This window comes from Phallusia mammillata, chromosome 6 (genome assembly GCF_965637545.1).
Source record: "Phallusia mammillata chromosome 6, kaPhaMamm4.hap1.1, whole genome shotgun sequence".
Taxonomy (NCBI): domain Eukaryota; kingdom Metazoa; phylum Chordata; class Ascidiacea; order Phlebobranchia; family Ascidiidae; genus Phallusia; species Phallusia mammillata.
The window spans coordinates 22921888-23066066 of NC_137257.1; the positions used below are offsets into that span (position 1 = coordinate 22921888).

The 144179-nt window shown below is 38.5% G+C and overlaps 8 protein-coding genes, 4 long non-coding RNA genes and 3 pseudogenes across 12 annotated transcripts; 7 read left to right on the forward strand and 8 right to left on the reverse strand.

Moving 5' to 3' along the window:
• Positions 1-12029: 12029 nt before the first annotated feature.
• On the forward strand, positions 12030-19444 carry LOC145232596 (uncharacterized). The gene is made up of 3 exons (XM_080097256.1): positions 12030-12194; positions 12271-19126; positions 19203-19444. Exon 2 carries the CDS (start codon positions 12554-12556, stop codon positions 18617-18619), a length of 6066 nt encoding a protein of 2021 aa, XP_079953382.1. The 5' UTR covers positions 12030-12194; positions 12271-12553; the 3' UTR covers positions 18620-19126; positions 19203-19444.
• Positions 19445-23413: 3969 nt separating this feature from the next.
• On the forward strand, positions 23414-23669 carry LOC145232508 (uncharacterized). Its single transcript, XR_013860901.1, has 2 exons — positions 23414-23454; positions 23517-23669. It is a non-coding gene; the product is annotated as an uncharacterized LOC145232508 (long non-coding RNA).
• A 6520-nt stretch (positions 23670-30189) lies between these two features.
• LOC145232510 (uncharacterized) lies at positions 30190-30623 on the reverse strand. The gene is made up of 2 exons (XR_013860903.1): positions 30552-30623; positions 30190-30459 (listed from the first exon to the last, which is right to left on the reverse strand). It is a non-coding gene; the product is annotated as an uncharacterized LOC145232510 (long non-coding RNA).
• A 4175-nt stretch (positions 30624-34798) lies between these two features.
• On the forward strand, positions 34799-41471 carry LOC145232597 (uncharacterized). Its single transcript, XM_080097258.1, has 13 exons — positions 34799-35016; positions 35087-35310; positions 35364-35442; positions 35536-35639; positions 35707-35856; positions 35922-35995; positions 36070-36281; positions 36334-36446; positions 36524-36616; positions 36675-36905; positions 40191-40250; positions 40295-40491; positions 41382-41471. The coding sequence occupies exons 1-13, from the start codon at positions 34799-34801 to the stop codon at positions 41469-41471; spliced, it is 1845 nt and encodes a 614-aa protein (XP_079953384.1).
• Positions 41472-57099: 15628 nt separating this feature from the next.
• LOC145232598 (CTP synthase 2-like) lies at positions 57100-61353 on the reverse strand. Its single transcript, XM_080097259.1, has 8 exons — positions 61301-61353; positions 60835-60927; positions 59723-59762; positions 59237-59325; positions 58835-58992; positions 58088-58228; positions 57597-57752; positions 57100-57248 (listed from the first exon to the last, which is right to left on the reverse strand). The coding sequence occupies exons 1-8, from the start codon at positions 61351-61353 to the stop codon at positions 57100-57102; spliced, it is 879 nt and encodes a 292-aa protein (XP_079953385.1).
• A 3508-nt stretch (positions 61354-64861) lies between these two features.
• LOC145232599 (protein FAM200C-like) lies at positions 64862-65396 on the reverse strand. The gene has a single exon (XM_080097260.1). The coding sequence runs from the start codon at positions 65348-65350 to the stop codon at positions 64862-64864; it is 489 nt and encodes a 162-aa protein (XP_079953386.1). The 5' UTR covers positions 65351-65396.
• Positions 65397-71079: 5683 nt separating this feature from the next.
• On the forward strand, positions 71080-72814 carry LOC145232501 (uncharacterized). The gene is made up of 3 exons (XM_080097138.1): positions 71080-71433; positions 71493-71644; positions 71754-72814. Exons 1-3 carry the CDS (start codon positions 71419-71421, stop codon positions 72739-72741), a joined length of 1155 nt encoding a protein of 384 aa, XP_079953264.1. The 5' UTR covers positions 71080-71418; the 3' UTR covers positions 72742-72814.
• LOC145232600 (G2/M phase-specific E3 ubiquitin-protein ligase-like) lies at positions 72806-74875 on the reverse strand. Its single transcript, XM_080097261.1, has 7 exons — positions 74754-74875; positions 74528-74623; positions 74114-74430; positions 73785-73966; positions 73536-73708; positions 73250-73473; positions 72806-73189 (listed from the first exon to the last, which is right to left on the reverse strand). Coding segments are annotated over exons 1-7 (1233 nt in total). The 5' UTR covers positions 74756-74875; the 3' UTR covers positions 72806-72950.
• A 23-nt stretch (positions 74876-74898) lies between these two features.
• Positions 74899-76591, reverse strand: LOC145232601 (uncharacterized). The gene is made up of 4 exons (XM_080097262.1): positions 75925-76591; positions 75607-75684; positions 75022-75516; positions 74899-74946 (listed from the first exon to the last, which is right to left on the reverse strand). The coding sequence occupies exons 1-4, from the start codon at positions 76078-76080 to the stop codon at positions 74899-74901; spliced, it is 777 nt and encodes a 258-aa protein (XP_079953388.1). The 5' UTR covers positions 76081-76591.
• Positions 76592-77333: 742 nt separating this feature from the next.
• LOC145232516 (uncharacterized) lies at positions 77334-78553 on the reverse strand. The gene is made up of 2 exons (XR_013860909.1): positions 77869-78553; positions 77334-77585 (listed from the first exon to the last, which is right to left on the reverse strand). It is a non-coding gene; the product is annotated as an uncharacterized LOC145232516 (long non-coding RNA).
• Positions 78554-79086: 533 nt separating this feature from the next.
• LOC145232512 (uncharacterized) lies at positions 79087-80564 on the reverse strand. The gene is made up of 2 exons (XR_013860905.1): positions 80077-80564; positions 79087-80020 (listed from the first exon to the last, which is right to left on the reverse strand). It is a non-coding gene; the product is annotated as an uncharacterized LOC145232512 (long non-coding RNA).
• A 14997-nt stretch (positions 80565-95561) lies between these two features.
• Positions 95562-96730, forward strand: LOC145232503 (zinc finger BED domain-containing protein 5-like; annotated as a pseudogene).
• Positions 96731-97982: 1252 nt separating this feature from the next.
• On the forward strand, positions 97983-99178 carry LOC145232604 (uncharacterized; annotated as a pseudogene).
• A 9841-nt stretch (positions 99179-109019) lies between these two features.
• Positions 109020-109641, reverse strand: LOC145232605 (zinc finger BED domain-containing protein 5-like; annotated as a pseudogene).
• Positions 109642-110274: 633 nt separating this feature from the next.
• LOC145232606 (uncharacterized) lies at positions 110275-118224 on the forward strand. Its single transcript, XM_080097265.1, has 3 exons — positions 110275-112280; positions 112356-115190; positions 115262-118224. The coding sequence occupies exons 2-3, from the start codon at positions 112727-112729 to the stop codon at positions 118222-118224; spliced, it is 5427 nt and encodes a 1808-aa protein (XP_079953391.1). The 5' UTR covers positions 110275-112280; positions 112356-112726.
• Positions 118225-144179: the final 25955 nt, after the last annotated feature.

The following is a 144179-nucleotide window of genomic DNA, read 5'->3' on the forward strand; positions in this document are numbered from 1 at the left end:
CTCAAAGAAACTTAAAGTAACTTCATGCCTTCGTTAAATTCAAATTAATTAACATTTCTTCTCAATTTCTCCCCAAGCCATTATTTTTGTAAAACTGAGTGTAGCGACTCAAATGAAAGTAAATTCTTAGAGAAAGCTTTCTATTTGATTGGTCTGTGGCCGAATGAAAATGCTTCCATGGCCCACTGGTTGAGAACCGCTGCACTAATCAGAGACAAAATTGTTATGTGTATCAAGTGTGATCAACTTCGCCAAAGCTTGCTACGGGAAGAAAAACTAACCCTTGAAAAAGCTATTAAAATGTGCATAACAAATGAAACAGTAAGGCCACAAGTGACAATGTTTCGATCAACAAATTGAACCAGTTTTAGCTTGGATGCTGTTCAACGCCAACCACGTGGCAATCAATTACCAGCGTCTCGAGTTTGCAGATTCTGCGCGATGGGACTCGACGTCAGATCGTGTCCTGCCTGGGACAGGCGATGCTTGTAGTGTCGTGTAAAAACCACCTCGTTTGATATTGCAGTGCAACTAATCACCCGCAAGCGCAACGTGCAGATACCATTCAGACATATAGATACAATCTGTCCGTACTACCGGTTCACTAAAAGTTTGCCCATTTGACATTTTTGTGCATGTACACTTAGTTTTAAGATAGATACGGGAGCCCAAGTAAATATTTAGTCACGAAACGATTTTCAAAAACTTCAGGGACGTCCATATATTTCTTCCACCAATATTCGATTGATCTCAAATACTGGCCACAATATTCCAGTTTGTGGACCGCAAGTTTAACACTTCAATGCAGAGATCAGTCATTTACTTCAGCATTTGTTGTTGTTGATGAGATTAATGCATTGCCTATTATAGGATTAACTGAAGCTGTAACTCTCGGCCTAATAAGTAGACTTGAACCGATTGTCAGTGACGAAAAAAATGCTATCCAGAGTTATTTCAAGGGTTGGTTTGTGTTCCAGGTTGTCACTGAATAATAATCGATAGCAGAGTTTGGCGCGGTTGGTACCTTGACAGGTCACTTCTGGCTACTATTGAATTGATTAACCAGGCGGAAATCATCTGGTACAATCTTATACAGTAAAACTAGAGCAAGAATGGTGTCGGTTAACAATTTCCACTCTATCGCCATGTGGTTTCACAATGCGAGCGTTGTGAGCTCTGTCTAGTTTTTTTTTCCTTTTATTATTATTATTAGCATAAAAAATACATACACAAAAAGAAAGGTGAACGAGCGATAAAAGAAATCGCACTTAGGTAGGTAACGAACGAATCATCAAAGACCTGCCCATTTTGCTTCATACATTCATACAAGTTTCTTGTTGTTTAAAGCCGCAATGTATTCAGAATTCTTTACTGATTTCACTGTGTGGTAAAATAATGAAAGTCTAGGAAGTATTTTCGCGTACTTACACCGGTAAATTACAAAGCGTGCACACAAAAGTAAACAGTTCAATAATTTAGATTCGTTGTGTACACCAAATAAAGCGTACACAGGATTAACATCAAGGGAAAATAAAAAATTCGCCGAGATCCATGCAAAGACTTCTTCCCAATAGCTCTGCACACGAATACACTTAAACAACATATGGCTCATCGTTTCACTTTCACAGAAAACACATTGGTCTGTATCAGTAACACCAAATGAATACAAAACATCGTTGGTCACAACGGCACGCAAATTCAGTTTTATGTGAAGGGAGCGCATCTTTGTTTCCAATGTCGAATTGTAGTTGATTTGGTACAGTTTTTCCCAATGAGTTGTATTTGAAGCAAGTCCAAATTCCGTTCCCAGCTTTGTTTTTCAGGGAGAACCGTCGTGTAGTTTTTAAGTTTGTTATAAACCGCTTTGTGGTCAAATGTTTGAAAGAACTAGTTGCACAAATTTACCAAGCTTGGTTTTTCGCCGGAGTCATCATTTGTTTTCAGGGAGTCGAAACGGAACTGAACCCGAACCCGCGAACTGGTTTGAGCGGTTAATTTCATTAAACCCGAACCGAACCCGAACCACATATTTCATTTTCTTAAAAACCCGAACCGGAGCTTAACCCTATATTTTCATTTGCGTTAAACCTGAACCGGAACCGAACCCGTTAAATTGCAGTATCCACTTTAATGTAATCACCACCATAAACGTTGTTGATTCAGAACACAAAAGACTTGTTTTTAGTTTGTGACGTAATAGTAATGAATGGTGCAACACGTTCTGATTGGCGAGGTATTTCTTTATGTCAGTGGATTATAGTGCTGTCATGTTGCAGCTTGCAGGTTTCTTTTAAGTTCAGACTTGCAAACTTTAAATTTAGACTTGTAACATTTCTGTAGCTATCACATTGTGTTGCAGCTCGTCTTTGAACATAGTAAGAAATAAAATTAGCCAAATTAGACAGTTTTTTGAATACAAGTTAAGCGATGAGACGTCAACATGTCTCATTGAAGGATGCAAGAAAGTTTTGTCGGGAAATCACGCATCAAATCTGGAACGGCACGTAAAAAGGCACCATTTGAAGGAATATACAGAATATTTGGAAAGAAAAGAAGTACCTATTTTAGGTACTAGCACGGCAGGTGCCCGGTATTCCAACGAAAAAGTTTAAACCTGGACAATCCACGCTTGATAGTACTTTTCTTAAAACCGTCAAAGTTAAGATAGATTCTAATACATTGATCGCTGCTTGTTTGGAACTTGTAACTGTTAATGGAAGACCATTTAAACTGATTGAAGATTCAGGATTTCGAAAAATAATTGATCCACTGATTCATGGAATGGGCGGGAAAATTTCGATTAATGCGGAAAATATACGGAACAAAGTTGCTGACTTAGCTAAGAAAATCAGGAATGACGTATCACTAAAGATAGACATTGCAACAAGGCTGGAGAGATCGATTTTGGGGGTAAACATGCAATTTGTAAAAGAGGGTAAAATTGTTCTTCGTACTTTGGCAATGAAGGAAATAACGCACCGCCACACTGGGTCACACATTAAAGGAATGCTTTTTTGGAAGTTGTAAAGACATACAATTGGATCAAATTTATAGTGTTACAACTGACAATGGGGCAAACATGATCAAATCTGTACAACTCCTTGCACAGGAGGAAATACCTATCGCAGGAACATCTCAGTGCTGGTGGGAATCAAGTGGTGATGATGAAGTTGATGTAAGTGATAATGACAGCGACAGCTCAACCACATATAAGATTTACATTGAACTTATAGATAATACATGCTTGTTCGACACACCTGTTCAGCATCCAAAGTTACATGGAATACGATGTGCTGCACCCACAGTAGAAAGTTACATGGAATACGATGTGCTGCAGCTTGCAGTAGAAGACGCAGTTAAGCAAGGGGGTATCCTAAGCATCATAACAAAGGCTCGGAAGTTATGCAAGAAACTAAGAAATCCTTCAATTATGGTAATTTTGAAAAAGTTTCACCTAAACAAGCCTCTACTTGATTGTCCCACCAGATGGCATTCGACTTGCAACATGCTTGAGCGACTTCTTTCTCTTAAGGAATTTTGCGAAGAAATGGCAGCGTCAAATGATTCCCTTCATTTTCCTGCAAGGGATTGGCAAATTGTGGCTGAAATTGTTCAGGCATTGCAACCTTCTAAAATTGCAACTAAAAGTCTTCAATCTGAGCAATTAACCTTGGGTGATTTCTATGGTATTTGGCTCAGATGCAAGCTGGAAACAAAATTAAAAATTACTCAGTTCTCGGAAGTGCTTCTAGCCGCTTTGAAAAAACGGGAGAAAAGTTTATTACAAAATGACATCTTCAAAGCTTGTGTATATCTTGATCCTAGATACAATTTACTTCTAGGTGACGCAGACCAAACTACTGCTAAACGTCACTTGCAGGAGTTATGGAATCATTTACAGGCGTTGTTAACCAGTAAACCGTTACCCGATTCCACATCTGATGAACAAAATACCTCATCAGGGTCTTCTGGTGCTGATGACGACCTTGATTTGCTATTAAAGGCCCACGAGTCACAAAAAATGAAAGGACAGGGAAAAATACTACAACCAAAACTGGTTCGTATTTGGACTCGCTCCTGCTTGAACCGCGACTTGGAAAAAATGCTAGCGTTTTAGCTTATTGGGAGAAAGAGAAAGAAGTGAGACCTGAGCTTTATCGTCTGGCGTCTGTCGTAATGGGTGTTCCGGCTACACAAGTCAGCGTTGAAAGAGCATTTTCGTGCTTAAAGTTTGTACTATCTCCTCAACGAGGGAACATGAAAGATACGGTCATCGAAGACATACTACTCATAAAAATGAACCACATGTTTAACACATGAGTAAATAAAAGATTGTTTCTTATTTGGTTTACGTTTTCAAAGCTAGTGTGTCAGCCAGGTAATGTTGAGGAATGTAAACGCTGATGTGGTGTGCAAACAGAAAGTTGCAATAAAAAAAATATAGTCGGTGATTTAAACCGGTTCAAAAACCGCAAACCGGTTCGGACCGCTTAATTTGCCGAACCGGAACTTAACCTGAACCCCCCAAATTTTTTTTCGCAAAACCTAAACCGAACCCGAACCTCCAAGTTCAACAACCAGCGAACCTGAACCGAACCTGAACCCGTATGGCAGACGGTTCGACACCCTGTTTGTTTTACTATCATTTAATAAAGTTTTTGAATTCGTGATTGTTTGGCGTAAAACTGAATTTTGTCGCCTATAATAGATATTCTCCTGCATTATCTAACAAATTGGAATAATCCAGAACCCTGGCGTTAATGAGCGATTTTAAATAAAAGGTTCGAGATTTGAAGGCAACGGTTTTGCTGGCCCACAGCGATCTAGTATAGGGTTCGGTCAATTCCATATTTGCATTAATTTTCTGGAATTAGTAATGATTTTCCTAACTGTTGTAAGAGGAATAATTTGCGAGCATTGTTTTGATGCTGTTGACAGTTTGCTTCCAAACCAACATTCAAGCTCCCTTTTAGATATGACACTCGTTTCCAGGTGTTTCCAAGGAGTGCTATAATTTTCGTCGAAATATTTTGGCCATAATGTAAGTATCTACATCTAACCAATTTGCCCCTCCCTGTTCCAGGTTTGCGATAAGCGTTTTTCGTTTAATTCGTTCCATTTCGATCCCCACACAAACTGAAACATTTTAGTTTTTAGTTTGCGTAAAAACGCGCTCGGTAGGGTGATGGGGAGCACACTAACTTTATTAGGGTTTTTAAAATACAGATGCGGCCCAAAAGGGTCAAACCACGTGAGGACCAGACATTTCAAATTGTGCTAATCTTTTTGCTTACTTTCCCAAAGTTTAAAGAAAATAGCTGTTTGGGGTCATTAATGGGAATTTCAATGCCAAGATATCGAGAGGATTCTTGAGGCCATGAGCATAGGCGTCGATTCCCGGGATGGCAAGGGTGGCGTGCCACCCCGCCAGAAATTTCTGGGGTGGCGACCGTTATAAAAATCCTATGCTGCCACCCCAGAAATTTTTTTCTAGATTTGCCCTAATACTCTTGCTTTGATACATGTGTTGCGTTGCCAACATTAGGATTTTCTGAAGAGCAGGCGATCGGCGCGAGCGACGTAACTTTCTGTAACAAAGGGGAATAACCAGGAAAATTTAGGTTGTTACTGCTGATAAGCATTTACAGCATTGACGCTGCATTGGAAAACTATGCAAACCTTCGGGTTATTTCTTGGCGAAGTTAGTCAGGACCAATCGCATACCAGTGCCGCCAGAGCATCTGCTTTTTCCCACTTGGAAAATATGGAAAAGTTTAGTACATACTTTTCACTGCGGGTTGTACAGAGACTTTTTAGGACCATTGGCCCAATCCATGTTTTATGTCAGGGAAGACACATCACCTCTGGAATGATGCAGCAGGCAATGTCGACACTGGCTGACACCTGCTGATGGCAGTCCCTATGAAAATGCAGCTTGTTTTCGAGAGGCAGAAAAGCACGCAAGACAACTCGGAGGAATATCATTGCCACAAACTCCAAGAGCTGGCAAGCCACGCAGTCGTTTTAGTGATTCATCACAAAGTGACACCGAAAACTACTTCGTTTTACATGAATGTACTGCAGACAGCGTCGAAGGCAATCCTTGACCGTTACCCTTCAAAATCACTTTGCACTGCCGACATGTTACGAAGGGTCTTGGAAGACCCTGACATGGAACAAGCAGAATTAAGGGAAATTTCCGACTTTTATCGAGAAGATTGGAACATTGAAAACATAGAAAGGGAACGCACACAATGGTTTGCTCGTTGCCAACGAGCAGATGTTAATATTTCAATAAATCAGCTACGAGAGGAAATGCGAGAAAATGAAATGTTAAGGGACATGGCACCCAATCTCGACACTGCCACCCAATCATTAAATTTAGAAGTAGTAAAAGAGTTTGTGTCGCGTACTCAAACACGACGCAATCGCTTCGGAACCAAATATGGTGGCAATACAAAAAAGTTTTGTTCAACGTTCGTCATTTCAAGTTTTTCAAAAATAAACGTGATCCATTGTACTTAAAAAAAACCTGTCCGATGTTAAGCATCTTCTGCATTCAATCTAGACTAAACGAGAGTGGACGTGCTGGATGACAGTCGATTATAGACTACCGACTTCCTTAACGCACAACGTCAGTCGCATACCCGAATGTAGTCACCTCACGCCATGAAGTAACAAGCGAACGTTAAGAAATTGCCGAACCGCATGCGTTCGTTTAAGTTTCGCCACCCCACACGAAAAAATAATTGCTAAAAAATCGACGCCTATGGTACTGGTTGATGTTTCTGCAACAATCTGTGAATTATGCACTTTAAGTTATCATGATAAGTTCTTTTGTAGAATCCTTGGATTGATCAATATCAACTAAAGAAATCAAGTTTAACAAGAAAAACTAATAACCAGTTTTGGAGAGAAATCTACCTTATAAATGCCGGTAATTCAACTTCAGCAGAGTTTGGTTTAACAGGTTTTTTTTGTTACAATGTGGATACATTTTTAATGGTGATAGAAATGTTGTGGTTTTTACCAAAAATTGTTTTGACAACATTTTATTGTACATTGGGAAAAGTTTATTCTGCTTATCAAATGTACATTAAGTATATGTGACACTTTTTTTTACAGAAAAAATGTGAAAGAAAGGTGACATGTGCGACACCTATATAAGAAGACAGATAAAATCCAATGGTTTAAGACACAACACCACAGATATGTAAATTAAATACTTTATGCTTCATATTTGTAATAAACCTACTATATGTGTTATGTTTGTAAGGCATGGACCCCAACAATGTGCTATTTGAGTACTGCAGGGAAAGAATTCTGATCAAAAATAGTATTATTTTTCACATATCTTCATTGTAATTTGTAACCAAGGTTTGTGTTTGTTATGAGAGATGGAAACAAACCAGAAAAGTCAAGTCGAAAACAAGGCATATTGTAAGTTCTGTCGGTGCGAGTTAAATGCTAAGTTCCAAGACTTGAAAGCTCATGTACTGACTAACAAGCACAAAAAGTCTTTGCCATTCAAAGCTGTTTCAACAAGCTCGTTTGTCAACAAAGAAAAGAATAATGACACTCTTGCTTTTGAAGGATCTATTGCAATGTTTTAAGGTGCCATGGTGCAATTTCCAACTGTGATCATTTGGTTGATATGCTGAAGCACACACAACATATCCAATTGTAGAACTATAGATGATGTAAAAATGCATAGAACAAAATGCACAAACATTATTAAAAATGTATTATGTGCTCATTTTGAAGAGGAACTGACCAATTGATATTGGCGACAATAAGTTCAGTTTATTATTAGATGAAAGTAATAACATTTCAGTAATGAAGCTACTTGGAGTATCAGTTATATACTACAGCCGCGCATCTGACAAAGTTGAGTCAACTTACTTAGGAATTGCACAATTGGAAAAATGTGATGCAGATAGCATAGTGACAGCATTGAAACAATTGTTAACAAGTAAGAGGCTGAGCATTAGTTGTGTTGCAATAGGGACTGACAATGCCAGTGTAATGGTTGGCGTTAATAATGGAGTTTATGTCAAGCTGAAAAAAGAAAATCCAAATCTGATGTTGATAAGATGTGTATGCCACTCAATACAACTTGCTATGTCTCATCAGAGACTACTAAGCAGAGATTGCACACTGCCCATTTAGCGACGACATAAATGGGGCGATATCTTTGCCAATACGCAACGGATCGAACTACAATTTTGTACATAAGTTTGTTTGAATTAATTATTCTGATTTTTAGGAATTTTAATCTGATACTTATTAAACTTCATTTGTGTTTTGAAAATAAAAATGTCCTCTGCAAGTATTAAGATCGGTTCCGCTTGAACGCGACCACTAAGATTTTAGCGTTTACAAATGGAAAAGGATAGGAAAAAGTGGTGTTGTCGTCTGTTTTTTCGTGTTTACGTGAAGCGTTTTAAATCGGATATTAATGGTTGTTAAACCAAACAGAATACTTTTTAAAAGATATAAAGGTAAAACCCATCCAGCCCATGGAAATACAGGCTCAAGGTAGTGGTAAAACTTTTCTTTTGAAACTAATGTTGTGGTGATTTTTTTCTAGTGACTTTAAGGCTCTAACTCAGTGATTCTCAAACTGTGTGCCGCGGCACGCTAGTGTGCCGTGAGAGATTTCCAAATGTGCCGCGAAATATTTCCTCTGTTAAAATAAAAACATTCCTTGGCGGTTTAGGACTTCGTGACGAAATGCTGGTGTGCATGACAACGTTTCAAAGTTCGTACCTTTGTCATTGTCAATCAAAAGCATCCTTACCCACCACAATAAAGTTGAAAATGAATATTTCCTGAACAACTTTTGTCATGTTTACATGCGAAGTGTGCCGCGGAAGAAAAAAATAGTTTTTCAATGCACCGCAAGCTAAAAACGTTTGAGAACCACTGCTCTAACTTAACAAGATGGAGTTGCGTCACCACAGCAACCATGCTTAAACCACTGATCTCTATAAACACTGGATTGCGCTACTCCGTTGAACGGTTGGGTGATTTTTGAAGCAAATGTGTACTGGGAATACATTATTCAGTTAATGTTGAAATAAATCGTTCTTAAGTGGTAATAAATGTTTTATTGTGCAATATAAGTAGTTTACATGTATTTATTAATATTTAAGACACAAAGTCAACAAGAATGGCTATTTTCTTCACACAAGACGATGTAATACTTTATTTAGCATCACCTTGTGCTGATCCAAACTGCTGTTTTTGATTGTCACCAAAGCCTTGGAGCTAAAATATGGCTGATTAAAAGTTTTTTTTGTAGTAGGTTCAACATTATTTTGCTTCTATGTTACAAACCATAAATCTAGTAAGATCACAATTAGCTCATTTAATCTACCCTTTTCAGTTTGCAACCAACATGTGTTGAATAAATTTTTTCCAATGTTGTGAATTCTCAAACTGCAAACTCTTAACAAAATTCCAATATCTCAAAGAGATGCATGTGCATATAAATGCATTCAAGACCTCATAGCAGTTAGGGTGGACATGTATAACTACCCAAATGAGTTGCCTATTTATGTACTATTTCAGTCAGAATCATGAAATATTGTTTTTATTCTACTTAATAATCAATTTTCTGCAAAAAATTCTTGCTAAACAGGACTGAAGGCAACAAATACACCAGCCAAGTTCATACAGATATCCTGTATTTTTTGTCAGATGATCACCATTATAACAGATGGTGCATTCACAAAATAAAAAAACAACAACCTCAAAGTTGTTTAAGTTTAAAATATGCAGCCTATCATGTTACAGGCGGTGTCAGAAATGACTACAAAACGTACACAGTGGAAGTAGAACAGTATACACACAAAAAATATTTAATCTGATTCCAATCCCTTTGTAGTGTATTTGTTGTTGAGAAAGGCTGTATTGCAATCTTGCAGTGTCATAAAGCTTGATGGTTTGGGAGGAGACTGAAACATCCCAGTGCAATTTTACCAGAGACAATTAAGGTTGCTTATTGGAGAAACATAAACCCTATTATGTCTGAAATGTTTGGAAACAAATTTATCATAAATGTAAAATGGAATGGCAAGATAATAAATACCCAAACCAAATGCACTCAATCGAGAAAAAAAAGTCAAAAAGAGTTAAAATAGTTGAAATATGAATTTAGTTTTTTGTGATTTAATTAAAACGTTATTCCACATGCTGGTCAGAATTTCCTGAAGTTTGATAACAGTCAAAAACAGCAGTTTGGATGAGCACAAGGTAATGTCACACAAAGAATTACATCATCTTGTGTGAAGGAAGTAGCCATCTTGTTGGATTCATGTCTAAAATACTTAAAAAAGCACGAAAACTACTTATATTGCACAATAAAAAAATTATTTCCACTTAGTAATGATTCATTTCAACACTAACTTAATAACGTATATCCAGTACACCTACACTAATACACATCACAGTCAATCTACGCATATTTAGGTGGTTATTACACACCGGAATACATGCGTCCTATTAAGCTACCAATCATATCCACAAAAATCGCTATACAGATGCCTAAAACAAAATTTATCGACACTTTTCCACTCTCTCCCCATTGCCTGCAATGCATTTTTGGGGCTTCATTTTCAGCCGCCATTACGCTTCAATTTGCTTCAACCGTGACGGCCAGTAGCGCAATCCAGGGTTTATAGAGATCAGTGGCTTAAACTCATCAAATGTGAAACCAAAACAAAAGTTTATTGTTACTATTAAATCAGCAGTTTCTGTTATGTTTTGTAACAGACTAGATTTGTATGCACCTTGCTACTTTTTTTTATTATTTTTAGCTGTTTACTAAGTGGTATTTGTGTGAAGGCTTAACAAGAGGAAGATTTTAGCTGGTAGAGAAAATAAAATTACATGCAGATGCAGTGGTTGCTTAAAAAATGACATTGACTCATGCAAATGAAAATGTCACAGCTCAACAATAGATGAAATATATGACTGAACAATGTACAAAAATTCAAAAAAGCTTGCTTTAATGATTGAATAAATAAAAAACACATAAAAAAGTAGGCAGTTGATTTGAAAACAGTCCAGCCTTAATTGTATTTTGAATGCAATACCATGGCTTGTCAAATGCCTCAAAAATTATATGTTAAAATTAATGGCAATATTGATTAAATAATGCACGATACTATGTCCAGTTTCATCCTGATCATCAAACTAAAATATCAGGGATCAACATGTATGTGCATTTTAAATGTGTAAGGCCTGACATGGTCTTTATTTGATGATGACTGATTTTAAAATTTTGTGCCATTTCTTTGAGAACATATGCTGTTTCCAGTTTCATCCTGATAATCATCAAAATAATATATATAGAATCAACACCTATGAGGTTGGTTAGTTTGAGCTGCTCGAATTGATATTTAAAAAAAACACAAGTACCAGAACAAAAGGCAATGTGATAAAATTTATTGCAGTTTAAATGTGTATATTTATACATGACAGATTTTAAAATTTAGTTACATTCTTTTGAGAACATTTTTAACTGCCAGCAATTCGTATTACATCTCTTTTCGCAAATATAATCTATATATGTTGGCAATGGTTCATTTTTGTCATACATGCACATCCGAAAATTTGGTAGCAAATTTCGTACATTCAATCGCCACCTGTGTCGTTTTTTTCCGCCTTCGGAAAGTTTCTTTCTTCAATATGTTTTCAGAAGTAGTCAAGTTGATGTTACCAATTAATAAAATTTATTTCAAAAGCCTACGCTTTACGTAAACAGGAAAAAACAGACGACAACACAACTTTTTCCTATCTGTAAGATTTCTTGCCTCTAGCGGCGCAAACTGTTATGTACGATTGCCAGGAAGATCGTCCTGGCATTGCTATTGTCGCAACAATGACTTTGTGACGTAAAATCCATTGTGGTGCAATTACCTTGTGCGAGACGGCATGGTTATTAGTTATTAGTGTCTGTGATGTGCTGAACGCATGAAAGTGAGTTTTGATAGTTAAGTAACGACATTCTGATTGTATTTGAAACAGAAATTTTACTGCAAATGTGCAAAAGTTGTACCTAAGTAAATTGGACCTGTGAACTTTGCGCTGAGCATTGGAATATTGTGACCCGATTAATTTACTGTGGGCAAGATTCGGCCTACATCGATCTGTGCGAGGAAGTGACTTGGTTGCATTGCTGTACGCCGGTATGTTTTAATGTAATGGCCTGTATCTTGGTGTGTTTTTATATGTTTTACTCATTACGCCTTACGATATTTACAGTGTGAAAACCGTAATCTGTGATTTCCAACTGGGAAGTCTAATGCCTGGACCGATCAAAGTTTGGTACGTTATTTGTTTCTCTCCTGTAAATGCGTTTGTCGTTGTTCCTCGTTCTGACTTTTACTAGTGTTGTTATATTTGCAGAAAACCGCGTTTATCGCGCGCGTCATTCATCTTGGTCGAAATAAAATTCTGTTGCTCGCACTGGTAGCTTGTCCAGGCGCTGCACTGAAGGTGCGACGCTACATCGTTTTCAAACTGATCAACGTGTCTTAACCAACAAATGGATCCGGATGATGAAGTTATTGTTGCCGCTCACAGAAGTCTCATGGCTAAATATGTCAGAGCTGAAAGTATGTTACTTAAACCTACTGACGCGCCTGCCGTTGAACAATTCCTTCACGAAGTGGAAAAGGACTTTCAAAGAGTAATGTCACTGTGCGAAACAATGTCCGACGGGGACATTGTCCCAGGTAGCCGCACAAGAAAGATAGATTATATTCGAGACAAGATCGAGTTCGACGAGCGTATGGAACAATGGCTGTGTGATGTGCGGCAAAAAACTCCAGTTTCCAACGCATCTCTACCGCCATTAGTGGACAGTCCCTTTATCGTAGACGATCAAAAGAGTATAGGCTCTACGACCAGCTCCATGCGTAGTTTGAGGTTAAAAGAAAGTCAAGTTAAACTTCGGATTGCCCAAGTGACCCGGCGACAGGACGAGGAACGCAAGCAAGAGGAGGCGGCTAGAAGGAAATTAAAACAGGAACTGGCGGACCGCGAGGCAAAAGCAAAGCAAGATTTAGCCGACCGCGAGGCAAAAGCAAAGCAAGATTTGGCCGATCGCGAGGCAAAGGCAAAGCAAGATTTGGCCGAGTTTGCGGACCGCGAGGCAGAACTTGAGCGAGAGTTAGCAGACCGAGAGTCGCAACGAAAGTTGGAACTTGCTGAAACTGAAGCTAGAGCTTGGGAGGATGCGTCTGTAGTTGAATCCATTTGTGGTAAGCAACATCCTGGATTTTCTGGCTCGACAACAGTGCCTTTGCCGAGTAGCCCACTGGACAGCCCTGTGCATACCTACATTGACTATAAAGCGCAACAGACAGCACTTTGTAAGAATTATGCGCAAGACCAGCGATATACTGTACGCGACACTTTCGTCCAGAAATACGTTAAAGAAGAAGCAATTCCGCCTTACCAATGCCGCGCACATGAGCCGACACAACTTAAATTGGATTCCTATCAGGCGCCCCCCAAACCACTCGAAACTCAAGCGCCCCGTGCTAGCCACAACCGATACCTGGAGGTTGGTGAACGTTTTCTCCCGAAACCGATTGTAGAAAAGTTTAAAGGTGACCCCATGGACTATTGGAGCTTTATCAACCGTTACCAATTGCATATTGCGGATAAGGTTGAATCGTTCGACCTGAAGCTACTTTATTTGTTGCAACATTGCGAAGAGCGTGTATACGAACAATTGAAGCACCATTCTGCGTGTGAAAGCCCTCGAGAGGGTTACGAAATGGCCCGACGCGAATTATACGAAAGGTACGGGCAGCCCCATATAATAGCTCGGCGCTGCGAGAATTTGCTACAGGATGTCCCGAGACTAACTTCAAATGACCCAGCCGGTCTCGAGAAACTGGCCGTACTGCTCCGAAATTGCTGTGCTTCCCTGGAAAAAATGGTTGGTACGTCCATTGTAGACTCGGTGGGATTTATTTCCTCGATTGCTTACAAACTGCCACTTAAGATACGGGAAAAATGGGTCTCTGAATCGTTGCGTGTTCAGGATAGAACAAATAATGTGGCGAGATTTGCTGACTTCGCAAAGTTTGTCATAGAGCAAAGCCGAGAAGCCAATTCGGTTTTTGGAAAGTGCTTGTTTTCTTCTCCTGTGGAAAAGACTGACACAGCTGCACCCAGAAGACAGAAAGTATTTGCGTACAACGTAAACGTATCAGCTCCGGAGAGTGCCGCAGCAGCTGATTTCTCACGTCTGTGCACACTTTGTAAAAGGCCTCATCGAATCGACGAGTGTATACAATTTAAACGTAAATCGTACGAGGAGCGAAGAAAGTTTGCAAGAATCAAAGGGCTGTGTTACAAATGTTTGTCTCCTGGGCATTCGGTACGCGATTGTAAAGCTGAGACTAACTGCGACGAGAAAGGTTGCGACAGTGCCTATCATCACACTTTACTTCACAACCCGAAGTGGATAAGCAAACACACAGATTCCGAGGAAGAGAGAAACGGCAATGTGGGCGAATTTCACAATGACTGCATGAATTCCGTCATCAACAGAGAAAATGGTTTGGCACGGAGACCGTCCGCTTACCTGGATATACTTCCTGTTCAAGTACGATGTGGACACAAGCTGGTGAATACATACGCCTTGGTTGACTCAGGTTCTAATATGACATTTTGCGAACGTCAGTTGGCAGAGAAATTGGGTGCTAAAACAACTGCGAATGGCGTGCACTTTAAGCTAAACACATTAACCACGGATCAGCCTGTAGCCGTTGACACTACTTCTGTGTCACTATTGGTTTCACCGCTAAAGGGGGGACAAGAGCTGAAACTCCCTGATGTTGTATTGGTTAATAGGATCCCCGCAAACCCTAGCCGGGTACCAGAAGCTAAAAGGCTGCAAAAGTACGAATATTTGCGCGGTGTCGACTTGCCACAAATAGAGGGTGGCGCTGTAACATTGCTGATTGGGAACGATAATGCGATCGCACACAGGTGCCTGGAGAGCCGCTTTGCGCCCAATCCACGCGAAACCCCAGATGCGGTTAGGACGCCGCTGGGATGGCTACTGAAGGGCCCTTCTCTGGAGTCACAAGCGCATGTGGAGGAAGAATCCAGCTTCTACTTGACGGCGTTTTCCTCAGATGTTGAAGCTGACTGTTTAGGAAACGTACTTATTAACGATGAAGGAAGCTCGTTCCCATCGCTAGAAGACGATATCGGCGATGTTGAATCTCTGATGCAATGGCTGCGCAGTCACGAGGAGGTTTCTAATTTTGGGATGAAATACTCGAGGGAGGATGTAGTCGCCTACGATATGATGACGCGACTGGTAGAACGCGTCAACGGGCATTATCAGCTGCCACTTCCGTGGAAGAATGACAGTGAGGTTCTCCCAGACAGCTTGCCAAGGGCCAGTGGGCGCTTGGAAGGCCTAAAGAAGCGCCTGTTGCGGAATTCCGCGATGCGCGATAAGTACATCGAGAATATGACCACCCTGTTAGAAAAGGGTTATGCAGAACGAATTCCTGAAGACCAAGTTGGTACGAAGAATAGAGTATGGTACCTCCCACACCACCCAGTCGTCAACCCAAAGAAACCTGAAAAGGTCAGAATCGTTTTCGACTGTGCCGCGAAGTGCTCGGGTCAATCAATTAACGACAAGCTAATGAAGGGACCCGACTTGGTAAACAACCTTGTTGGCGTTTTGGCGAGGTTCCGAAAGGATCGTGTTGCAGTTGTTGCGGACATAGAGGCCATGTTCCACCAGGTGTCGGTCGCTCCCCGTGATCGCGACGCTTCAAGGTTCTTATGGTGGCCAGGAGGAGACATGTCAAAGGTGGCTACTCCGCACCGGATGAATGTACATTTGTTCGGTGCCCGCTCTTCCCCCAGCTGTGCTACGTTTTGTTTACGTGAAACTGCAAGGGAGCACGGAAAGTTCTTCGACCCCAGAGTTGCTGATGCTGTGAGATACAACTTCTATGTCGACGATTGCCTGGCGACAGCCCCTTGCGACTCAAGCGCCATTAAGTTAGTGAAAGACTTGAAAAGCTTGCTCGCCTTGGGTGGATTCAAATTGACGAAGTGGGTTTCCACCAGCGACGCAGTCATGGAATCTGTTCCAGTCCAAGAAAGAGGCAAGGCATGCCAAAACGTTTCTTTAGGGGATTGCGTGCAGCAACGTGTGTTGGGAATAAACTGGGACGTGAGCGAAGATGAGTTCCAATTTAGCGTCGACCTGCCCGCTAAACCGCTGACCCGACGAGGTATGCTCTCGGTAACTAATTCCCTTTTTGACCCCCTGGGATTCGTGGCACCTGTCGTTCTGGAGGCCCGATTGATGTACCGCAATCTGTGCCAGAAGAAGTTGGACTGGGACGAGGAAGTTGGTGGAGCTGACTTGACAAAATGGAGAAAATGGTGCGGCAGGTTGGAACGTTTGCGCGCTGTCCGGATTCCCCGATGTTTTAGGCCTAAAACAACGAACGACATAACAGGCCAACAATTGCACTTCTTCGCCGATGCCTCTACAGTTGCAAGAGGATGTGTGTGCTACCTACGGACAACGATGGAAGACGGCAGTGCACACTGCAGTTTTGTAATGGGAAGGACGCTCTTGTCAGGTTCTGGAAAGCACACGATCCCTCGTTTGGAGTTGGAGGCGGCGCTGGATGCTGTCAAGCTTTCCAGGACAGTCAAGAAGGAGCTGTGTATGGAAAACTGCCCTTGTGTTTTTTGGAGTGATTCTACTATTGTTCTTCACAGTCTCTTTGCAGACAGCAAGAACTTCCCGGTATTTTCTCGAAACAAGCTTTCGCAAATTGAGAAATTTACGTGCGTACATGATTGGAGACACGTCCCTACCGCTTCGAACCCAGCAGACCAAGCCTCACGCGGCATGGCGGCCGACGCCTTCGTTGGGTCGAAATTATGGCAAAACGGGCCAGACTTCCTGCGATTTCCCCCGGATCAGTGGCCCAAGGGATTTGCTAAACCCGAAGTACCGGAAGGAATCTACAGCAGCTTTGATTTAAAAGAAACAACTGACGTGTTTCTTTCAATCAGCGACAGCTCACCGACCGATAAGCTGATCAACCACTTTTCGTCGCTCTACCGACTTAAAATCGCCACTGGATGGCTCTTGCGCGTCCGAGGATATCTTCACAAAAAGACTAAAGGGGAAACCGCTACGCTTTCTCGCTCGCCAATCACCGTTATTGAGCTACAGGACGCTGAAAAGGCACTTGTACAATACAACCAGCGGCAAGAATTCCCAAATTGGACTAAAGGAGACCTTCCCTCGCACCAAAATAAGACGTCTCAGATCTACAAGCTAAATCCCATCATGGTAGACGGCGTGTTGCGAGTAGGAGGAAGACTGGAAAACTGTTGCCTGGATTACGAAGCTAAACATCCCGCCATTATCCCACACCAATCTCACTTTACCGATCTGCTAGTTGAACACTACCACAGCAAGAAAGCGGGACACTCAGGTGTCAACCATACAATGAACCTGTTATGTCAGCGCTACTGGGTTGTTAACGCGCGAGTTGCAATCCGTCGTGCCTTGCGAAAATGTCTACTTTGCCGACGACGTGATGCCAACCCAGGATCGCAGCAAATGGCCGATCTGCCGTCGGCCAGACTACAATTAAATGAGGCCCCTTTCACCCACACTGGGGTGGACTACTTTGGACCTTTCACAATTAAGATACGCCGAAGTGAAGTGAAACGCTATGGGTGCCTTTTTACGTGTATGACCAGTCGCGCAATCCACCTGGAAGTTTCCCCCGACCTTTCGACAGATGCTTTCATTAACGCTATGCGACGCTTCATTGCACGTCGCGGACCAATCAAGCACATGTATTCAGATAACGGGACAAACTTTGTCGGAGCGGAACGAGTTCTCCGAGAGTCTGTCGATGAATGGAACCAACAGCAAATACACAACTACTTGAGACAAAAGGCGGTCACTTGGCACTTTAATCCTCCTAGTGCCAGTCATTTTGGAGGTGCTTGGGAAAGGATGGTCAGATCTGTCCGCCGCATATTGATGACGCTGCTTCCAGACAAACCACTCGACGATGATTTGCTACACACTTTATTCCTTGAGGTTGAAGATATTGTGAACTCGAGGCCCTTGACTCAAGTTCAATTAGAAGTAGGAGAGGAATTACCACTTACTCCTAACCATTTGCTGAAGCTAAAACCAACGGTCGGTTTGCCGCCAGTGAATACTTCGAAGACCGACTGCTACGCGAGACGCCGGTTTCGTGCTGTTCAGTACCTTGCTGACGAGTTCTGGCGTCGTTGGATGCAAGAATACCCTCGGACAATCATCGCCAGACAGAAGTGGCATGAACGTAAGAAGAATTTTGCCGTCAACGATATTGTGCTGTTGGTAGACGATTCGACCCCGAGAGGGCGCTGGCCTATGGGCCGAGTTCTTAACATATTCCACGACAAAAACGGAATCGTCCGAAGCGTTGAAGTGAAGACTTCCAGCGGAGTTCTGAAGAGACCTGTTGCAAAGCTGTGCGTTATCGTTCCTGCCGAGACTGAGGGCGACGAAGAAGAAACAGAGCCAAGGATGTAGAAAATTCGGACTGCCATGGACGTTTATTTCGCGTGCGCCGGAGCCTAATGAGGCGCAAATCTTTTAATTGTTGTAAAAAATTGTAAACGCATAACTGTAGCGTTTCCCATTTTGGTGGGGGAGGATGTAAGATTTCTTGCCTCTAGCGGCGCAAACTGTTATGTACGGTTGCCAGGAAGATCGTCCTGGCATTGCTATTGTCGCAACAATGACTTTGTGACGTAAAATCCATTGTGGTGCAATTACCTTGTGCGAGACGCATGGTTATTAGTGTCTGTGATGTGCTGAACGCATGAAAGTGAGTTTTGATAGCTAAGTAACGACATTCTGATTCTATTTGAAACAGAAATTTTACTGCAAATGTGCAAAAGTTGTACCTAAGTAAATTGGACCTGTGAACGTTGCGCTGAGCATTGGAATATTGTGACCCGATTAATTTACTGTGGGCAAGATTCGGCCTACATCGATCTGTGCGAGGAAGTGACTTGGTTGCATTGCTGTACGCCGGTATGTTTTAATGTAATGGCCTGTATCTTGGTGTGTTTTTATATGTTTTACTCATTACGCCTTACGATATTTACAGTGTGAAAACCGTAATCTGTGATTTCCAACTGGGAAGTCTAATGCCTGGACCGATCAAAGTTTGGTACGTTATTTGTTTCTCTCCTGTAAATGCGTTTGTCGTTGTTCCTCGTTCTGACTTTTACTAGTGTTGTTATATTTGCAGAAAACCGCGTTTATCGCGCGCGTCATTCATCTTGGTCGAAATAAAATTCTGTTGCTCGCACTGGTAGCTTGTCCAGGCGCTGCACTGAAGGTGCGACGCTACACTATCCTTTTCCATTGTAAACGCCGCAATCTTACTGGTCGCGTTCAAGCGGAACGGATCTTAATAAAAATCGTAGTGTGCAGTCTCTGCTTAGTAGTCTCTGGTCTCATGCTTCTGTTGAATGTTTACCGAGGAACTTGGAATATTTGAAATAAGCTATTGCTGCCAGGCATAATGTTAGACCAAGTATTGCTCATCCAGCAGTTTTTATTGGAATATTTGATTGCGGAAACTCATAATTGGTTTGTCAGATCTTCAGTTAGGCAATGCCAATACAATTAACTTTATGAATCAATTAATGGTGGTTCACATCCATTGAAAATCCCTTCAGACTGCAAAACTCGTGTCCATTCAGCCTGCTGTAGAAAAAATTGTTACCCAATGGCTGGAATTGAAGACACATTTTGAGATAGTAAGGTTATTCCAAATGTATTCCGATGACAACAATCTAGCACTATTACTTTTTTGCAACCAATTTTAACAGAAGTACAAACAACCAATCAATTATTCGAATAAAAAAATGTGGATAAAATGAAACTGTTGGATGACTTGCGTATGCTTCTTCATTCCGTTTTCACTGAATTAGTCCTGAAGAGAGCAATATGAGGCAACGGTGCCAAAATTTTCTTATTAGACTTCCAGAAAACTTGACTGTTTTTAAGAATGTGATTTTGTTTTCAGTACATAATATTCTACAGCCAGTTAAAGATTTAGGAAAATACTGTAAAGTCATGGAATGCTTGGGTATACCCAACAACATCATTGGAACAGCTGAAAGTCAGCTACAAAACACCAATCTGGTAAAGTGGACCAATAACACAGAAACAAAGAAGTTTTTGGCAGAAGTAAGAGATTTCAAAAACGCCTCAGGAGAAAGTTCATTTTCAGAACTTTTTGAGTGTGCTAAGCAAGCTATGATACTACCACATTCAAATGCTGATGTGGAAAGAGTTTTTATTGCCATGAATTGTGTAAAAACAAAACTTAGAAACAGCATGAAAAAAGATTTACTAAACGGAATACTGGTTATAAGATTTGGGTTACTTAGAAAAAGACAGTTCTGCATGTCCTACAATCTTCCAGATTCTGTCATAAAGGCCATAGGGCAGGGGTGGACAAACTGCGGCTCTCGAGGCTCTGGTAATGATTTATCTGCACTTGCTGGTACCAATCCGCAACTCTGGTTTAAAATAGCTGATGCTGTTCAAGATCCTACGTCAGGGATATTCACTATAGCTGAAGACGATAATACAAACGATGACGATATGTATTTCTACACTAAAACTACAGAAATGAATGCTGGGCGTGACAAATTTTCCATACCATTTCAACCGGTAGTACGCCGTACCTTGGAAAGTGCTACTGCCACTAAAACTGTTCGTATGGTCAACCCATTAGATGGTTTCTTTAATGCAAACGATATTGCCAATATTGGTGTCGCACGTAAAGTAGGTAGAGTGTATGTTAATGCACATAATTACGGTTTTCAGCCTGACGCCATCCCAGAAACATTTACAGTGCAGCTTAATTATGTTATGCATGTACATTTATTGTTTCAACATTCTCAAAATACTTTCTCTTAACTGGTTATTCTTTGTTCTCAGGTATGATTAACTATAAAGGTACTGTAAGTGATATATATAGGTATCTTGAATTGTTAAATATATCGGATAACAATGAATCCCAATTCACAAGACTGGTTCGAACCGTTATCATCGCACGACGAATCAGAGAGAAGTGTGATAGAGACTATGCCAAAAGGATTAAAAGAATTAATAAGCGAAAACGGAGTACAAAGAAGCAGAAATTGGGCGTTCACCACAGATGTCTCCTGTGCAAACAAGAACTTCCACGAGGGTGCAGTGTCTGTCCACATAGGCCCACAGGAAGCGACTACCAGCTCCCGATCTGCGCTTCCTCATGGACTTCTTTGTTCTACTTATACGATGAAAAAAGGCGCTGCATTGAGGAAATTGAACAAACTGGGAATAAACCGTATTGAGTACTTGGCACCGGTTAAAAAACGTGACGCATACATACAATACATGTACAAGGCAGATCCATCGTCAATGCCAATTGAACTAAACAAAGAAGGGACCAAGAATCAGTCTCATCAAAAGAAAATATTATCAGCGGCATATCAGCATTTCTCCTCCGATAAACCATCATTCAACGACTTTGAAAAATGGGTAGTTGAAGCGTTTGACTTCACAGTGTCCAGAGAAAACATGCGAATGATGTTTCGGCATTGGGGCGCTGCAAAGAAAGAGAATAAATCCATGTCGAAGTTCAGAAAGGTGTTTGCACAAATGGAAATACCACTTGCGACAGTCGACGAAACATACGGCATGTGGAATGATATAGTTAACACCATATCAACTGGCAGTTTCGGCGGTCATGTTCTTAAACGGGAAGAGATCAAAATCATGTTGTTAACGACCGCCTAAAATGATTATTGAGGAAAGTGACACCATGTCTGATTAACGTGTTCGCCGTGCTGGTGGTGGTGGTGTTTTAATACTATACATAATTGCTTAAACACTAATCCCTATTACGACCCCCGGTTCTGGGGGTGGCGCTTTTTGGGTGCCGTTTTTTAGTGGTGGCGTTTTTTTCACTCTGCTCTTCAGCTTTTTTGACGCGATCAAAACAAAGAAAAAGGAGGCCCATGGGCATAAAATACGACATAAAATGCATTGTTTTATCATCACCAGTGCAACATCAAAGAGCCGCAATCAATACACGTACCAAAGCGCAAAATTGGGGGGAACTAAACTTGTTGCTTCTGTTCTCATTTGCAAGCAACAGTCCAGGCAGGTTGGAGGAACTTTTGGAGTCGGCTGTTGGAATGGGATTTCCTGACCAAGTTGTTCAAACATACGTGACTTGTACATGTTCTAAACATTTTGTCGATTATAGGCCGTAACCAGGGGCGGCTCGTGCTAGGGTGTATGCTTGGTGACCGGCTGATTCGGTATAGCGCCTTCAATGGGCCTGGCGTACTGTGACAAATAATATAGTCTGTACACAAAGATTCAAAAAAGATGTTAAAATAAACAAGTTCTGACACAAATGTAAAGTGGTTGTTAAATTTGTCAGTTATGATACCAATAAACAGCTGTATGGCTAGTTTTTTGTGTGACAATTATAATCTGTGAAGTGTCATATAATATGTTGAAAACGCTGACTGTGACCATAAGGTTACTTAAATGAAACATGACCATTTTTTTTAAATGTTGTCGAACTGAAATACTTCGACCTTTTTCGAATCATTAATTTTTTTCTATATTCTTGTTGTGTTTTACCGTATTTACAACCGCTTAGTTTCGAGTCTGTGTCAAGTGTGTTTTTGTTCCACATTATTACTGCATGTTATGGTGTTTAGGCTAAACAGTTTAGCCGTCGCTGTGCAAGTAAACAAAATACACAAATGATGCCGTCTGCTATTTACACTCGTGTACATTATTGCGTAACAAAAATTACGTCACAATGGAGTTTCTAATTAAGATTTGTATTACTTGTTTTTCTACACAAAACAATGGCTAGAAAAGTATAAATGTAGGTTTTCTATATACAGTATTGCCAAGTTATATATGTTCAATAATGGCTAAAATTTTGAGCAGCACCCCCACAAATTTTAGGCACGAGCCGCCACTGGCCGTAAAATAAACCTTTACGTAAATTAACAGATATGGAGTTAACGCCATAGGACCTAAATAACTTGCAACGCGAGGATATAAACAGCGAGTTCAGCAATTTCGCCACACAAAAAAAGTTTGGCAGTTTATTGAATCGCGAAAGGAGATTACATCAAACGAGACACAGTACAACAATTCCAAATTAGTAAGTGCAACAGCAGTTAGCCAAGTTCAACGAATATTCCGAGTCGAATCTGCTTTGTATAAATGCACATCCTTGATTTGAATATATGTCTCAACGTGTATGCATTAGAAGCAGCATATTATCGTCAATTCGGAAATCATGATGAGGGTAACACCCGTCACGAGTAAGTTTTACTGTACCAACTACTAACATGCAATATGCCACCAGCAACCTCTATGTATTCAGGCTTTACAGATATACTGCCTACAGAAAATTTGTTGAATGGTGCTGGGGAAGACTTCAAAGTTACGTTGACTGACAGCCACTTGTCAACTATAAGTTGTGAATTCCCTTGTGACGTTGCTGCACAACAATACATGTGGTTGCATATGCTTTTCACCCAAGGTCCCAACTCTATGGTGGCTGACAGCTGCCACTCAAAAAAATAAAAATAACCAACAAAAAATTACCAAAAAATAAAAATCTTTCAAAATAAATAAAAATAATTACAAAGTTTTATTAAACATAAAATATTTCAAAAGAAAAAATAAACGTTTTAAAAAAAAGTAAAAGCAAAAAAACATTTTAGTTCAACCCGTGGCCGAGAACTGCCATTTCAATGAGAACTGCCTTTGAAATGCATTGTGCCGGCCGATGGCTGCCATCAAACATCCAGCGATACGGTTGAGCGGCTTTGTGTTTTGGCGTCTTCTGTAGCCTGTAAGTTGTTCTGCCCTGAAGGTCAACGAATAACGTTGATAGCTTAGCCTTATTATATAGCGATAGCTTACATGTAGAATTACGTTGATATTGCAGTAATTGCCGAAAAGCGGTCCTTTGACCATTTTTTGAAGAAAATGAAAGCAGAAAGATGCAAAAAGAAAGAAACTGAAGAAAAGGTCGAGATCATAGTTCAGCGCCTAAGCGAAGAAGTACGCGGAAAGGCACACAAATACACACGTATTGGTCCTAGAGAGTTCGTTCCACTGCTTGGCGAAAACCTCAGTATTGAAAATATTAAAACCTCCTGTGAAACGCATTTTAAAACAGATTTGCAGTGTGATGTGTTGGCAGGAGAGGAAGGCCCATCTTGCACTAGTGTTTCACAGCTGTCAACAAAAAAGTTAATACATATCAGATTTGTTAACTTAGAATCAGGTTCAAGTAATCAAATTTCAGACATTGTTTCATGTTCAAGCTCACATACCATTGTAAAAGAAGAAAACTCGGTTCTTTTCAAAAAGTATGACTCTGGCAGAGATGCTTCGATTGGGAAAGGTAATTTCTTGCACAGAGACAGTGCTTGAAATGTATGTCTTTGACTCTGCTATGACCTGGTCTGCAATTCCCAGACGTATTGAAATGAATATAGATGAAGAAATTTTAGGCGGGGGTTGCTTTCGACAGGCCTATAAGGCAAGGAGCACTTTGCCTTATTTAGATGTTCAAAGATGGGAGGTAAAGAGGTATCATGATACTGTAAAAAGAGATATAGCTGAAAGCCCTGATCAAACACTGGAGGATCACACAAAAAAATTTTGACTTTTCTAGCTAAGTTGCATCAAATTCTCAACTAATGATACTCTCATCAACTAAATGATATATTCAGGGAAGTGGTCATACTTTATTTGATCCAGAAATAGCTTCACAAAAATTAATGGATACAGATAAATATTTGGTTTGTGGTGGAAATTTGTCATTTGTTGCAATTGATACATTTATGTCTCAGCACATATGCAATTTGTTTTGAAAACTAGTTGGTATTAACATTGTGTAGCTTTGCTAATTTTTTTAGGTGTTGTGATACTATCGCTACATTCAGACCTTATTTTTTCGTTTTTACCCCATGTAACAGTGCTTGTGTTTTAGGTTACATGCTGACTTATTGCATAATTATTGTTATTTGTTTTCAGTATCACTTAATACTAGATTACTAATATGGCTGATTGGACATTTGATTCAAAATTGGAAAATACTTTGAAAAAATATTTTAGAGAAAGCCTCACAAGACAAGAAATGTTGGACTTTTTAAAAGTTGAGTATCCACACTATGCCTGGAGTATTCGTACATTGGACAGACGACTAAGGCATTTTAATATATATTACACACATACTTTAGCATCTGCTGTCAGTAAGGAGTTGAATGGGCTAGGACAACTTTTGGGATACCGGGCTATGCACACAAAAATTAGACAATTCTACAATCTTAATGTCTCCAGAGACTTGGTCTATAAAACTATGCATGAACTTGATGCAGATAGCATGAAGCAAAGAGCTCCTTTCCAATTGCAATTTATGGTTGTCTTGATAGTTGCAGCAGAAAACTTCTTTGGGCTAAAGTCTGGTCAGATAATAAAAATCCAAAACTGATTGCAAGATTTTATTTGGAACATCTCTATGAGACAAGAATGATTAGTCGATATTTAAGAATTGATCGAGGTACAGAGCCTGGACAAATGGCTGCAATACATGCTTATTGAGACAAAATCATGATGATTTGCAGGACTCATCTGACTCAGTTATTTATGGCCCTTCCACATCTAACCAGGTTTGTAGTGACACTAAGCCTTTTTACATGATCATTTAAGTGGGTTCCGAACGCGACTCATAACCCGGTAACTAGATATTTTGCTGAATCACTTTCCGCTTGACTGATTTTGCGTGCTCGCTGGTGTGTTCGGCGAACAGTCGGGTTAAAACTATGGCGAAGCCAAGAAAGTCACCCACTTTGTGGAGTGAGTCTGATGTAAACGAGCTATTGGCTGTAATTCACGACAAAGGCATTTTACCATTAATTGATGGAAAAACTCAAAGAAATGCCACCATTTTTAAGTCTGTCTCAGCAACGTTGGCCGAAAAAGGTGTCTGTTTTACATGGTAAGTGAAATCTCTTGACAAAATTGTGTATAATTGGTGTGTAATATCATATACGGCTTTAATATTTGTTTAATGTAGAGATCATGTTGTGTAGATAAATTTTTGCAATAACACTTATATATAACTATTTTTGCAAATATAGATACATTTTTGCAATAACACTTATAAGTATTTTTTTCGTTGTGCAGTGAACAGGTAAGAGAAAAATGGAAAAACCTGAAGAGGTTATATTACAAAAAGAAGAGGGAATTGTCAGTTTCTGGGTCCTCAGCTTATGCCAGTAGATGGGCCCATTACAATCAAATGAACCTTTTACTAGGGTCAAGACCAAGAGCCCAGGTGATATGAAAGCCAGGATGTGTTGTTTGAGATAGTTGTTTAGTCACAAATTGAAACATTTTAAGGTAGTAGTTTAATTATAAATCAGTCCTATTTTAGGCTATGAATGATAGTCAGGGAATTGACTCCAGCTATGAACCTGAAGAGCTAGACTTTACAAATGGTGTGTATTACAAGTGCAATAATTTGTTATCTCACAAAAACTAAATGTTATTTGGCTTAGTAGATGATACAAGCGAGTCAGCAGAAGAAGGTAGCTAGTGTTGTTGGGCTAATCAGTGATAAGCATCCCACAATATTGTTCCCCATTTTTTTGCAGCTATAGTACTGGAACCCAGTGATGAAGCTGCATCTACGTCAGACATATCTGGGTGCAGTTTACCAACTGATAGTAGTGACCCAAATCCCAAAACAACTAGAAAGCGTAGTAAGTTTCTGGTTCAAAAAGTCCTATTCTACAAAACTGAATATGTATATTGGTTGCAATTTGTCTTTTTTAAGAACAGTCGCAAGCAATTAAGGAGTTTATTTTGTACAGAACATGAGGACTCTGTCTCTAAAACGATAGACGCTTTCAGACAAGAGGCAGAAAAGGACCGCCAGCTGACCAAAGAATTGTTTTCAAAACTAGCTGGTGTTCTTGAAAATAAAAAGTGACAAACACAGTTAGATCTTGTAATGCATGTATACACTTTTAAAGAAAGCGTGATGACTTACGCAGAGGAAGGTTATTAACAACAAAACGTTTTAAAGCTTCACGGACCTCCCGGCCTTCTGTGGAGTCATTTTGAAAAATCCTAGTTGCTGGTTGAGAAAAACCACCTTGTGTCGCTGATCTGTTGGTCTCCGGGATGGGACTTCTAGCTTTTTCACACACATTGTGCAAAATACAGCATGAAGCAATAATTTTAGGGGCAAATTTGATTTCTGCATCTATTTTCTTGCCCATAATTCGCCACCTTGCCTTTAATTTACCAAATGAACTACAACGATGCGCACTGAACTGTGGTAGCAGTTAAAGGATTCCTCCTCCTCACTTGGTTGCATCCAGAGTATGGCTTAATAAGCCATGGTAGAAGTGGATAAGCAGGGTCACACAAAATCATCAGTGGAACAGTAACTCCTTCAACTTCAGCAGGAAACTAATAAAACATAATTTTCAAACAAACCTTAAAGCACTTATTTTTAAGTGTAGTTTAATGTACATTGCGAACTTACATTTGGAAGCTGTCCAGCCTTTTTAAACAAACATGACTCCTTAAAAGCACTGGCATCATGGCAACTTCCAGGCAGTTTTACGCTGATATCTCTAAATCTAAAATACTTGGTGTTACATTAAGTGTAAATGAAATTTGAACTATTAAGATTATGTCAGTTTTACCTATATTTATGATCAACCACAGCTGGCAGGATTAAGGAATCCCATCCTTTTCTATTTGTGTAATCTTTTTTACCCAGACTTGGTGCTGTGACAGGGATGTGGCAACCATCCATGGCACCAATCACCTGTAAATAGTACCAATATATTTGTGTAATTAGTGCAACGATTCTAAAAAACATCTAATATACACATTTGCCATTTTATTAGTCAACTATACCTGTGGAAAATGGCTTTCTGCTTTGATTTGATTGGCAATTGAAACTGCTTCTTCCAGTCCAGGCATTTTTATAAATTTGGAAATATGTTTGCACAATGCATCACACAACCTAAAGAAAAATTATAAATCTCTTAGTTCAAACAGTGTTTTTACCATTTTAAGCAATTGTGCACTGATGCATCACTAACTCCAAATAACTGTCCAACAGTCCTATATTCTGCTGCTGAGGCTAGTTTGAAAATTCCAATTGCAACTCGCTTATCAGTAGATATAGGCTTTCTTACCACATAATCTTCTGAACACAAAACAAGTTAGTTTTATTTCAAAGTCTCACTTATAATGGTAAGTTAAGTAAACCTGGCTTCATGTCGATCCACAACTTTAAAACAAGTTCCCTGAAATCGCTGTGCTGCAAACGAAAGTGGTTCACCCATTGGGCATCATTAAAACCAGGAACAATACTGTTCCACCAATGGTTAGATCTAAAGAATGTAGAATACAACTCAAATTATTTGTCCAAGCACAACAACATAATGCTATTGCTACCAAACTGTGCTATGTAAGTAACTTACTGGTTTGTAAGATCAACTAAAGCAATGTACCAATTTATTACAACAACAGAAAATGCATACAGTTTATAAAAACAAACCTTGGCAACATCCATGGACGGCCTATCCTTAAATTTAATTGTAGGTGTTCTTACAAAACACATCCAAATAAGTCTCAATCTTTGCCGACTGCGACGATTACTAAATTGCTGCAGTAGCAATAGCATTTCCGCTTCAGTACCGTTCATGTTTGTTCATGAGACAAAGTGACAGCAGTGCGTCGCATGTAAATACGTGCCGTTAGCGCGTTCGTCACGCTTTAGCAAACAAGCCTCCGATTGGTCAATTATGCGGGTTATAACCCACTTGCGAACACGACCATGTAAAACGGTTTACTGTAAGTTTCTGGTAATTTACTGTAAAACGGTTTACTGTAAGTTTCTGGTAATTTACTTTTTTATTATGCTTGTATGAACTGATTGAAAGTTGGTGGAAAGAGCTACATGAAAGATTAGAAAAGTATTTTAAAATCCAGTTATGCAAACTGAAGGATGAACACACAACATTGAGCACAGGTGCACAATATCTAGGAAAAACAAAGCTGTGTGTAAAAACTTTTTTCCTGGTTATTGCAGAATGTTGTTGTCATATTTGATGGTGCCAATAATTCAAAACCAACTGGATACTTTTGTTGGTGTGGTGTGGAATACTCATCGAATTCGAGTGCAGAAAAATGTACAACTTCCTTCTGGTGTGCCCGACCATATATACAACTTTCCAGACAAATATGGACTTAACGAATGTGGTGAGAAGTTATGTGATACTGCATTTTAAGTGCAATTGACATGTTCGATAATTTGAGTTTACTTCCAAAAATCACTGCTAGCATTTTATATGTTTTTTTTACTTTATCACTTAGATTTTTTACTAACTTACACAACAATTTCTACATCCCAAAACAATTAGCAATAATGTATTTTAATGATACAGGTTTGGTTGTGTCGACTGAACAACTTGAAAAGCTGCAGAAATGTCTGGAGTTCTTGATGGCCCAATAGACTATTTGCCAGAGGATTTCAGACTTAAATGTGCCTCAGTAATTCCGGATCCACTGCAAATTGATGTTTCGAATTGTGCAGATGCATTTTGTTTTCAATTACAATCGACGTTTTTGACAACCCGCCCAAATAACCTCCATTCAATGTCAGAAACCAGCCCAATTGCAGCCATCGGCCGGCACAATTCAACCCGTGGCCGAGAGCTGCCATTGCCTTTGAAATGCATTGTGGCAGCCACCTCAGCCACGGGTTTATGGTGGCGGCCGATGGCTGCCACAATGCATTTCAAAGGCAATGGCAGCTCTCGGCCACGGGTTGAACAAAAAATGTTTTTTTTTGCTTTTACTTTTTTTTTAATTTTTTTTTTTCAAAAAAAAGTGTTTTTTATTCGAAAGTGTTATTTTTTTTTTGCTTTTACTTTATTATTATTTTTTTACTTTATTTTTTTTGAGTGGCAGCTGTCGGCCACCATACAACTCTTTGCAATAGGCTTTGTTAGAAAGTGCTGTCAGTTTCTTTTGGATTTCTATATTCAAAACCATAAACACAAATATACTGGTGTATGCACATCTTTTATTTTCATCATACTTGTAGCTACATGCCAAACATAATGTTTTGTTTCTGACGATTCTTCACTAATGTATTTAATGATTTGTGGATGCCTGTCAGTCACAAAGGCTTTAATAAACAATCCTTTGCTTGTGATGCTTTCAATGCATCCCAAGAATCCTTCTTTTCCCATAGCATTGCTGTTTGCCACTTCATTGCCCTAGAAAATATTATGAAATTACCAACTGAGTACCTGAACAAGGTTAATAGCAACAATTTTATTGTTGCAAAGATCCATCATTGTGTATGTACCAAATTTAGCTGAGTGTCCAGGGAAATCTGCAGTTAATTTACTTCTGGTACACCATTTACGAATTCCTGACTTTTCCACTGATTTGCAACAGAGACCAGTACAATCTTGAGCCACAGTCACAAGTGAAAAAAAAATTTTTTTCTGATGGGTACTGTGGCACCTTGACATTTCGGGCAAATTTTTGAGAGGTGAAAAAGTTTTCTTTTACACACAATGTATTTTGGTTCATAGCTTAGATTGGGTGGTTCCCTACATGAAAATGTATTGATATTATCACACCTTTTTTTCATAACCACACTTTTTGTTATTACCAAGTAAATGGCATGACAATAAACTAAATTAGTATGACATAATGGTAATAATGAAGACTATAATGTTAACGCCGTATGTGACGAATTCGTCACACTGTGCCTTACATCCATTTTTACAGTGCGTTTGGTGTTTTTTGGGCGGAAAACGGTTGTCTCGAATTCGTCTCGTCCAACTTATTCATAAAACATCACATTTGACCACCTAGCCAGAAAAACTAAAATTTTATGTATTTCCGGATTTTGTATTCCAACATTAGCAGAAAATTTTTTTTTTCATGAAACTCGCTGTCAAACTTTTTTAATTTTTATCAGTTATATGAGAAGAAAAAAATCGTGTGTACATACAAGATGAATGCCTATTCTACTGCGCAATTTTTTTCAAAAAAATTCAAAAGGTGTACAAAATATGGGGGGTGAATGTCGTGTACCGAATTCGTCATTTGCGTCACGAAAGTACACGTAAATGGTCACGTGATCGCTAAAACATAAACACAATATTCTGGTCCTATACCAGCATTTATCAACTACATATTGTCATTTTGCACAATAATAAATAGTGGCATTGCAATGACAGCCAGTTACGTGTCAACCAATTACGTCATAACGGAAAATCTTCTGTTTGACGTCATACTACCAAAACCCTAAAACATCGTAAAATCAAGTTTTTACGTTGTTTACCGAGAAAAAGTACACATTTTTGGAAGCAAAACATAGTTTTGATTGAGGCAAACACAAGCGGTTGATGTGGTTTCATTCTTACGTTGTTTACGTGCAAGTTTTTGCAACCGGTTGCGTAATACTTGGCCATTGAATGAATTATTTTTTTAATTTTATTTGCTGGCATCACCTCTTTAACGTCATAACCATCGTGCTTTGTCCTAAACCCGAGTGTTAATAACTGTGTTTTCACGAACAATTACACAGAGGTCTCCAACACAAGGTTTACCGCCACGCGTTGTGTGGCTCGACTATCGAAACTTGTTACATTTAGTACACCTGTTCTAGAACAAATGTATTTACTTTGCATTTTTCGTAAAAGTGCATATTCCAAAATATCAAAATTTCTGGCGTCTGGGACGTTTCGTTTCGCTTTCACTAGAGACGCACAAAAAGTAGGTTACGAGTATTGACAAGGCAATCTCAAAGTGGTTTTAATCGAAACAAAATTGACAAAAAACAACGGCATTTAAAATTTTTTATGACGTCATAGAAGTATATGACGTCATAAACCGATTTCGATATCGTCTTTGTCGATATAATTACGTAATAACACAAAACTTTTCATTGAAACCTAATAGTGCACGAATAACTACGAGATACATACGCGGAAATGTTTGCATTAGTTTAGTCTTAATGGACTAATGTGCCGAATTTGGTACAGCGGGCTAGCACCCCCCAAAATGCGATAAAAAAATTTTGGGGGTGCAAATATTTTTTCTTCTGCCCAAATGCTTTACAATACGCGTAACAAAGATTTTTTTCCCAAACTGATTTATATCGCCGTCGTTAAGGGGTTAAATGAGATTATGTCACAAAAAAATTAACTAAAGCATACCATACGCTGTGTGACTACTTTTCTTGCAGCTGCCCTCATTGCCATTTCTTGCTGAAGAAGAATGTTCTCATAAATACATGGAATGGCATTTGGCTTTAACACCACAACTTTGCCATATCCCTGTCATTCTGCAATTTTCTTGTGAAACAATCATCTGTGAAATATAGGCTACAAAGAACACTGCATTTTGTTGGTCCCTTTCACTTTCGCTTTACGTTAACAAATTTAATCCAAGCTGACCGCAATCGCTTTATACTTGGAAAGCGAAAAAGTGCCATATTGCTGGCCTTTTGATTTCCTCTCGAATAGCAACCATACACAGAACACACTGCAGGCATTTTTGCACACTTGAGTATAAAAATGAAAGCAATTAAACACCAAAATACCTAAAACTGACTAACGTAATTGGCGTCGCAAAATATTATACAACCACCGACAACAGACAAGCTCCAAACCAAGTTGGTACGAGGTGACGTCACATGACGTTTGAGCTAAGTGACAAAATATCCGCAAGGCGTCAGTGTTTTTAGATTTAAAACGTAAATATTTGACTAGTAACTTCGATTTTTGTGGTTTTAAACCTGGAATCGTGTTTATAAAAATACGACAAACAACATATTAAAAAATAATTTTCCGGTGCCGGTGCTCATTAAGTCATATGAACTTACTGGTTAAGAAAACCTACCAAACAAGAAAGAAACAAATAGCTAAAAACCTTTGTATTGAGTATCAAATTTTACATTGTGGTGCTCATCAAAGTCAAGAACTGGAAGAGGTGGTGCGAAAGAGGGCCAATAATGTCAATTTTAGATCTAAAAAGATGCTAGGTGCAAGCAGAAAAAGATGTTTAGAATAAAATGGATGTGAAAGTCAAGAAATGAAAAAAAACGTAGGCTAGAAGACATCTCAATGATAAAGGGTAAAAAAATAACCATGAATGTCCTCAAACTTTATCCGATATACGAGCTTTATTGTTTTTTCTTTGTTTAAAATGGCCAAGATTAGCTTTCCTTGTGTGGTAGCCATATTAAACAATGAAACTGGATTGTTTAGTTTAACAAACTATATGTACCGGTTTTGTGACAACATGCTGTTATAAGAAAAAATGACAAGTACATAGTAAATAAAATATACATAGAAAATTAACTATCCCATTGTCTCGCCTAAGAAAATGATCCTAGTGGCCCCAAGTATTCATTTTTCCTGATTTAACTTGAGGCTATTATTTAATAGCACGAAGTCTTTTGTCGTGTTCCGCTTTCGTAGCTCCCCACAAACAATGCCGTCCATATGCTCAAACATCATACGTAGTACAGATTTACAAAAAATCTCGGGAGCTGAAGAAATACCAAACGGTAGACGCAGAAATCTATACCTTCCAAATGGCGTGTTAAAAGTACACAACCGAGAACTATCTTCAAGTTTAATCTGCCAAACACCAGATAAAGCATCAAACTTGCCAAAAGTATTTTGCGTTAGGGAACTGACTCATTAGTTCCTCACGAGTTGGTAGCATAAAATGTTCACGTTGAACAGCCCTATTGAGATCACGAGGATCAAAGCAAATTCTTAGCTTGCCATTTTTGTTTCAACAATAACCAAAGAATTTACCCACTTTGTCGGTTTAGAACCTTACAAATTGGGCAAACAACCGGTGGCACTTCGGGACTGACTTTTCAGTCCGTTAAAAGTTCTTTGTATTTGCTAAAAAAATTACGACAACTTATAGAGTCAACTAACTAGATCAAACCCAGAGTTGGGAACCCTGCAACCCAATAATCGCTGTCGATGGCAATAATGAACGGCGGAGCCACTTCGACATTGCGATACTTTAAGTCAGGGTTCTTCAACGGGGGCGATGGTGACAATTTTGGAAGTTGGGGGGCGATTTGACTTCAAAAGGGGGCGATTTCAACATTACTGATTGCATAAATATGGACAAGAACTGTGAGACTCAGCTAACTTTAACTTACAAGCAAATATAATTCGTCTTGCAAACAAAATCAGGGACAATGGACACATCAGATTAAACATGCTGCTATTTAAATACATTGTGTTTACTGGGGATTGTTTGTACTTTTTGTGATCTCGAAACCGAGGTTAGGCATTTAATTAGCCACAGAGCTTTATTGAGGCTTTGTATGGTGACAGGCCATACTTTTAAATACAACGGTAACAAACTTTACCTCAAACTTTTTTCGCTTTTACACTACCTATAGAGGCCTACAAGCAAAGAACTCTATAACCAGGAAGGTCAACTCATTGTTCTCGTCACGCATCACTGACACGGGATAAAATCCAGCGTATTGTTAGTGTTTTGTGCTGCTAAGTGTAGAAAAATAGGAAATCTTAGTGCAAAAGAGTCGTTTTTTTAAATAAAATGGGGGTAACTCACTGCGCAGTGCAAGGATGTAAATGGTCTGTAAAATTTGCAAAAGCACAAAGTGCCAAATGCAAGACGTTTTTCGGTGTACGGCGACCAGACCTTGCAAAATGCGAAAAAGAAAGCAACCATAGACAAAGTTTAACTAATTTTTTGTTGGCAATGCGGGATTCCGAAGCAGGCGACATCATTAAAGAACTGCTTCATAAAGAAACGTAGGTTATATTTTATAAATTTGAAAAGAACTGTAACTGTGAAAATGCTTTTTATTTGGGTATATTGCAGAGCTGGCATATGTGAATTGCATTTTAAAGATGAGGGTATATTAAGAAAGGGAACCAAAATTATGTTAAGGTGTGGAGCAATGCCATGCCTTAACTTACCCAAAAAAATAACACCAACAATTGCTAGAAAGCCACCATTTCCAAGGCAAACTGTTAAAAAATGTATACACAAAAATGTTGATGACATTTTGAAGGCATCAAAAAGACTTAGCAATGATATGAAAGGTTTGCAAGGATTTTTTTTAAATTATGTGTCATACTGTGTACCAAACTTGCAGAAAAATGGATTGTTTACGTGCTGAAAAGTAATCTTATGTTTGAATTAAAAGAAGAAAACAGCTTAGTCCCCAAAATCAGGTTAGTCAGACAAAAGCCCAGGTTTCGAACAGGTCTGACTGTGGTTACAATTTTAAAGCTAAGTTAACCTTTACTATGTTGCCATGTTCATAGATTGGTTATAAAGGTTTCGTCTGTTTCTTTACATGGCTGGGATTGTTCAGTAAGCATGTCTTGTCTGGAAGATCCCGAGTTTTGCACATTATACTGCTTTTTAAGTAAGATTGAATATTGTGTAATCATGTTTGTGTTTTGCACATAAAAAATGTGTCTCTTTGTCAACAGAAAGTGGAGTAGCAATAGTTTTGTGCCAAGGTGTTAGTGGTTCCAGTGCAGACAAAACTATAAATCAGCATCCAATTTTGCACTGGTCAGAGACTGAAAAAAAAAAAGTTACCAGTTATATTTTCAGAACTGAGAAATGTGAAATAGTTGGTAAAAAACATTTTTTATTCATTTAGGTAAAACAGTAGTTTGATAAAAATATCTTGGTTTAGCAGGTAAGGGTGAGGTATGTAATCAGTGTAGAAAACACAATGAGCAAGCTACACAGAGTGCGCCAGTTAACCTTCAGGTAGATTTATTTAAACACTAAAATCTAAAGGAATAACAATACTTTTTCTATAGTGACTATATTGTTCAATGTAGAAAGAGCAAACATCGGAATTAAATGAATGGCAAAGGTTGTTCTTTACAAATCAAATTCAAAACTTCGGAGCAACCCAGACTGGACGAAGATATCATCCAGATGTACTTCGATGGTGTATTGAATTGTACTGCCGTTCACCTGCAGCATATGACCATGTTAGAAACAGTAAAGTTTTAGTTCTACCTTCTGCCACTACCATTAAAAGCTACAGGTAAAAAGAATAAAATTTTTAAAAAATGATGACTTTTAAAGTTTAATTTTAGAAATCAGATTTCACCACAGCCAGGTTTAAATACCCAAGCCATCAGGCATGTGGAGCAAATTACGACCTACCATAGAAGTTCGCCAGGCTATGTCACCATGGATGAAATAAAAAGTAATATTACACAGTGTTACAGTACACAATGTTAACATAACAGATCTGAAAGTATTACAATCATTTAATGTTTTAAGTTCGTGAAAAATTGGTTATCTCGGAGGGAAAGCTGGTTGGATTTGTAGATTGGGGTGAACCAGATGAAACAAAATTGGCAACACATATTCTTGGTAATGAAACTAACTTGTTTAAACTGCAGTACTTGATAAAATTACTACAATTCGACAGTTTTTTATGTTCGCACCATCAAAAGGGAAATTTCATATCCAATTGCTTGGTTTCCTACCAATTCAACACCAGCAACTAAGCTAGCACTAATGTTCTGGAAGGTTGTATTTGAACCGGAAAAAAATGGGGTTGAAATTTATGCGCTTGTGGCAGATGGCAACTCCATAAACAGAAAATGCTTTTTGTTGCTAAGTGGTCTAAAAAGCATACCACTGGACAAACCTTTTGTCGCACCTGTAGTGTTAAATAAGTTGTCTCGGTATAAGCTATAAACCGAGTCACTATAAATGTTCGCTGATGAGTCTCAAGGTTACAACCGCGTCACTACAAATTAAAGAAGGTATACCACCGTCCTTAACCTCCCAAGCTCCTGGGCTTGTCAGGACCGGAGTCCTGGAAACTCCACACACGTGTCTTGCACTTCGGTTCGTTTGTTTATTACTTCTGAAAGGCACAAGAAGGAACAGGGACAGAAAGAGAGGCAAGAGAAAAGATCGAAATGAACGAGTGCGGTTTATATATATACTCCGGATAAAGGCGTTAAATCGTACACATGTGCTCTTGCGATTGGCTCTTGCACAAATTCCCACACAAAGCAGCATCCAATCACAGCACGAGACAAAACATACGGTTAAAGCACATAAACACCAGATCACAAAGTTTCATCTGCATCCTAATTAACTGCGACAGGAAATATTACAAAGTCCGAACACGATTTGTCAATACAGTGGGATTTGGTTGCTATACATTTTAACTTCCTCGCAGCCTTTGAGCTAGCGAGTCAAAACCGAGCTATTTTGGTAAACAAATATTGCAAAGTTTGCACAAATTATGTCGCAACCGCTACAAAATACCCCCCGCCATTTTTTTGAGCAATGAGCAATATATGGTCATTGCGGGATTGGGCATGAAAGTGGCACACAAGAAAATACATATCATACACAACAGAAAACAATACGCAATGGATAATTCGTTGATTTCTGATAATTTCTGGATCAACTACTCAAAAATCCATAAGTTACAGCACAAATGCAAGAATTTCTTCATTAAGCATTTAAAACAGCATGAGCATATAGATTATTCACAAACAAACAACATTCGCTTTTACACCACACCAATTATCGAATTTGATTATCGCATTTCGAGCGTAACGTTTTGTTTCTGGAGATAGATTGTCTCCAGTCTCCAGACATCTGAATTGCTGAAATTATGTGTCTGTCAGTATGGTGAATGTGAATGTCCTTTGCTCTTGATCGCAATAGCGGTTCGAAGGCACGTCGCTTCTGAAACAACAAAATAACAAGCAGTATACCGCAATAACAATGACATTATTTTACATGAAAGTTTCTACGTTTCAATGTGTAACAATAGAACATAGTAATTACGGTAGAGCAGCGCATTTATTGCCTGAGAATCGAATTCAGTATTATGTGTTACAATTGGGCAGGCAATAAACTTGGCAATTGAAGCGGTAGTCTTGGCTGACTAAACTCGACAAAATTGTCCAAAAATTGAATACGTTTGATAAAGCAGAACACGAAATCAAGTTGTGATTTAATGTAGGTATGCCCCCAAGCTAGCCGATGTTCAGACTAAACCTTAAATTGTAGATGGTACTCAGGAGTATATTGATGTAAATAATCACTCGCATAGCATTCATTCCTCGTGGGAAAGTAATAAAAAGAATACGTACATGTATCAAGTCATGCTCAGAAACTACGAGCTTCGATAATCATTCGTTCATTGTAAAGACCGCCCACTTGGCGTAGTATTGTAATAATAAGAAAGTAATCACCGCCCACTTGGCGTAGTAATGTAATAATAAGAAAAGTAATAACACCGCCCCATTGGCGTAACATTCATGAATAAAAAATAGTAAAACAAAGCCTTGTTGGCATATTTGTAACATAGTTGGGCGACAGATATAATTTCTGTAAAGTTTCGTAATATAATGATATAAGATTTTTTTTAAATGTTTATTTTTATTTCCTGGGCGCAAAAAAATGTCAACATGGTATACAGTTTCCCAGGAAAATCACGTCTCGTTAGATTGTTCCCTTCATTTGTATGCGCACTTCTGTTACGGTCGTAGGGTGATCATTCCTATCGGTTGTACACAGAGTGGACGCATGACGTACTATTCGAAGGGATCTAAAAAGTCGCAATTCGTGCTCAACGTTGCCTACGTGTTGGCACATGGCATTGCGACCCGTGTGATATTATCGAATGCAAAGGGTAAGTAAAGTGTGCACCTCTGGCTGGCATAATGCCAGAGTTGGTAAGCATTCGCGAATTTCTGTCGCCAATATTTATATTTTCTTCATTTATATTTAATTTGTGATAGGCAACAAATAAGACAAAAAAGGACACTCCTGTGGTTTGGCTAGGGGCAACACCTATTCGATTTGGTTCTTTTTATGGTTAGATTATGCGTTTCTTAAAGTCAGGCGCATGAGGTCTACAAAGACCGGTACAAAATTCTTTGTGCGCATATGATGTAACATGAGTTGTAAAAACATTTACTTCTGTTAAACAAAAATGCATTCAAATAACAAATCAGCCAAGAATAGCACTTCAATATTTGCTCACCTCGTTTAAGAAAAGACATCGCACTGCGGTGTGACTGATCGAACGATGATATAGAAACATGATCCAAACGGTGAGAAACAAAAACAAACGTTCGACGTTGATGACAACACATAAAATACAGTTTTCTGCAAAAAAATAAAACGTTTACAACTTCTTAGCTTAACGATGCAGTCCAAACATTTGGACGGCAAACTGGTAATTCTTTCGGTCTCTTGTAGTAAACTTCGCTGCCATCACTCGAGCTTTTCTGAAGTTACCACTTGTTAAACAGCAAATGTTTTGTAAGTTCTCCTCTCTCGAGCGGCACCAAATTTTTGTAGTGTTCATAAGGTGTCTCGGTATAAGCTATAAACCGAGTCACTATAAATGTTCGCTGATGAGTCTCAAGGTTACAACCGCGTCACTACAAATTAAAGAAGGTATACCACCGTCCTTAACCTCCCAAGCTCCTGGGCTTGTCAGGACCGGAGTCCTGGAAACTCCACACACGTGTCTTGCACTTCGGTTCGTTTGTTTATTACTTCTGAAAGGCACAAGAAGGAACAGGGACAGAAAGAGAGGCAAGAGAAAAGATCGAAATGAACGAGTGCGGTTTATATATATACTCCGGATAAAGGCGTTAAATCGTACACATGTGCTCTTGCGATTGGCTCTTGCACAAATTCCCACACAAAGCAGCATCCAATCACAGCACGAGACAAAACATACGGTTAAAGCACATAAACACCAGATCACAAAGTTTCATCTGCATCCTAATTAACTGCGACAGGAAATATTACAAAGTCCGAACACGATTTGTCAATACAGTGGGATTTGGTTGCTATACATTTTAACTTCCTCGCAGCCTTTGAGCTAGCGAGTCAAAACCGAGCTATTTTGGTAAACAAATATTGCAAAGTTTGCACAAATTATGTCGCAACCGCTACACACCCAATCCATTTTCAGCAAATCGGCCAATATTTTTATGCTCTGATCCTTCTATTAAAAGTAGGGATGATTACAATGTGTTGCAGTCCAGTCAACTAACAAAGGCATTTGTTTGCATACTGCTAGAAACTCTCTATTTTCATCCAAACCAGGTGGCACTAAATATATGAATATGGGCACAGGAGATGGTGATATTCTGTGGAGCCATGTCTTACAACTTTACAAGGAAGAGCAAAAAAGTCCTATTCTAAGCAGAACCAAATTGTCAAAAGCTCATATTGTACTCAATCCTTTCAGTAAAGTATGGAATTCTAACATTTTAGTTTACAAATTAAACCTAACAACTAGCTGCACTGGCAAAACAATTTTACTGTGGTGTTAGAACAAATCATCTGCAGGGGGTTATAATTGGTTGTGTGCAATGAGAAGTAATTTCCATGCATTTATATCATAAATTCAACAAAAATGGCTCTTTTCTTCAGACAAGAGGATGTATTGTGTCATGTGCATCATCTCGTTCTGATCCAAATTGCTGTTTTTGGCTCTCTTCAACCTCTTATGTTTTATAAAAAATTTGTAATTTCAGAATTGTTTGTAGTAGTTATAATAATTACAGCACGCTTAGTACTGATCACTGTGTTTACCTTACAACACCAAACTTTCTCTTGTTTATCTCTTGAAATGCATTATTTTCAACGTTGCATGTGTGGGGACCCATGTGTTTCTGGTTATACTTAAAGTAAAAAAGAATATGGCTTATACGGGACCCATCATGAAATAAGTCTAGGGATTACCTTACCGTTTTAAAATAGGTTTTATTTGATATGCAATGACAAAATGTACTAAGTCGCGCAACGAAATCCGGAAATAAAATTACATGTTAAGTTTATTGCAAAGAAGCAAGAATGTGTCCAACATCTGAGATTACTGATTTAAAGTTTAATGAAGTAAACAACATCATGTTTCAAATATGAGCCATTTTTGTCGGCACCAAAACATACATGGATATAATTTATATTGCACAACAACCATTTATTGCAAGATGTTTTCAAACATATATCCCTGAGCAGCTGCCATTGTGGTGCAGGATAATAATTACAATACACCAATCCAGGGTTTATAAAATGTTATTCTCAATTTACATTGTATTTAGTTTTTCACATGTAAAATTATTGCTGCTAATTTTCACAGATGAAAGTAGGACTAGCAAAAGATACCTTAAGTTGGAAAGTGTTTGGAATCCATGCCAGGTGCTTTGGGCCAGTGGCGGCTCGTGCCTAAAATTTCTGGGGGTGCTGCTTCAAATTTTAGCCTTCATTGGCAATATATAGAAAAGCCACATTTCTAGATTTCCAGCCATTGTTTTGCGTAGAAAAACAAGTAATACAAAACTTAATTAGTAACTCCATTGTGACTTAATTTTCGTTACGCAATAATGTACACGAGTGTAAACAGCAGACCGTATCATTTGTGTACAGTGTTGCCAGGTTGCGCTTTTGTCGCCGAATTGGGCTACTTTCGACATCGAGTTGCGGGCTTTTTTCATGAGTTGCGGGTTGCGCCTTTTTGGGCGGGTTTGTAAATGACATTTTCTACCGTATGACGAGTAATGATTGCATTATTATTGTGACGTGGAAAACGTTGTAAGTTAAATTTCGACAAGAAAAGAACTAATGAAACTGCCGAGCGTCGAAGACTTAACATCCAGCTGAGTAAAAGAATCGGGTAAAGTTGCGCCTTTCCACAATTTGACCTGGCAACACAAATTGTGTATTTTGTTTACTTGCATGGCAACGGGCCAAACTCAATAACATGAGGTAATAATGTGGCACAAAAACACACATGACACAGACTCGAAACGAAGCGGATGTTAATCCGGGAATACGGTAATAACAATATATTGAACAAAATAGTAATAAATAAGTCGAAAAGTATTTCAGTTGGACAACATTTAAGAATAACTGGTTATAACAATGACCACTTACTAACACACTTGCTATTCAGTCATTAATATGGATATGTTTCATTTGAGTAACTTATAGTGACAGTCATTGTTTCAACATATCTCATGATACATCACAGATTATTGCCACACAAAAAACAGCCATAAAGCTTTTTATTGGTATCATAACTGACAAATTTAACAACCACATTACATTTGTGTCAGAAGTTGGTTATTTAAACATCTTTTCTTCAAATTTTTGTGTACAGCCAATAATTGTCTTTCAGTTTGCTTATAATTCTTTTTTTAAAGTCCAATACTCCTCCAAGCTTTGAAATTTACAACACTCTCATTTAAATTTAACCCATGTGATTAAACTTTGTGCTTCCTTTTTACAACCAAAATGAATCATAAAGTTATAGTTTGGGCAAAATAATTGATAGCTTCTTCCTTGATTTCCAAATGACAACTAAGAAACTGTTTGTTTCTATTTAGTGCTAGCACTGCAAGTCTTTTGGAAATAATGGTGTACCTTAGAAAAAGTTTTCAGTGTTGAAAAGAACAATTTTGGACTCATGGGAATTGCAAAAAGGATTTTTCTTCTTAGTAATTTAACTTGTCAAAACATCATCTAGATTATTTTCAAAGTAATCATGAACATCAGATCTACAGAAACATTTTTATTTCAGTAAATAGCTTTACTTTGTCAACAATGGGATATGCTTGGTGGTGACTACTATCTTGTCTGTAGAATGTTCATTGTTAAGAAACATTTCCTGTGAAGCAATTTAGTAGCTACTGTTAAGAGAAACAGTACATGTCCATTATATCAATACACATGATTGCACTTGGTTGCAAATACTGTCCACATGGTGTGTTAAGAAACCAAACTTGAAATGGTCATCACTAAGGTATTTCAAAATTCCTGTTGCTTGTGCAATTGTTTGTTCTGCATTTAATATTGCCTGAATTTCAGTGAGGCATTTAACTTCACAGTCACAAGGCTATTTTTCTTTGGTAGCATTCAGAACTAAAACTGAGTATTTCTTGTTGTTGCCTATTCCTGCATGACATATTTGGAATAGAAGATGTTTTATCCCATTTTGTCTTAAAACTTTTTAATTTAGTTATTTATTATAAAGGTGAATCGTGACTTTTCAAGGCGTTAGATGACCTTTTTTTCTTTTTCGAGGTGTTAGATACACATTTTCAAAAAATGCATGTGAAGTTCTTGGAATGCAACAAGTTGTTTCTACTAATTTGTCTAACATTTATACTGCAGACAATTTGCAACACATATGTGCATGGGGACCCATTTGTTTTGTGTCAAATAACAACCTAAAAAATGGTTTGTGCCAAGTTGTCCACCAGGAAATTTTATCATACCCCTTTGCCAAAATGGTATTCAGGATACATTTCTACTTGCACAATATAGTTTAGACTTTAAATTTTATATTTTTTTAATTCAACAAAAAGTGGTCTAAAAAGTCAACATCAAGCTCTATTTTATTTGAAACTGATTGGCCACCTTAATGTAACTGTCTTAAAACAACAAAAAAACATGTGCCCAAATAGTGTAAATTTTTGGTGGCAATGTATACAAGTAAAATAAAAAATACTGCACTTCAAAAGCGAAATGATTTGTTTTCTATCTTCTTGTTCAATGTGAAATCCCTCCTTTGAAAACCTTTACTATACACATTTTGTTCAAGTCTTCAGTTAAATTTCCATTCTTGAATTTATTTACATGCTTGTTTGCCAAGAGTAAATGTCTTCAATCAACTTGAAATATAATAGATTTGTTCTGGTGCACACTGAAAAAAAAACTTCACTGTAAATGTCATAACATTGGAAACAAATGTCAGTTGTTTGAAGAAAGTAGTACAGTAATTATATGCTATAGGTTGGGGTTTGTAATTTGCTTGGGTTTAATAGGATTCTGAAAAACCATACAGTTTTTGCATGTCCTAGAGTAAAATGTGTCTCTTTTTGGAGTCTTGGGAGTAAATGCAGTGTGGATTTTACACCACCACCTGTCTCCAGCTATGCAATCATAGTTTAAATCACAAAAAAACTCAGATAAAAAAATGTCATAAGGAAAGGTACTAAAATTCAGTGAATTACAAAAACAATGGTAGAACAGCTCTAAACAAAATAAATAACCACAACATACCTCTTACAGGGTTACAAAAGTAGAAAAGGTTCTTTGAAAACATCAGCCTTGAAATAATTGAGACAAATTTGGGACCAGAATTTACCAAATTTGAAACTGTGTCTTGGAAAGTACAATTATTTGGTTACTGCCAACTGATTTTTATGTACATCCATATTGAAGTAAGCGGAACTCACGTTTCCGTATGTCACATTTTTAGTGGCTGTACTGATGAGACCTTACACGTGTAGCCCGACCTGCCTCGATGGCGACTTGTTAAAGGCGGCTACAATGTAAACTATGATGTTCATTGGAAATTGTTTGGAGAGTCTGATCTTTGCATCTCAACAGCTGACTGATTAACAGCCACACATATGTCTCTTCTTTCTTTGTATTCTTGAATAACGTTAAAGGCGAACGTCCAAATCAGCTACACATCCACATGGGATAAAAATAGAAGCCACAAATAGAAGCTTTCCCGGTGGAAATAGAAGCTTTTTCGAAGTAAAATAGCAGCCACAAATAGAAAGGTGGCACTAAATACCGCATGTGGCCGCATGTGACCGCATGTGATTCCTCTTAAAATACACCATGTTATGTGAAATGAATTCCAGCCCCATTAGGGGTAAAATAGACCAGATTCTAGATTGATTTTAATTTCAAACCTTCACCCAACCCTAATAGCTCTAACCGTCAGCGCTTTCTAAAGTCCGCAAAATTATTTTTTGGTAAAAGCATATTTAAGTCCTTCACAGATTCCTGCCGTGTGATAACATGCGGTCACATGCGGTAGCATGCGGTATACCGTGCGTCACATGCGGCCACATGCGGTATTTAGTACCACCGCAAATAGAACGCCGAATAGAAGGCCGAAAATAGCCGGCCGCAAACATCAAAGTCCACGCTTATATAACAATGCGAAACATAAGCCGGTGTACGAATTCTTTTTCTCATATTACTTATATTATTTATTTTAAGGCAGCCATGTAATTTACACAGGGTGGAAACGACGCGTTCTACACGAATCACGACTGCGGAAACACTGCAAATGCCGGCGGAAATATGTGTCAAAAGGGAATAAATACTATGTTTACTGTTAGATCTTTCTGGAACCCGAAAAATGGCTTAAGATAACTTATGACTACCATAGAAGCGGAAATATAAACATTAGTCTCTGCAGAAATGAGGGTAAACACTTCCTTTTCGTGGTGTGATACGTTATTGCGTAATAACATGCTATAGATATCATAAACATTGCACAATAATGTTGCAACCGTTACACACGTAAAAACAGTGTGCACTATCTTCAACTTTGCCTTCATGATATTTTTTTCCAGATTGTGGTACAGTATTATAATACATATAACAGACATAAATAACCCTGACAAGTTAGGTTAATGACAATCAGGGACACGCGAGTGTCGTTTTAAGCTCACTACTTACAGCTTTTGGCCTTAAAACTGTAGTGTACATTGCTGGAAATCGGCGATCTTACCCGGAGCATCCTAGCGTGACCGATCATATAAAGGTAAAACACCCTCCCGGCCCATTGATTTGAGATACAGGCCCAGGGTAGTGGTACAAAGCGAGATTTCTGAAATGACCACATGTGTTTTGTCAAAATTGGCTATAGCTAGTTTAAAATTGTGCTGCAAGTTTTGTCACCCGATCCGTCTGGAAGTCCCCGATTAAAATCGGCTGTGTTACGCAAAAAAGTACGTTTCTTATCGAGCGGGATTAGAATCTCTAGAACAGTGGTTCTTAACATTTCTATCATCGCCGAACCCATACTGTGTTCTTCAGCCTTTGGTCGAACCCCAAAGTTACATCCTAGGTTTTTGCCCCATTTTCTTTGGTGGGTCATAATTAGTTTTTGTTCAAACGTAAACAGTTACTGTTTGTCATTTTGTTAAATTCTGACATAATAGTACAAGCAACTTGTTCATGATTGCTTTAATTCCGGCAATTTTTAGTTTTTACCAAAATGAAGCAATGTATTTTTAGCATCTGTACACAAACATGAAAAAGATGAAGAAATAAGTTTTTGCTGCCAACAAAATTTCTTTCTTTCTGCATACGAACAATGCACTTTGTTACGTCAAAAAAAGAAATTAAAACCTCAGTGCAGGGGTGCACAACTATTTTGCTAGGATGGCCGCATCGCAGATTCTTATTTCACCAACGGCCGCCATTTACTTGCTTATTTTTGTTTTAAAATAATTGGTTGATATTATGTATTTACCAAGCGCCCAAAAAGCCCAGATTAATTTCTAGCCCGGTGCACAGATTGAGCTGCACAGCGAGGAGATCAGTCTTAAGTGTTTATGATGTCATAATCTATATTGTGATGCTTGTGGTATCTCTTTTGTTCGCATTGTTGGCACACAATAGGCGTACAAAAAGTCTGATGCATATGGTTATTAGGCTGGTAATACTCTTTTTTAGTACCACAAAAACTGTTTCGAGTTGTTTCAAACAGCCCTGCCAAGTTTAACCTTCCAGTGTTTTGTTATTTGGCAAATACAAATTGCCGTTTTTTAGCGACTATAGACCCCTGGGGTTCGATCGACCCCCGTTTAGAACCACTGCTCTAGAACCTGTGTTATAACACATCCCGATTGCGGACAGTTTTATCGGTAACGGCAGTGAAGCAATAAATTTGTTTTTTATTGGCAAATATTATTTTTTCTGTAAGAATAATCGCAGGTAAATTGGGTTTTACATCAAAATGGCAGTTAATTCTAAGACAGCAAGACAAAAACAAATGCATTACAAGCAGTGAAATAAATATGTTAAACACTAAAATAGGCCAAGAATCAAGATTGAAGTACCTTGTAGCGACTACGTCATAATTTGTGCAAACCTTGCAACAGTTGTTTACCAAATTAGCTGGTTTTACTTGCTAAAATGCTTGAGTTGATAATATTCCCTGTTACAGTTAAATTAGGAGGTTGTTCGACCTTGCTATCTGGTGTTTACCCGCTTGTGCAAGCGCCAACGGCAAAGGCATAGTTGTACAGTTAATGTCACGTGCTATGAATTTATAAAACGTACCGCTGATGTAATGGCTCATAGCAGTTTTAGTCTTACTGCAGTTAACTCTTTGGCTTACTGTTTAATTACTTGCATTGAAATAATAAACAAACGAACTGAAGTGCAAGACACGAGTGTGGAGTTTCCAGGACTTGGTCCTGACAAGCCCAGGAGCTTGGGAGATTAAGGACGGTGGTATACCTCTTTAATTTGTAGTGACACGGTTATACCTTTGAGACTCATCAACGAACATTAACATAAACATACGATCACTACAAAGTTTGTTACATATAAATTAAAGAGGTATACCAGAGACTCATCATCATGTCCCAATTCGCCCAGAGGACCAAAAGAAAACTGCCATTCGAACACCCCTTGGCACTTTTTGTTACACGCGGTCCCCATTTGGATTGTCCACTTCCGCACAGGTGTTTCAACGCCTTATTGACCTTGCCCTAGGTTCATTGCAATTCTGCTATGCGTATTTAGATGACATAATCGTATACAGTCGCAACGAAACTGAGCATATGGAGCATTTAAACAAAGTCTTCCAAAAGCTTAATGAATATGGGTTACATTTGAACATTGACAAGTGTCGCTTTGGCCGCAAACAAGTCAAATTCTTAGGCCACTTGGTGACGCCAGAGGGTGTACAACCAAACCCAGATAAAATTGTGGCAATCAAAAATTTCTCCCAACCGGCCACGACCAGACAATTAAGACGCTTTATTGGCATGGTTCAATTTTTTGCCCCAAGTGTACCATTGCTCTCACGTAAGTTAAGACCGCTATACCAATTGCTTAATGGAAAAGATCCCCGCAATAAAAAAATAACTTGGAATGGCATATTACAGAAAGCGTTTGAGAGCGTGAAACAAGCCCTTGCTAATTACACAGCCCTCGCTTACCCCCACCCAAAAGGGGAACTGAGCTTAGTCACAGACGCGAGTGATAATTCCGCTGGAGGTGTACTCCAACAAACGATAGGAGACGAAACTCAGCCACTAGGATTTTTCTCAAGATTGTTCAACAAAACGCAAACGAAATATTCGGCGTTTGATAGAGAACTCACGGCGATTGTATTCGCAATAAAGCATTTCCGATATTTTCTTGAGGGTCGAAAGTTCACCGTGCATACAGACCACAAAGCAATTGTTGATGCATTTAATGCAGACAAACCGCGTGAAAACGCCAGACAATCCAGAGCCCTAGCGTTCATATCTGAATATACCACTGACTTACGTTACCTACCTGGTGCTTCAAATGTCGTAGCTGACACAATGTCACGCCCTAACATAAACTCCATGTTCAGACATGCAGCAGAAATTGACTGGCAACAAATAGCTATTGCCCAAAGGCGTGACCAAACCCTGCAAGACTTCTGCAAATCAGATCATTCCCTTAACTTGGTCAATAAACCGGTACCAGACTCACCTGACTTGACTTTACTGTGTGATACTTCCATACCTGGAACAAACAGGCCTTTAGTACCCACAGGTTTCAGGAAATTGATTTTTGACAATGCCCACAACCTTACCCACTGCGGTGTAAAAGCAACGCTGAGACTAATTTCTTCCAAATACGTGTGGCCGTCTCTACGTCGTGACGTCACAACTTGGTGTAAGACATGCATTATTTGTCAACGTACAAAAGTTGTAAGACACACCGTAACTCCATTTGTTAGATATCCTGTTGTGTCAGACAAATTTAAAAACATAAATGCTGACGTCATTGGACCGCTCCCACCATCTGCAGGTTGTTCTTACATATTTGTAATAATAGACAGGTTCACAAGATTTCCTGTAGCGATCCCACTAAGCAACATCAGAACCACAACCCTTTTAAATGCACTCATGCATAACTGGATAAGTAACTTTGGCGTACCGGAAGTCTTAAGTACAGATAAAGCTGCACAGTTCTGTGGTAAAGCGTGGAAAGACGCAATGCAATTTTTAGGAATTAGACACATAACTACTACAGCTTATCACCCTTCTGGTAATGGGTTCTGTGAACGAGTGAATCAAACAATTAAAAAAAGCCTTAAAACCCTTTTACATGATGACCAGTGGTTTTTCTATTTACCTATGGTCATGCTAGGTTTACGTTGCAATTACAAGGAAGACCTTGGCACAACGTGTGCTGAAATGGTCTATGGCACAAAACTACGTCTACCAGGCGAATTTTTCCAGGCCTTTCCAACCACAGTTACGCCTTCTGAATTCATAGAAGCGCAACGCACTTTCCTCCAACGATTTAGATATCAGCAAACGCGGTTGCCTAACAATCAAAAGACCTATATCGATCCCCATCTCAAAGACAGCACGCATGTCTTTGTAAGACATGACGCTGTAAGAAAACCTTTGCAACCTACTTACGACGGCCCTTTCAAGGTCATAACTCGCAAACCTAAGTGGTTTGAAATAGATAGATATGGCAAATCATACATTGTGGCCATAGACCGTTTGAAACCCGCACGTTTAATCTCCGATCCTCTAGTGACAGAACCAGTGCATCTTGCACAGGTCACACCAGAACCAACACGACATGAGATTAGAAAGCAAAACCATAATGACATGCCCATTTCTGTAACAGACCCGCCTTCCAGTCATGGAAATTCCAGCCCTCAACTCTGGCGCCCACAACGACCCTTCGTCCACAGTGCCCGCCCGCAACGCACGCGCAGAACGCCCAGACACCTGCAAGATTACGTGCTTAACGGAAACTAATGTAAATAGATACCGCTATTTGTTGATACTTGTTGTAATTATGTTTTGTGTACAGCCAACCGCCACCTACATGACATTTGACATGCGCATTTGTTCTCTTGAACAAACAATTGCAGAATATGCCCCACCAAAACCTTGCCACCGACACCAGGAACAAAAATTAAAACATTGCATGGCTAGAGTTTTCAAACCTTCAGATCACCTTCTTAAAATCCCAGCGATTACCTGTCAACAAACCATACATAACCCGAACGACTTCCACGTTTTACTTTTTGGGTGTTAAACAAACAAAAAGTAATGTAGATTTTTTACCACCTCCAAATCAACAGGCATGCCTTTTCTGGAATATATCTTTGCAAGCATTCAATGCAGGAAACTTGCATCCTGCTGGCCAACAAGTATTTAAGTCCAATAATAAACCTAAACCCGATTATCGCTGGCCGACCACAACACATACATCTGTACAAAACGCTGTCTTGACCCGTGTAAATATTCTTTATGATCATGTACAGCGAAAACTAATAAGCCCGTTCCAATCATTAGATCATTGTTCTATACACCAAGGATCTTGCTTGGTTCATAATCGCCTGTTCGTTTGGAATACGCCAAAACGAATAGACTGTCCTCAAATCAAATATGTCACAAATACGTCAATGCTCATACACTACAACACTGACGGAAAGCCTTTTCGTTTACAAATCCCTTATCTTGCTATTTCAACCCACCATTGGGAGAATTGTCCTATTAGCACACAATGCATAAAAGAAAATAGTATTTGTGGTTTAGGAGACCTTATTGTAGAAACACATGATTGCGAGATTGCTACCAGACGTCCCTTAGCAAAAACTTTAGACCCGAGCGATGTGCCTGCACGATTTTTAGCTTATTTAAATGAATTACAAGACAACGCAGAGAGTGCGTTCCAACATCAGACAGATGAAATAAATTTCCTTCAATGCAGAATACAAAACCTCCTTGCTGTAATACTAGCGGGAAATAGCGCTATTAATCCTTCCCAAACACTTAGTATTCTGACAGGTCACAGGCGAGCCGGAATTTTACGTGCGGACACCATTACTGAGCTTGGTTGCTCCCAGCACAAGGTCCGGTTAATTAGATCTCTTCGATATGGCAAACTTTACGCCACGCGTCCACTTTTCAAAAAAGTAGGAACTAATTACTCCTCTGACGTATCAGATGGGCGTGTTTATCAATTATACGAAGAGAACAATCTATTTCGCGATGTGACATTCCTAGAAACGTATCGTCCTAATCGAGTTTTCCTTTTTAGAATTCAAGAAATGTATTACTTGTTTATTAACTACACTTTTGTTCACTCGTCTCCGAAAGTCCATCATCTGTCACCTAACTTATTACCTATCAGTGAATCGTTTATTACACATGATTACATAGAGGCCTCAGAAATTGTGGGTTATGACCACACAAATGACAGAAACCTATATGCCATTCTCGCAACTTTAAGCAGTGCACAACTACTCAATACTCGCATTAATTCATTTATGAATGCTCAAGAAATGCAAACAGAAATTGCATCGGCTGACAGCGACCCTGCTCAATTTTCGTCAGCGATACTAAAAAATAGTGTCCTTATAATGTTAAGCTCCATTACAAACCCGTTTTTGAATGCCTTAGTATCAGTTATAATCATAGTTACGCTCGGCTGGGGTGTAATTTTGACGGTAATCACTTTTAAAAATCTAACGACTCATATTGCGCCCACAATCTTCCCAACAGTAAGACGCCAATGGGCAACAATTCACACTCTTTTTGTCACGAGAAACCCTCAAACACCTACTCGTCATCAAGATGACGCAGAGAACAATAGCCCAATATTGCGTACTCCGTCAACTGCAGAAAATAACACACAAACGTGAATAGGGTGAAATCCCACACCGCATGACATGCCAGTATTGATCATAAACATTAAACGTGTTATTGTTGTTTGTTTTTTACGTCATTTCCCAAAACAGCCAAGGCTATAATTTCAATTGCCATCGTTCATTGCCTATCCAAATTTACAAATGAAAGTTGTATATAATAACAATTTTGGCAATGAATGTGCCGCTCACGACTGCGAATTTGCAATGTATACTTGTTGTATTTATTTGTATCACGTACAAAAACTGTACATGTAAAAAAAAAAAAAAAATTGCTTGTAAAACTTAATGTATCATTGTTATTTCGATGTACTGCTTGTTTTATTGTTGTTTCAGAAGCGAAGTGACTTTCCACCACTATTGTGATCAAGAACAAAGAACATTCAAATTCACCATACTGACAGACACAGAATTTCAGCAATTCAGATGTCTGCAGACTGGAGACAACCAAACTCCAGAAACACAAAAAAACGTTACGCTCGAAATGCGATAATCAATTTTGATAATTGGTGTGGTGTTAATTGAATGTTGTTTGTTTTTGAATGTATACGCTCATGTTGTCTCAAATGTCCACTGCTGAAATTGTTAAATCTGTGCTGTTGGGTGTTTATTGTTGTGAAATTGATCCAGAAATTTTCAGAAATCAACAAATTGTCAATTGTATCCTTTTTCTATTGTAAATATTCTGTGTGTCATTTTAATGTCCATAAAAACGCAATGACCATATATTGCCCATTGCCTAAAAACATGGCGTGGGGTATTTTGTAGCGACTACGTCATAATTTGTGCAAACCTTGCAACAGTTGTTTACCAAATTAGCTGGTTTTACTTGCTAAAATGCTTGAGTTGATAATATTCCCTGTTACAGTTAAATTAGGAGGTTGTTCGACCTTGCTATCTGGTGTTTACCCGCTTTAATCGTATGTTTTGGTATTGTGCGGTAAATTTGGCGCTGTTTTGTGTGTGAGAAAATGTGCAAGCGCCAACGGCAAAGGCATAGTTGTACAGTTAATGTCACGTGCTATGAATTTATAAAACGTACCGCTGATGTAATGGCTCATAGCAGTTTTAGTCTTACTGCAGTTAACTCTTTGGCTTACTGTTTAATTACTTGCATTGAAATAATGTGTTGGTTGCTAGTTAAACTTTAATTTATATGTAAACGTTATTACTATTGATTTCTAACGACTTGTTTTGTTTCCCAAACATTCTATTTGAATAAGTCTATTTGAATAAGCATTCTATGTGAATAAGAATAAACAAATTTGAGGTACAAAACCCTTGTTTGTCGAGACTCATGACATTGATTTACGAAGTACAGTCTGAAGGTGAGGACGAAAGTACAGGTAGTCTTTACCTACCACACTTAATACCACTTGGCGTGCCACCGCGCCGTTCGCTGGTTTTTTTACAGAAACGTATACAGAGACTGGTGCGCTAGATTCTTTGATCTAGTAGACTATTTCGAACTCCCTCCTAGAGAAGAGTTCATCGAAGGTGTTTTGCCTAGAGACATTGCCGTGCAAATAAGTTCATTCAATACCAACAGAAGTTATATCACTACAACGTATAGCTTCAATCAACTAATCATCAGAGATCCAGACGAGGCTGATCTTTATCACGATCTATACGCTATACGCAAGTTTACCAACATAAGCACGGTGTTGCTAAGCAGGTTACGAAGGCCATTTACTACACCTTTGTACCCATAACCTGATAGGCACCATGTTCTGGCAAATAATGAAGCAATGCAAAGAGTTCTTTCAGTGAGAAGAATTTCTAGTCCTTACCTTTTTAAAGCAAATTGAGGACCAGCACACTGTCATATGAGGGACTTGTAGATTGGATTTGAATTGAAGTGATTCACAGTAAGTTTATGGCTGCCATGTTACTGCCTTTCTCAACTTTTCTGTATTTCTGGCTGATGTTATTTTAAATTGTTAGCTCAGTTAAAACCCTCAATATTGAATATTTACCCTGTTTTATAACACTTAAATTGCTTATTGGTGTCTAAAAAACTCAAGCATCTTTTGTATAAACCCATAATTGTCAAGTCAAATGAGCATTCACTTTTTCTTTAATTTTTTATTGCAGTTCACCATCTGGAAAAATGATTAAAGCTTGCTTGAAAAAAATCAACAGAAACATTCCATGTGAAAAACGTTGAAGAAAGTCTTTGATTGTGGAAGTCTTTGAAGTTGTGTGGGCAAAAATATTTCTCTTAAAGTGTCAGCAAAATCATTGATGTATACAACCTATTACTTGCCTCACAAGAAAATTGTATGTCAAAATATGCACCATTAAGTCAGAATATGTGTTATTTCTTTTCCACTGTTCTACCTGCATGCAAGTTTAAAATTTTCTTATACCCAAATTAAGAATTTGCATTCAATTTCAAACATTTGTTTGTGCTAATGTTATTTTACGCCCACGGTGATTATGGTCCCATGTAAATTCTGAGAATGTTTTGCACTCTGATGGAGAATCTGACAGTAAAAGTGATGCAACGGACATTAATGGAGAACTTTTAGTTTTGACCAGTAGTCTGCATGATAGCATGTTGTAACAATTGTGTGGTTTAACCTCATCTTTCACATGATATCCGGTTTAATTTTCTTAGTAATGCAGAAAATCATTACACTTTTAGCTGTACAACATTGTTTCACCTTTTTGTTTTATTTTAGTCTGTTTACTTGAAGATCCTTGTTTAGTATGTACTACTTGTAAATGCAGGTTTCTAACTGACCAATCAACTAATTGCTATGAATGTAATTATTTATTCTCTTTGCGTTTATTTCTGCTTTTATATAACTATGGGACTCAACTTAAAAATGTTGTAGTGTGGAAATTGGGTTTATGAGGTGCTTTATTTTTTTCCATCAATAAAGTGTTGTCCTCCCTGTGCATTTGGTGTTTCATCATTTTTATTAGTATGCTTTAACATGTTTAAGTCCACAAACCAGTTGAGGTATATGCAAACGGTTTTCACACATCAACTCCAAACAACATTCAGTAAACGCTTGCAAAATATCATTTAAATCTAATCATAACCTCAAAAATGAAAGGTGTGCATCATAAGCGAACGCAGGTCATAACCGCGTTAGAAAATGATTTTTGCGTTGTCGACCCATATGAAATTTGTAGGCTCCAGATGAAAAACGGTTTAAGATAAACGCAAACGGTTTTCACAGTTCAACTCTAAAATACATCCAGTAAAGGCATACAAAATATCGTTTATATCTGACCATAACATCGAAAATGAAAGGCTTGCATCATAAGCGAACGCAGGGCATAACCGCTTTAAAAAATGATTTTGGCGCGGTCGCCCAATGTAGCCTATACAGGCTCCACATGACCAACGGTTTAAGATAAACGCAAACGGTTTTCACAGGTCAACTCTAAAATACATCCAGTAAAGGCATACCGTTTAAATCTAATCATAACTTCGAAAACGAAAGGTCTGCATCATAAGCGAACGCAGGGCATAGCCGCTTTAAAAAATGATTTTGGTGCGGTCGCCCAATGTAGCCTACACAGGCTCCACATGACAAACGGTTTAACGTAAACGCAAACGGTTTTCACAGGTCAACTCTAAAATAAATCCAGTAAAGGCATACAAAATATTGTTTAAATCTAATCAGAACTTCGAAAATGAGAGGCGTGCATCATAAGCGAACGCAGGGCATAAACGCTTTAAAAATGATTTTTGCGTTGTCGACCTATATAAAATTTGCAGGCTCCAGATGACAAACGGTTTGAGATAAATGCAAACGGTTTTCACAGGTCCACTCTAAAATACATCCAGTAAAGGCCTACAAAATATCGTTCAAATCTGATCACAACATCGAAAATGAAAGGCGTGCATCATAAGCGAACGCAAGGCATAACCGCTTTAAAAAATGTTTTTTGCGCGGTCGCCCAATATAGCATTTACAGACTACAGATAACAAACGGTTTAAGGTAAACCTCCAAAATTTTAATCATTTACAGATTCCAAAATACAGCTAGTAGACGCTTACTTTGATTATTTTGATTTTCAGGATCAAAAGAGTGTAGTGTTAATAAGGTGTCTCGGTATAAGCTATAAACCGAGTCACTACAAATTAGAAAGGTATACCACCGTCCTTAACCTCCCAAGCTCCTGGGCTTGTCAGGACCGGAGTCCTGGAAACTCCACACACGTGTCTTGCACTTTGGTTCGTTTGTTTATTACTCTCTGGAAGGCACAAGAAGGAACAGGGACAGAAAGAGCAGAGAAGGTCGAAATGAACGAGTGCAGTTTTATATATATCTCGGATAAAGGCGTTAAATCGTACACATGTGCTCTTGTCATTGGCTCTTGCACAATTCCCACACAAAGCAGCGTCCAATCACAGCACAGTACAAAACATACGGCTAAAGCACATAAACACCAGATCACAAAGACGCATCCGCATCCTAATTAACTGCGACAGGAAATATTACAAAGTCCGAACATGATTTGTCAATACAGTTGGATTTGGTGCTACACATTTCAACTTTAGCGAGTCAAAAACCAGCTATTTTGGTAAACAACTATTGCAAACTTTGCACAAATTATGTCGCAATCGCTACAAGAGCAAAGGTTTGCTTTTGAGAAACTGTTCAAAGTTCAGCCTCATGATTTGACAATTTGTTAAATGCGTTTGCAGAAAAAAATTGAGTCACTTAATAAAGTTTACCTTTTATCTCTGTGTTTTGTTTTCTCAGACACAAAACATAAATAATTTCGTATGTAATTTGGAATACTACAATGTGTTTCCCACTAGTAGTCTGATCCTAATGTCAAACAGCCCTAAAACTCCTTGTTCAAGACCAATTGTCCATTGTGTATGACTTCTTTATCATAGGCCTGTCAATCAAACTTTCTGGCCCAAACACAAAGACGATTTGGGTTAGGGCTCCAATTTCAGGCCTGTTTACAGCTCTTAAACAGGTGTCTTTATCATTCGAACGTAAACCCGAAGATGTAGATTGACCACAGTGCTAAAATTAACCTGTTAATTTTAGTTCACAAAAGATCTCATTTCAAATGTTCTTTGTTTAGTTGTCATCTACTATATGTTATAGATTTGTTAAGAGAGGAATTCATAACCTGGTGAATCAAATTTTTCTTAGTGTCATATGTAAACTGGCATGCTTACCTTGGTGAGAGTCTGTTTCCTTTATCAATATAAGTTTGTAGTTTTCCACATGAAGCGAGCAGCAACCCCAAATATGGGGGTGAGGGGTGAAGAGGTCGCGACAAAAATTCAGGGTGAAATTGTACGGCGACGTAATATGGATGGTCTGCATAAAAACATAAAATTTCATGAAAATGGATGCGTTATCTTCCATTGCTTGCCTGTTTCATGTAAATGATATTTGCAAACAAACAAACAAAATGTTTTTTAATGTTAATTATTTGTCCACAGAAACCTGTTACAGTTACACAGTTTTTTAAGGTTTATACACCAGAACAAATCAGTTTTCTGGTAAGTAGAGTTGGCCATGTAAATATTTCATGTTAATAAATTGGCAACTGAAATCGATGCATTATCTTGCATTGCTTGCCTGTTTCACGGTACTTACACAAACTAAAAAATCATTATATGTCACAGGAACATGTTGCAGTTATGTAATTGGCCGGATATTTACCCTTAAGTTCCATTATTTCCATTCTCATTCCTTCCACATCATGACCGACAAAGTTAAATCCCTTTTCTTCAAATAAGTGAATAAAACTTGGATTGACTTCGTAACGATGTCGGTGTCGTTCATCAACAAATTCAGGATTTCCATTGTACAGTTTTCCTTAAGTAATAAAATAGGTTTTAAAATCCATTCAATGATACTTTCAAGCCAGTCAACAAGAAATTACAAATGTGCGCCCACAAGGTTACCAATGTTACTATTAAACAAAGGTTGTTAGTTCAAATTCCGCCATGGCTATTATTTTAACATCCCTTGTTAAACTAATGGTTGTAGAATTGATGACACCAGGACAGATTTAACCATGCCAATAAAACTCATTTTCTGGATAATCATTATTAGGTTTAGTTGCTAACATAGTTTCAAAGCATAACAAGGCTTGAACAAGTTTCAAAGCTAAATGCTGGGTTTGTATAAATGTTTGTGAGTCAACTTACTTAAAACAGACTGGTCAGATTTGAATACGGTTCTTCTCTTTCCTAATCTCATTGTTCCTCCCATATTTCCCGGATTATGTTCCGGCATATCTATCACCACTGGGTGGGGTGTGTCGGGATTCATTTCCGTAGAGTTTGCATCTAAACAATAAGAAACAAAAATTGAAAATATTATAATAAATCTGATAAAAAGGGAAAAATTAAACCAATGATAGAATGCTACACAAAAGGGTTTTAAAAACTCGTTGTAAGAAATTCATAAGTTTTGTTGAGCAGATGATGTTATTCCTGCATATTTCAAGCAAAAGTTTTTTAACAAAGCTAAAGACTAAGCTTAACTTAATCTTTCCATTCAAACTCCCAAGTAAAGAGTTCGTTTATGACAGTGGTTCTCAAACTTTTTTGAGCGCGACCCAAATCTGAGTTTTATAAACACCTCACGACCCAAACCTAAAAAAAAAATGTATTTTATTTTCTTGTACGAATACTTACTCATACTCTAACGCTAACTGTCACATGGCCAAGTTCAGTTAACGCAAGATTAACTTATCCTATTATTTCCCGTGCTATGACGTTACAATCGCCATGTGCGAAACAGTATAGTGGGAAGGCTATTGTGTGCGCGACCCATTTTTTTACCCTGTGCGACCCATGTTTGGGTCGCGACCCATACTTTGAGAACCACTGGTTTATGACATGCATTTTGCCATCGCAATAAAATTTAATTCAGTTTATTATCAAGCTTACCATTCATGCCTAAAATGTTCCTTGCAAATTCGATAGTTGCAACTTGTAACCCGAGACAAACACCAAGATATGGTTTTTGATTTTCTCTTGCCCATTTTGCTGCGGCAATTTTTCCTTCAACACCTTGATTTCCAAATCCACCAGGGACCAAGATACCACTGAAGAAAAATATTAACGATTTTTTTACCTGATTGGGATAAGTTCATTAACTGCTTTACATAAATTGTAATAAAGTTAGTACTTTTTAAGTCCGCCTTTTCTTGAATTTAAATTCTTAAACTGAAGTCAAAAAGTAAAGAACAAATTTAATGTTAAAATCAGCCTAAAAACACAAAACGTTTCTAATTAAATAATAAAAAACGATCTAAAATTATTTCTACTTTAGTCATGATTTCAACATACTCAGCTTTGCAGAGTTTTTTCCAAGCCTCATGGTATGACAATGGATCATTTATCACCGTTTCTTCCTCCAAATGCGTTGCCTCAATTATCTGAAATAAACAGGAAATTCATGTTTTGCACTTCCTGTAGTTTTGTGAATGAACTACAAGTGTTTCCTGCCTTTTCATGAACATGTTTATGATCATGTTTGTTTCAGAGTCAGCTTCCTGGGAGTTTTTTTTACATTTGTTTTGCGATTTTGCTATTGTGTTTTTTTACAAATGCCACCAGTAACTAAAACTAGCACAAAATTGTCATGTTTGCTATAACCAAAACTTCAAAACACAAAGTACAGAAGAATAAGGCCGGGTTGAAAACTTTTGTTTGCATCAGAAATTCAGCAGCTATAAAAAATAAAATGCAAAATAGGTGTATTCTTAAAATATCAGCAAAACTTTTATAGATGTTGTTTGCAATGAAGAAGAAAAATGTTTCCACACAACTTACAGCTAAATCTAATCTTCTGTTCACTGCCAATGCTGCGTGCCTTAGAGCAGTGTTTGCCAATCTTTTTTGTACTAACGCCCACTTGCGCTTTCGATTTTTTTACAACGCCCCCCAGGTCCAACAATCATTGCCGATTTTTTTAAAAAGCCAACGTAGAGTTTGATGTCATTTTGTCATAAATTAAAAATGCAAATGAAAGCATTGCAAAACAATCGTTTCTCAGCAAGAAATGTCAAACACCGTATTAACAAAAATGTACAGGAACAAAAACAGAGGTATGAGTGAAGAAAACATTTTTTCTGTGATGCTGTGCTTAAATGCACACTTCGCTGCATATAAAAGCAAATATCTAATGAGATTGCTGAATTTGGTGTTTAGCGGCCAAGTCTTTTACTCTCGGTTCGATATTGCTAAGAAGGATTCTCAAATCTCCTCTTTTAGTGATTTGCAAACGGTTTCGTTGCTTTGTTAAAAGCTGAGTGACTGCACTAACACCGCGATCAGCCATATATAAGCTAGAAAGTAAAGTTTAATTTCTTTGTTTGAAAAATGAACGTTACATTGCCTGGGCTGAAAGCATTCTTTTGCTTAGCTGGGTGTTGAATCTCCGATGCTCTGGGCAGTTTCATTAGTTCTTTTGTCAAAATTCAACTTACAACGTTTTTGACGTCACAATAATAATGCAATCATTACTCGTCATACGGTGGAAAATGCCATTCACAAACCCGCCCAAAAAGGCGCAACCCGCAACTCATGAAAAAAGCAACTCGACGTCCAAAGTAGCCCAATTCGGCGACAAAAGCGCAACCTGGCAATTAGTTACTGCATAACCGTACCAACTTTGACTAAATCGTTTAATGACGTAATATACGCAACGATCGTTCACTATAGTTGACATGTTGGCTAGTGTTTTTGCATGAACAGTACACAGAATTGTATTTTAGTGTAATCTACACAGTACAGCTTTCATGATTTTTTTAGGACTTTATGTTATAAATAACGCCCCCTTCGAACGCTCGGCGCCCCCCAAATCAGAAAAGAAATCACAACGCCCCCTTGCTACACACCACCGCCCACCAGGGGGCGGTATCGCCCACGTTGGGAATCACTGCCTTAGAGCTTTAATGACCGACGCATAAGAATCTTCAAGTCTTGTGTATTTTCCCACCAGGGCAATTGTGCATTTCTTTTGGATTCTATCATATCTGTTAAAAATTACAAACATTTAGAAATTTTTGCACATTACAAACATTTAGAAATTTTTGCACATTACAAACACCACAAGAATTTTGCCTTTGAAAAAAAAAATACTCTTTCCAATTATATTTGCCGAGTCAAAAACTTTTTTGCACATTAAACATGGGTTTGGAAAGCGGCGTTAATAAAATCCAAATTACAGAGAGTTTGTATGTTGACAAGTAAAGTGCAGACAAGGTGCACTGTTTGGAAATATTAGGCCTAATAGGTTCTAATGGTGACAAGGGACGTATGTGTTAGTGTGGCTAAGATATATTATTTCAGTTTGAAATCATCATTAACTAACTTATCACATTTTAATGTCACAATTGTTGTACTTACTTATCAGCGAGGTTTTTCCACTTCGTAAGAAGAAATCTTGCTGGATAAGTCATTTTATGTAACAATATAAGGATGTCAATGTCAATGGTTTATTTGTCACGATTTCATATAACAGTAACAAAGAAAATCCCACAAGTACCTACGTGACAGATCAACAAAAGGCCAATCATTGGCCGCCAAGTCATTGACCCATTATCGTCTATTTAGAATAACGATAAAAATGGGAAAATCGGCAATTAGCGGTCACCTGGAAGAGTGATTGCTGAGGCAAAATTGCAAGGTAATGCAGTAGGGCGGTAAAAAACAGCAATAATACAACACAATGTTTGCAATGTAATTCAGTACGTAAAAAAAGAAGAAGAAGAAACACAGTAACAACACAATTATACAATGAGCGAAATTGCAAGGATAATTTTGTTCGAATCGTTGTGTGCGCATGATCGAACAACCAGCTCGAGGGCAAATTAGCGACAAGAGTAGGTTAATTGTTTGATTAGACACAGTTAATCAATGCAAAAACAATGTAAGGCATGTTTACAACAGCACGTGGGTGGGGGCTGCATGTAATGACAGAACCATTTTTTAAAATGCGGCATATCTGCTAACAAGAAACTGTTTTACTTTCTTTTCAAAAGTGTGTAAGCCAACATGTTTTATATTTTCTGGCAGAGTGTCCCACATTTTAGAACTGGCAAAGAATATGGTATTTTGTGTTCGTTTGGTCGAAACGCGGTGCAAAAAGTATTGAACTCTCGATGCCAATCTGGTGTTGTGTTGGTGGATGTGCTGGATTGGTGAAAAGTCTCAGGTAATGCCATGTTTTCAAAAAGATACACAAATTTTATTAACTCTGTGAAGTGGATATCTTTCAGCTTTACAATGTTTGTTTTTGAGTACAGGGGATCCACGCTAATAGCTCTAAAATCAATTTAAAACTAACACCACACGGCAAATGATTTGTTGGTCATAGAGACTTTGTTGTCTAGGCCAGGGGTCCGCAAAAAATAATTTTGTATGTAATTTGGAATACTACAATGTGTTTCCCAGTAGTAGTCTAATGTCAAACAGCCCTAAAACTCCTTGTTTAAGACCAATTGTCCATTGTGTATGACTTTATCGTAGGCCTGTCAATCAAACTTTCTGGCCCAAACACAAAAACGATTTGGTTTAGGGCTCTGATTTCAGGCCTGTTTACACCTCTGTAACAGTTGTCTTTATCATTCGAACCTAAAATTTCATGATCACTATTAAATATTTGAAACAACTCACTCCCTGTTATTGACCAATTCTGTTGGGTTATTTGCATATTTAAATAATTCAATATTTTCATTTTTCCATTGTTTCCACTATTCCAAAATTATACTTCAGGTTTCCAACGCAATTACTGGCACACGGCTTTCAGATCACAAACAGTCAAAATCAAACATTTTATTTGCAACAAAAAGTCAGCTAGCTCAACCCACCAAACAAAATCGGTTTTCTGCAACAAGTGTACTCTTTGAACACAAAAACACATTTTAAACTTACAACACATCAATTTCCAGTGAATATTGGCAGTGGACTATTTTGTTATTTAAGGATGGTATGCAACAAAATCTTAAGAGTATCAACAAAAACATTTTGAATCGAACAAAAGGAACTAGGCGTGGATTGTGAAGTTAAACTACGTTTTCAACGTCAAGTTGGATCTCAAGGTCATTTCAAGTTCACTTTCGGAGGTGTCTGGATCATTTTCGCTCACGAGTCGCTCTCTGAAAAATGATTACAAATTTGTTTATAGTTGACTGGGAACCTTTTTAAAACCAGAGGGGAGAAATTTACTGCAGTTTGTACATAGAACTCTAGGAATATAGCCTGTTAGTTTTAGTTAACAAAAGATCGAGTCAAGTTCTCGGTGATAACACTACATCACTACTGTCCCGTGGGCTTGGTTTTGCGCCCACTCCGGATTGGAGCAATCGTGTTAGAGACGAGGAGTGGTTAAACTTTCATTCGCACATAAGACGAGTCGAGTGGCAAATGTTTTTAAAGATAAACTGTCTTTATACTATGTCTCATCACTGCCTTACAACCCAAGGCTTCCAAATAATTCCAGGCCAAACAAAGAACAACTGGATGCGGAAACATCCATTTACGTTGACCTTGCTGAAGCGAAACTACGCAACTTAGACAAAAGAGCTCGCTTTCACAACGCAAAGCGCTGCAAGAGTTAAGAATGCTAGTTAATAAACAAGACATAGTAATATGCAAAACTGACAAAGATGGCAAAGTTGTGGTACTGGATTTTAACGACTACGACTACATGATGCAGTGAGATACTGTCAATCGGGAATAAACGAATGCTGTCGGGACAGCACGCAATACGTCAGTGGTTCTCAACTCGTTTCAGGCCATGGACCACTTGCCCAATTAAAATAAACTCATGGACCACTTTATTTTTGAGAAAGAATATACAGTATACACACACAAGCATTTTGGCTTTAAATGTATTTTTTAAACAACTGAAACACACAAGAACAGAATTTTGAGTATACGATACAAAAAATTAACGACTTACATTTCGCTGTAACATGATTGTTTTTTAAATGAAAACTTTAAAATTATGTAAAAGTATGCATTTATCATTAATTTGAATAATTCGGTTTTTACTTGAAAACAGACTTTTGGATTCTCTTCTCACCAACAAGTTTCTCAATGTTAGGAGCGGTGCTTGATAATGCACAACAAATATCACTTTCCACTGCTAGCCGATTCCTCTGTTTCGACTTGATGTGCAATAAACATGAAAATCCACTCTCACACATGTATGTTGATGCAAAAGGCAAAAGACACTTGGCTGCATGCGAAGACAAGTTTGGATAACTGCCGATCATACTGGCCCAAAACTTTTCCATAGTAGACCGCTGGTACACGTCTTGTGCCGCCAAATCATTCTTGAGCTCCAAGAACTCCTCCTGCAGATCTTCTGGGACACTCTTAACATCTGCTGTAAATGGAATTCTGATAAAAGATAAATCATCCCTTGTCATGTCTATCTCCGGAAAGTATCGCTGAAATTCGTCCTGTAGCTTTCGTAGATGAATTACAATTTGCATTTGAATGTGTTTCTTTTCTCCTCGTATCGCATCCACAGCTGGAAATTGAACTAGGTTGTTAACTTGAACTCGCATGATCCATAGTTCCAATTTTTCAACAAAGGCCTTGATAATGCCTTGGTGAGAAAACAGATTTGCACCTTTACCCTGCAACTGAAGATTCAGTTTGTTTAAGATTCCAAAAATATCAACGAGGTATGCATGTTCTAATTCTGACTGTGTCAGCACATTTCGTAAATCGTCTTTTCCTCGATCCTGGAGAAATAAAGTTAATTCTTCTCTGAGATCAAATATTCTTTTCAGCATGTTTCCTGCTGACAACCACCTTACGGAAGTGTAAAACAGCAATAACTCAAAGTCGGAACCCATGTCCTGACACAGTTTTTTGAACAGCCTAGTGTTCATTGCTGATGATTTGATATAATTAACCACTTTTACCAATCCTTTGAAAATGATGTTAAGGTGATCAGGTAGTTAGTGTTTTAGTTGCCAATGCTTCCCTGTGAATAAAGCAGTGGACACCGGTTACCAATGGAGCACGCTGCTTCACTAATGCTTGGAAGCCTGATCTGGAACCCAGCATCGCAGGTGCACCATCGGTAGTAACGCCTACCAAATTTTTCCAATTGAGACCATTTGTTTCGAAGAAATTGTTGACAATTTCTAACACATCCTGAGCGGTTGCAGTGGTTTCAAGTTTCTTACAAAAGAGAAATTCTTCCTTAAAGGCCATCGGTACTATGTATCGCGCGAACACCATTAGCTGAGAGGACGGGGATACATCAGTTGTTTCATCCAACTGTATTGCAAACATTGGGGACTTCTTTATTTCATCAACAACTTGTTCACGGATGTTTTCTGATATTTCGTTGATTCGCCTTGATACTGTGTCATTAGATACAGATATATCATTTAGCTTTCTTGCTGCTTCCTCGCCGACAACCAGCCTTACCATTTCTTTTGCACAGGGAAGCACAAGCTGCTCGACAATCGTGTGAGGCTTTTTGGCTTGTGCGAGTTTATACGCAACAATGTAAGAAGCATGTACTGCATTGGTGGTCTTTTCGTGGAACTTACTGGACGAGTCAAGGCGCTGGCGTTTGAGACCTGATAATTGCCGCTCAAAGTAATTTTTATCCTTTTGCAACAAGTTGGGGTGACACTTTTCAAGATGGAGCTTCAGCTTGGCTGGCTTCATGGAATCATTTGTCAAGACGGCGTAACAAATAACACACTGTGGTAACTCTACATCACCTTTATTTTGACAAGTGAACCCAAATTTAATGTAGTCCTCTGAATATTTACGCCTAACATTCCTTCCCGCATTTTTTTGCTTGCTAATTAGTTTTAAAACTAGTAACTACAGCAGGAGTGGATTTTCAATTTTTGAAGACCCAATTGTTCCGACAAAAGTGTTGATGAAAGCCTTGTATTACGTAATAATACTGTATTTGCAATGCATAATCACCAAGTCAACTCAGTAGGCTTAACGGTTAAGGCAAAACCGATAAGATATAAGTTTTGTAACGGATGGTCAATTGTTTTTACAAACACATTTTTTATTAAATGTTTAATCATTTACATCCAACTATTTCCCGTTTATTAACAAATATTGCGGATGTCCTGTGGACCACCAAAAAGCCCTCATGGACCACCAGTTGAGAACCACTGCAATACGTGGATGCCGTGAAAAAGTGGAAAGAAGCAAACCTAAAAAGAGCTGAACAAATAGGACGTCGCATTATCATAACGGCTGCAGACGTCGTTGCACTGTACCCAAGCCTTCCGAGGTCACTGATCAAAGATGCAGTTTCCGAAGCGCTTTCGGAACAGGCTAAATTCAGCAGTAAGGGACAGACTCAACTACTGCACCTAACACTGTTTACCATCGACAATGTCGTAACGAAGTATGATGGAAAATATTACCAGCAAACCGAGGGAATAATAACCGGAGACAATCATTCGGTATCCATAGCTAATATAGCCCTTCACTATATCATAAAGAGCTTAAAAGGCACATTGCAGCAAGCACTAATTTTTAAAATGTTTATTGACGACATCATTTGGGTTGCAAGCGGGCCTGCTTCAAACCGACAAATACAAGCGGCGCTGACTATAGGACTAGAAAAATACAATCTTGAGCTAACGTTTCGCAGCCTGTGCACTGCAAAGAAAGATAAGCAGGTAGAATTTCTGGACGTAATGCATATCTGTTTTCCCCAAAATCCTTTCGGATTTATTTTGACTGATTTTGTGAAGCCAATTGCAATCAATCGTCTTTTTTTACACAGAACGTCCCATCATCCGCTTAACATATTCAAGTCCATTGTTGTTGGGGAGGCGAGGAGATTGCGAAGACTGAACGAAAATGATGAGCTCTATAATACCAGCTTGGAAAGACTGCAGCAGAAATGTATTCGCTCGCACTTTCCGAAAAATCTTGTAACAAACAACCTCAAATTGCCAAAACCTGGACTTGGGACATGACAAAGGCAACAAAGTCACAAACAAACAAGACCATAAAACTTGTATGGCCAACTGTTTTCCCTAAGTCCCTAAAGGTGTATGGAAAGGAAAGAAACCTACAACCAAATGCTTGCGTGGTTTACAAACGGCCAGCTACACTAGGACGAATATTAACCAACTACAGGCGCATTGCTTTGGAAGAGAGATACTCGAAGACAGCAGGGAGGTCCCATCCATGCAAACACTGCGGCCTTTGTGGGCATTACAGCAAGTTCAAATCAATGGTGAGTTGGTGACCGATACCACCACAATCAACACACTCGCTGGTGAAGTCCGTCTCATACATGTCGCGACTACGGCATTTATGTAGCTAATTGCAATGAATGCAATGCTTGCTATGTTGGCCAGACCAAGAACCAGTTTTCTGTACGATGGCGCGGACACAGAGCGACTTGGAAAACGTTTAATTACACCGAAAAGAATGACAAAGCAGCATAACTGCGACGACATTATGCAAGCAAACACATTTAAAACGGAAACCGGACATCGCTACTTGTTTCTGCATTACCTTTGTGGAAAGCCCTAAAAAAGAAAATTTAGACATGTGCGAGGCCAAATGGCAAAGGATATTAGACGCCCAAATAAATATTCAGGAAATGGTCCTGCCTCGAGTACGGTAAAAACTCCATCGGCACTCACCGCTGTTGTTATCTCCCTGCACGCGCCTACCTGTTCTACCCTTTGCGTCTTATCTTTATTTTTTTTCTCACTTGATCCGGTGCCAAGAGTTGCGCTGGTTTTGTTTTGAGGTTGGTTTACTGCTTTTAGTTTAATTTATTCATTTTAGCGTGTTTGTTTTAGCACTCATTTTCATATCGATTTGTATTTCGATTACAGGAACTGATGATGCCACAACATTCGATAAGTTTTTCACCAAAATTACACAGGTTCATTCCCACTCCACGAGACATGCTGATGGCGAGAACCTCTTTATCCCTAGATTTCAAACAACCCTCGGCCAAAAGTCTCTACATTACCGTGGTCCAATAATTTGGAACGATATTCCCACTAAAATTAAAAACCTTGGTTTACACTCTTTTAAAGTTCAATTTAAAGCCAACTTATTGCAAAACTATCAATGTTGAAGGTCAAACCACTATTGTTTACAAATATCAAACTATGTGCATGTTTCCTTGACTCCCTTATCAGTAGTTGGTTGTTTTACGTACAACGGTTCCTGTTTAATAAGCATATAATTTTGATAGTGCAATGCATAGTTTGGATTATTTGTCCTGTGTTTATTATTTTTTTTTATATATACATATATTATCTTTGTTATAACTTTGCTATGTGTTATTGTTGTCGGTTTTTGATCACTTTGACGTCTTTGATGATATGTTACGTCGCGGCTCCAATGTTTAACACCACACTGCCAATCCTACTGCATTGTCTTGTATTTTTTGTCTTCTTCAGCTCATTTCCATTACTTTTCTCTTTTATGCAACATAAAATCCTGTAACTTTATATGTTTAATTACGTTTTCTGGGGGGCATCTTGACTCGAAAACCGAAAGGTTAATCGATGCCTCCTTACCATCACTTTCCTGTTTAATTTCATATTTGCGCTCCCTGGTAAAAATAAACGATTTATTGATTGATTGATTGATTGATATAGGCGAAATATATATTCCTTTATTAAACCGACTGATTCTGTTTTACCAAGGATTTTATCGTCCATTGGTTTTACTGTATTATAGAGGTACTTACGTTTCCTTATGCAACAATTGCGGCAATATGTCACCAGCTGCAACATCTCTCATTGCCAGTAAAAAATTTGTTAACTTTTCACGTAAATTTTTTTTCGTCTGCAGTCTTGGCTAACTCGGGCTTTCTTACTATAAAAAGAGTGATTTGTTGGCCGTTGGTCTTTTGCCCTTTGGTAGGACGATAGGCATCCTGGAACTGAACAATTACATGGCGCCATCGCTTGATTGAAAATGCAAGTAAATTGGTTCAAAAGGTGCAAACTACAATCTACCGCGGTTTGTTTTGGCCAAAAAAACTAGAAGCGTTCATGCGTGTCCAATGAAAACGTAACAGTGGAAACAAGGTAGAGCTACTAACACGATAACGAGGATCTACCCCCAAAAGGACCTAATTTTCGGTAGGTGGCGCAATAGAGCATTCCGCGCCAACAAGGCGTATTATTGAAAGTGTACTTATATTATTTGGTCGTGGTGTGTAGTTTAATTATGTTGTGTTTGTTTCATAAAATGGAAATTAAATTCATTAATTGTCATGCAGAGCAATAGCGTTAAATTCATAAAATGGACATTAAATTCATAAAATGCACTAACTGTCATGTGGAGCTGCTGCAGCAGCGAGCTGACAGCAAAGTGAGTTGTTTTAAATTGCAAAGTAGTCGTTAAAAATCTAGCAAGAGAACTTAATTCATTGTGTTTATTATACAGATAAATAAATAAAATGAAGGTAATACAGTTAATTGTTAATTAGGAAATCTGTGTGCCAAATGATTTAACATAAATAGAAATGCTGTATATATGTTCAATTTTACAGATTTATGCCTTACCGGCAGTTTAGGGCCCTACCACACAGTAAGTGACCTGTTTATAATCATTACCATACAATGTGTTACTATTATATGTCTTATATTTCACAGACAAAATAAAATATCCCAAAATGCAAAGTAAGCAAAGTGGTGTAACTGAAATTTGGTGTAATTAATCCATCTATTGCATTATTATTTACAGATGGTTTCCCAGAAACAAATTTCATCATAGAAGTAAGACCGTTTTTTTTCAAATATGCCTGTTTAGAAAATAGATGACAACATTGTGTTTTTAGACTTAAGAAGAGTCCCATTAAAAAATAAAGTAAGTATGTGACATAACAGTGGATTTCAGTAAGGTGTTTGTGCCAATTGATTATGTCTATGATAGAGCTAATGACATCACCATTTTTGTAGACACCAAAACAGGACACCCCGGCAGAAAATGTAAGTTTTTGGAATTATTAATAACAGTTGGTTTCAGTAAGGTGTTTGTGCCAATTGATTATGTCCATGATAGAGCTAATGACATCGCCATTTTTGTAGGCACCAAAACAGGACACCCCGGCGGAAAATGTAAGTATGTGTGTATTATTATTAATAACAGTGGGTTTCAGTAAGGTGTTTATGCCAATTTATTATGTCTATGATAGAGCTAATGACATCATCATTTTTGTAGGCACCAAAACAGGACACCCCGGCGGAAAATGTAAGTATGGTAAAAGCTCTTTAAGTGTAAAGTTTTTTGAAACTGTTGCTGTGCTTTGCAGAAAGAAGAGAAATAAAATGAAGAAGTTGTTTATGGTGTCTTTTTTGAAAGTTTTAAAGTAAAGATAACAATGCACTGGTGATCACAACAGTGATTGTTAAAGTGTCTGCATAATGTGTTCCATATACACAAGTTCTTTGGCAGTTATGTTTATGATGAAAAGATAACAATATTTAGGATTTTATTTACTAATATGAGAACTTATGTAAACTATCGTAAGAATTCCAACCACACCCATGGGGCTCTCATTTGTGGTCGTTGGAATTTTTGATAACCCAGACGCCTCGCCAGTAGCCCTATGAAACTGGGGGTTTGTAGTACAACCACGCCTGTTGAGCGTGTAAGCCTTGGGTTTTTTAACTGCCCGCCGTCGTTAACGCCTTCTGATCCGACGCCGACGGGTTGTTACGTATGCAAATGCACACCGCGTCGGAGCATACGAAGAGAAGCGATTTTTAGAGCTCGCCCCGACGCGAGAAGTGCTTGCTACGACGGCCCGATCGAGTAGAAATCAATCCTACTTCGTCGGGGCGTCGTAACTATGGGGCGCCGTTTATAAAAATATCAATGACATTTCTAAAAAGCCTTTTTTGCCCAAATAATGAAGCCCTTTGTAAAAATATGCATGTGTAAAGAACCACGTCATTTTGATTTAGCTATATCAGAATGGGAATGCCATTCCGATTTAGCTATATCAGAACGGGAATAACAGTTCCATTCCGATTTAGCTATATCAGAACGGGAATGTCATTTTCATTTCGATTTAGTTAAATCAGAACGGGAATAACATTTCCGTTCCGTTTTAGCTATTTCAGAACGGGAATGCCATTCCGATTTAGCTAAATCAGAAGAGGAATAAAATTTCCGTTCCGATTTAGCTAAATCAGAACGGGAATGCCATTCCGATTTAGCTAAATCAGAACGGGAATGCCATTCCGATTTAGCACTGAACCATGACGAACTGAGTGATGGACCGGACCATAATAACCAACGGGGTGTAAGGACTTAAATTACATGCAACGTTTCGGGGTTTGTCTAATTCGCAACCGGTCAGAAATCTGCTGTTAGTTGACAACTGTAACATATTATTTAATTGCAATCAATTAGGTTAGGAGAGGTAAATACAGTTAAACATTAGCAATGCAATGAACGAACGGTGTGGATAATCTCGGTTCCAAAACCAGAAATATGGAACGTGGACGTCGTAGAGGCGGACCTGCATGTGTTTTATTATGGTTAGTTTGGTAACATCCATGCAAGAGCATTTTTTTTATTTTCTTTATTCTACTTCAAGGGAAGGCCAAAAAAGCAAGTTCCGATGGACAGGTTGTTGGAACTTTTGCAACTTAAAGTCTCAATTACAAAAATTGCAAAAATCTTGGAAATTTCCCGACCAACCCTAAAAAGGGTTATGAGAGAAAACGATGTGGATATTAATCAGTACAGGTATATCATGAACTTTGTTTTGGTTCTAAATGAGTATACTGTATCTGATCAATGTGTATACACAGGTTCAAAAAGTACATTTTCTCAAGGTCGGGTATTTATTTTGCAGTTCGTTGACCAATAATGAGTTGGATGATGTAGTCCGCAACATAAAACAAAACCACCCAGCAGCTGGAGAGGCAATGATGAAGGGTCATCTTCAATCACAGGGTATACGTATCCAAAGAAAAAGATTGCGTCAGAGTCTTCACCGAGTTGATGGCGAGGGGATCCATGCAAGACAGCTGACTACAATAAGCAGAAGGACCTACACTGTTCCGTGTCCTAATTATATTTGGCACATAGATGGAACACATAAGCTCATAAGATGGAAATTTGTCATACATGCAGCTATGGATGGCTTTAGTCGTCTCATTACATTCTGCCACTGTTCAACCAATAACAGATCATCTGTAGTGTTAAAATTGTTTAAGGAAGCTGAAGCAAAATATGGTTTACCATTACATGTTCGATCCGACTATGGAGGAGAAAATGTGCAAGTGTGGAATTACATGCTAGAAAAGCATCAGAACTATCATGCAGTTATTACTGGAAGCTCTGTCCATAACCAGCGCATTGAAAGGTTCAACCGTGATATAAACACACAAGTTGTAAATAAATTTTACAATGACTTTTTCTTTCTTGAAGAAAGTAATTTGCTTGACCCAACAAATGATACAGATTTGTTTTGTTTACATTTTGTGTTTTGCCACATCATTAATAAGCGAATCCAGGAGTTTGTTAATGCTTGGAACAAGCACAGTCTTTCCACTGAAAAAAATTGCACTCCTGAACAGTTGTTTCATCTTAACTTACATTTACTTCAACTGCAAACTTTAAACGATACTGGTAAAATAGATAGTGAGGATATTGTATGCCCAGGTACAAGTTCTGTTGAAGTAGACGCTATTCCCCATTTACCACATGAATGTGTGAGTGAGCTACAGGACCTATTGCAGCAAAACTCTAATCTAGATGGAATTATTTTGTATAAAAATGCAGTCAATAAAACGTTGGAATATTTAATCCGGACACAACACAATGCTTTGGTAGTGTAAATTTGATGCATGAACTAATGTAACAGTTTTTTGATTTGCATGTTTTGAAAACAATACAAAAATGTGCCAGCAAGATGTCATTTATTTCGGGTTTAAATCCAGGTAGTGACCAGAAAAGCACTGGCTAAAAAAGATCAAAAACAAAAGAACACCCAACTAGCCATTTCAAAGGATCCAAAATATCAGGGTAGATTTGTGTTATATTTCAGTTAAGCAACACCAAATCCGGGGGAATTCAGGATTGCAAAATCCATTGCTTCTTTGAAGTTTTCATACTTGCTGTATCTTGTGGGTACAGTCAATATGTTCGCACAAGTGTTTGCCAAAGGGTACATAGACTCGTTCGAGAACTCAATGGATGGAGTTGGAGAAAAACCAAGAGGAGGCACTTGATCTGCCCCAGTTGCAAATATTAAAATTTCTTTTATTGAACATAAGGATTCCCCATCTGAAATGAAAGTCGAAACACAAGTCATGTGTTGTATGCTAATGTGCTGAATGTGAATACCTTCAACATCCAGTATGTAATCCCTCCAGAAGGAAACCGCCCGATTTTCCTGGCATCTTTCGTTGCTTCCAGGTTCTGATAGATTTAAATTGATGAAAATTGAGTCAACAATTTCTATGCCACTCAATGGTTTATTGTTTTGCCACAGAAAAATATCCTCAAATCCATTTGGTGCCAATTTTGCCTTATGTAGCAAATTATGTGTCATTAGACCAAGTCTAAACCTTGAAATAAACAAAAACCTCTTACTGTCTCAGTAATATAAATCATTGCTTTTAAGCCATACCTGGCCAATAACTCGGTAAGGCGATCCTCTGTATAAAATTTAATTGCTTTTTCAACAATGTCATTTTTGCATGACAGGTCCTTCACAAATGTAATGGAACCACAAATAGACAAGAAATCATCCATATCTGACAATGCCACATTTAATTCCTCTACTGTATCAGTATTTTTGATCTGTTGACAAGTTGAATTTATCTTACAAAGTTGACAGTTTAACATACAAATACTATACAATTGAATTAGCGCTTACTTTTGTTAACTTGGAAAACAAGACAGGGTCATTTATGGTTGCAAGAGCGTCCAAAAAATTTCTTGATCTATCAAGAACTTGATCATACAATAACTGGGAAAAAAAGCGTGGAGCAGGCCCACCATGAATGATTGAAAGGGAGATAATACACCCATACACATAATACAGGTCCTTGGCAATTGCTATAAAATAAACACAACTATTAATTTGGTAGTATTTTTCATTCTTAATTTGCTTCAATATATCGTAACAAAAGTACACATTTTACAAAGTTGTTTGCTAATCAACAAACTGTAGAACTAAGGTATATCTAATGTACTATTATGTACCTGTTTCACTTCTTGTGAGAATTTTTGCTGTTTCATTTCCTTCAAATATTATGCTGTTTGCCACAGCTTGCATTACTAATCTTAAAAATTCTCTGGTAGGTCCACCTGCATCTACAGCACCCTCAGACTGGCCAATATCATCACTAAATTTCACACTCATTCTTGCATTAGCACAAAAACTTTTTCGCTTTATGGCACGGACAGCACAGTCCAGAACATTTTGGCGATTGACATTAAAGAAGTTTACTTGACTTTCATCGATGCTGTCTCTAATACACCTTATAGACTCATGAGCAGATAATTCCTCAACTTGGCACCTTCAGAAACACAGTTAATTAACCTTCTTTGTACCAAATATTGCTACCATGTGTCAAATTCCAAACTCATCGAAAAAACTAACACTGAAACATGTACCTATCTTTGTTTGGGGTTTCTAGCAATGAAGCCTCAATTGCCTCTTGAATCAGAGTGTCCTCATCAATTTCCTCAGATATCAAGTTTACATAATCCCTAACAACATAAGTGCAATTTGGTAACCAATACACAAACATACCTGAAGTTATTTTGTTGTGTGCAAGTCAATTTTAGTAATTACAAATAACCACAAAAAATTAAGAGATAAATTTAAGTGTCCACTTACATGTACAAAGAAGGTGTCTGACATGTGCCAGGTTTGGTATTTGAGCACTCCTGTAAACACAAAATATTTTTGCAATAAAAAATAATTTGAAATGTTAGAAAATCTAACTAGAAAGTTTTGCTCACCCCACGCTTGAAATCTTCATCTAAAACTGAATTATATTTGTGTGTTTTGAACATGTTTTGTCACCTTTCTGCAATAAATTTATAAAATTGTCATTCCCTATTGTTTTATGATTGTTAATTTGACATTTACATACTCATATTACCTCAACAGTTTTTTCTGTCAAAAGATTCATGGAGGATTTCAAAAGTTGGTGTTCTTTTTGTACAGTGACGTAAATAATGCTTTTACCGAGTGAAAGCACTGCAGCAGCATCCCATCTAAATGATTCACTTACTTTTGGCTTAACAAGTACTTTCAAACCAGGCAAATTGCTGAGATAATCAAACTGTAGTAAATCTTTTGACAATAATGGAATCTCTCTTCTTACTTCCTGTTCAGACCAGCTGTTACTTATTGAAATCTTTGCAACTAACCCAATAGCAGCAAGTTCACTTCTGTTTTTTCCTCTTGGTATTTTAAACGCAATGTTGTGCGAGTTGTTTTGTACTTGCTCCATTATATTTGCAGGTATGCAAATTATAGTTCGGGTGTAATACATTGTTTTTGGTTTTGTTCGTCTTCTACCTCCTTTTACTGCGGTTGGCACATACCTAGATCCTCTTTGTTTTGTGCACGAGGGTAGTGAATGTTTGTAATCCTGCCAAACATTTTTATTTTTTTCAACAAAACCAACCCAAATAGCCGAATTAACCGAATGAAAAACACTAACTGTCATATACAAAACTACCTTTCTAAAATCGTCATCATCACTGTCAGATTCTATAAACAACAGCTTTGTTGCTTCATTTCCACCAGGCCTTGTCACCTAATTTAAAGTACAACATGTTTAAATGATAATGCTAGTGATTATATACATTTAAATGCAAAAAATACCTACAGGGCACAAAGTTTTTATTTGTTTTAATTTTTAAGGTGTCAAATACTGAATGATATTAATCCAACAAGAACCATTTGGGAGTGTAAAAATGTTTGGCCTAAAGATAACTTATTTTTGTATGGGTGTTACCTAATGTAAATCAAATGGCAGAATTGAAATTTAGTTTACTTTTGATGGTTGTTCATGGTTGGGTGTCACTGGTCCAATTTTATCAGTTGTGGAAGAGCATGTTGGAGAATCCGAATTGTTGGTTACAGTACCAATAATTGCTGCAGCAAAGTCACCTACAGCTTTTTTTATGTGCTCTTGCAGGTTTGCATCCATATTATCGTTTCGCCCAAAAAAACGAACTGAAACAAATCCTACGTGATAACGAGTACCTTCTATGTTACACCCACCGGGAGTTCACATAAAAATATTTTTTTTCTGGTTTTGGAACCGAGATTTTTCACGCCGTTCGTTCGCTGCATTGCTGATGTTTAACCGTATTTGTCACTATCAGTCCTAACCTGTTTGGTTATATTTTTTATAAAATGGTACAGTTGTCAATGAACAGCTGATTTCTGAACGAAATCAGAAACGTAGCATGTAATTTAAGCCCCAACACCCTGTTGATTATAATGGTTCGGTCCATCACTTAGTTCGTCATGGTTCAGTGCTAAATCGGAATGGCATTCCCGTTCTGATTTAGCTAAATCGTAATGATTTAGTTAAATCGGAATGGAAATGTTATTTCTGTTCTGATTTAGCTAAATTGGAATGGCATTCCCTTTCTGATATAGCTAAATCGGAATGAAAATGTGACTCTCGTTCTGATTTAGCTAAATCGGAATGGCATTCCCGTTCTGATTTAGCTAAATCGGAATGAAAATGTTATTCCCGTTCTGATTTAGCTAAATCGGAATGACATTCCCTTTCTGATTTAGCTAAATCGGAATGAAAATGTTATTCCCGTTCTGATTTAACTAAAGCGGAATGGCATTTCCGTTTTGATTTAGGTAAATCTGAATGGAAATGACAACAAATATTTTTACAAACGGCGCCCCATACGTAACCGCATTGGGACCTCGTGGTGAAAAACAACTTTGTTAAATTTATAAATTTTAGACTGTAGTCGAGTTTGTTTGTTTCAATTTAAGTTTTTTTTCAATTGTGTACGCAAAATGTCGCTATGTAACAGTGGTTCCCAAACTTTTACATATTTTTTTCAAAACGGTCCCTTTGCCATTATAAAAACGAAAGTTGATTGCAGGATTTTAGCTAGTTATGCAAAATTGCGCAAAAAAATCATCCAAAAACAGCTGATGACATCACAGACAAGACAAAAAGCATTACGATTGTGCGCGAACAATTGCATTTTTGATAGTTGTCATGCAATAAAGGCTATTGTTTGGCAATGGAGACAGTCGATTCTAAATTTTAATTTGATTTATACTTATTTAGTGGCACAAATGAGAATTATAGAATTACTTCAACCGCTTCGCGGTCCCCCAAAAATTGCCTCACGGACCTCTAAAGGTCCGCGGACCCCAGTTTGGGAACCGCTGCTATATAACCAATGGCAGTTTAGACTGATATGTGAAAAACTGGTTTTACTGCAACAAGAAGTGATGGTGTTGTCATTTATGCACGAGAATAACTCAAGGTAATTATTACAAACACCTCAATAGTAAAATAATCCTTAGATAATAATTAAAACCACTGGCAGACGTGTATGGGTGGATGAGATGTTCAAAGAAAGAGACACAAAATCTGAATTGATTTTGGTTGATGAACTGCTTGCCCGAAGTGATGAAGAAAAATTTCGACAATATGCCGCTAGGATGACACTAAAACAATTTTATGACATATTGCAGCAAGTAACGCCAGCTATAGAAAAACAGCATACAAATTTTCGGAAACCAATCAGTCCAAAGCAGAGATTGATTTTAACACTGAGGTAATTTTTGCTTTCTGCATAGTTTTTTCATTACAATAATAATTGTTTGATTTATTATCAGGTTTTTGGCAACTGGTTCATCGCAAAAGCAGCTTTCGTACTCATTGCGAGTTGGACATACAACTGTAGGAGTCATACAAAACAAAATTAAATTGGACATAAAAAATGAATACCTGGAATTTCCCACCCTTTTCGTTACCAAACCCGCTGCCAAAGTTTACGAAAACCTTATCCAAGCACTCAGAACCTAGGGAAAAAAACTATAAAGAAGACGAATTTGAATTACTTTTTAATATAAAACTTCAAACCTCAAATGAAAGCATATCTTCGGTGAAGGCGACATGAATTTATTTCTCCCGTAACAACTTTCATCGCATGAACCGTCGCAATTAACCTTAAATTTACGTGAAAACTTGAAATTACATATAATTATTTTTTCTTTTACTTATTTTTCTTTTTTGTCTCTCGCCTAATGCAGATTTTTATAGTTGCGCATAGGAAGGAGACGACAGACATTACAAGATCGGTTTGTCGTCACTTGTTGAGGCGGGGTGGGGCCTCTACATAGATGTGAAAAGAAGAGAAATATCCATGTCGAGACAGACCCATTTGCAATCGACCGAAGTGGCGAGGTCGAGGCCAGATTCAACCCTGGCCTCCGTCGCCAAGAAATCTATCAAGTTCTTGTTGGGCGAGGTTGCAAAACGAAACAGGTGCCCCTCATCATCTGAAAGCAGACCAACATTATACAAATCATTGCTGCGATTCCAACGACGTGAACATTTGTCTGTGTTTTGATGTCGTTTTCCGCAGGATTTTTTGAAATGTCGGGAAATAAATAAATGCTTACTAAAAATGTTTTTGTGCCTTATTGTTGACTGCCATAATAGATAGGATTATGTCGACATACGTTCGCCACTTTTTTGCTGTACACTAACAATTTACAAACAAAATAAATGTTTACGTACCAACTGATTCGTAACGCATCTCAAAGTTAGATAATGTATTATTTGCAATGGCATTGCAGGCATTTAACTGAATATTTTTGGGCCGCATATTCTCTATTGTCACAGAGGTGGATAAACAATAGGTATGCGACCTTTATATGAGCGTTTACCTTTATATCAAAAGATTGCTGATAAAGAACTACACTTTCAAATGTATATTGATCCAGAAGTCGTTCGTGTTGCCAGCCAGAACAATACTCACAATTTATCTGCAAATAGATTTCGTACTTTTAGTTTGCATAATGGATCGATACAGGCTGATGTACAGACAAAGGCGCATTGTAGTCATAAAACAACTCGACGAACGGAACAATGCAGTACAACTTGCGACTGAGAGTCGAGTTCGCAGACCTCAAATTGAAGCAGATAATTATTTTGAAGACACTGATTTTTCGACTCGGCAAGTAGTTTTATTACACGCAACACCAAACCAGTTAAAAACATGGGTTTGAACAAGGTTCATGGAAGTACTGCAGTAACTGTTCTTCTTTGCTGCAATGTTCAATGTCACCTTCTTTAACTCTAAATCGTGCTACGTCTTGTTTCAATTGTCCTCGTCAATCATCGATATATCCCGTGCCAAATTATCGTGAATGGCCTCCAAAACTTTCATGTCTTACCACGGAAGACGAAAGAAGTTTATGGAGGAAATACAAGAAAGTGCAACATGGGTATCGTTGTAAAGATGGAATGTTTCGATTAAAACTAAAGACCAGCAGTCCGAAATACGCCATGAACAACATTGCCGATGTTAACAGAAGATCATTCCTTCTCGATGTACATAATTGGCTGATGACCCGAAAAACGCCAACAAGGATTACTGATTGAACGGTCAAACATTACTCATTGATTTTAAGTGTGCGATTTTGGCCACCTTTACTGGAAAAGAAATTCGTGTGAGTCATCCTATTCTGCCGGTACATGTCATATGAGCATGTAAAAAGCCTTTTTTTGTCACAGAAATATCAAATGTCATGGACCTTGGCCAAACTTTTGAAAACAAATAATTCGATTTAAATACGATCGTTGGATCTTTAAGAGGATCACGGAAGCAATTGATTCAGCTAAAAATGGGTTGTCCTCCGGCAAGAGCTTTAGACTCAACGCACTTTTCGCCAACGTATTGGCAGTGGCAGAATTGTTTTTTCAATAGACTATACTTCTCGGTTGGGTTTACCATATGTTTTCATCACAATAAGTCCTTATGAGTGGACATTTCCTCAATGTGCTTGGTTATAAGAACAAATTGGTTGTGATCCAACATACCAGCTTTGTGGGAAACAATGCATGTTGCCCACGTACTTAAACAGGGGTGTATCTACGAAAAAACGAAATATAATTGGCGTTTTGAATTTCAGCAACGCAGCACGTTACATGTTCATCTTGTTGCCTGGTTTTAGGATAGAAAGAAAATCGACATTTCTCGCATTGGGAGCTTCTACAAGAGTTGATAATGAAAAATTGGCAAAGGCCGTTTATCGACATCAGAAGAGCAACGCAACTTCGCACGGGATGATCTTCAGATACGAAGCTGCTCACGTTGATGAATCGAACAAACTTATGCTAAAATGTTTCCCAATGGACGAAGATTTGATGATTCGTGGTTTCACTATACTACGTTGCCCGCTACGTAACAAAATATAAAGTATTGTACATGAATATTTTCTTTGAAAAGGACAGCTTGCTTAATGCAAATGATCTTGCTTTCAACGCAATCTTTCGATTCTTTTTGCAACACCGACAGAATTGCAGCACATTTAAAGCATTTTTAGATGACAGTTTCGATTGCGACACAGTGCATATTGCGTTTTTTTGCAGTCGCCTTTACATGATTTGTCAAGCATAAATTAATGTTTGAAAATATTAAATCTAAATGTCATAGATGAAGCTTCTATAATGTCCATCCAGACAATGCGACATATTTTGACATCGCCTTCCATAAACCAACTAAGTGTTTTCATAAGAGACGACTATTCCTACAAAAAAAGAAATTGCAGACGCTTTAAGACCACTGGTCAGCTTGGTTGTACTTATTTACACAAATCATGCTGCGTATCGAGTAAATGCAATTATAGTTGATGAGAAATCTAGAGGGCCTACTCAACCTGTCTACGAAAGAATGCTGGTGAGATTAAATGAAAAGCACGACAAAAAAGAAGTATTGTAAATGGTCGTATTGGCACAATAGAATCGCGAGTTTGATCTCTACTCAAAGAACGTATTCAGGGCACTCGATGCACAAATCGCCAAAAATCTCTCAGAATCACTTTCAACGAAAAGTGAAAAATGGTCACAACTTGTATGACGAAGTCTGTGAAACTACACTTGAAATCTAAAGTACCACATAAACCCATACATTTGGCGAAAAACATTTGGATTGAAGTGGCATCAAAATTAGCACTAGGAACATACAAAAAGCACACTTTTCGTACCTAGAAATCTCATTTAAGCATCTGCAATGGCTACAGCAGTGCTGGATTAACCTATAAGCAATATAAGCACGTGCTTAGGGCATCAAGTAACGAAGGGGCACCACAGAAATGGTTTCTAGGTAAATTATTGAATCTAACAAAAAATACAACTATATTCAAAATGTAAGGAAATAAGTTCTGTTTATAAAGCGAGAAAATCAAATAAAATAACTGACAAAAGGGATTGATTGCATGCTATATGACGTAACAACGTTGTGTTGTGTTAAAACCTGAAACAGTGAAGACTCATGGGTGCCCAACCCGTCGATCGCGATCGACTGGTCGTTCTCGGACTGATATCAAGTCGACCGCGAGGGATTCAGAAAATTATTTAAAATGCTTCTTTTGTAATGCGTTTTTAGGGAATGTTGCCCTACATAGATGACTTTATTGTGAAAGTTATTCATTAGGATTGGTTGATATGTTCACACCACAAATACTCAGTCGACGCTTTACGTCGCAAAAGTAATAGTTACGTCACAAAAATAATAGTTACAGTAGTAATGGTTACTTTGTGCTGGTACTTTTTCTATTATCAAGATTAGCATCGGATGAATTATAAAAAAATAAGTTCAATGCAGTGTAAAAAGTCACACCCAAACCACGATAAAAAACGTAAAACAGGGCTCGGAAAATGCGAGTTTTCCTTTGGTAATACACACATAGTCTTGCATTATCTTGTTAGTTTGTATTGGTATGGTAGATCCCGAGAGTTGGACTACCTCAAACGTCGATCTTGAGTCAAAAAGATTGGGCACCCCTGGTCAAGACAGTAAGGAAATGAATGCTTAGTTAATAGCATGCTGTTCGAAAACATATTCGCGTATGTGGCAAACGTAAATTAAACACGACGCTAATACTAGTATGTTTTGCAATTGGTCAGCAGTGCTGAGACTGGGGAAGGCAGCAGCAAAATTAGGCGTTTTTAATTGAGTTTTGAAGTATTTCTGACATTCTGAAACAAATCTGCCAGTTTAATATCAGCTAAGCTTATAGTCTATTACCCTTGCTGTATATTATGTTAAAATCGAAATCTCGATAAAGAATTTTGTTTTTACGTTTATATTTCGAATTAAAAATGATGTAAGGGGCACCAAATTGTTTTAGTGCTTAGGGCCTCTAATGGTGTTAATCCGGCCCTGGGCTACAGGATCCTTTTTCGAGAAGACCCTAAACTTTACAATATCACATCTCATATAAAAATCTTTGGGCACGACAAGTCAAGTCAATATTTTATTTGTATTGTCACATCAACACCACAGTTCCATTGTTGAACAGTTAAGAAGACAGCAAGGACACCTGTAAGATTTCTTGCCTGTAGTGGCGCCAAGCTGTTATGTACGGGTACCGGGAATATCGTCCTGGCATTGCTATTGACGCAACAATGACGTTGTGACGTCAAATCCATTGTGGTGCAATTACCTTGTGCGAGACCGCATTGTTTGCGTTTATTAGTGTCTGCTTTATGTGCTGACCGCATGAAAGTGATTATGTTATAGGTAACTAACTGGTATGTGTTTCTTTCTATGTAAATAAGGAAGTTTACTGATAATATGCCAACTGTTGACGGATATATTTAAGCTGTGTAAAGACTTGAGTTACTGGTGAGCATTCTGTGTTATTACGATTTGCCTGTACAGTACCAGTTATTGACAACACGTTGTCTATTGCAGCGAACCCAAGTTGGACCTGCATACATTGTGTTGTGCATTATACTGTTGCAACCCGGTTTATTTACCGGTAAGTTGGTGTGCCTAATAGCGTCGTTATTTATGCTTTACTTGAATGCATAAATATACCGCAACCATTACTGTGGGCAAGATTCAATTGGTCATTAACCTGTGTATCTGTGCGACGAAGTGGCTCGGCTGCATTGAACGCCGTGCTTGTAGTCAACCTGTGATAAACCTGTGATCGCTTATAGTCAACCTGTGATGTTGCTTCTTACTGTACATATGTTTGTCACACGTATGATGTCGCTATTGCTCGTTCTGATTTTCACTTGTGGCGTTTCTTTGCAGAAAACCGCGTTTATTGCGCGCATCATTCAACCTTGATCCAATAAAATTCTGTTGCTCGCACTGGCAGTTAATCCAGGCACTGCACTAAAGGTGCGACGCTACAACACCGAAAAAAACCGCGGGTTATCGACTCAAGTGTCCTGTTATTTGAATGTTGGTTGAAATCCGTTTTCTGGGTGTTTTTTGCCGTAGGATCGCAACCGACCGCACGAACCTGACGGGGTAGTAGTTGAACCCGCGGGTTCTGCTGGCCAAATGAAACCCGCCTAAACGGAAACACCAGCTCGGTTCCTCGGAACGTTTCCTGTGATCCCGTAGGCAGACCCGGGTGTCCCGAGGACACTTCGTTGCGACGATGGGAATGTTGCCGTCGAGCATCTCCTCCTCTGCGTTCGTTTGATCGATGGCGAGATCTCAGATGGAAGTTCGCTTCAACACGTATATATGCCGACGTGGGCCGACTTACAACTGTGATTCCAAATCCGTTCGCTTTTATCATTTGTGTTATTTTGGACTAACACAATAGCTTGTAAATACTAAATTAACTTTACAAAACGCGTTCGTCACAACTGGTTATTCATTAAGCCCTTCGTAAATCTTTAAATAACATTGAACGTTTAGGCAAGGATCTACACCGTTCAGGCACAGATTTGTGTAGCTAATTTACGTGTTTTTAAGCATTGCCCAATCAGCAAGTGAAATCATCATTCCAGTTCAGCGACATAGAGAAAAGGAAATTACAAGATCGTGAGCATCGTCCTGATTTGTTCCCACGAAGAACGGGGTCACTGGGCCACAAGTTATCGCTGCAACGACAAATTGCCCTTAAACCTTTGCAACAGCACCCCGAAAAGGAAACCTCGACCGAATCTGAACGAACCACTATTGAGAACTCTTAAACCAAACAGACGACCCCATATTTGAAATTAATAAAATGTGTGGTGCCGATTACAAAAAGTTATAGGCTGTAATTTACTGGTTCGGTTCCGGTTTTGGTCCAATGCCAAACAAGCTGAATATTTGAACTGCTTTGAGATTAAAACCCCTATTTTAGACAGTGGTTCACAATAAACGCTGTTGTTATCAAAACTTTAATAATAATACGCGACCCACACAACATGGCTCGTTTCAACATGCTTATACTTTCAACATGAACTGGTAGTCCTCAGGTTTCAAAATGTTGGCGACCCTGCTTTAGAAGAACAAAATTTATTTTCTCAAAATGATGTTTGCAAAGACATGAAATGTTTGCTTAACAACGAGCCTTGTTAAAATTTATAGTTTATTGTAAAGAGATGAGATGTCTTTGTTTATTTTTAAAAATTACCGTTGGCACCTTGCAAAGAAACTTGTTTCAAAAACTGTTTAACTCATTTTAATGACAGAAATTTTCTACTGCCAAACACCTAATTGATCCTTGATGTAATGACCACTTCACAACGTTGTTTATCCTACTAATTAGTGTCCTAATTTAGTAATTACTTAGTGCTTAAAAGCCTTTTGGTACAAAGGTCTTTTTGCAGATGCCCAGTTACATTTCACTACGTGAACAACAGTCCCGCATTTTTGTTGTGTATTAGCAAGGATACTTGATAATGTGATGTTTAGTACTATGATATACTAGCAAGTTCTTAAGGCCGAGTGTAACGGACAGTAACGCTCCCCAATAGCAAAAACCTTTCCCGCCGATGTAACCATAGCACCATACCTCTATTGTTACGACATACCTGCCAACCTTGTGTGTGTCCTACTTTTACGGTTTCCTTTTGTTTCCACACGTGTAGCCTAGTTAGTGTTTCAGCAGTATCCAAGTCTGTGGTGTATGCGTTAAATTTAGCTGTGGTGGATAATTTTGCGTCATATAAGTTGGACTGGTCGTTGTGTGTAGTTTAATTATGTTGTGTTTGTTTTATAAAATGGAAATGAAATTTGTTAACTGTCATGTAAAGCTATGGACGTTAAATTTATAAACTGCAGCGAGCTGACAGCAAAGTGAGTTGTTTTAAATTGTAAAATAGTCGTTAAAAATGTAGTAACAGAACTTAAGTTATTGTGTTTATTATGCAGATACAGATGTGTTAATTAGGAAATGATTTAATATGACATCTGTGTCACAGATGATTTAACATAAATAAAAAAACTGTATATATGTTCAATTCTACAGGTTTATGCCTTATCGGCAGTTTAACAGTTCGTGACCTGTTTATAATCATTACCATACAAAAAGTCTTACTATTATATATCTTATATTTCACAGACAAAATAAAATATCTCAATATGCAAAGTAAGCTTATATTTCACAGACAAAATAAAATACCTCAAAATGCAAAGTAAGCAATGTGATGTAACTAAAATTTGGTGCAATTAATTTATTGCATTATTATTTACAGATGGCTTCCCAGGAGCAAATTTCATAACAGAAGTAAGACCAATTTTTTTCATATCTCTGTTTATGAAATAGTTGACAACATTGTGTTTTTATACTTAAGAGTCCCATTAAAAAGAGTAAGTATGTCGCATTGTTAAAAACACATAGAGCAGGGGTGGCCAACCGGTCAGAGCTTACGAATCATATTTTTTACTGTCTTTCCTCAAAGAGCCACATCATACACATGGGCCCGCATGTTTATTTCCTCGTTAGCCGGATTTATTCTAGATGTCGCACATATTAACGACACAATTTGACTTGTACAGACCACCGCCGAGTCATTTTTAACAACGAATGGTTTACTCTCATTGCAACGAAACCCACAAACAAAAACCTAATAATTAAATTGGTCATTTTCCTCTTGTGTGGTGAGGCATTAAAATTATTAAGTCAAATTTACAAATAATTATTTCATTATAATGAATATTTAAAAATAGCATTTCGTCATTTGAAGTCTCATGGTGAGCCTTAACAAATGCACGTTTCTTCACGTCGTTAAAATCGTAAACACGAAAAACATGAGATTTTCAAAAAAACTAAAAGAAAGGAATTTTAATACTGAACAAATATAACAGTCGAAGCCATTTTTCCCTGCCTCCTTTCACAGCACGTCACTGTATATTATACATGTTGCTTAGTGGGACTTCTGGCATTCCTTGCCTTGAACGATCCTCTTTCAGATCTGGCTTGTAATGAGTAGTTGCCACTCGAAGCAGTTCTTTCGCATGGGTGTCAGTCAGAACAGATCGGTGCTTAGATTTTACGAAACTCGCAGACGTATCTTAAGCGTAGCCTCAGTCTGTCCAAGTGACACAGCATGTCAACTAAAAAGGCCAAATCCACAATCCACTCGTGGTCTGAGACCTCGGGATAATCCTTCCCCCTCTCCATGAACAGTTTCACGGCATCCAAAAGCTCAACGAGGCGAACGAGTACCTTGCCTTTTGATAGCCACCTCCTACCTCACAGTGCCTCCAGCTCAGCGATAAAATTCTTGAATTCCCTGTGGTTAAGCGCATGTGTACGGATGTAGTTGACAATTTCCATCACAGGCTTCATGACATTGTATAAATTCAATGATTTAGAATTCAGTGTTTCATACCGGAACGGAACGAAACCAAATAACGTTATTCGTTCTGAGCAAATCATTTATTTCGTTATTTCGTTCCAGACCGATATTTTCATTTCGTTCCGGTCTGACCGAAATAAATTTATAACGGTATTTTTCGGTATTTCGGTCTTAAAAAAAGAACATTTCTTTATGGTCTTTGCAACTATTAAGCGAAAAAAGAAAGAAAGTTGCAACACACAAGAATTATTGTCGGTGGTTGTTACGTCACATAAAATTTGTCAATGATGGTCAAACGGATGTAAATTGTAGCATCTTCAATTTTTATCATAGACTTGCTTAGCCTAACGGCACAAAATATTTGGCAGTTGTTACATGTCAAATGTCCAGAACGAAATACCGTAATAAAAAATAACGGTATTTCGTTCCGTTCCGGTATTTTGAATATTTTTTATTTCGGTATTTCGTTCCGGTATTTGAGCCAAAAATTATTTATTTCGTTCCGGTATAACGTTCCGTTCCGTTCCGGTATGAAACACTGATTTAGATACAAGTTGTTCCCTATGAATGATGCAGTGAAAATTCAAAAATTCGGGAAATGTTTGGTCAGCTTTGCACAGCCCCACAAGCCGTTCACAGACCCTATCATGGCTGGCGCCCCATCCGTGACTATTGCAGTTAGCTTCTGACAGGCAGATTTGCATTCGCAAACATAGTCATCATTGCGTCTTTCAAATCTACTCCACGGGTTCTGTCTTTTAACGGTACAATATCAAAAAGTTTTTTCTTTGATCACACAATCGTTAGACACAAATCGTATAAATATCGCCAATTGAGGCTTAGCTTGAATGTCACAACTCTCATCCAATGCGACACTAAAATACTAACTTGCTTGAAGGACAGAGTGCAACTTTGATTCAATTGTGTTAATGTCAGATATTCTGTGTTCGACTTCGGACACCATTCATTTTTTCAGGTGACAAGATTTCTATCATGTCACTGAGGCATTTTTTAACAAACTCTCCTTCATTGTATGGCTTTTTAGTCCGTGCAATGTTCCAAGCTAGTTGGTACGATGCAAGCGTTACGATCTCTGGGACTTATCTAGTTAATTGGTATGATATAAAAATTTAAAAAAAAAGCTAAAAGCAAAAAAAAATAAGGTACCTGCAGGTAACAAGGCCCCGTAAAAAACTATTGCGCATAACTAAAAAAACATTCAATAGTTTCCGCCCAAATTTGGCATGGTGGTTGTAGCGGTCAATTGTAGTCATCCATCAGACTTTGAAGGCGTTTGCAAGATTAGTTTTTGTATGATGACAGTTTAAAAAAATTAAAAACTTGGGCCTTAATACATACCTATGCTGTTAATTAGGCCCAACATTTTTATGTATTTTTTAAAGGTCGAGAAATCAATCAGACTACTTTATGCTTTGCGTCGGTCCAAATCAAGTTTAACCAAGCAACGTTATTAACTTTAAGACATATAACTGTTAATCTGAAGGTACTAACAACAACGAATAAACAACCACTTGACAGTTGATCACCAATAAAGCGAAATGAAAGATCACATTCCAAAAACTTAAAAAAATACTTATTATTGGAACTTTCATCTCTCTAATAAAGCAAATAAGCAATTTTTTGCATACCAGTCGCCTTTGCTATAAAAAACACTATCGAAAATGACAAAAATTTGTTGGGCCTTATTGCCAGCAATGGCTGACAAACGAAATCGTAATAAAATTCATTTGAGGTAATTCTTTTTTTCAGATTGGATAACGCTCCAATTGAGCTAAAATGACCCCTTTCTGATATATCCTAATAAGATTTCATTTCGACAACAAAACCTTTTTATTTTTGTAACAAATTTTTTTTTTAAATAATAAAAAGCTGTAAAAAAACACTTTTGAATTTGGATTGGTCGTAGAAACTAATACACAGAACTTACAGGTCCAAAACTTTCCAAATCATTGTAAGTTTGAATAAATCTAAAAATTATATCGAAACGGAAACATTTTTACATGTATACCAAAAAATATGAGTAGTGGGCCTTATTACCTTCCGGGCCTATATACCTTCAGGTACATTAACACTTTTTCATGGATGTCGTAAATTGCCAGGGAGGTGGACCGATTGCATCAAAAACCATTCTGGTGAGTTGTTAACATTCCATTTTTTTCAACGTAGTCATACAAACGTTGATACATAATTTTTTCAAATATCTTAGCAAAAGGGGATAGCAGTGGTCTGTAGTTACTATCACTTCTGCTATTTTAAGTTCAGTTGGGTTTCGCCATGTTGTATACACCAGTTAAAAGTCTCTAAGAGCAGAGGTGAAATAATGCTTTTAACCATTTTGATGTATTTAATAGGAATTTCGTGACTCGGGACAGGTTTACGACTGTCAAGAGTGGATATATACATTTCCACCTCACCTGGGATAGTGTCATAGAAGAAGAAGGATGATGGCTTTATGATGGAGGAACTATTAGGTGGTAGCATTACTGGTTGTGGAATAGCTGATGCCATATTTGCTCCGATGTAATTGTAACTGGGTCTGTGGTGCAATGTTCTTTACCATCTAGCTTTAGTTCTGCAGGAGCTTTGGGTGAAGTTTGTTTTCGTGACAACAAACTATTAATAATTTTCCACATTCCACCAATATCATTTCTATGATCTGTTAGTTCTTTTTCAATGTACCTATGTTTAGCATTTCTCGAATGTGGTTCAGCTTGTTGCGATATTGTTTATATTGGTTATGTTTACTAATGTAACTAATCTGAAAAACAGAAGTTCCGAAATCGCACTAACTTAACACTTGATTGGGTTGTCTATATCAGTGCTTGTCAACCTTTTTTGAAACGGTACACCCTTTTAACGTTTACTCAAAATTTGTTCACCCCAGTGAAAACTTTATTCAACCCTGTAACCCACTGAATCTGTGGTCCTAACAGAAGTAATAATGAGCACAATACCAACAAGCCTTAATCCATAATTAACTTTCTCCTTAAAAAAGAACTACCATTAACAACAATTATCAAGTCACAAATAGAGTTTTGTAACTTAAAATCTACCGACACTCGAGATGCATGTTGTGCTATGGATTGTACACTCCAGTCAGTATGTTCTAAAACTGAAACCTGTCTACCTGGTCATAGGTATATTTTATTTTGTATGTGGTTCACCCTAGTACACCCCATCAAAGTAGTACACCCTTTAAAAACTACAATACACCCGGTTGCAAAGCACTACTATATCCTACTAAGAAATAAATAAAAAATCTGGATAACCTTTTACTAAACATTAAATTAGTTTTTTAATAGGGTGCCCACACAGTTGACCTTGCACCCTAAAGACAAAAAACTGGTTTATGATAGAAGTTTGCTTAAATTAGGCTTATTTGATGCAATGCGCTACACCAGCGACAAAACAAAGTCACTTCAATGTGGCATGACTACAAATAAAGGCTTGAGACTAAAAGACGTTTGTTGTGTAACACACATGTGTTTATTATGAAGAACAAACACGTTTTGGAGCCATAACTTTATAGTTTTCAAGTACAGCTACAACTTTTAGAAGCAATTTCTTTTTTTTTTTTGCAGCTACAATCCCGACATGTCAGACCTTATATCTGCTAGGTAGTCCTGTGATAAAAATGTGAGTAAATGTTGTAAACATTAGTTCGTACAAATCCGGGCTACTGTACGACGCAGAAAAGTGTCAAAACTACTTGAAGGCCACAATCAGGAATGGTACGCTTTTAAGAGCCAGGTAGTTGAACATCTGGGTTGCAATTCTGCCGGAGCGGGTGGGCAGTTTCATCTAAAAGCTCTTCAACACCTGCAAAAACTTCAGAAGAAGTTCGCAAACGTAGTTGCGGTAAACACCAAAGTTGTGGCTTCCGCAATTGAAACGTGCAAAATAAAGGCGGCGGCAGCCCATTTTGCGTCCCTTGTATCTTTCCTCTCTTTTTGTGATGTGAATGTGGGAAATATGGGACACGGAAGCTAGTATTTTTTTGTTTATTATTTTATTCTCTTATTTGTTTCTAGAAAACTTTTTCCCGGATGTAATTAAAGCTTCATGTGCATACTGCATGAAACGCACTGCGGAGTACTTGCACAAACCATTGGTTTGTACGGGAATGTTTCCCCCATTTTCTGTGGCGGCTGACAAATCAACGCCGCATCGTGACACCAACCAGGCCATCTTAATCTTCCCGTTTATTGGAAGCAGAGTTTCAATGCCGGTGGGTGCTCCAGTGGTATATGATTGCGTGCAAGTTGAGCCTGGTAGTTAGTTCCCCAAGTATCGTTGGGGGATGGGGTCTGGTATACTTTCATGACCCAACGTCATAACTACGTCATGCCTGTACATACACCAATGACCTTTACATATGATCAACTACGTCATAGTACGGATACGTCACGCACATAATGACGTCACTGTGACGACACACATTTTCCCTATCGCCCGACAAAAATTTCACACTTTACGAAATACACATCGCAGAAAGCTGAAAATTGGTGTGTGACGTCATCAAGGCTTTGGATGACGTCATGCAAAAAATTACGTCAATCGGGTCACGCTAACTACATCTATTCAACGTCTAAACTTACTCGCTAATGCAAAACACCTCTCGCTCGCCGATGACCTGCGCTTTCTCACTTAGGTACAATGACAAACAATTTTTAGTTTGTAGAAAGGGTAAATCATTTGAGAAAATCAATCACAATCATTTTTACACTGGTTGTTGGCGTTGTTCTTGCAATAACCTAACGTTTTTTAATATTCTGTTAATTTAGAACGCCCGAAAATGTTTAAAACATTGAAGAAAACGTATTCAGAATGCTGATTTCTATGTTTACCCGAATTATGACGATATTGGGTTCCTTTTAATCACATCAATCCAATCAGCAGAAGATTGCAAAATTAAAATCGTTTCGTACGATCACAAAATGGCCAGTAGTTCTGGTGCTTGCTGCAGCCAAAGTTGAGATCGCAGAAGGGCGATCGAGACATTGTTGGAAAGGCCTATCCTTCCTCTCCAGCTTGCACCCCCCCGCGTTCCACCCCCATGGAAGTGCGTCACCTAGCGATTGTTTGAATAAAGGTAGTTTTCGCATAAGTGTGACGTCACAATGCCTGGGGTTAGGTCGGTGGGGTCAAAGTGAGTGGAAAGTTTAATGCCTTGTGAATATTCGTGCCAAGTTTCAAATCGACAGATCAAGTACATTTCGGATGAGAGGCCGACAAAGGGGTGCACCTCGACGAAGCTCGACCCGCTTCAAGCGGCCGAGTTAACAACGGAAAAGCCTATGTCGGCACCTGGTATACTTTCATGACCACAAATTCTCGACCTCGCTGCAGCCAAAGTTGAGATCGCAGAAGGGCGATCGAGACATTGTTGGAAAGGCCTATCCTTCCTCTCCAGCTTGCACCCCCCCGCGTTCCACCCCCATGGAAGTGCGTCACCTAGCGATTGTTTGAATAAAGGTAGTTTTCGCATAAGTGTGACGTCACAATGCCTGGGGTTAGGTCGGTGGGGTCAAAGTGAGTGGAAAGTTTAATGCCTTGTGAATATTCGTGCCAAGTTTCAAATCGACAGATCAAGTACATTTCGGATGAGAGGCCGACAAAGGATGTGGGCACGAATTAGCTGAACAGATCGTCAGCGTGTTGAAAAAGACACTCAAACTCTACGATGATGATTTATCATTTCTCAGAGGTAATTCGTTTAATCCATAAGTTGACTTAACAAAATTATCGGTGAGGAGTGGGATTCACTTGATTCTTCTGTTTGTTTCGCCTTTTTCCATCACTGGATGTGGGCATATTCGAACAACGTAACAATATTTTTGTTATAGGGGCATAGGCGTCGATTCCCGGGGTGGCAAGGCTGGGGTGGCGACCGTTATAAAAATCCTATGCTGCCACCCCAGGAAAAATTCCTAGATTTCCCCTAATACTCTGGCTGTGCCAACATTGGGATTTTCTAAAGAGCGAGCGACGTAACTTTATGTAACGCAAGGGGAATAACCATCTAGCGCGTCATTTCTTCGTTTGCCGATAAGATGCTGTGGCACACGCATTGAATTACCTTCCATATGGTGACTGTAATGGTCATAATGGAACACAAAGAGGGTTGAAATCAAATGGCCTGACTGTTTTATTGCTTTTAGCTGTTTTCAGGGCTGCCACTCTAGATATTTTATAGCTAGATCTAGATGGTTTTGGTTAAGTTTAACGTTTGTAAAGACCATAGGAACAGTATAAGATAAGCCTATAAATGTTCCACCCAGATAACCACATAAGTCACAATGTTATAACTGTAAAAGAAAAAATAGAGTGATGATAAGGAAGAAGCCTTTTTACCATCTAATATACAGCAATTTCTAATTAAAACTTTCATATATGTTGTATTTTAGCTAATATATTACATTAAATTGGATTATTTTATTTTTCAATCTTGATGATTTTAGATATTTTATGAGGGCAAACTAGATTTTTTCAATGAAACAAAAGTGGCAGCCCTGGGTGTTTTTAGTTTGTTACTGCAGATAAACATTTACTTTTTTGTGTTTATTAAAAGGCCTCGGGACCTGCGATAAATAAACGGTCCGTTTCTTCGAAGTAGGTTGATAACCTTGCAAGTGTTTAGAGTCGTAACTGTCATTATATGTTTGAATAAGATGCAGTTTATAATCGTGGATTTTCCTTACCATTTTAAACTGAAACATTATTTAGCATTCCTTTAAAGTGACAGATAAAAAAAACATGAGTCAGGCAAGCATAGAAACATTTTTTGGTGCTTCGAAAAAAAGTAAACACTAGTGATGAAGTAGAGCATTCGGACGTATCTCCAATGCCACAAGAACCAGTTTTGGAGTTGCCCGGTCCGTCAAGCACACCACCAGTAATGCCAACAGACAGTTACGGCAGGTCAGCGCAACGACATTGGTTTGTAAAATTCCCATTTATGCGCCTAATTCAATGGTTCTTGCCATTGTTCGGTCTAGAAACCAAGTATTTGACAAGTTTGTCAAATAGCCCTTGGGTTTTGCAAACCAACGGTTGGAAAGAGTTTAAAAAAGGGAACGAAGTGTATGCAAAAACATCAAAGCTCAAAAGCACCACACATGAGTGCAATGGCGGCAATGAAGGTACTTTTTTAGTACAGTACGATAAGTTTTTATTATTTCAATTTAAATTTTTAGTTCGGAACCGTCCAACCGATCTCGAATTGATAATTCGGTCATCGAGAAGCAGAAAAAAGACCGTGTCGCTTTGACAGCTATATTTGTTGCAATACGTTTTCTTGGCGAAACAGGCAAAGCTTTTTGTGGACATGGGAATGAAAAGATTACAGGCAGTCTGTGGTCTGTGTTAAAACTAATTGGAAGATACAATTCAGATATCAGTGAATACATTTTTAACGACCTAGCAACCAAATTTTTGTCTCCATCGATGCAAAACGAAATGATTGAAATAATAGCACTTGCAGCGCTACGAAATTTACTTGGTCAAGTTCATAGAGAATCAAAGTCTACGCTTTTATCTGTTTTGTTTTCAATAATCGTTGATGAAACGTCAGACATTACACGATTAGAGCAGGTGCGTTATTGCGACAAAGAGGCGAAACTTTGCATAAAATAATCAAAGATGTGCTGATAAGGTACAACTTGCCTCTTACACAAATACGTGGACAAGGTTATGAAAAATTAAAGGTCTACAAAATCGCATTTGCATACAAAACCCTAAAGCCATGTTTTTTTTACTGCACAGGACACCAGCTTAACCTAGTGTACCAGGATGCGTGCAAGAAAAATGTTGTGATACGCAATGCAATTACTTTTTATCATCACTAGTAAATTACGTAAAAGATTCACCAAAACGTTGGAGCACGTTTATCGCCCTCACAGCGGAAGCATCAGAAGGCAATGCTCGCACAACAAAAATACGTCCCATTTGTCCGATAAGGTGGGTTTTACGGTTGGTCAGCATTGACGCTGCGTTGGAAAACTACGCAAACCTTCTGACATTTCTTGAAGTAAGTCAGGACCAATCGCACACCAGTGCCGCCAGAGCATCTGCTTTTTCCCACTTGGAAAATATGGAAAAGTTCAGTACATACTTTTCACTGCGGGTTGTACAGAGACTTTTTAGGACCATTGGCCCAATCCATGTTTTATGTCAGGGAAGACACATCACCACTGGAATGATGCAGCAGACAATGGCGACGGTGGCTGACTCATTAGCTGCTGATGGCAGTTCCTATGAAAACGCGCGTGCTTGTTTTCGAGAGGCAGAAAAGCACGCAAGACAACTCGGAATATCATTGCCACAAATTCCAAGAACTGGCAAGCCACGCAATCGCTTTAGTGATTCGTCAGAAAGTGACACCGAAAACTTCTTCGTTTCCGTTTACATCAGTGGTGGCCAACCTATGGCGCATGATTAGAAAGGGCGCATTGCCTTCTTTTGATAATCATGAAAATCAAATGAAGAAAAAGTGTTGGGATGAATAAAAATGGGCCGCACCAGTCACCACATTTTTGTCAGTGTACAATTGCGGCTCGTTCCGGTCAAAGTATATATAAAACACAAGTAGTCCAACCCATTGTTACGCGATAGAGCCGCATGGACGCCATTTTGTGTCCAAATTAATACAGCAGGTATAGGGAAAAACACATAAATTGTCTGATTTTTACAAACTGTTTGGCTTTAACGTGAAATTGATACACAAAATCGAATAAAACTTTTGGGTTCTAACATTTGAGCGTGATAATGCTCGCTGAATTCAAATATTTAAACTTTACATAAACAATAAGCGGTAAAATTTACATGAAAAAAAGCAATTTAGCTTTTAATATTGCGTTGAAATGTTAGAACCCGAAATTTTCCTTCAATTGGACAAATCAAATTCGCGTTTAACCTCTCCAGTTTGTAAATATCAGACAATTTATGTGTTATTTTCCTCTACCCAAAGTTTTATTTTGGACACAAAATGGCTCCATAGGCTTTATTGCGTAACAATAGGTTGGACAACTTGTTTTGTTTAGACTTTGGTTCAGGTTGGTGCGTTGTGCATTGTCTTTCGTTTGTGAACATTTGCAGTTATTTCCGAAATTTAACCCTTTCATGCAACTGGGACGCAGTTCCTTTTTGTTTTTTGGATATTATTGACGATTTTATTTAGATTAGGGAGGGTATATGGATGTCAAAGGGGTAATTGAGATATTCTGTACGGTTTTGAATCCCACAGATCCTTATTAATCTGTGTAAAATCGTCTGGCAGCCAGAATAGACTGTTAAAACGTGTCCAAAGCGCGAGAGGGGTAAATCTTTTTTATTTCAGGATTAACTATCACAGAGTCACGAAGTGGTAAAAAATGAGCAAACGAAAGGCAGAAAGTGATACTGGGCGTGAATTTAATGGACAGTGGGAAAATGACTTGTTATTTATAGCGGGTCCATCGGGAAAACCGTTGTGCATTGTATGTGAAAGCATTATTTCACAGAATAGGAGACATGATCTTAACAGACATTATAAAACACAACATCAGACTGAAATTGAAGGAAAACTGAAGCTCGTGCATGGATCTGAGTTGCGAAGAGAATATGTGGCCAAGAAAAAACAAGAAATTAGGAGGCGGCAAATTGTGAAAGTTTGGCGATGACGGAAGCTTCTTATGAAATTGCTTTATTGCTGACCAAAAAAAAGAAATCATTCTCTGACGGAGAAGAAATTGTTAAGCCTTGTCTCCAGATATTTGCAAATTGTCTTTGTAATAAAAACATTGAAAAGAAAGCAGATGAAATTGCTTTATCAAAACAAACTGTTACGAGACGCACAGAAGAACTTGCTAGTGATGTGTCTCAGCAATTGAAAGACCTTGTCCAATCTTGCATATTTTTTTCATTAGCATTGGATGAATCAACTGACATAATTGATGTAGCCCAGTTATGCATATTTATACGAGGAATTGATGATAATTTCAGTGTCTTTGAAGAACTTCTGTCTCGAGTCACTTCATGAAAAAACAAGGGGATCAGATATTTTTGACAAAGTAAAATCATGCCTAGAAAATTTACAAATAGATTGTAGTAAACTCGTCAGTGTGTGTGTACTGACGGAGCCCCATCAATGATTGGAAGAGTTGCTGGCACTACCACTTTGCTTGAGAAATTTATAAATCGCCCTCTTCTGACATATCACTGCATTATACATCAAGAGTCATTGTGTGGAAAAACTTTAAATTTGCAGCATGTTATGTCACCGGTTGTGAAATGTGTGAATAAAATTAGAGCAAGAGCATTAAACAGGCGGGAATTTAGAGAATATTGTGAGATGTTAGATTTGTATTACAGTGAACTAGTGCTTCATTGTGAGGTGCGGTGGCTTTCTAGAGGACATGTGCTGAATAGGTTTTGGAAACTGAAAAAAACTGTCTATGACTTTCCTGAAGAGAAAAATGGGCTACCTGAGGAAAGAGCTCTTTTATGTGACAACAACTGGCTGCTCGATTTGGCATTTTTAGTTGATTTCAATGATCTAAATTTGAAACTGCAGGGCAAGAACAAATTGTTTCCAAGCCTAGTAAGTGATATTAATGCATTCAAAATGAAGCTAAATATGTTCGTCTCCCAGCTGAGAAATCAGGATTTGACACAATTCCCACATTTGAAAGAACAGAGTGAATGTATTGCTGATGATGACAATTTTACAAAGTATATAGAAAAAATTAAGTTAGTTCAAGAGTCATTTGAAAGTCGTTTCCATGATTTTCACAAAGAAGAAAACTGCATGCTTGTTTTTATAAACCCATTTTCTCTTGGTGAACAACAAATAATGAAGATGCCAAGTAAAATGCAAATGGAACTAATTGACGTGAAAGCAAATTCGTGGTTGAAAATTAAATTTGAAGAGTTTTCCTCAGTCCCAAATGCATCTGACATGATCCAGTTCTGGCGATCATTACCTAGTGAAAATTTCCCAGAACTGAGAAGATTTGCTCAAAGTGTTATATGTCGTTTCGGAACGACATACAGATGTGAACAAGCATTTTCAGCCATGAAACTAGTTAAAAGCAAAACAAGGTCGCGACTGACTGATTCAAATTTGAAGAAGACAATGCTGCTCACAGTTACAGAGTTAACTCCGAACATTGCAAAACTGGCGAAATCAAAACAGGCTCAAAAATCTCATTAAACCAGATAAATAAATTTGATCAAGTTTATCAGAGTTATTTTTGACTTAATAGTTCTTATTTCTTATTACTATCCTTCTCATGCAAAAGTTGTTTCTTTATACACAAGAAGTAGTCATAGAAGGTGAGGTTACGAGACATTTATGGCGCATCCAACACAGTATGTTAAAAAGTTGGCGAATGGTATGTAGAAGGTTGGCCACCCCTGTACTAAGACAACTCAACTGGACCTCACCCACTCCCTGAAGAGATCTCTTAACTTTCTGTCCTGCGGAACAGGCCAGACTTTACCTTTTTGGTAGTAAATTATTCTGCACTTCAGTACTGCTTCCTTTTTTGTTGTTTGTTTTTCCAACGTATTATATCCCCTTTTGTTGTGTCAATATACTTCACCACCAACATTTATTTGCGCAAAAGAGTATTTACACTTGCGCTTTTTTCATTGTTTATTTTTTGAACGTATGTTGTTGCGAATAAAACTAAACACACGAAGGCGATGATGATACAAACCTCAGGCTGGTGCCACGACCCGCGGGTCTTTTGATCAGGTACCACCTGGGCTGGGAAGAGACAGGCACCAGCAACTGGCACAAGCCCTCCAAAGAAACAAGGTGTGCCGTTTTTCCATGATTTTCCCAAGGATTTTATCAGACCGTGTGGTTTGGCCGTCCAGGCCGGTGAAGCAACAGAAGATTCGTCGTTCGCGGCTCGGCTCCACCCTACACCTGCGAATGGCTGAATCGACCTGGTGTGGCTTGCAGTGAGTTTGTCGCTACAATTTTGAGCCGGCCTTCGAAAACCTCGACATGTTGATGGATGAAGGTCCGAAGGAGCACCTGACGAAGCACGTGCAGAAAGTTTCCAAACCCTTGGACTTCACCAAGTTAAACAGTGCGGACACGTCCAGCCATGAGACTAAGAGGAAGAGATGCAAACGAGCATTCAAGCAGCTGCGGAAAAGTGACGAGACGACGGATGCGTTCATCAACGAATGCATCAAAACGGAAGCGAGTATGTATTTGCTGGGCCTACACTGCCGTGTGGCGAAATACGTTGCCAACAACATCTCCACTCTGAATGTGAACATGGATGGCAGTATGGCTGCATTTAACAACAGCAAGACTGATTCGGTGTACTTCGACACGATTATCAACGACGTGTCGAAGCGCGATCGACAGCCTCCTTCAAGCACGGACCGATCTCTGCGGGAGATATTCTCCCAGCGGCCCGGCACTTCACAAGACAGTAGCGGCGATGACGACGCGGCCACCTCATAACGACAGTGCAGCCTTTATGTAATCAATTGCTGCTGTATCTTTCGGGTTTTTTCATTGCGCACATTTCCTTGACCTACATTTGTTTTTACCGCAACAATAAATGATACAAACAAAAACACAATGTCGTATTTCCGTCACAGAAGCCGCAGGTCCGTTCTGTTTCATGCCATAGCTGCCCACCAAAACCACCCGCATATCTCAACGTCAATCAATACGGCGCCTCTCTCTGCTTTGGTAATTTCCCATTTGTCACGATCATTCACTGCTTAGCAATAAAAAATGAAAGTTCTGCACTGCAAGGTTGAATAGTTTCAATATTGTCTCAACAAAGATTGGAAACTTTGCAAAACTGCACTGCGATACCGTTTCTTTTGCGTTCAGTTACTTCTTTCCTCAGCGATACTGTTCGACTACGACCGGACGCTGGACGCGCAGCGGGTGATTGAACAACTTGCAAGCCTTTTTTCGTCCATGTTTCATGTAATGAAGTGAGCAATAGTTGTCATGAACAACGCAAAGAAAAGGTAAACATAACAGACACTAATTGGCCATTTTTACTCCCAAACTTTTAATCATTTTACAATTGGTTAATAATTCTCTGTACAGATATGTCTACTTACACTGGTAGACCAAATATGTAGCACAGAAACTGCATTGTCTTCTTTATGTTTGTTGGGAATGCATACATCAAAAATCCAGTAGGATGAAATTAAGAGTTTTGCAGCCTTTTCTATTGTTTCTGCCTTGCATAACATTTGTTGTTGGATATACACAGTAACCTCTGAGCCTTTTATGACAATGCAAGGGTATGGGGTAGTAGACAAACTACTAACATCATCCAAACTATAAAAACACATGATACAAAAGTTAGCAACGTGCAACATAATTTTACCATCATTAAAGTCATTACAGCCGCATTTTCTGTTGTGAGTAAACATGTGCATTAAAGGCATACTTTCAAGGTTTTATGTAAGACAGCAAGAGACATGAATGCCCAAGATCCATTTGACATGATGAGTTGGTGGACTCTTTAAACCAGGGGTGGGGAACCTACTGAGTACTGCGGGCCGCATGAATTGCACATTTGGGGAGGGCCATTTTTTAAAATTCCCTATCAAATACCCAAAGCACTCAAGTGGTTTTGTATTTCAACGCTCCTGATTTTATTTTTATTTGCTGTCACAACAAACAAGGTATACAGATTTATCACTCATTGCTATAAAAAAAGAAGTTTGTCCATTCTTTCTGGAACACATTAGCTTCACCACCGATCTTTCTTTTTTCCAAGATTCAATTTTAAGTAACAATATAAGGATCCAACGATTTGTACAGTAAGCTAATGGCTCTAAAATCAATTTAAAACTAACGCCACAAGGCAAATGAATTGTTACCGCAAGGAGAGACAATCGAGTGGCTGTTACGTCACAATAATAGCAAATGGTTGAATGTGTGGCAATTTTTATGAAAGTTTGACGTCATAATGTTGAAAGTGAAGATATTGAATATAAATCACCGATAATGTCGAAGTCGTTCAAGGAAATAAAAGGGAAGCGGGACGCAGGTTCCCCACCCCTGCTTTAAACACCTAGGGAAGAAGTGCAAAAATTTGCTCTGCATTTACAAAAAAAGAAAGAAAATAAATGCATGTTCTTAAGGCCTTTTCTCTGAAAACATAACTGTTCTTGCTACAAACTAAACACAAAACAAGCACAAATCTTTGCACACATTGTCTCTGATTGACTTACTATGTCTCTCATATTGACTTACTTACTTCATACAAATTTTGAGCAGTCCGGTTTTTATCATTGTGTAAGTTTTGTATTTGCAAAAGCTTTGTGAAATACAAAAAAGGTGTTTACTTTCATGAATAAATATACAATTTGTTTTGCCACGTGTTATTTTGTAACATTTTTTTGTACAAAGAACTCATACAAACAGTGTGTCATAAGCAGACATGGGGTCGAATACACGCGTCCTATATTCGAATACTTTACGAATACCTGCATGACTGTATTCGAATTCATGATTATTTTGGTAATTTTTGAGTGACAGCAATTCGAATAAAATGAGTCAAGTATTCGTATTCACGAATTGTTTCGTAATGCTAAGGTGGCAGCAATTCGAATTGTATTCGAATAAAACGTGTCAAGTATTAGTATTCATGAATAGTTGACCAAAAAACAACAACGTGTAATTCAAATACTATTCGAATAAACCCCAGGCGTGTATTCGTATTCATGAATACTTCGTACTTTTTGAGAAGTAGTAATTCGAATTGTATCCGAATTAATAGTTCTAGTTATTTGTATTCACGAATTGTTCAGTTGAAGCAAACAATTCACATAGCATTCGAATGCACCGATTCGGATATTTGCAGTTGCGGAAAATAAAAGAAATAAAAGAGCCCCGAAACTTAAAAGGTATTCGACCAAAAAGTAACATGGGTTTATGAATTGCAAATTTATTGGTAAAAATGTAAACAAACGAGCTTTGTTTGCCACCTCAGCTTGACTGATTTAAGTCTCCGTTATATAAATTTCACCAAATTTACATGAGATGTTTGCTTCATGAACACGCTACACCTGTCATGTGCTGAGAACAACCCAATGCTGCAAGCTTTGTAACACAATTCCATTTATGTAACGTCACAATTACACTTCTATGTGTCATTGTTTCGTAACATAAACTTGTCAAATCAGGTCACATTCACTGCCAATTTGAATTGTATTCGAATCTATTTGGCAACAATATATAGCAAAATATTCTCGACTACTCCTAGTTTGGAGGTAATCGACAACTCGAATTGTATTCGTAAAAATGTAGTCATGTATTCGATTTTGCTAATTGTTACGTAGAAACAGGGTGACAACAATTCGAATTGTATTCGTACAAATGTAGTCATGTATTCGATTTTACGAATTGTTACGTTGCCAAAGGCCGACAACAATTCGAATTGTATTCGTAAAAAATATCGTGTATTCGAATTTGCAAATTCTTAGGTTGGCAAAAACCTACAATTCGAATTGTATTCGAATAAATTTACTCAAGCTTTTGTATTCATGAATTGATGGTTCAAAAGATAACATCAACAATTCGAATTGTATTCATGCACTATCGAACGAAAGCCAAAATCATTCGAATACAGCACGAAGGTGGCAAAACCTGTATTCGAATGCATTCGAATACGAATTGCCCCATGTCTGGTCATAAGAACAAATCTAAATCAGAGGCGTCCAGTCATAATCCCTCCGATGGTAGCTTCGCACCATTGGCTTATCAGTAGGGCAATCGTGAGAAAGTTGCACTTGATTTTTACAAAAGTTGCAGTAAAAATTTGCATTTATACACAAGTTCTTTAAAATTATTAGGGTATAAGATACTCGAAAGGTTCCGTTGTATAACCCAACAGTTTAAGATTTTGTCTGCTTGTTCGGTTTCTGACAGCATTTCGCGCCCACATACCTGTCAAATTTGGTACTTTCCCATTTAATGCACGGCCTGATGAGACCGCCGAAGATTACATTTTTTCCGGTACGCAGCATGAAAATAACGCAATGCGGGAATAATTTTCCGCAAAAAGCGAAACAAGAACTTTTACGTGCTTTAGCCTTACTTTCTGACATATTGTTTTACAAATAGGCACTTGTCACAATTTCTCCGTGTGGTTTGAACGTTTGCTGTGCATCGAGAACATACACACGTCCGTAAAGGACGATTTACCGAATCGGCAAGATTCACAACAATTTCGGTTTTAAGTAATTTGTTAGGGCGGAAAATAAATTCAAGTTTCAAATCATGTATTGTTGACGCCTAAACTGAGGTCACCTTGGACCAAGTTTAGGCCGTTGCAGTGTTTTGCAAACGGATATTGAACACTGCTTAGAAATTGTAAATTTATTGCCTGTTTTTTATTACAGAAAGTTATTGTGCGCCAAACAATACTTAAACGTTAGTCTATAACTCTTATGTTTATGCTGCATTGAAATGTCTGTGTATTTCAAAACAATTGCAATTGTTGCGTTTCAACCGACGTCTATTCGATCAATGGCGTCACTACAAGCGCTTGGCTGAAAAAGTTTTAAAACCGACGTCATTTCGCCACTCCAGGAAGTTTGACGTTTTCACACAAAACCCATACAGATTGTCCAATTTACTATCGTAGCACTAGGGACTTAAATTTACATTGAAGAAACCACATTGCGTCCCATTTAATGCGTCAACGACCTTGTCGCACAACCTAAACCAAATTCCAAAACGTCTAGCACCAGTTCGAAAAGAAACTGTGTACAACAGATTACTCGCGCGGCATGTACGAAAAAAGGTCGAACAAACAAACCATTGGCGGAAGTTACAGCTGTGTGTTGGCGATTAAGATGGGTGGGCTGTGCCCTGTCAATTGTTCAACATCATTTCCTTCAGACTTCATTAATTAATATACAACTTTTATATTTTTCCAGAACTGATTAGTACACAAACAAATTTGTTTGCTTAACTGCCTGTTCTTGCCATACTCTTATCAAATTCATCAACAGCACTTATTACTGCTACTGTTCGTATCAGTGTTTTTTTTAAGGTGTTTTGGGGAACCGTGGTTTCCCAAAATTTGGACTTTGGACCAGTTTGGAAAATTTTGGATTTTTTGGTATTTAAATGAAACACTCTTAAAACTACTTAGCGGTCACCCAAACCAAACCTTAAAAAAACCCTGCGTGTAACCCTCTTTTTGCATAGCGGTCAGCCCGTAAGCACAAAATATTAAGCAGTGACGTCATAAACTTTCTTGAGTACTATTTTGGTAGGGACATTGTGATAAAATCATGTCATAAACAATTTAAGTTCCAGACAATTTCGATTCAAAAATGACCGTTTAATTAACATTTATTATGCGTACCAGTACGGTGGTACGCTCTGGTGAAGCACCGTGCTACGTACCGTACCACAGCTTTCGTACATTTTGATAAAATTTGTTGCGTACCGTACCGTACTGCCATCCTTGTGTACAAATGTATCAGTAAGTAAACTAATCAACACCTCAAGCATTTAATTCTGCACAGTGTTATGCCATTTCACCTTTTGTTGTAGGCAGGTGTATGTATATATACACATTGTTTGACTCAATCACTATATTACTACGGACACAAGTGTGCACAAACGGAGTTCAAGAATCAGATAGCAAGTGATTGGTCGGTAATTGCTACAAAGGCATCAATTAACACGAAAGAAGATAATACAAACCATACAAATTATCTACAAACATCTGTATTTACAAAGAATATTTCTTAAAGCAAACTTAGCACCCATTTTTATCACAAATACGACCAAGACCTGTTTTCGAATTACCCTTCTGGACAGGTGTAACTGGCATGACGTGCGCAAACTTATCAAGTAACTTCTCTTTTTCTTCATTATTTTTTTGCATTCATTAAATAATTGAAATATGTTACATAAAGAAAACTTAAGCAGGGGGAAACCTGTGGTATTAATCCTAAAAAAAAACGTCAAGAAAATATGACTGTTTCCATTGTTAAGCACGGCGCGAAGTCTGTATAGGATGAACGTGGCGGCACCTAGTGGTTAAACAAACCCATTGGGCAATTATGGGGGGACACAGGCTATATTTGACAGCTATTGAGTATGGCGGAAAGGCTGGAAAAGTTAAACCATCGATGTTGCTCCACGTGTGGGGAGAGCAAGGTCAAACCATCTACTCAACATCTAAATTTGAAAAAGGATAAGAAGTGCACTTTGAAGCTGTGATCAATGCATTCGAAACCTACTATGTCCGAGAAACAACATAACCAGCGAGCGATACAGGAATTTTCTAGAAATCCGAATGATGGTGAAACGTGAAAGAATAAGTGTTTCGCGCTTTGAAGCTGTGATCAATGCATTCAAAAACTACTGTTGTCCGAGAAAGAACATCGCCAGTAAGCAATACAAGGTTTCAGTGTTTTTTTTTAAGGTGTTTTTTCTCCAGCGGTTTCCCAAAATTTGGACTTGCAACTACAGTACAGTTTTTTGGTATTTAAATGAAACACTTGCGGTCTCTTAAAACTACTTAGCGGTCACCCAAACCAAACCTTAAAAAAACCTGCAAGGTTTTTCTAGGAATGATGTTGAAAGAATAGATGTTTTTATGTGACTCATTAATCAGAGACAAAACTGTCGTGTGTATCAAGTGTGATTAACTTCGCCAAAGCTTGCTAAGGAAAGAAAAACTAATCCTTGAAAAAGCTATTAAAATGTGCATAACAAATGAAACAGTAAAGCCACAAGTGACAATGTTTCGATCAACAAATTTACTTTTAGCATGGATGCTGTTCGACGCCAACCACGTGGCAATCAATTACCATCTTTGAGTTTGCAGATTCTGCGCTTCAGAACTCGACGTCAGAGCGTGTCCTGTCTGGGGTAGGCGATGCTTGAAGTGTGGTGGAAGAAACCACTTCGCTCGATATTGCAGTGCAACTAATCACCAACGTGCAGATACCATTCAGACATACAACATGCAATCTGTCAGTACTACCAGTTCACCAAAAGATTGGCTAATTGACATTTTTGTGCTTTCATTTACACTTTGTTTTAAGATAGATACGAGAGCCCAAGTAAATATTTTGTCACGAACGATGTTCAAAAACTTCAGGGACGTCCATATATTTCTTCCACCAATATTCGATTGATTCTTAAATACTGGCCACAACATTTAGTTTGTGGGACTGCCATTTACTATACCATTTGTTGTTGTTGTTGGGATTAATGCATTGCCTATTATAGAATTAACTGTAGCTGTAACTCTTGGCCTAATAAATATACTTTTACCGATTGTCAGTGACGAAAACAATTTGCTATCCAGTTTTTTGGAGTTATTTTCAGGGCTGGGTTGTCACTGAATAAATATCGATAGCAGAGATCCTGTAGTCCGTCCCAGCAGAAAAATTCCAATTAATGTGCTACTAAAAATGGAAAGCATGCAAGTGATCAAAAGAATGAAAGAACCAACTAAGTGGGTGAACTCTCTTAAAAGTAGATAAGAAAAACAGGTTGTTTGGATCTAAAAGATTTATGAAGAAAGCAATTTGGCAGAGTTATCTTGCGATAACAAATTTAAGTTGGACAAGAACAGCAAAAAAATACTACCACAACTATGTGACAAACACACATGGATCTAATTTGTTTAAATTGAAAAAGCAGTTGCATTAAAATCTCCTTCCAAAGGGTATATGGATTAGGTCAGCTATGAATGAAGAGTGTATGGAAACTATTTTGTGCACATTAAGTTGATTTCATTCAAGAATAGTTTTTTTGGGTGATAAGTTTGTAAACCAGCTTACCATTTCAACTGTAATGAGTTTTACTCTAATCTGATCGTTTGTTCATAATTTATAGGTGAAACTTTGGCCACATCTTTTGGAATGAAGCTTTGAACTTTTTTAAAAAGTAAACAAGCAAAGTGGCTTGTGGTGATTGAAAAAAAGGTTAACAATTATGTTTAGTTTGAATTTTCTGGGGTTCAAATCTATGAGATTTCATGCAGCTGGAACGTTTTTTTGCTTCTAATCGAGTCAAGTCAGAATGTTATTTGCATAGTCACTTCATCATCACAGTTTTATTGTTGGGTGGGTAAAAGTAAACAGCAATGACACCGCGAAAAAGTTATCGAGTCAAGTGTCCTGTTATTTGAATCGTGGTTGAAGTCCGTTTTTTCTGGGTGTGTTCTGCCGCAGGATCGAAACCGACCGCACGAACCTGGTGGGGTACGTCCGGTTGCATAAAACCGTGGGTACACCACTGATCTCTATAAATTTAATCTACCCTTTTCAGTTTGTAACCAACATGTGTTGAATACATTTTTGTTATAATGTTGTGAATTCTCTATTTTACCTTGAGAAAATGAGACTTGGTGCGTAAATAAAAATTACAGAGAAGGATTAAACACTTTGTGGACAATGTAATGCAGCACAGTTACGAGTTGCAATAATGTCTACTGTTGAGAATAACTTGCTTGACCGAGAAGAAATCGACGAAGGCATTTTAGAAGGCGAACTTAGTGATTCTTCGAACTACGATCTACCGGAAGCTGTGCCAGGCACATACGGGCAGCTAGCAGAAAGGCAAGACGATCTGTCAGATTTTGAAGATCCTTTAAATACGGGCCTAGAATTCTCTGATTCCGAGAGACGTTATCTAGGCAACGCCGCGGTGTTTCCTATGTACAAGCCCCTGTTTCCTATATTCCTATACTCATCCCTTGTACAAGTGATGGGTGCCTTCTCAAACCTGGCTGTGGTGTCTCAAGACCTGTGAGCTCAAAAACGTTCCGAAATATTCGGAATTCTACGACGCCACTATCTTTGGTCCTGGTTATCACCTGCTGAGATACCTCCAGCAGTTCCGTTCTGTCCTGTATCAAAAGGAGATTGCAAGTGTTGATTTCTCCCCGGTGGTTCAAAGAGACGGACGATGTGTCAATAAGAAGGCGGTGTGGTTCTATCAACGAGCGCATAGGCAGAACGTTGATTGGTTGGCGTTTGATTTGGCTGCCCCTGAATTACCTTTCGGGGCTCGACGCCCAGCGGAACGACATTCGGTTACTGGACTTTCCGTCTGCAGTACAATCATGTAAACCAGGGGTGGCCAACCTTCTACATACCATTCGCCAACTTTTTAACATACTGTGTTGGATGCGCCATAAATGTCTCGTAACCTCACCTTCTATGACTACTTCTTGTGTATAAAGAAACAACTTTTGCATGAGAAGGATAGTAATAAGAAATAAGAACTATTAAGTCAAAAATAACTCTGATAAACTTGATCAAATTTATTTATCTGGTTTAATGAGATTTTTGAGCCTGTTTTGATTTCGCCAGTTTTGCAATGTTCGGAGTTAACTCTGTAACTGTGAGCAGCATTGTCTTCTTCAAATTTGAATCAGTCAGTCGCGACCTTGTTTTGCTTTTAACTAGTTTCATGGCTGAAAATGCTTGTTCACATCTGTATGTCGTTCCGAAACGACATATAACACTTTGAGCAAATCTTCTCAGTTCTGGGAAATTTTCACTAGGTAATGATCGCCAGAACTGGATCATGTCAGATGCATTTGGGACTGAGGAAAACTCTTCAAATTTAATTTTCAACCACGAATTTGCTTTCACGTCAATTAGTTCCATTTGCATTTTACTTGGCATCTTCATTATTTGTTGTTCACCAAGAGAAAATGGGTTTATAAAAACAAGCATGCAGTTTTCTTCTTTGTGAAAATCATAGAAACGACTTTCAAATGACTCTTGAACTAACTTAATTTTTTCTATATACTTTGTAAAATTGTCATCATCAGCAATACATTCACTCTGTTCTTTCAAATGTGGGAATTGTGTCAAATCCTGATTTCTTAGCTGGGAGACGAACATATTTAGCTTCATTTTGAATGCATTAATATCACTTACTAGGCTTGCAAACAATTTGTTCTTGCCCTGCAGTTTCAAATTTAGATCATTGAAATCAACTAAAAATACCAAATCGAGCAGCCAGTTGTTGTCACATAAAAGAGCTCTTTCCTCAGGTAGCTCATTTTTCTCTTCAAGAAAGTCATAGACAGTTTTTTTCAGTTTCCAAAACCTATTCAGCACATGTCCTCTAGAAAGCCACCGCACCTCACAATGAAGCACTAGTTCACTGTAATACAAATCTAACATTCACACATTTCACAACCGGTGACATAACATGCTGCAAATTTAAAGTTTTTCCACACAATGACTCTTGATGTATAATGCAGTGATATATGTCAGAAGAGGGCGATTTATAAATTTCTCAAGCAAAGTGGTAGTGCCAGCAACTCTTCCAATCATTGATGGGGCTCCGTCAGTACACACACACTGACGAGTTTACTACAATCTATTTGTAAATTTTCTAGGCATGATTTTACTTTGTCAAAAATATCTGATCCCCTTGTTTTTTCATGAAGTGACTCGAGACTGAGAAGTTCTTCAAAGACACTGAAATTATCATCAATTCCTCGTATAAATATGCATAACTGGGCTACATCAATTATGTCAGTTGATTCATCCAATGCTAATGAAAAAAATATGCAAGATTGGACAAGGTCTTTCAATTGCTGAGACACATCACTAGCAAGTTCTTCTGTGCGTCTCGTAACAGTTTGTTTTGATAAAGCAATTTCATCTGCTTTCTTTTCAATGTTTTTATTACAAAGACAATTTGCAAATATCTGGAGACAAGGCTTAACAATTTCTTCTCCGTCAGAGAATGATTTCTTTTTTTTGGTCAGCAATAAAGCAATTTCATAAGAAGCTTCCGTCATCGCCAAACTTTCACAATTTGCCGCCTCCTAATTTCTTGTTTTTTCTTGGCCACATATTCTCTTCGCAACTCAGATCCATGCACGAGCTTCAGTTTTCCTTCAATTTCAGTCTGATGTTGTGTTTTATAATGTCTGTTAAGATCATGTCTCCTATTCTGTGAAATAATGCTTTCACATACAATGCACAACGGTTTTCCCGATGGACCCGCTATAAATAACAAGTCATTTTCCCACTGTCCATTAAATTCACGCCCAGTATCACTTTCTGCCTTTCGTTTGCTCATTTTTTACCACTTCGTGACTCTGTGATAGTTAATCCTGAAATAAAAAAGATTTACCCCTCTCGCGCTTTGGACACGTTTTAACAGTCTATTCTGGCTGCCAGACGATTTTACACAGATTAATAAGGATCTGTGGGATTCAAAACCGTACAGAATATCTCAATTACCCCTTTGACATCCATATACCCTCCCTAATCTACATAAAATCGTCAAAAATATCCAAAAAACAAAAAGGAACTGCGTCCCAGTTGCATGAAAGGGTTAAATTTCGAAAATAACTGCAAATGTTCACAAACGAAAGACAATGCACAACGCACCAACCTGAACCAAAGTCTAAACAAAACAAGTTGTCCAACCTATTGTTACGCAATAAAGCCTATGGAGCCATTTTGTGTCCAAAATAAAACTTTGGGTAGAGGAAAATAACACATAAATTGTCTGATATTTACAAACTGGAGAGGTTAAACGCGAATTTGATTTGTCCAATTGAAGGAAAATTTCGGGTTCTAACATTTCAACGCAATATTAAAAGCTAAATTGCTTTTTTTCATGTAAATTTTACCGCTTATTGTTTATGTAAAGTTTAAATATTTGAATTCAGCGAGCATTATCACGCTCAAATGTTAGAACCCAAAAGTTTTATTCGATTTTGTGTATCAATTTCACGTTAAAGCCAAACAGTTTGTAAAAATCAGACAATTTATGTGTTTTTCCCTATACCTGCTGTATTAATTTGGACACAAAATGGCGTCCATGCGGCTCTATCGCGTAACAATGGGTTGGACTACTTGTGTTTTATATATACTTTGACCGGAACGAGCCGCAATTGTACACTGACAAAAATGTGGTGACTGGTGCGGCCCATTTTTATTCATCCCAACACTTCTTCTTCATTTGATTTTCATGATTATCAAAAGAAGGCAATGCGCCCTTTCTAATCATGCAATGCGCCACGTTTGGCGCATGCGCCATAGGTTGGCCACCACTGTCTTAGTAGGTTGCATATTCTTGATTTTGTTTCTAGTTTTCCAAATGATGTGATTGAGTGAGGTGTTTAGAAGTACAATTAGAAAGTTAAAAGGAGGAGCGGGCCGGATCAACTTACCATGCTACAAAAGTCTAACATGAAAAACGTCAAGCAATTTAACCGTCGATTGAATGACACCCAAAAAATGTTTTAAATTAACAAATAAAAAACAACTAGAAAGGTAGCTTTTCTATGTATATTTTATTTACAGATTTACTATGTACCTGTCATTTTTATAGTGTTAAACTACACAATCCAGTTTCATTGTTTGTTTAATATGGCTACAACACAAGGAAAGCTAATCTTGGATATTATAAAGAAAGAAAACAACAATACAGCTCCATGGAGTTTCCAGTAATTTTGGAAATAAAGCTTGTTTGCCTTAAACAAGTTTTGTCGGTATTCTTTTTCCATTATTAAATTGTCATGTATTTACAAAATTAGTAAAAAGGAAAGGTAAAAAACACTACTATCAATCTAGATTTGCACCATTTAGTATATTTAGTTATAAAGCAATCAGTTTTATCCCAAAAATTGTTTACATAAAAAACACTTTGCTAACTGTGAGCTTGGCACCACAGCAACCAGGCAGTTCATACAGCGAATAGCAGGGTATCTTTGCTCCAACATTGCAGTTTTATAACGGTGCCCGTCATGAATTGCCTTCTTCCAGCTAAGTCCTGTGACCAGCATTTTTTTTATCTCCTGGAACGTTATCACAATCCCTAAAAGCACATACATTTTTCAGCAGATATGTTTATTTGTTAATGTAACTTTCAGAACAGAAACTTAACATCATGCAAGGTTTTAAGCGTGAAAGAAAACACCTGTAATAGGCTCAGCATGTAAACTTTCAAACTCAGATATATTGCATGGGAGTGTTGCATACCAAAAATCATACATGTAACAGTTAGGCCGTGAGTATTTCATTTACAACCATACCTCAAAACAGACAATTTAACATGGTTTGCCAAAAGTTACAAAAGGTAGCTGTCAGCATACGGCAAACAAACACATTTCCACTGCACCCAGGCTGCGGGGTGGAAAGAGTAGAAACTTTTTTTAAGGCCACATTTTAAACCCAAGTAAATATAATCACCTCCACATTCTTTGTCTCTACTGCCCTGGGTGTTTGTAATAAAGTTCTTGCATATTTTGGAGTACCTAAACCATTTCTGTAACATCGTAAATCACTCAACCGTAACCTACGTCACATCTTATATGGTGTGATTGCACCACAATGCCAGAATCCCCTATGACGTAACAATGTCATTGTGGTTATTTCTCTATGCTGTGCTTTTGGCCATTTAGTATTGAGTTTAGTTTGGACCACGTGTAGTTCGTTAGTTGCTGACTTAAATTTGCAAGCGTTAGATAAAGTAATGAAAGTGACTAAATATAATTTGTTTGTCATTAATAGATGGTAATGCTAACTTTATAACTCTGACGAAAAAGGAATAATGTTGCCTTTGCAAGGTAAGCTTGATTTGCATTAAAGTTGTCTTATCGCAATTAACCGTATATTAAAAGTCTACGTTTTTATCTGTGTAGAACACTTTCTGGTGATATCAAACTGTGTTTATCTTTGATACCCTGGTCCAAAACTCTGGTAAGCTTTATTTCTGCCGGTATAAATTTAATTTCTGTTTCGCATTTTTGAGTGAATGTTCTCTTTGCAGAAAACCGTGATTATCTTGTCGTATTGAACCGTGTCGACGTGTAAAATAAATTCACGCGTTTCCAGAAATTGGACTTCTCTAGTGTGACGCCAGCGCGGTACCAGGCGCGCAAACTCCTGACGTTACATTAAAGTTTTCAGAGTTTCCTGAAAATAAAGTTTTCAGAGTTACCTGGAAATAAAGTTTCCAGTGGCTACTATACATAAAGATTCCAGAGTTATCTATAAAGCGAATTTCGCCACGATGGCTGAAGATTTGGAAAAGACACCATCTCCGATGGAATCGCCGGTGCCTACACGTTTGAGACCATTTGCTGCACAACCGGTCCCAACCTACGACGATCTACGCCGATGTGCAGATAAATTGAATAGCTGGTATGTTGTGGCTGAAACTGGCATTCTAAATAAAGAGCATTCCACGTTGCGAGTGGCTCAAAAACAAATTGACGAAAACTACACGATACTTCACAGTATGTACGATGCATTTATTAATTCATGTAACGACCCAGAGAAACTTGCTGCCTCCAAAGAAGATTTAAAATCTCTTGAGCAGAGCAAACTTGAATTCGAAACTAGAGTATCAGAGCTACCGCCTTCCAAAATGCCTGACTCACTGCCAGAACTTGTTCTAAGTCCACAGTTCAGGGCCCCAACTGTTGTTTCCAGTAGGACGTCACGGTCTGGCCGCTCACGTTCATCTAGCGCGAGCACATCTGCTACGGAGAGAAGTCGCCGAGAGGCAAAGGTAGAGCGGCAGCTTGCGCTAATCCGCCTCAAACAAATTGATGAGGAAAACGATCTTGCTAAGCGCGAAGCGCTTGAAATAGAAGAGCAGAGAAAACATGCCCTGGAAAAGGAAGAAAAACAGAGAAAGGCAGCGCTAGAACAAGAACAAAAACAAAGAAAGGCGGAAATTGCTCTACAAGCGGAAAAGCGGAAACTACAAGCAAAATACGAATTTCAGGCTGCCGACGCAAGAGCCAGAATCCTAAATGAAGACGACGAAGGTTTATCACAAACGGACATGAGGTCCAACGACGATCAGGTTCCAGACGTAGTGACGGTTTTTCCGGATGATGCCTCCAATGACGGTATCATGACGTCCTCTGCTGCTAGGAACTGTACGTTTCCTATCCGCGATAGAGAAGAACCACAGGAAAGTATGCGTCCTAGTGTACGTGTTCCTGTGACTAAAGCCCATTCCGTTGTTAAAGTGAACGAAGAAAACCCAGCTGTGCTTCCATACATAGTGAAGGCAGTTGGAGAGGGCATGAGTATGCCGAAGCCCGATCACATGACGTTCTCGGGCAATCCTACTGATTATTGGATGTTTGTACGCTACTTTGAATCCAATCTTGAATGCAAAACACGGAGCGATGATATGCGATTGACACTGCTTATAAATCAGTGCAAGGGAAAAGCGAGGTCTTTAATTGAACATTGCTCTGTTCTAGATACGGAAGAAGGTTATCCCAAGGCCAGAAGCATTCTTTATGAGAACTTCGGTAAGCCCTACATAGTTGCTAGAGCCTTTGTTGAAGAGTTAACTAAGGGTCCGAACTTGAAGCCCGACGATGCTACTGGAATGCGTACTTATGCGCAAACTATGAGGAAATGTCTATTGGTACTTCACCAGCTAGGAAATTTTGCTGATCTCAACACAGTTGACCGTTTAGTGGCTCTTGCAAATAGGCTCCCGTACGAGTCGCAAAAGCTTTGGCGCCGCCGAGTCGCGCAGACTGTAAGGAAAACCGGAAGAGAAGCGGATTTTGCCGATCTCGTTGAGTTCGTCGAAGAAGAGTCTGCCGTTGTAAATACTTTACCTGGTCAATTGTGTGTTTCCCGAAAGGCTGAAGAAAAGAAACGCCCCGCAAAACCCGGTGGGAGGAACGTTACCTGTGCGACTGTGACCACAAACCAGAGTCCTGCTCCTGTGTCACCAATAAGCTGCCCGTGTTGTAAACGAAATCACGTGTTGGAAAGATGTGAAGTGTTCGGCAGAAAGTCCACGGTGCAGAGAAAAGAGTTTCTAAGAGATAAGTTTATGTGCTTTAACTGTTTTGGTTACCGACATACGTCAAGGGTGTGTACCCAGCCCAGTGCCTGTACTGTGAGAGGTTGCAACCTTTCACACCACACGTTGCTACATGAAAATATGCAAAATTCCGTGCGTTCCAGGACATACTCGCATGCTCCTGAGAGATACAACAGAGCTCCGCGCAGCGAACCTTCTAATGGACAGACATCGAGTTCTACAGCCAGGTGCAACGCGATAAAGAATTGTCATTCATCTTACTTTTCTGTTATTCCAGTGAAAATTCGGTCGAACGGTCAGGAGATCATAACGTACGCGTTCCTCGACCAAGGGTCTGACACAAGCTTCTATGACAAAAAGTTGGCAGATCTGCTTCCAATAAGAGGAAGACCAAAACAAGTTACGATGTCCAGCGTCGGAAGAAGACCGGCGAACCATAGCGGAATAAGCGCGAGTTTCAGCGTTTTATCAATAGATGGAAATGAAGAGATAAGTGTCGACAATGCTTTGTCCATCGACACCATACCAGTTGAGCCGAATCCGACACCAACAAAGTCGGAAGTGAACAGGTTTCCACACCTACAGGGTTTGGAATTTCCTGTGTTGGATGAAGGAGAGGTGCTACTACTTATCGGCACTGACGTCCCATGGACGCTTCAGGCAAAACTCAATGGTATTTGCCACATCATCCAGTTTGCCACCCGCGCAAACCCGACAAGGTACGCATCGTTTTTGATTGCGCAGCGCAGCACAGAGGATTGTCTCTTAACGACGCCTTGCTGCAAGGTCCCGATTTGGTTAATAGTTTAATCGGTGTCTTGGAACGATTTCGTATGAACAGTATTGCTCTGGTAGCGGACGTGGAAGCAATGTTCCACCAGGTCCGCGTTCACAAGTCTGACATTGATGCTTTAAGGTTTTTGTGGTGGCCAGGGGGAGATCTATCCCGAACGCCCACCGTTCATCGTATGCTCGTGCACATTTTTGGCGCAACGTCATCGCCCAGCTGCGCCACATTCTGCTTGCGTGAAACCGCCGAGCAGTTTGGAAAAATGTTTGATAAAGATGTTGGCGACATCGTCCGTAATGATTTTTACGTAGACGATTGTTTGACGTCAGCCGAAACAGTCGAGTGTGCCACCGAGTTGGTCACGCAACTACGTGCCTTGCTGAAGAAAGGAGGATTTCGCCTGACCAAATGGCTATCTAACGATCAACGTGTCTTGGATCAAATTCCAGAGGCAGAGAGAGCAAAATCGCTAACCGATGTAAACTTGGACGCTTCCGTAAAAGAGCGCGTTCTAGGTGTTTACTGGCGGGTACAGAGTGACGAATTTGGATTCAGCATAACTGACACGATGCAAGGCAAGAAATTTACCCGACGCAATATTTTATGTGCTGTTAACACGCTTTATGACCCTTTGGGTTTTGCCGCACCTGTAACTTTGATTGCTAAGGTGTTACAACAGGAAATAGTCCGACAGAAGCTGGGGTGGGATGACGAGCTGCCTAAAGACGATATTGAAGAATGGCGACGCTGGCTTTCTCAATTGCCGGAGCTCGAGAAGTTAACACTTCCCCGCTGCTTTAAGCCTCCTACTTTCGGCTCAGTCGCGAAGTGCGAGATGCACCATTTTTCGGATGCTTCAACTCAAGGCTATGGAATTGTGTCCTACCTTCGTCTGGAAGATGTTGATGGACAAGTCCACTGCTCGTTTCTATTTGGCAAATCGAAGGTGACACCCCCGAAAACTGAAAGCATTCCGAGGCTTGAACTTGCTGCTGCTGTCTTAGCTGTAAAAGCGGACAAATGGCTTAGAAGCCAATTAAAATTTGATAACTGCGAGTCCGTGTTTTGGACAGACTCGTGTGCCGTCCGACAAAGTATTTACAACCAAAGCAAACGCTTTGGTACGTTTGTTGCCAACAGGTTGGCCGAAATTCATCGACAGACAAGTCCTGATCAATGGAGGCACGTAAATTCCCAGCTAAACCCCGCCGATGATGCTTCGCGAGGTTTGTCCGTGCACAAGCTCATCCGCTCTCGATGGCTGACTGGTCCAAAGTTTCTTTGGCAAACTAAAGATCGATGGCCAACCCCGCCGGAGTTGAAGACTCAGCTTCCTCCAGAGTTCCAGCCAGCTGAGCGGAAGAGGATTGTTGTAAACGTTTCTGCACAGTCAGGGTCAACCGATCGTTTGCTGAATCGATATTCATCTCTTCATAACCTGAAGACAACGGTCGCATGGCTGCTGCGTTTTAAGTCGTTCCTGCGCTCAAAGATTTCCGTGCCCACCGGCAAGCTGAGCGTGGATGAGCTGAAGGATGCGGAGTTAGAGATAATAAAGTATGTGCAACGCCAGTGTTTCGCTCCTGCTATCGACGTTTTGTCCAGCGACGGACAATCCGATAGGGAGCTGCAAAGGAAATTGAAGAAATCGCCACACGCTAATTCGTTGGCGAAACTTAGCCCCCAGGTTTTCAATGGCCTACTGCGAATTGGGGGGAGATTGGAAAAAGCGCCTATTGCCTTTGACGCAAAACACCCGATTATACTGCCGTATGATCACCACCTAACAAGAATGATTATTCAAAGCCATCATCAAGAAGTTGGCGATTGTGGAACTGCTCATACCTGGACGTCACTGCGCCAGCGCTTCTGGATTATTAAGGGAGGCGCCGCTGTGAGGAAGGAACTCAGCAATTGCATGCTGTGTCGCAAGAGAACCGTACGACGAGGACAACAGCAAATGGCGGAACTGCCATTCGCCCGATTGAAGCCTGATGAGCCACCGTTTACTTACGTTGGCATTGACTACTTCGGTCCATTCATGGTGAAGCGAGGAAGAAGTGAAACGAAAAGTTATGGGTGCATATTCACCTGCTTGACTATGCGAGCTGTACACATCGAGGTGGCACCTGATTTATCCACTGATGCATTTATCAATGCCCTGCGTCGATTCATAGGAAGAAGAGGCAGACCAAAGGAGATATACAGCGATAACGGCACGAACTTTGTTGGTGCTGAAAGAGTATTACGTGAAGCCCTACAAGGTCTCCAGCAGTCCCGACTAGAATCGTACTTTAAACGACTGGAAATCAAGTGGAATTTCAATTGTCCCGCTGCTTCCCACATGGGAGGTTCGTGGGAGAGAATGATTAGATCTATTCGTCGCATCCTAAATGCGATGTTAACAAGAAACCAACCGATCGGTGCGGACATGTTGCAAACTTTGATGATCGAAGTGGAAAGCATTTTAAATTCCAGACCGTTGACACCGATCAGCTTCACTTCTACTGAAGATGAACCACTGACGCCCAACCATTTGTTGTTGGGACGCGCTTCTGACAGTGTTCCAGTGGGACTTATCAATCCAAAGGACTGCTATAGCCGAAGACGATGGAAACAAATCCAACTTCTCGCCGATGATTTCTGGAGAAGATGGTCTCGGGAATATTTGCCCACAATTGCCTTACGCCAAAAGTGGCCTGACCGACAACGCAATTTCCAACCGGGAGATGTGGTGATGATCGTTGATGAGACTCAGCCTCGACGTCGATGGGAGATTGGACGCGTTCTGCACGCGTTTCCGGACAAACACGGTGTTGTCCGCCAAGTCAACGTTAAAACGCAATCCGGTTCCACGTATAGACGGCCGATTGCAAAGTTGTGCTTGCTCTGCGAGGCGAGCACCCAATGCCAATAAGTGCATCCGACGCATTCAGGCCACGCAGTCGTCGAACTGGCCCTGAATTGCGGTGCACAAGATCCTAATTGCGATGAAAGAAGAAATATCATGAACGCTATGCTGTTTGCTGCGTTATACATGCCGCACTCTGAAATACGCCAGGTTGGAACTTTGCTCACCAACGGCGTTTCGCGACGCGACTGTTTAGCTTTCGTGTGTGTTTTCGTTGTTTCATGATTCGATGTTTTCTTGGTTTGTTTGTAAATGTGTTTGAAGTGTAAGCACACATTTAGGGGGGAGAATGTAACATCGTAAATCACTCAACCGTAACCTACGTCACATCTTATATGGTGTGATTGCACCACAATCCCCTATGACGTAACAATGTCATTGTGGTTATTTCTCTATGCTGTGCTTTTGGCCATTTAGTATTGAGTTTAGTTTGGACCACGTGTAGTTCGTTAGTTGCTGACTTAAATTTGCAAGCGTTAGATAAAGTAATGAAAGTGACTAAATATAATTTGTTTGTCATTAATAGATGGTAATGCTAACTTTATAACTCTGACGAAAAAGGAATAATGTTGCCTTTGCAAGGTAAGCTTGATTTGCATTAAAGTTGTCTTATCGCAATTAACCGTATATTAAAAGTCTACGTTTTTATCTGTGTAGAACACTTTCTGGTGATATCAAACTGTGTTTATCTTTGATACCCTGGTCCAAAACTCTGGTAAGCTTTATTTCTGCCGGTATAAATTTAATTTCTGTTTCGCATTTTTGAGTGAATGTTCTCTTTGCAGAAAACCGTGATTATCTTGTCGTTTTGAACCGTGTCGACGTGTAAAATAAATTCACGCGTTTCCAGAAATTGGACTTCTCTAGTGTGACGCCAGCGCGGTACCAGGCGCGCAAACTCCTGACGTTACAATTTCGCTCCAAGATTTTTAACAAAGAAGTTGCAGCTCCACGTGTGATATTATATTTGAAACACCAGTTTGTTAGTTCTTCCTGCAAAGTTCCGTTCAATGGTTTAGCCACTGTATCTTCTGTCAACAAGAAACATGTAGTAATGACACAGGCTCGAAACGAAGCGGTTATAAATACGGTAAAACACAACAACGATATATATACAAAATATTAATAAATGAGTCGAAAAAGGTTGAAGTATCAGTTGGAGAACATTTAAGTAAAACTGGTTATAACAATGACCACTAGCTAACACACTTGCTATTCAGTTATTGGTCATGTTTCATTTAAGTAACTTATAGTCACAGTCAGCATTTTCAACATATTCTATGACACTTCACAGATTATTGCCACACAGAAAAACTAGGCATAAAGCTTTTTATTGGTATCATAACTGACAAACTTAACAACCACATTACATTTGTGTCAGAACTTGTTTATTCAAACATCTTTTCTTAATTTTTGTATACAGACTATTAATTGTTTTTAAGTTTTTCAACTGCTATACTTGCTGCTTTATTTGGTGGCAAATAGCCTATTATTTAATTTTTGGAGTGCAAAACTCTTCAAGCTTTGAAATTTACAACACTCTCACTTAAATTCATTTGATATGGTCTGAATTTCAGTGCAGTCACAAAGCTGTTTTCTCTTTGTTAGCATTCAAAACTAAAACTGAGTAGTTATTATTATTGCCTATTCCTGCATGACATATTTGGAATAGCAGATGTTTTATCCCAACTTATTATTCAGGTTTTCATTCTAAAGGTTAATCGTGACTTTTTTTCCTTTTCAAGGCGTTAGATTAGGGTTGCCATATTTTATGGATACACAATACCTGACAAAAATTTTCTCAGTTAACCCAGTGGTTCTCAAACTTTTTCGTTATTTTCTCTAAACGGTCCCATTATTTTCTAAAAGTTGATTGGAGGATTTTAGGTAGTTATGCAAAATTGCGCATAACAATGATCCAAATCTGATCACAGACAAGAAAAAAACATTACAATTGCGGGCGAACAATTGCATTTTTGTTGGCAATGGAGACGGTCGATTCTCACTTTCACTTTGATTTAAACTTAATTCAGTTGCACAAACTTACACCAAATATGAATATAGAACTACGCCACCTTTTCGCGGTTCCTGCAAAATTGCCTCACGAACCCCCAAAGGACCGCAGATCCCAGTTTAAAAACAGCTGCGTTTAGCTTTTTTGCCTTCCAAACATATTGCAGTACCAAGTCAAGTCAAGTCAAATTTTTATTTGCATAGTCACTTCATCATCACAGTTCCATTGTTGAACGGATACATAAACAGCAAGGACACCGAAAAAAAACCGTAGGTTGTCGAGTCAAGTGTCCTGTTATTTTAATTGTGGTTGAATTCCGTTTTGGGTATGTTCTGCCGTAGGATCGCCACCGACCGCACGAACCTGGCGGGTACGTCCGTTTGCATAAGACGGTAGTTGAACCCGCAGGTTCTGCTGGCCAAATGAAACCCGCCTAAACGGAAACACCAGCTCGGTTCCTCGGAACGTTTCCTGTGATCCCGCAGGCAGACCCGGGTGTCCCGAGGACAGTTCGTAGCGACGATGAAATTGTTGCCGTCGAGCATCTCCTCCTCTGCTTTTATAAGATCGATCTCGAGATCTCTGGTGTTGTTCGCTGGGGAAGGTGCTGCACTGTCTTTGACCCGGATGGCTGATCTGAAAAAAACGAATCCTACGGCAGTATTTTGTTCTTTTTGTGTGACCAAGTTATCCAGTTTAATGTTGTAATAGTATGGAATCAAAAATTTAAAAAGTAAAATCACACTAAGATAAAACTGAAACACACACACAAAAAAAAAAACCGGGGTAGTTATGACATAGGAGAACAAGCTGTATTAGATGTATTCTTGTACAAGCGAGGACAGGAAAGTAAATTAATTGTTTAGGGGTAATATTGCCTTAGTAAGTACAAGCTGTTTTTTGAAAAAGGACAAGCGTGGCAGAGACTTGATATCGTGTGGTAAGTCTTCCCATACTTTTGGACCTCGATGACAAATTGATCTTTTGTCGAACGCGGTGTTTACGCGTGGATGAAAGTAATTCTGGTTTTCAGCCCTTCTGGTGTTGTGATGGTGCACTGACGTAATAGGTGTGAACAGGGAGTTGTATGTGGAAGGTAGTGTACCAGTACGAAACGCATGCAGCAGTTTGGCTACCTCAAGTTTGTAAATGTCTTTAAATTTTAGAAGACGCAAGTCATGTAGTGGAGCAGCGCGACATCGGTAAGGGCTGCGAGTGATAGCTCGCAAAATTTTGTTATGTTTGATGTTAAGGGTTTAATTGATGCAGCGTATCCGCTACCCCACGCCGCGATGGCATATTGCAGATAGGGGTACGCAAAAGAGTAGTAAATAATACCGAGAAACTGTAGTAAATAATACCAAATATGTCACCTAAAATTACAGAAATTTCAACCATAACATGGGGATGTTATGTATGGATCTTCTCTTTTGCTATTTGAAGGAAAGTGTTCCAGTGGTAATTTGCATTTTGTTCAAGAATTGCAGAATTTACTTTCTTTAGGAAGCTAAATCCTCAATACACTGTGAAACAACAAAAAGAATTTAATCTTCTAACAAAAAGCATGAGGCTTATGTTCACCATTGATGCTACTTTGTATATCGGATAAGGTTTGAGGACATTCATGGTTATTTTTTTGCCCCTCATCATTGAGATGTCTTCTAGTCTACGTTTGCTTTTCATTTCTTGACTTTCACATCCATTTTTTTCTAAACATCTTTTTATGCTTGCACCTAGCATCTTGTTAGATCCAAAATTGACATTATTGCCCCTCTTTCGTAGCACCTCTTCCAGTGCTTGACTTTGACGAGCACCACAATGTAAAATTTGCTACTCGATATAAAGTTTTTAGCTATTTGTTTTCTTTCTTGTTTGGTAGGTTTTCTAATCAGTTAATGTGACTTAATGCTCAGTAATTGTTTGGATTGGAAAACTCAATTCTTGGTTTCTTTACAACGGAAATGTACTTGTCTTCCAGTGGGAATGAAAATGGGATAGCCCCTGGATATTTTATGTTCCCATTGAAATAAATTTCTGGGGCTGCAGCAAATCTGCCAAAGATTTTTGACCTGCAACTGCTGCTACCTGCTTCTGTGGTACAAAAAGTTTCTGACAAAGATGGTTAACTTGCAAACATATCGATCTGTAATAACGGTCAGGATTACCTCTCTTACATTATTTGAAAAAGCATATAACTATGCAAAAAAAGAACAAGGTAACAACAAACCAAAGATGTTTTACAACAAATTCTTAAAATCAGTTCTTTATATTTTATGCCCTGATTTGCAGGTTTAACTTGCAATTTTGGAACCTAATTACGCAGCAAAGCGATACTTAGCCTTTCTCTAAATAAATTTCTCTGTTGTCCTCAATGGAACTGTTGCGCTGTGTCTCGTTTGATGTAATAATCTCCCTTCGCGATTTAATCAACTGCCAAACTTTTTTTGTGTGGCGAAATTGCTGAACTCGCTGTTTATATCCTCGCGTTGCAAGTTATTTAGGTCCTATGGCGTTAACTCCATGTCTGTTAATTTACGCAAAGGTTCATGTTACGGCCTATAATCGACAAAATGTTTAGAATATGTATAAGTTACGTATGTTTGAACGACTTGGTCAGGAAATTCCATTCCAACAGCCGCCTCCAAAAGTTCCTCCACCCTGCTTGCAAATGAGAACAGAAGCAACAAATTTAGTTCCACCCATTTGGCGCTTTGTTACGTGTATTGCGTCACTGGTCAATTGTGACGTATTTGCTTTTGTTCAACCAGTCAGATCTTAGTTGTCGACAAGTGAAAGTTATTGCGACAAAGATGGACACTCTGTGGATTTGTTCTAAGTGTGGAAAGGACGGTTATTACTTTTAAACTTAAATGGACACAAATTGTGCTCGTCTCTACTACCCAGCCCACCCTGCATAACAGGGATACCTTTGTGTGGCAGCCAAAGCGTTCACTGCCACGTTGCTTTGAGATCCTCCGATTTCCCCTCTTTCTCTCCTTTTATGTTACGTTTACTTTATACACATGCCATATAGATAGTAAATAATTACATTAAAAATGGACACCACGGATTAAATTTTGGGTTAGTTGAGTTTGTCAGTGATATTTTGTTCATGACACAACTCAATTTCAAATTTAAAGAGATAAATTAGGTAAGAAATGTATTATTGATGTTACATGTACGTAAACTGAAGATGAAATGTAGTGCATTTACAGCGCATCTTTTTTTATTCCGCGTGATGACATTTACATAAATGCCTTGGTTATATTTGTTTATTGGCGAACCTGTGTCACACAATATACTGAAGAGAACCGAACAAAACAAGTACCACAGAGGGTTCATAGCCTATAATCAAGATATGTGAACAACAAACATGAACATTTTCAAAACACAAAATATAGCAAAATGGCAATAACAATTTAAACGCTGGAGAACAAAGAAGCCATGTATGATTGGCCTATGGTACAATCAAAGACTCGGGGAGGAACGCGCAGAAGGGCGCATAAAAAATAAAAACACAATAAAGCAATACAATTTCCAATCCCTGTATGATTGGCCCATAGAGCGTCCAATCATTGGCTCAGAAAAGAACGCTCACAAGGAGGAATAACAAACGAAAAACTGCGACTAAAAACACATTAATGTAATACAATTCCAAAGCCCTGTATGATTAGTGCGGCATGGGCAACCATTAAGTTGCCAGTTAAGAAAGGCGCTTAAAGCGGAACTACAAAGAAATACACAATCAAACATAACGTGTTGTGTAGAAATGATGTTGGTTATAAGAAGTTGCTGTAAGAAATTTGAGGTCTTCCCGTTTTCCGACTCGAGAAATCGCAACATAGGCCAAGGCCCTTCGGCAAATTCTGAGTATCAAACCAAATAACAATATTTTGAAGGTGACAGTCCGTATTGTAAAGAGAATAAACTCTTAACATGTTGTTTTCACTTCAAACAAGAAAAGTTCGTCCGATTTGCGATGCTATTTTGCCAACACGTCCATTCACAAAACCTCCTTTTTTTGTCGCGATTTTCAGTTAATCGCACCAGCATTCTTTTGTAAACAGGTTGAGTAGGCTGCGTTAAATCTGCAAACTGCACAATGCCAGATCCTGTTGCCCTCTATACTTCTCGTCAATAATAATTGTATTTACACGATGTACAGCATGATTTGTATAAGTTGGTACGACCCAGTGGTCAAGTGGCCGTTGGGTTAATCGTATCAAGTAGAACAATGTCCCTTATGAAAACAGTTAGTTGGTTTGTGGAACCTTAACGTTTTGCAAAAACAAACGCAGTTCATCGTCTGTTGTTCTATGTTCCTGGTCAGCACAAAAGTGCTACAAATGTGTAAAAAAGTTTCGTCTGACATACATGGTGTAACGTCTTCTGTTTTTGTTCTGAAAGGTTGCAACTGATGGGGATCACCACAGAAAACCACAGTGGCATTGGATGACACAGCTTCGAGGGATGTCAAAATATGTCGCATTGTCTTGATGGACAACATAGAAACTTCATCAATAACAGTCAGATCGTATTTTTTCAAGCACCAGTTTATGATTGATGAATCATGAAAAGGTGACTGCAAGAAAAATGCACTATGCACAGTGTCACAAGCAACGCTGTCGTCTAATAATGGTTTAAAGGTGCTACAAAGCCTTCCGGTCGGTGTTGCAAAAAGAATCGAAAGATTGCGTTGCAAAGCAAGACGACTTATTCAAGCTGTCTTTCCGGTCCCTTGCAGTCCTTTCAAAACGAAAAATTCACGTACGTGAAGATTGTCTTCGATGCTATCGAAACGTTTCAAGTTTGTTAGGACACAGTCAATAAAAGCTTTCCGTCTTGCACTGAAGGTAATAGACGTGTTGTGATTTTCCAATCGAATGGAAAGTTCGTAAAAAAAGACAGAAGGTTATCTTTCCACCGTCTCAATGTATCCCAGTAGCTCCTGATCATGCTTAAAATGTTTCTGATATAGAACTCTTTGTCTCCACGAAGTTCCAAAGTTTTTCGTATTTCGATTTCATTAGCCACAAACGAAATATATTCTTGACAGCAAAAGCAAATAAACTTAAATCTTCAGGCAGTGGACCAGAATATTGCAGAGCTACAAAGGATCTGAAAGGTGTATTAAGCAAGCAATCTTGTAAAAAGTATGTATCATTTAATGGAGAAACTGTTTTACATGCAACCAAAACTGTTTTGTTTTTATTGTATGCTTTTGCTTGGTCGTTCACAATAATGCACTTTCGCAAAAACTGTAAAAATGTCAAATTTGTGTCATGCCCTCGCCGTTTCAAGTAGTGTTGCAATAACTTGCAGTTCTTCGCACGTTCAAGTGATACTGGACAAAGAAAGATATTTTTTAGTTATTGAAGGTGTGTAAGAAAATTAATTTCCACTGAGTGCCATCGCCATTTCCCCTTTCCTATAGATAAAAAAGATTCTTTACATTTCGTTACATAGCCTGCAACGTAGTTGAGTAGAAGTGCTTTGGAATTCAATGAAACCACGAATATTCAAATCTTCGTCAATGGGAAAACGTTTTGACAATCAACCCTTCAGAAGTTGCGTGCGCTGAGTTTCGAACACATGACTCGGCGTTTCCAAGACAATCTCGCTACCACTGAGCTAACCAAGCATCAAACAGTCAGCAATCGTTTGATATAAATGTATAATGCGCCAACGAAAAAAAACTACTTTGCGGTATTAGACACATGCAGAGCCTTCATTTGGATTAAAAATTTTCCTGAAGCACCACTGAGGCCGATAAGCATCAGTGAGTCAAGGTTTGCTTGTGTTAGTCTTGATCTTAGATCTGTTTTGATGCAGTTTTGGCAAAACCAAGACAATTGGCATCAGCTTGGATAAAACTGGAAATCGTTCAGGGCGCTGCATGACCTGTTAGCAAAGGTGGAGAAAGGACTGGTCCTTTCCCAGTACTTTTAATCGAAACCACTCATCAAGCAGCATTTCCTTTTTTAATGATTCAGTTGAAGCTCCCATGTTTCATAAGATTTCTTTGAAATGATGATGCAGCTCATCATCCCCATAATCCGAGAGTCTTTTTCCATCTGGCCATTTCATTGTGTCAAAAATGGATACATTCTCAGCCACAGTAGCCTCCAAGGTCTTAAAACACTCTGTCAGACAAGCTTTTGCATCAGATAGAACAGTCTTTATCTTTTTAAAAGCGGGTTTCCCCTGTTTCTACCCTTTCTAACTGGACTTCTTTAAATAAACCGGTAGAAGTGACTTCAGACAAAAAAGACTCCATTTCCCCTGGGTTATGTTAAAACTTGCTTAAAAAAGAAATGGCATGGTTAACTGATGGTTTTATTTCTGACAACATCAGAGAGAAAGTGGGCCTTAGGACTGTTAAAAAGTCATGAAGAAAATGGCAGTACTTCAAAAACCTAAAGTTACAAATGGCTTTCAGCAGTCCTTTTGGTTTGAGGGCATCAGAACTGTCATTAGAACTGTCCTGCAAATGGAAGACTACAGCTTGCCAACTTTTTAAAAACGCTTGAAGTGCTTGTTCTTTGCTGGCAACCCATCGTACAGCATTGATGTCTTTTAGTTTTAGCAACTGTATTTGCAAAGCTGCTGCAGCTTTTTTCAGCTGGGATGATCGTTTGGGTGAAGAGTGATTTTGAAACTTTCTATTTTAAATGAATCTTTATAGCCCAAGACAAATTTTGAAGAGGTATCTGCTTGTGTCTTGAAGCTAGTTGCATGTCACTTCCACTACTTGATTGTTGACACCTCTTTTAATTACAATCCCAATCACCAAATTCTTTGGCATATGTAGCTTGAAAGTTACCAGGGCGGTAATGTTTGCTCCCATGCTCAACTGTTTTCTGCTTGTCCCTCTCTTGACTGTTAACTCTAGCCTGATCTTCTATACTTGTATTTTTCTCCTGGGGATTAAGTGCAAGGATTATTTGAATCACTATCGTCCTTCCGTCTCTTTGTGATAAACTTAACATGTCATTTGCTTCACAGCTCTCATCATGATTTTATATTGTGTGAAACAAAGCCTATTATGACGCATGTTTGCGCATAATTAACAAACAAAGGTTAACGAATCGTTGATACTCGTCGCAGTACGCCAGGCCTTTTGAAGTTAACATACCAAATCGGTCCGACACAAGCATTTTCATATGACAAGACGTAGGAAAATATTGGAGTGTTTCGTGACCGGCAGATGCGGTATATCGCCTTCACTCTAGGCCTGATGTACTATGATCTACATCGGAGTATGTCGTGATGGTCTGTATGTACGCTGCATGTATAATCCCGGGTATGAACGTTTTTTCAGCTTAGTTAATCAATGGTCGATTTGCCCCTACTCCGAAGCCGCAGTTAACTCCGAAGCTGTGTCGATCAGTTGGTATATAACGCGAGTATGTGAAAGAATCCTGTCGCGGGTTCGAATCCCACCGCTGCGAGATTTTTCTTGTCTGTGCCTTGCCATATGGGAATGCTTGGTGACTAGTTAGACTCGGTATGAGCCCTTCAATAGTCCTGGAGTTCCGTGTTTGCAAACGTCATGTTGTGATGTTTTGAAAAAGTAGAAACGGTAAGCGTATTTCCAAAATGTTTCCGCACTAGAAAAACTGTTGGCTTACATGTAAGCCGGCTAAACTGTGCAGTAAGCCATACCGAGTTTAAGCCACGACCCGTTTCTAGCCGGATTGTTTCAAGCCAATTTGGTTTCAGTGGCTAAATCCAAGCCGACTATGTTTATGTCACCTTCAAGCAATCCGATAACCATTCACCCTGGCTGTCATGTTTTGATTTTTATGTTGAATCTGTCCACATGCTCGTATATCTTTAACTTTATCACTTCTTTTTGAGCACAACCCAAACCATTACACTTTATCTTTAGTTGGTCCTTGGTTCTCTACTCGAAAAAATACACAACTGAAATGAAATTAGTTGTGACTTGTACTTCAAGCTTTGAACCATAGATAAAGTGTAATGGTTTGGGTACACAAAGTTGAAATTACTATAGTGACTATATACAGGCTCAATGTAACATTCAAGCAAACATGACATAGGCAACAACATTGTTTTCGTTTTATTTAAAATAATGATGGTAATCAAAGATGTCAATGTAATTGTTAAAGTACATTACAATTCATGACAAACACTAAACCCTTGTGTAGTAATAAAAAGGTGAAATGAAAATGACATGATGAAACAATGGTTCACATAAAAACAACAACAAAGAAATTTGGTTATATGTGTAAGAATTGGTGGAGGATGTACACACAAGAAATAGCATATCAGGGGCTTATGACAAATTGATTAAATCACCTGCATTTGTAGTTTACTAAACATTGTGTGATGTGCTAAGCTAAGCAACATACATGGATATGCATAAAAATGGCTATTCCAAATAAAACATGTGTTATAAAGCAACAAAAGTTCTACAATCCATACGAAAGTAGTTTCCATGTCAAAACACTTTCTCTTTGGAAAATTCGTTTTGCTTCTCTTTTTTTCCTGTGTTTAAACAAAACAAATGACAGTTTTAATCATTTATTAAAAAGTAAAGTTGGAAGATTGTGACTGAATATTTTTATCAGGACAACGGACATGCTTAGAACTGGCTTGCGTTTTGTACTTTATTATCCTAGAAATAATTTATAATATTTGTTCTCCATTTTAGAGCAGTATAGACTTTGATATTTTGACATAATCTCCAATTAATCTAAAAAATGAACAGAATCTCCAATTACCTTTATCCTAAATATTTAACTAGGTTTAATAAACACACATACCAGAAATTCCAGAATAATGCATGTGTGAAAAACACTTTCTTCTCAAACAGAAAGCCACCTTTGCAAATTCACTTTTATATTTATCATACATCCTACAAACAACAAAGCTAAAAATCTGGCTGAAAATACGTTCATTCCTCTCAAAGTCTGCATGAAAAATTTACCTTTTAACTATAGTTGACGCAAACAGTCTTCACTGAATTCCCAGCTTTAGCAACCACGTTCCTTTTCTGGCCAAGTCCATTTTCATTTTTTAACATACACATTACTTTTTCAAAACCTATTTATACTTATTATGACTTCTTTTACCAAAATATTAACAAATACTAACTGCGAACTTAAAACAGCCATCAGCACGAGGCAGATGACGCAACGTTGCGCAATACCCTAATAATTGTTAATCCGGACCAACACGATTAAAACTATATTTTTAAAAGTTGTGATTGTGATGCGAATTAAAACAACCATTTTTTTATAATATTTTTCTTAGGTTCAAAAAAATTATTATATTATACCAACAAGGTTAGTGAAAAAAAATCTCCACAAAAAATATCGAGTTAATGCCGACGATTTGCATGCGAAAAAAAATCAACGTAGGTCTGTATTCCTCAAAAACTCAGACAGAACATTTGATGCCACATATTTGTGTTCATCATACAGCTTTAGCAATAAATCCGGGCCTAAATTCGAGAGGTTAGCCAACCAAGTGGCTTAAATCTGGCCAACTTAAAATAAGCCATTTTTATGGCTCAAAATTAGCCAATTGTATTTTTTGGCGTATTATCAGCCAAAATGGCTTAAGACAAGCCACTTTGGTCTAATATAAGCCAACATTTTCTAGTGCGCATTCGAACAACGGGGTTTTTAAGCCAATCACAATGGAGAAAGTTCGCGGCTCACGGCATCTTTCAACCAATCACAACACACCCTGCGTATCAGATTTTGTTAACCAATCAGAGGACACCTTGCGTAGCAACCTGCCTTTCATCGTATTTGAAGTATGTTTATTAATTAATTTGAATTTAGACACAATACATTAAATAAAAATATCATGACATTGTATAAACTTTCAGTATACTTACTTTTTCTTAGAAATGTTGTGCAGTACCTATATAGTTTCCTAAATGGTGAAGTTTATAATATTGTTGTTCCGTTTTTATGTTGAATTAAAACAGTTAGTGTTGACTACCATGGTGAATTTTAGAATCTATTTGCACCAGAAAAGCTATGAAGGACCTTGCAACTGTAGAAATAGTATAATAAAACAAAAGATCGACTGAAATCATTAGATGTGTTTTTCAAAAATTGTGATTAGACCCTGCATAATAAACAGAAATTGGCGACTGTAAAATTAGATAAACATTTGGCTTAATTTAGAGTAGTGTTGGGTATTATCTGGTCGAATCAAAAATATATATACACACCATAAAAAAAAACATTTACAAAATGGCACTTTTAGTTAGTAGTTAAACATTATGATCCATATTTATTACCACAAGTAATGGATATAAAAGTCATCTAATATAAATTTGTTTGTAAAATGAGGAAGTTAAATATATATTATATCCCAGGCTTTACCAACTACATTACAGATCTTTAGCACCAACAGCTGCCAGTATATCTGTATTTTTCATTTATAAAATACAAATGTAAATTGTTTTCTGGTTTTTCATATGCTCTAATTTGATGTCATATTTTACCAAAGAATAAAGTTCTTGATGTTACAAATGCAATCAATGCACTGATGTCGCATCTGTGCTTATTGTTTGCATCAATGAGCATATAAAAACAGCTTAGCAAGTTTTTTTTTCACATTTTAGATAGAGTGCTGTCAATCGACAGGCTTGTCAACTGTAATTTAGACTATGGTAAATGAAAAGGTGTTTTGTTTCATCACAGATATGATAAAGATATCACAGATATAATTGACTTACTGTTTATGGTTCCATTTATGGGATTGCAAATAAATAAAATATTTTGCACAAAAGCTATTTCAGACTTACTAAAAATTAAAAGTGTATAATTTACCATTCATAAAGCATATATTGCACAGAAGTCATTTTACAATTAATTACCTTCTTCAGTTCAAACACCCCTGCATCAGTCTTTGTCTTGTTCTGGCCCGCAAAACATATTTTTAAATCAAAACTGACAAAAAACTTTGAACCGTCGACAATAGTGAAGTTCTGGCCCGCAAAACATATTTTTAAATCAAAACTGACAAAAAACTTTGAACCGTCGACAATAGCGAAGTTAAAGTCACCACTTAGCAACCTAGACGTGACGTAACGACAACCCGCAGGTTTCCGCTGTTGTGATTGGCTAAAAAAAACCTGTTGTTCGAATTCGGAAACATTTTGGAAATATGCAAACAGTCGGTGGTCGTGAAAAAACAGACTTTGATAGTTAAATTATTCCAAACCGTAAAAAATGCAACATTGATTTGTGCGACGTACCTCACGTCAATAGAAAAATGTGACTTTGGGTGTTTTCCGTCTTGTGAGTTTCGATCTATTTATGAGAGAGTATTTTATTCTTTTTTGAAAGAGATGCATGGGGTGGGTCATCGTTCTGTTTTGATTCTTAAACTGGCAAATTAAAGTTATATTTCGGATGAAACTCAAGTGTCTGCTAAATGGACGTAAATTCAAAAAGGTGAACAATGTTAACCTGAAACTTGGTTTACCATTTTTCTCTGTCTAATAGCTACTGTCTTTTCAGGTAAATATTGCGTCCACAACGAAGTCCGTAGGTCTGCTTCGAAACTAAAATAATTACAAAAAAAGGAGAGAGCAGAGACAGGGTGTGAAGAGGTCGCGTATTGTTTTCGGCGGCGTCGCAAATGTGTGTGCGGCGTGTTTGACATGTGCATGTGCATTGCAAGCCGTTTTTCAACCCACGTGATCGATTGTACTATACCCCTGGTGGTTACCACATGTGAAGTCATATTCTGTACGTGAGGTGTGAGAATGGAAATCATTCCAAGAGAGTACACATACCATCAATAAAGAGAAAAAAAGCACCACATTTCTGTTGACGAGGGTAATTTTGTTCAGTTATAGATGGCTGAATTAGCACTCTGGCCACTGTTTTTAAAGCATCCAGGTTTTACAAACTTGGGAAGACGATCGACTGATTTAGATGGCTGGCCAATTAAAGTATATTAGTAGATCACTGCTAACTGCTATTTTGACAGTGCAACCATAGTATACTACAGAGTTGCAAGCGGGCCCAAAATCTGAGCCCGAACCCGAAGTGTAAGCCCGAAGCCCGGCCCGAACCCGAAACGTTTTTGTGAAGCCCGTTTAGGCCCGAAATTTTGATTGACAGGCCCATTCACAAAAGCCTTGTAACAAAGGAACATAAACAGTACAAATTAGATCATTTCTTTATTGACGAATTTATCACTTCAATGGCTTCAAGGGTAGAAGGCGACATCAAAGCCCGTCGTTCAGTCACAGTAATTCCACAGGACGAAAAATCTCTTTCTGACTGAGCGCTGGAGTGTAACGTAAATGACCTAATATTCGCACTGACGTCATAAGTAAGAGCGGACGTGACTTGTAAGTTTTCCCATTACGTGATTTATATACCTCAAGTGTTTGATTGCGTGAGACCGCAGAGGTACATCCCATATAATTACTAATTGATGTTTTGAACACAGGATGGAAACGTTCTGTGCCTCCAGGCCAATAACAGATCCCATGTGCGTAGTTTAATGACGTTGTTTTGATATGTGTTTATATACCGTATCTTTCAAGTTCTCGTTGGGCAGAATTGACTGGGCTTCGCCCCAGCCCTTGACATTATTCTATTCGATTCGACTTCGGTTGGGCGTATGAATCACATTACGTCAAGCCACGTTTAAATTGCATTACCGTTGGTGTCAACCGCACAAACTAAACCAACCAAAGCTTCGTGCTTGCAATCGGAATTTGGAACTTCAAACGTCAGAACCCCCAATATTTTCCTACAATTTGGTGACCTCGACTGCGATAGCTTCCAGCAGCAAAATAACGACTAAGAAGAAGACGAAATACATCAAAGAAGAACAACTGTGACCGTGAGTACCAAAACAATTGTACTTTTGGTCGGAAGATCTTTCATCATCTAAACGAAGATAATCTTTCTTAAACCATTCAACAAATAACCTTCTGATCCATTCAAGTGTCAAGCAACAATCAAGCAAGCGGTACAACTTAATTCCGCTACAATCAAGCATCGCTTAGACTACGACGAGTCGACGAACAAGCACTAAGCCTTGCCAAGTGCTAGAAGGTTACTATCAATCAATCAATCCATCCACAAGGATTCAAGAGCACGAGCTTTCAATTTCTTCACGAATCAATCAAGCTCGAGCTATTGAGGAGGATATGTACTATTCAAGGTACGAAGATCGGAAACACGAACTGTCTATTATAACCGGATCACAGAACAAATGGAACAAGCAAATACATCAAGCATCGTCATGAATCACTACTTCAACGATGAAGCTTCTTTGAATCTTACCAGTTAAGTTTTACCTTTTGTTTTTACTATGTCATTAAGTTTTTGCCTACCCCATTCTCGGGATATGTTATACTAACACCTTTGTTTGTCTCTTTATTTGTAATGTGCTAGTTTAAAAGCTACTTATGGTAAACACACACTTAATTTGAACTATTAATTTCGAAACTAAGATTTTTATTATTGCTTTTGCTTGTCTCGATATCCATTAGCTTCGTGGAGACTCGACTTTGCGAGTTGAGACACTTTATTCTCTAGTATGCCACCGAGGAAAAGTTAGCTCATGGTAGCGTTTGTGTCTGATCAACACAAATTATTACTTTTCGTGGTTCTGAGAAATACGTTAGCTTCTCGCGCGTACCTGCTTTACGCCAGTCCTTATTGTCTGCAAGCAACATGCTCTATTTTTGACGGGATGAGCTTTTCCCCGCACTTATATTCTCCCATGACACTTCACAAGGTTGCTATACCTTTACTGGCTAGATGGCGTCCCAATTGGAAACATGATGCATTAGACACTAGACCAGATATCTTTACTAGGCCATAGCTGCCTCAGATGTTGCTTACCGAAGCATATTGCGTGAATAACTTTGACCACGTAGAGTAAAGGCGATATTTATTTAGTGATGTTTTGTTATTTGTAATTGCATCTAAATTTTGCTCTAGCACAAAGCAAACTGTTTATGTACGTGTACTGCTGTTTATTTTATTGTTGCAGAAATGTGAATTCATACAACTACTTGTGGCACAATGAAGGAGGACATTTGAATTTCCCATACCACTGCTAAGCCCGATTCTCGAATTTTCGGATAACTGTCGACAACCGAGCTCGAGAGACGCGCAAGCGTTATGACAAATTTTACTGTTAACGCGTATCAGTTTTGGTGTGGTAAATCAAATGTTTTTCTTTCATATCGTCATTATTGTTTTCACATGTTGTCTCGCAATTGTTTCTTGTGAATGTTTCATGTAAAACACTTTTTGGAGGAAGACTAATGTAACGTAAATGACCTAATATTCGCACTGACGTCATAAGTAAGAGCGGACGTGACTTGTAAGTTTTCCCATTACGTGATTTATATACCTCAAGTGTTTGATTGCGTGAGACCGCAGAGGTACATCCCATATAATTACTAATTGATGTTTTGAACACAGGATGGAAACGTTCTGTGCCTCCAGGCCAATAACAGATCCCATGTGCGTAGTTTAATGACGTTGTTTTGATATGTGTTTATATACCGTATCTTTCAAGTTCTCGTTGGGCAGAATTGACTGGGCTTCGCCCCAGCCCTTGACATTATTCTATTCGATTCGACTTCGGTTGGGCGTATGAATCACATTACGTCAAGCCACGTTTAAATTGCATTACCGTTGGTGTCAACCGCACAAACTAAACCAACCAAAGCTTCGTGCTTGCAATCGGAATTTGGAACTTCAAACCTCAGAACCCCCAACATATTTCCTACAGGAGCATTGAGTCGCAAGTAATTTCCTTGCAACTTTAGCAAGGGTTGGAAACTGCCCTTGGTGTGACCGCCAGAAATTTAGAGGGTTGTTGTCGCTTCCGGTGCTGACACAATCTTTATAGGCTTGAAGTTCCTGTTAAAAGATTGCAAACATGTAAGTGGTTGGTTAAATTACAATGTTGTACCCTTCTTGACTACAAGCATGTCCATTATGAAATTATTTGTAAAAAGAACACTTATTTTGCTACAAAACAAACGGTATTGATTTACCATACCTGACATAGAGTATCATTGTCATAGCGGTTTACTGTTGAACTGCTGGAGTTGGCACTGTCTGTGGATCCGTCTCGAAACTCGCTGAACAGGTCTTGTGAACTTTCCAGTTTCGCTTTTTTTACTGACAGAACTGATTCTGGAGTTTCATTAACATTTGTAGCGACCTCCTCCATATGCTGCAAAATCCATTTATCTACATCTGCCAACAATCTTATTTTAAAAGTTAGGTCTTCGTCGTTACCAATTGGCAGAAATTCAAAACGTTTATAGCAAGGGTCAAGAAATGTGCCAAGCCAGTGATGAGCTTTCAATGATGTTGAAAAAAATGACTTGTTTAAGAGCAGGAGAAATTCTTTCTTTAAAGTTGCGATCACGGAATTGTCGCTCACATTTGGCTTTGCTAGATCAGCTGCTTTGTAGTATGTCAAAACAGCGTAATTGATTGTTGGCTTCGAATTAAACTGTAAGACTTGAAATAGTTTGCTGAACGGTTTCATAAAGTTTAAAATTTCTGCATTTAGGTTTCGATTTACTGATGCTACAAGTAGAGCACGATTTCTGTGCGGTTCTGAAAGAATTCTAACCAAGGTGTCGTAGCTCTCATGAATAGAATGAGCTCTATCGATAAGCCCTTCCCATCTTCTGGTTGTAGATCCTTTTTTAATCGACACGGGTAGTTGTTCTTGTACTCCCGCAGCCTGATTGCAGTACTTAGCCAGAGCTGATGCATTGGTATCGTCGTATTTAAGCAATTCCGGTTCTAAAGTACATGCTCGAGTCCACATGGACGTAAAGCAAGTGTGCAGCCTATGTGCCATGCAGTCAAGTCGTGCAGCAGTATGTAGAAGACCGACACGGAACGCTGCAACCACATTAGCGCCATGATCTGTAGTGGCAGTTACTTTAGAAACATCAATACCATATTCGCTCAATATATTTTGAATGACTCTGGCAATATTATCTGCAGTATGACGTTCAGTTCCAAAATGACGAATGGCCAAACACTGGTGATTAATTTGAAACGATTGGTCAACCCAAAACGCATGCACATCTAGATATGACTTATTGGTGTAATCAGATGTCCATAAATCCAGAGTTACAGCCACAGATTCTGCCTCTAGGGGTTCAACCAAATTTTGTTTCAAAGTATCCTTTACTTCCAACGCCTTTTCTTTACAAAACAAAGAGATTGTGGTTCTGCCATACAACACATCTTTTACATCATAAAGTCCATGTTTACCAGCAATGTTCACAAACGTTTGTAACAAAGTGAAAAGGCCATCATTTTCCAAAGAATGGAAGCTATGATATCCCCGAACGCAAAATTTTAATTCAGCATTTTTAACATCTTGTTTTTCTGAATTACTAAGCTTTACCGTTTTTTTGTTAAAATGGGAAGTAAGCAGTTGTTGCTTGTGTCTGCTTTGGTCGGGCTTACAATTTTCAGCATGGCGCTTTATGTGAGAAGATCCCGTCGATTTACAGTCGTATTTTAAAACCGTTTTGCAAAGGCTGCAAGTTACAATTCCTTCTATAGGGTCTACTTTAGCAGACGGTTCATCAGATGTATTACTATCTTTGGACTTGGCACATCGAACGACAACCCTTATATTTTCCCAAAATTCAGAACGACCAGGAGCCGGCAAGAAGCGAAATCTTTCTGGATGACTTTGCATTTCACTGCTTAATTGCTTGTACATTTTCAAGTATAATTTACTCACTTTGATCAACTAAGACACTGATAACTGCTTTCTGCTGGGACCCAAATCACAAATGAAAATGAGAAAGACAACAAACACAATGAACAATAGTGGACAATGGGGTAAACAATACGTTTTAAAGTAGGGTGGGCATTAGGTCAAAGCCAGACTTATTACTAAGTTGAGTGATTTTTTTTGAAAATGGCGGACACGTAACGCAAAGTCAGGCCCGTTTTAAGCCCGTTTTCTCACAAATACCCAAGCCCGAACCCGGCCCGAACCCGGCCCGAAAAGCCCGGCCCGACTTGCAACTCTGGTATACTAACATGGTAGTCCAGCTCTTTTCCTCTCGTTTCTTTTATTATCCTGCGCATTTCGGTTACGCATGACTAACACTGCACGTCGTCTGAAGTTTTGTATGAGGTACATGGTAAATAGCTAGTTTTTAAAAGCCGCTTGCGACAAATCTGTGTCTGTTTGGAAGTTTTTTAGTTATTGGGTTTATTGTTTAATGTATGTAGAGCTATTAAAACGTTTTTAGCTTTCAATTGTATGAAGTTTTTAAAGTGTATTTTTAAAAACTTATAGACAGGCATCTTTTTTTGTAAGAATTGCTTTAAAATTGCGGCAATGAACCAAATTGGCGAGGAAAGGTTTTTCAGCATGTTATTACAGTAGCCAACATGTCCTATGTCTCATGTGCGCTGATGAGACCTTACAGGTAAAAACAGTAAGCAGTATTTGCAGCTTACTTATCATCTATTCTATTGGCTTATTAATCATATCCATCACTTTGGTTCCCAGCAGTTGCTTAGGCATTAAAAATCTTTTTTTTGTGTGTGGTTTATACCCATTTGTGGTATTGAACAGATTTGGTGAGGCATTAATGTTCTGCCTGTTACTTCCAACAAACTCGAGGGCCATTAGACGGCTACACTAACCAATATAGCATATGTCTTTTAATCAGCTACACTGATAAGACCTTATAGGTCGAAACAGTGTGCACTGTCTACTTCTACAGCTTCTGTTTTCAAAATCCTAATTAGTAAATCACTTGGCTTTATATTGCACTCGGATATGATTTTCATGGTAGCCTACTGTTAGCTATTAAAAAGCTAACATGAAGTGGTTTCCATGTTTTGTCATTTAAAAAAAGAAGCACATTGTGCAGAAAGTAAAGACACTTTTGACAGTTTCATTTTGATTTATTTTTCAGAGCTTTTTTTTGGTTTGCTTGGTAGACCTTTGGAACATTTCAGAAAAGAGCTTTTTGGCAAATGTGAACGACAAGACATAAATAAATAAATCCATGAATATTAAAGCCTATTGGGTACTTTCTCTTTATCCATATCAACTTCCAGAATATCACATGTCCTATTTTGGAAACTTTGAGATGAGGATCATAGTAAAACTTTTGCAATACACAAACAAAGTCTAGCTTATTGTTTGGCCAAAAAAACTTTCTCTCAAGCATTTCAGGTACACATGTGGTGTACCGTGTATTACAGAACAAATAAGCGCAAATATCATACGAGTTACTGTGATTGCGTGAACGTTGTATTTCGTCATCGTCACCTTATCAGTGCTCGACCTCGATTGTCATTTGTCGCCACTTCACACCTTTTACCATCTGTACAGTTACGTCATCGCCACCTTTCTCACTATATATATTCACGTGTATTGTAACGATACCAGACGAGAATAAGAGACAAGCTTTCTCTCACATGAGAGACAACCTCTCTCTCTCTCTCTCTTTTTCTCTCTCTCGCTCTAACAATATCGACGATGCTACTAGCTAACACAATAAACCAACTTTAACGTTCAACGCCGTCCAATATATCGGACTAAGCTCAGACAAGCAGTAGCTCAGATAGTCAAGAAATTAAGGGCGTAAAACATCTACAGCGAAAGATACTTCTGTAGTGAAAGTACGACGTCATCAGGACCCAAAATCCCCTACACACACTTTGAGAAAGTTGCTGTAACTCTGATGGAGGATAAGTGAGACCTCCAGGCCTTTACTCCATTAAAGAAATCAGCATGGTGGACAACTTGCTAACAATTTTGCTTACTTTTGTAAAAAAAATTTTTTGTATTGAACATCACCTTCCAAATACTTTAAACTACGTGTTACTTATCACAACATTTAACTGTTTTTTCTGTACCAGTTTATTACTTGTTTATGATGTCTACCAATTGTTTTTGTACCTTGAATTTTTTTCAAAAAACTTTTTGCTTCACAGCACTCTTTTGCATAGTTTTCATCTAATCTGTTCTTTTATGAAAAATCCACCTCTTGTTGACAGTTTAAAATGAGTAACTTTGGAAAAAATATGGTCTTCGTTTAAGCTTGACTTTTCGTCTGTCCGGATCGAGTTCCTAGTCAGGGCCAAAGTCGTTAAACATCAGTTCATTAAAAATACAGTCAGTTTGGAAAAGTTCCATTTTTCCAGACTTTTAATTTAATTAGTAACAAGCTTTATGCATGTTAGGTAAAACCACGCTAAAATTACTTCAACGCGTTTAAAGAATGACTAAAAGGCAAAAAAAAACTCTATTTTAGTATATTCTCCCCAACAGCACAATTCCAACCAAACATAATTACACATGGTAGATGCATAAAACCGACCACACAAGCCCAGCTTTGCGTTTGCTTGCTCTTAAAGCACCCAACTCAATGCAAGCATCCGACAAGCGTGCAGAGTTAACCAAGCGTGACGGTAACAATAGCTGGACTACCATGTCGCGCACACAGACATTTTGCTCGCGCGGCGCGACCGCCTTTTTGCACCCCTGAGCTAGCTGCTAGAAACTTTCTCCGTTGGTACATTAATTTCATAATATACATGTTTTTGCCTTAAATTCCTGACTTTTAAGTACATTTTCACATTTCTCCCTGAACAGATTTAAACACTAAATTCCCTGACATCCTGACGTATGACAACCCTACGTTAGATACACTTTTTAATTCAATGATAACTGCAAAAACTGAAGCCCACTCGCAGTAATCTCAAAAAGTCTCGACTAACCTTTAAACAAATATATTAAAAGATGGCAAAATAATTATTTAACTGTACTCACTGTCGAAATGAAGATTAAGCACTATTACCACACGGGTTTGGTTTTGGAGCACATAGACCCGGAACAGACAACACAACTGCAGGTCGGTTTATACGCTACCTGATTGGTGGAGCTGCGCGAGCCGAAGCACCCTGTCGCCTTTATCGCCGGCATGTAGCTTTTCCAAGTGCTCCCGAGTCTAAAGTAGCCTGACTGCCATCATCATGTTTATTTTGAAAAAACGTCTCAGTGCGACTACGTTCATGAGACATATCTTTTTCTGACAAACAGTCACTATCACTTGATGATGGTTCAAACATAGCATTAACAGCTTTGTTTATTCTCCTGCATCGCCTCCAATACGCCATATTGACTGTCTTCCTTTCCCACACTCCGTGAGACTTGCGGGAGATATTACATCAACGATTTTGTGCGGAAAGAAGTTGGTGCGTCAAACAAAGTTTGAAAATCAACACAAAGGAAGTCATCACCGGAGATAACAGAAACCAGACGCATCAGAAGAATTTCCTCATTACGACTGCGTTAATACCCAAGGGAGTAACAACGGTAAGAAGCGCTATTAAATTCTCAAAAAAGATTGCCACTTTAGGTCACCAGCGTTTTCACAAGCTATATAATTCAAAAGACTCAGTTTAAAAGTCATAATCAAAACATAACCTAATGTTAGATTTCTGCGTCTCCAGACGTCGATAACATGTTCTTACATGACCGACAAAAATATACCAAAATTGGACTGTTTCACGACTAACAGAAAATGTACAAATCTTGACGTCGAGAACCAGTTGATTTCTACGTCTTTGGACGTCGATAATTAGTTCCGAAATGACCTTAAAAATATACCAAAACTGTAATGTTTCACGAAAAGCAATGCTCTCCACACCCGTTTGTTTTCAAATTTTTGCAAGGATCATGATTCGGATTATACAAGCTTACCAATGCATGCAGAAATCCGATGGCTATCAAGAGGCTACAGTATACAAAGGCTATTACACTTGAAAGATGAACTTGTCATGTTCTTAACTAAACAGAAGTCTGCTCTTGCTGATTTTTTTCGCGATGATTTTTGGGTTGTTAAGTTATGCTACTTGGCTGACATTTTTGGGAAATTGAATGATCTCAACATGTCTCTTCAGGGGAAATGTAACATCTTTACGTTTCAAGACAAAATTGAAGCATTTATTAAAAAGCTAACAATATGGAAAAATAGATTAGAAAGTGGTAATTCGGAAATGTTTACTGCAACAGATGAATTTTTAACTAATAAAACCGTATCCAGGCAATAGTCAATCATTTGAATTGTCTTCTTACACAATTTAAAAAGTACTTTCCTGCGGACTTTGATTGAGAAAAAGAAAGTTGGATGCGCAAACCATATGACATTGAACTCCCAGGTGTCAAACACTTGCCATTACAACAAGCCCAGGAAGAATTTGCAGAGTTATCAAGTGACAGAACATTAGAAGTGCCTCATAAATTTTACAAACCATTTGTTTTTGTAATTGGTTATTCGTTTTACTGAATACATTCGTTGTTCACAAAAAAGCCACTTCAGATTTGCAATGGGACGTTTATTTTTATTGGTCGTTTATTGTACATCATTTACATATTTCAAAAATGGGGTCGCAGAGCAAGAAAGCTTGAGAAGCCCTGTTCTAGGCAGTATGAATTTCTTCATCCCGAAAGTCGTGAGTATATAAAGGTTTGCCAAGTTGTTCAACCGATGGTCGTGGAAAAAAGGGGAGTCAAAACAGTGTTACAGAAGAAAGGGAAGCTCCTGTTATCGAACATGTAGACCGGCAGCCCAGCGACATTTAGGTGTACGAATTAGATACCAATATCTGACTATACAAGTATGTAGAGGGTCACCAGAGGTCAATGAAAATGGGAGTCTGCCGGGTACCACCCACTGGGTATTCCCCCAGGGGACCCCGAAAGGTACTAAAAAATAGGTACAAAACAAACGGGAGAGATACCACTTGATTCCACCACCACTGGATGCCCATTGAGATCCTCATACAAATTCCACAAACGACAGACATTTTGCCCGCCAGACCCCCCTCAAAGGGCCCAAAAAGGGGGGTAGCATAAACGAGTGAGATACCACTCGCAACTAAGGCCAAACGTACAAGTTGAGTTTATACAATGATAATTGGGATACGACAGACTACTGTTCCATCGCATCGCTAGTATCAGACTCCCTAAAGTTCGACTGTGTCATTGACGTGACAATACTGTTATGACGTCAAATCCATTGTGATGCAATTACCTTGTGCTGTGCGTGACCGCATGATGTGCATTATAGTCAGGGTTGCCATACCGTCCCTTTTCTAAGATTTGTCCTTATTCTGAAGTGCTGTCTTAGAAAAGTTCATTATGCTTATTTCTAAGAAATGTCCTTATTTTGTCTTATTTTTAACAATTCGTACAGTCAAGTCCCTGCTACAAGTAGAAGTGAACCTAGACCCGGCCTGTTGTGAGATGCACGAAGTATTTTCTACGAACAACAAGTTGCTGGAACAGATTGTTTCTGGCCAAAATACTGCAAATATTATGTCATGGCTCGTATAAATGCAAAGATTTATTTAACATTGTATAAACTTCTTCAGTATACTTACTTTTTCTTAGAAATGTTGTGCAGTACCTATATAGTTTCCTAAATGGTGAAGTTTATAATATTGTTGTTCCGTTTTTATGTTGAATTAAAACAGTTAGTGTTGACTACCATGGTGAATTTTAGAATCTGTTTGCACCAGAAAAGCTATGAAGGACCTTGCAACTGTAGAAATAGCATAATACAACAAAATATGGACTAAAATCATTAGATGTGTTTTTCAAACATTTTGATTAGACCCTGCATAAAAAACATAAATTGGCGACTGTTAAATTTAGGTAAACATTTTGTTTAATTTAGAGTAGGGTTGGGTATTATCTGGTCAAATCAAAACTATACACGCTATAAAAAATACATTTACAAAATGGCACTTTTGGTTAGTAGTTAAACAAGTAATGGATATAAAAGTCATCTAATGTAAATTGTTTGTAAAATGAGTAGTGATGGGACGAGTACTCGGTACTCGGTATCGAACGATTTCTGTGGTATCGATACTCGTACTCGGTATCGAAATATTTTGCCTCAGTTTTCGATACCAACGTGCGAGTACCGAAGGCCGGGTTACACTTTAAGAACATAGGCAACTTTTTGCTTCAGACAGCACAAAATCGGCAAAGAGCTGCCTGCGTTGACAATCGGTCTTGTCGGTGTTTAGCTGTAAGTTACAACAAAATAATTTAGAGGTTAAGTTTGGCCAATTGCTGAAAACTGCTACTGTAAAACAATCGAAGCTGACTAAAATGCTTATCGCTATAAGCATCAACCGCCACCTTAGAAGTCTGCGTTCTTCGGTGAATTTTAACGTTATTTGTGCCGCCGTCTTTTTTGCTTCGACCATGAAACAGGATTAATATGGTGAGTACAATTTAATGTTTAACGTTTTTAAATTTCCAATTGGCTTTGCCAAAAAAATAAAGACTCCTTGTAGACTCTGGGAAGCAGCAAACTTTAGAAAATGTTTTTCAGCGTAGAAAGATTTGGGATATAAATGACAGCAAGGCCAAACAAATTCATAAGTATATCGGTGAAATGATAGCCATAGATTTGCAGCCATTTTCTGTAGTTGAAGACGTGGGTTTCACAAGGCTGATGAACTACGTATGTCCAAATTATCAAATACCATCTCGAAAGTATATCAAAGAGAACATCATTGAAGAGATATTCTCTAAGGTTAAAAGTAAAGTACAGGAGGGCATCACCAAAGCTACTTATATATCTTTAACGTCTGACGGCTGGACTTCAAGTTCATCCAATTCAGCATTTTTAAGTGTCACGGCGCATTGGATTGACGAAGACATGGAAATTAAAAGTGCCATTCTTAGAGTGTCTCCAATGGCAGTGTCTCATACTGGTGAAAACATTAGGGATGTTCTTGAAGAAGCACTGAATCAGTTCGACATTACCAAACAAAAAATACATCTTCTTGTGAGAGATAACGCAGCCAATATGGCAGCTGCAGCTGTACACGCCGAAATAGAGTCTCTTCCCTGTTTTTTACATACATTGCAACTCACAATT

Coding starts and splice junctions, on each gene's coding strand:
- LOC145232596 (XM_080097256.1), top strand. CDS start 12,554: ATGGATCCGGATGATGAAGTTATTGTTGCCGCTCACAGAAGTCTCATG.
- LOC145232597 (XM_080097258.1), top strand. CDS start 34,799: ATGGGGGTAACTCACTGCGCAGTGCAAGGATGTAAATGGTCTGTAAAA. Junction 35,640..35,706: donor CACATTATACTGCTTTTTAA/GTAAGATTGAAT, acceptor CTTTGTCAACAG/AAAGTGGAGTAGCAATAGTT. Junction 35,996..36,069: donor GTGCGCCAGTTAACCTTCAG/GTAGATTTATTT, acceptor TGTTCAATGTAG/AAAGAGCAAACATCGGAATT.
- LOC145232598 (XM_080097259.1), bottom strand. CDS start 61,353: ATGACTTATCCAGCAAGATTTCTTCTTACGAAGTGGAAAAACCTCGCT. Junction 60,928..61,300: donor TGGAAAAACCTCGCTGATAA/GTAAGTACAACA, acceptor AATTTTTAACAG/ATATGATAGAATCCAAAAGA. Junction 59,763..60,834: donor TCGGTCATTAAAGCTCTAAG/GCAGTGATTCCC, acceptor CACTGCTCTAAG/GCACGCAGCATTGGCAGTGA.
- LOC145232599 (XM_080097260.1), bottom strand. CDS start 65,350: ATGGTAAGGCTGGTTGTCGGCGAGGAAGCAGCAAGAAAGCTAAATGAT.
- LOC145232501 (XM_080097138.1), top strand. Junction 71,645..71,753: donor GTGGATATTAATCAGTACAG/GTATATCATGAA, acceptor TTTATTTTGCAG/TTCGTTGACCAATAATGAGT.
- LOC145232600 (XM_080097261.1), bottom strand. Junction 73,709..73,784: donor TGTTTTCCAAGTTAACAAAA/GTAAGCGCTAAT, acceptor ACTTGTCAACAG/ATCAAAAATACTGATACAGT. Junction 73,190..73,249: donor TTACATACTGGATGTTGAAG/GTATTCACATTC, acceptor CTTTCATTTCAG/ATGGGGAATCCTTATGTTCA.
- LOC145232601 (XM_080097262.1), bottom strand. CDS start 76,080: ATGGATGCAAACCTGCAAGAGCACATAAAAAAAGCTGTAGGTGACTTT. Junction 75,685..75,924: donor ACCATGAACAACCATCAAAA/GTAAACTAAATT, acceptor ACTTTAAATTAG/GTGACAAGGCCTGGTGGAAA. Junction 75,517..75,606: donor ATGATGACGATTTTAGAAAG/GTAGTTTTGTAT, acceptor AATGTTTGGCAG/GATTACAAACATTCACTACC.
- LOC145232606 (XM_080097265.1), top strand. CDS start 112,727: ATGGCTGAAGATTTGGAAAAGACACCATCTCCGATGGAATCGCCGGTG. Junction 115,191..115,261: donor GCTTCAGGCAAAACTCAATG/GTATTTGCCACA, acceptor TTGATTGCGCAG/CGCAGCACAGAGGATTGTCT.